This window comes from Xenopus laevis, chromosome 9_10L, assembly GCF_017654675.1.
Source record: "Xenopus laevis strain J_2021 chromosome 9_10L, Xenopus_laevis_v10.1, whole genome shotgun sequence".
In the NCBI taxonomy this organism is placed as follows: domain Eukaryota; kingdom Metazoa; phylum Chordata; class Amphibia; order Anura; family Pipidae; genus Xenopus; species Xenopus laevis.
Window position 1 is genome coordinate 84,096,475 of NC_054387.1, and position 144,179 is coordinate 84,240,653.

Consider the following 144,179-nt stretch of genomic DNA (forward strand, 5'->3'; position numbering starts at 1 on the left):
TCCATCAAGTTCAACCCCTCCAAATAAAGCCAGCATCCATACATACATCCCTCCATACTTTCACATAAATTATATACACCAATTATCTATACTAACTATAGAGTTTAGTATCACAATAGCCTTTGATATTATGTCTATCCAAGAAATCATCCAAGTCACTCTTAAAGGCATTAACAGAATCAGCCATCACAACATCACCCGGCAGTGCATTCCACAACCTCACTGTCGAGGCCTGGACTGGCCATCTGTGGGATTGGGCAAATGACCAATGGGCCACTTGCTTTAAAAATGTAAATTAGGTCCGTCTTTAATAGGTAAATGAGTTGTCCGTAACAGACCCCCACAGCTAAGCCAATGCCTGCATTTGTTAGTGCACATGCAGGTGCTATGAGACGGACCAGGAACTCTACTATGTACCCAATTTCCTCGCAGTACGGATAATCTCTCACCTTGCCTAAACTGTGCAGTTTTGCCTGCCCCTCAGCCCTAGTACCCAATTGGAAAAGAGCAGATTGCACTCATTATTTTGGGGGTCCATGCTGTATGGGGTGAGTTCCTGCTAAGTGCTGGGATGAAGACTGCAGTTGCATTTTGCAAATCTGGCTTAAAAATCACACAGGCATGGAACTGGGCACAGACAAGTTAGTTTATGTGGTTTCAGCACATAGGTTATATAATAATGCTGGGCATTCTATGTTAATGGACCCCAGCTTGGTCCAGGAAATAGAGCTCTATTTATTAATAAACAGTAGTAAACCTTGGGGTTGAAAATATTTATCATGCACGTGAATACATGGGCTGCTTTGATACTTTTGCCAGGGCTGCTTTTTCCTCCCAGTCCAGCACTGTCACTGACCTGACTGTGAAGAACCCCCTACGTTGTTTCAAATGAAAGTTCTTTTCTTCTATTCTGAAGGGGTGTCCTTTGGTACAGTGAACATCTTTATGGGTAAAAAGGTCCCCTGCTATTTGTCTATAATTTCCTCTAATGTACTTGTAACGTGCAGGGCCGGAACTAGGGGTAGGCAGAGTAGGCACGTGCCTAGGGCGCAAAGCTGGGGGGGGGGGCGCCAGGCACGTGCCTTCTCTGCTTCTCCTACCCCCTAGTCCAGTCCCCGCTTGCAGATGAATCCGATGTGTGTGTGCTTTTTAGCGCATACCTGCGTTGGCTTTTTGCACATGTGCGCATTCAGTTTTTTCTCGCATGCAAGCATCCGGTATTTCTGCACATGCGCACTTTCGGTATTTTCTATGCATGCGCGTCTGTGGGCATTATGCCCGGCCAGGCAGCATAGGGCATCTGCCCGGGTTGGCTCGGCGCTGGTAACGTGTAATCATGTCCCCTCGCAAGCGCCTTTCTTCCAGAGAAAACAACCCCAACCTTGACAGTCTACCATCATAAGTCTTCCATCCCTCTAACCAATTAAGTTGCACATCTCTGTACTCTCTCCAGCTCATTTATATCCCTCTTAAGGACTGGAGTCCAAAACTTCACTGCAAACTCCAGATGAGGCCTTACCAGGGACCTATAAAGAGGCATAATTATGTTTTCATCCCTTGAGTTAATGCCCTTTTTTATGCAAGACAGAACTGTATTTGCTTTAGTAGCCACAGAATGACACTGCCCAGAATTAAACAACGTGTTATCTACAAAAAAAACCCCTAGATCCTTCTCATTTAAGGAAACTCCCAACATACTGCCATTTAGTATATAACTTACATTTATCTTATTTTTGTCAAACTGCATAACCATCAACAACTTCATTTTCCAGTTTGCTGCCCAGTTTTCCAGTTTAGACAAATCACTCTGTAAAGTGGCATCATCCTGCATGGAACCTATAGTTCTGCACAATTTAGTATCATCTGCAAAAATAGAAACAGTACTTTCAATGCCCACCTGCAGCTCATTAATAAACAAGTTGAAAAGCAAGGGACCTAGTACAGAGCCCTGCGGTACTCCACTAACAACACTGGTCCAATTAGAAAATGTTCCATTTACCACCACTCTTTGTAGTCTATCTTTTAGCCAGTTCTCTATCCAGGTACAAATACTGTGTTCCAGACCAACATTCCTTAATTTAACCAGTAACATTCTGTGTGGCACTGTATCAAATGCTTTAGCAAAGTCTAAGTAAATCACATCCACTGCCATTCTGGGGGGCAGATTTACTCGAGGCCGAAAATTCGCCAGCGACCGCTTCACACCCTACAAACTAATTTTTTTTTAGAATTTTTTGATGTTACTGGTCCTTTAAGGACTCTATTCCAGACAGTTTCTACCCCCTGCAGTTTGCATATTGCCACAATAGAGCCACTGAGGATGCTATTTCACACACACAATTCACACCACCCTGGCTCACATGGGCAATAGATACTGCTATGCCAGACTGTTATTTGTGGATTACAGCTCTGCATATAACACAGTCATTCCCGTACAGCTGAACTTGTATGTAGGAACACGGAGCAGTCAGGAGTAGTAATAAAAATCCCAAAATGTATTGATCCATTAAAAGCAGCACATCATAATAGGATGCCTATGCCTATGGTTCTCTAATTGTTCCTATTATGATGTGCCGCTTTTAATGGATCAATACATTTTGGGATTTTTATTACTACTCCTGACTTCATTCCTGTGGTGCTCCGTGTTCCTACATACAAGTTCGACTATGAAGTTTTGTCCGGGGTACTTTTTCAAAACGTGATGCACACAGAGGAGAAGTTATACACCGTGGTGCTCCCAGGTAATCTATTTTATGAACTATTCCTGTACAGCTGATCTAGGAGCTGCTGGGACTGGGACTCAGTGCTAATGTGCGCAATTGGATCCTGGACTTTCTTACAAACAGACCACAGCATGTACGGATTGGCTAAATCATTTCCTCCACCTTGATCCTCAACACTGGCACTCCAGAGGGAAGTGTCCTGAGCCCGCTATTGCATTCCTTGTTCACACATGACTGTGTGTCCAGACACATCTCTAATACCATCATTAAGTTTGCTGACGACACCACCATTGTGGGCCTAATCACCAAGAATGATGAGACGGCCTACAGGGAGGAGGTGAGACTCCTGGCAGAGTGGTGTCAGGATAATAACCTCTCTCTCAATGTCAGAAAAACTAAAGAGCTGGTCAGGGATTTTAGGAAACAGGACACAGCTCCCATCTACATTACAACCTCAAGTGGACAGAGCAAACAGCAGCTGTCATCAACAAGGCTCATCAATGCCTTCCCAGATTTCCACCACAGTCCTAACCAGTTTCTACAGGTGCGTTTCGGAGTCCATCCTCACAGGCTTATTACATCCTGGTACGGCATCTGCTCCAAACAACAAAAGAAAGCCCTGCATTGTCGGCACACCACTTCCAGCAATTCAGGACATTTACCCATGCAATGTCTCCAACAGAAAGCATCATGAAGGACCCTAGTCATCCTGCACTGACACTTTTCTCTTTCCTGCCCATTGACAGGAGACCCAGGTCAATCCACACATGCACTGCTAGATTCAGGGACAGTTCTTACCCCAGTGCTGTCAGACAGTATAACACACACCAACGTAACAATGATATGTAGAGACTGTTTATAATGTGCAATAATAAAGGCTCATAAAATGCAATATATATATATATATATATAATAATATATACTTCGCAGTGGTTTCAACACACTTATGTGCAATATTGCTAATATACACTGCAAATGCTAAAGACATTACATTTTTTTACATCTAGGGGCAGATTTATCAAGGGTCGAAGTAAATTCGAAATAAAAAAATTCAAAATTCGAAGAAATTTTTTGGATACTTCGACCATCGAATAGGATACTATGATTTTGAATTTACTTCAACTTCGATTTGAAGTAAAAATCGTTCGACTATTCGACCATTCGATAATCGAAGTACTGTCTCTTTAAAAAACTTAGACTTCAATACTTCGCAAACTTATACCTGCCGAAGTGTTATGTTAGCCTATGGGGACCTGCCAGAGCATATTTCTTAGTTTTTGGGTTTCGAAGTAAAATCGTACGAATCGTTCGATTCGAAGTACGATCGGTGTACGATCGTACGATGAATAAAATCATTCGAATTCGAATGTCGGAGGATTCTATTCGATGGGCAAATTTCGAAGTATTTTCCACTTCGAAATTCGACCCTTGATAAATTTGCCCCCTAATGTACATTTTACACTATCACTTTATGGTTATGGTCATTTTGACAATACAGGTATGGGACCTGTTATCCAGAATGCTTGGGACATGGGTTTTCCAGGGATCTATCTGTAATTTGAATCCCTATACCTTAAAACTGCTAAACATCATGGAAATAAAATAAACCCAATAGACTGGTTTTGCTTCCAATAAGGATTAGTTATATCTTAGTTTGGCTCAAGTGCAAGCTACTGTTTTATTATTACAGAGAAAAAGGAAATCATATTCTGGATAACAGGTTTCCGGATAACAGATCCTATATCTGTAGTACATGTTAACTATAGTGATGGGCGAATTCGCGCAAAATTCTCGAAACGGCGTAAAAAAATGGACGCCAGCTTCTCGTTTTTGAGACGTCCAAAAAACAGATGGCGGTGTCCATTTTTTTTGACGCAGCCGAATTTTCACCAGCGAATTTTCGCGGGCATTTTGCGAATTTATTTGCCGGTGGCGAATCGCGCAAATTCGCCCATCACTAGTTAACTAGAGTAGATAGGACTTTTTTAACTTTACTGTGTTTAGAAGAAGGTAAACCTTTTTTGTAACTCTACTGTATATAGCTAGAGTAACAGAACTTTAGTGTAGCTTGTAATGTTGCACTGAGTGTTAATTGTCTAGTCTGTGAAGAAGGCATTCAAGTAATAATTTCATTGTACTGCGTATGTTGTACTCTGTACATAAGACAATAAAACTTTAAATCTTGAATTTTAGCCCATCCAGGAGTAGCAGGTGTTGCATTTTTCTCCTTGAGATCTGTGTTTTTGGGGCTAAACAGCCATTCATGTGTGTGGTCGAACTGGTTTGATGAACATACACTTACCAAAGTAGACACATCAATATTATTTTTTTGATATAGTACTAAACATGTTTACAGAGCACTTTGAAGTAACTTGATAAAAAGGCTGCAAGGCCTGAAACGTTGCTGTGATGCCCCTATGCACAATTAAAGGCTTTTAAGAAATAAGAAAAATACGGTGGTGCTGTCTCAAATTTCTTCTACCCATGATGATTCCAATGGAAAGTGGTAATTGAAGTGACGTGCACTGCCTTGATTGAATTCGACAATAGTTGTGCTGACTACTTACTACTATACAGAGCACTTTAAAGTAATGCAGAGAAAAAGGAGGCGCTGAATCAATGACAAGGGGTCAAATATTTTTGTTGTTTTTATATCATTTTTAAAAAGCAAATGGAAGGCTATCAAATCTGAGTCATAACAGGGGGATTTTAAGAAATGATCTCATGCTTTTTACCAGTGAAAGTGACAAGCATCTTCTACTTCTTCTAAATGTGCAAACTGGTAGGGTTAAAAGGCAAAGTATATTCCAGCACTTAATTAGTCATTCTGTTCTGGGAAACAATGTTTCACCCCCAGCCATCTGTCAGGATATTACTGAAACAGCCTCCCCTCCTCCTCTCTCACCTTCCTGCAAACACCATTAGGGGTGGCTATCCCAGCGAAAGCTTTCCAGTTATTTTTATTCATCAAGGTAGTTTGTTTTTATCCAAAATAACTCAGACGGCTGACAGTGAAGCCCTTGACAAGCATTGAGTCACTGTAGGAGAATTCTTTGGGGATGTTGAATTTTAGGGTGAGGTTTTGTATATGTTATTTGCTCCACTAAACATTCTGGGAACAACAAATGACACATCAGTATGTTATACTGGCATGTAAGTGATGGTGGCAGATAATGTACCACTTGACCTTCCTAACTAGCTATTTAAGGTTTAGCACATACCTGCTGTTGGTGTCTGTTTGCTAATCCTAGCTAATAACGAATATTTACCCAGATATTTTTTGCATCTGCAAGGAATGCATTCTATTGAGCAATTCATTCAGTTCTGTATTCACTGCCATTGATTGAAGGGTCTAGTGTCTGGCACCCTCTGTCAGTTACATGAAAAGAAAAAGCAGATAGGTGAAGTAACTAACCTGGAGTAGGGCAATGTAGGTAATTATACCAATGGTGGAACATAAAATATATGTTCATATTTTAAACTGGGGAAAAAAAAAATATATGTTCATATGAGCTGGAAAGGTGTCACCAAATCACATAATTTTCTATATTTATTGTACAGGTATGAGACCTGTTATACACAATGATAAGGGGTACTAAAAAAAACGCATGGAAACCTTACCTAAACCCAATAGGTAAATACTTTTCTCGTAAGTTTATTGCCTGCATCTGCACTTACTTTTTGCCCTCATAGTAATGACTTTATCCTGATCATATTAGTGGAAATCTGATGACTAACATGTTCAAGTGACATGTTCAGGTCCATTTATTGTCTGTATTTCCATATAAATAAAATAGCATGAGGTCAGTGACTGAAGTAGTAAACTAGACTAGAATACTGCTGTATAGACTAGAATACTGTAGTAGCTCCCAAACTGTTGCCCTGGTCCATTTAGAGGAGTCCATAACCCGGGGCCACATAGGAGAGATTTGGGTAGAAGGCCTGTTTACTTCCTTAGATACTTCAGGAAGGTCAGTTAGCATTAGGCACTTGCTGACTTAGCCATTCTTCAAAGGAGACATATACCATAACTAAAGAAAACCCCCATCTTGTGGACAATAATTAATAATATATGGTGCTGGTTTTACTTTGGGCTACAAATTAAGCTTTTCTTCAAAAATAGCCACTTTATTGGAGGTTTTTCATATTCATTTTGGGTTTCATTTTTTTCTTTTAAAGGCATGCCCTCATTTAATAATAATTTATAGAGATTATAGTGCAATTTGCCACTGTGTGCTTGTATTACCTAATCAGCTCTACCCCCTTACACATCTGTAAAGGGTTAAAGTATAATATTGGCAATTATAAATTGCTCATTAGTCCCAACAACAATATGCAGGTCTCTTTGTTTTTTTTTCGAAGGCATTTGCAAATGGCCAAATGCAGAGTGCTAAGTGCAAAAAATGCAGATTGTGACCTTTATGTACACTACATCAGCCTTCACAAATGAGGCCTTATGTGTCAGTTGTTCTCCATCCATTTAAGTTGCAAGCAAACAGGACGCTGATGCTGCTGTTCCATTCATTTAAGACCTCTGTTTGTATATATAGTTTCCCCCCAGTAGCACTCACTTTTAAAGGGGACCCGTCACCCAAAAAAATTATTCGAAATCCTGTTTTATCACATTAGTCAAGCAAAATGAACTTTAATTACACTATATAAATTATTTGAAACATTTTCCTTCTGTCTGGGATTTCAAAATTATAGCAAGCAGGCAGGAGCCATTTTGTGAACACTGTTATTAAGACAAGCCTTGTATCATCTCAGAATCTTGTTTGTGCACCAGAATGGGGGACCTGATGTCCATCCCCATGCCCTGGATACACAATTAAATGGTAAAGACAATGGGGGAATATGTGAAGAGCAGCAACATCTAGGAAGCGCTGAATGGAAAGTGAAAGTAATTGTCTGCCCCGCCTCTATGCCCAGGGCATAGAGGAGTGTCAGACAATATTTGATTGACAGCTGAGATGTTTAAATGATCTTACAACAGCTATGAATGCTTTCATAAAAAAATAGAAATTGGATTTCATGTTTAATTTGAAAAGGACTTTTATTATATTGAATCAGTGTCCTGCTCAAAGTTCGGTTGTAGGCCTTGTAGGCAAACTGAAGCAGATGTAATTACTGGTTAACCTGTTTCGGACTCCCCCTCGAAATTGACAAGCTCCCTTGACATGTAAGAAAGAATTAACTTCATATGACAATGCTACAATCTCAAAGCTGGATAGCAGGAGTGATATTGACAAGCTAATGGTCCACTGATTTTGTTTAAGACATAACATATGGCATTTAAACCAGAAGGTATTTTTTGCCTTATGTATTCAGCACAACTTACACATAAAACTTCATTCAGGGTTTCACTCAGGTTTCTCCAACAAAACTCTCCATTTTCCTGCTCTGCCATACAGGGAAGCTTTGTGGATTGACTGGAACTTTGCTGACTCATGGGCTGTTTCTCAGACTTTACCATTAAACACTGGAAAACCAAAGATGCAGTTGGAATGCCTGCGGCATTCCTCACTAGTTTGTTGTGTGCTTGTTGATCAGTCTAGATACACTTCATGCTACATTCAATTTTGTCTAAATGATTTATTTGATTTCTGTTTATACGCCCTCTACAGACTTGTAGTACCTTGCAGTACTGATTAACGTTTGGGTTTGACCCAGCTATATTCTCTTTAACCTTCCAGAACTCCAATACTATGCCTCCTGCTTCCATGGTCCATATCACCCCATCAATTCCCTTAAGTTACCTGCAATCCTCATATTGCAAACAAATGCCTTGATGCTTTTCCTAATAGGGTGTAACCAAAGCCCAATTGTTCAAATTCCCTGTAGCATTTGCAGAAGCTTTAAACCTGCTTAAATCTTTAATTGTGGATGCTTTGGACAGCACTTCTATTTACCAGTCAGATGTCTTTATGTTTGCCATGCAGAGGGTCATATGGCTATCTGCTATATGTTCTATCTTCTTTTATGTGTCATCAACCAGACCAACCCTTATTACACAATTGCCCCACACACTTCATTACTTGCCTTCTCCTTAAATGTACTTCCCACAACCAGTTCTGACCCACAAACCATCTTCCCATCCACCTTTTTGAAGGATGATATTAGTAGCAGAATACTATGTCCCTGTCATTTGAAGAAATCTCTTTAGAAATTCCCAAGAAGGTCAATACCACCACACTGACACAAAATATAATGATACTGTGAAAACATAAGACACGAAAAGTATGAAGAATTAAATGTGTGTGAATTTTTCTTTACAAACTGAAGGCCCTCATAATTTTAGTCATAGCTGATAGAAAGAGACACAAGACTTTACTTATAATAGGCATTTCACTAAATACAATTACAAATAATTTTTCCAGATGAATTTCTTCAAATATACTATGCAGTTGAAAGGGACAATAGCATTTGCTAATGAATAATAAATTATTCTGCTGCTCCTTTCAAACAAATATAAATGTATGGCTTTATGCCACCCCTGATTAAGTGACTCCTTAACTAATGTTGCCTCATGACTAAAGAGTCCCTTGTGTATTCCGAGCAGGTAATGGCAATAACTGAATAAAATGTTAGCGTGTTGATGGCGGAGTTGATGGCAATAACTGAGTTTATACATTCTTTTATAATGATAGTTAATATGAATTCTAAAGCACTGTATATTATGAAAGTAAGTTCAATTTTGCCAGAATCTGTCAGTGCCAATCAGGCCCATAATTTGGCATCAAGAAATGACAATATGAAGTATAATTAAGCTTCATGGGGAAATCAAATCAATCATATTGGAAACTACTGAATACTACGGGGCCCATTTACTTAGTTCGAGTGAAGGAATAGAGGAAAAATAGTTTGAATTTCGAATTATTTTTTTGGCTACTTCGACCATTGAATGGGCTACTTCGACCTTCGACTACGACCTTTGACTTCGAATCGAACTAAAAATCGTTCGAATATTCGAACATTCGATAGTCGAAGTACTGTCGCTTTAAAAATTTCTTCGACCCCCTATTTCGCCACCTAAAACCTACCGAGGTCCCCAAAGGCTTGCTAACAATTTTCTGATTGAAGGATAATCCTTCGATCGATGAATTAAAATCCTTCGAATTGTTAGATTCAAAGGATTTAATCGTTTAATCGAACGATTATTCCTTCGATCGTTCTATCGAAGGAATTGCGCAAAATCCTTCGACTTCGATATTCGAAGTCAAAGGATTTTAATTCGGCAGTCTAATATCGAGGGTTAATTAACCCTCAATATTCGACCCTTGATACATCTGCCCCTACATGTATAGAAACAGAGATTTGAATTGCACCCAGTGTTTGTGTGCGCACTTTCTACATAAAACAAAATAATTCTGTAGTTGCATATTTAAGAGTCTGCTTAAAATTGTCCAGTGACGTTAGGCTGGCCAGTCTCCAAGCTGCATATAGTTCCAGCCACTGACTCACAGAGGTTTCTGTTACAAAAAGTCTGAGATTTTCCAGTTATTTATGACATCTGGTGCGTTGTTGTAACCTAGGTAAACCCACCCACACAATGCCTCAGAAAAGCCAAAGCACTGAGAAAACCATACAGTACAGATTCTTGTCTGGGAAGTCTGAAGCTCTGCAGATCGTTCAAGTAAGAAGAAACACAAAGGCAGTGGGAACATGCAGGAGGTGTTTTATATGGAACTGTGAATAGACGTAAAAACAAAGTAACAGGCAGCAGCAAATAAAGCATTAGCTAATGCTCAGATTATCCTGTAATCCAGGATGTTTATAATTTTTTACGGATAACTCCCACAGGGTAACATGCTCAGCCTTTATACAAAGATTTATACTGGAATTGCTTCATGTCTTGAATTAACAATGTTAATAATCTGTTATGGTTAGCACAGAGACAGATGAGAAGATTCCGGGAGATTAGTCAGACAGCGACAAATTGTCCTTCTTCAGGCGACTAATCTCCCCGAACTGCCTCCCCGCCGGCTAGAATGTAGAATTTGGAACGTTTCGTTTTCCGAAGTCGCCCAAAGCTGCCTCATGAGGCAACTTCGGGCGACTTCGGAAAAACGAATCACTCCAAGTGCCATCCCACTGTTGATTTACATTCTAGCTGGCGGGGAGGCAGTATAGTCGCTCGAAGAAGAGGCGATTTGACGCCGTCCGACTAATCTCCCATAATCTTCTCGTCTGTCTATGCGCTAACAGATTATTGACATTGTTAATTAAGACATGAAGCAATTCCAGTAGTCAAACACTGTAAGATTTAATGATAAGCAAAGACAACACACTTATACAATTCAGAAGTATTCTCCGCACACAACAGAAAATGCTGCTGGGTATCTGGGTGAAATTAATGTATTTTGCTAAATCCAGAAAGTAGGGAGTCTAATTACATAACAAAAGAAGCAAATGAAGCAAATGAGGGGAGTTGAAGAGCAAGAACCAAACAAACATCCCTCTACAAAACCCCTGGATCACTATGCACTGCAGTGAAATTGATTACGTTGTGCTTACTTTACCCATCTTTTATTAATAATTTGCACATTATCCACCCCTAATAAACAATCTGTATTGTGTTTTATTTTTTCATAGAGCAGTCTATGAACATATTCAAGGTGTTCCTTTACATCCCCCCAGGTACCTTCCATAAGTATTCACTTCCTTGTACGGTATTTTCCCACATTTTTGTTACAGCCTGGAATTAAAATGGATGTAATCGTGATTTTATGACGTTGATCACCAATTAGTGCGTAATGTCTCAGTGGAAATAAAAATGACAGCTTTCAAAATGATTTACAAATAAAAGAGTGACAAGTATTGATTGTGTTACCCCACCCCCTTCCTTTGCTGTGAAACCTTTAAATAAGATGTGGTACAAACAACTGACTTTAGGGGGCTGATTCACTAGGGTCGAATATCGAGGGTTAATTAACCCTCGATATTCGACTGGGAATTGAAATCCTTCGACTTCGAATATCGAAGTCGAAGGATTTAGCGCAGATAGTACGATCGAAGGATTATTCCTTCGATCAAACGATTAAATCCTTCGAATCGAACGATTCGAAGGATTTAAATCCAACGATCGAAGGAAAATCCTTCGATCAAAAAAAGTAAGGCAAGCCTATGGGGACCTTCCCCATAGGCTAACATTGACTTCGGTAGCTTTTAGATGGCGAACTAGGGGGTCGAAGTTTTTTTTAAAGAGACAGTACTTCGACTATCGAATGGTCGAATAGTCGAACGATTTTTACTTCGAATCCTTCGATAGTCGTAGTCGAAGGTCGAAGTAGCCCATTCGATGGTCGAAGTAGCCCAAAAAAACTACGAAATTCGAAGTTTTTTTACTTCGAATCCTTCACTCGAAGTTAGTGAATCGGCCCCTAGAAGTCATATAATCCATTGAATGGAGTCCATCTGTGTGTCACATGATCTCAAAATATTTACTGTACACCTTTTTCTAGAAGGCCACAAAATTTGTTAGAGAACATGTCTAAACAAACTGCATCAGGGCTAAAGTTCTCTATAAACTCCTGTGGAAGTACAAATTACAGTTGGGTTGTAAAAAAAATATCCCTCGTACACACTTAAAGGAGAAGGAAAGTTGTTTACGACTTAGGGGTGCCAAATGTTAGGCACTCCCAAGTGAATGTATTTACTTACCCGAAACCCTGGCCCGGTGCTCCTATCAGCAGAAAACGGCACCGGCCTGGGGTTATTCCATCGAGCACCACGGAGCGCTTCTCTTCAGGATTCCTCTTTCTTCAAATTTCCAGGGGCAGACGCATGTGCAGTCGAATGAAAAAGCTGACTTATTAGATAAAGTTCGTCTTTTCACTCTAATGCGCATGCGCATGCGCAGCTGCGAAAAGAAAGAAGAAGCCGGAAGAGGAAGGAACACTCCGTGGTGCTCGCTGGAATAACCCTGGGCTGGTGCAGTTTTCTTTCTGCTGATAGGAGCACCAGCCCGGGGGTTTCAGGTAAGTAAATATCACCCCCAAGTGGTAAATGACTTTCCTTCTCCTTTAATTCCATTATTAAAGAATGACAAATATCCATATCATGCATGGACTGTACGAGTTGGCTCTATTTCAAGAAATGATTTTATAGACAGATAACTACATTGCATTTTTTATCCCAGTTGCTGACCTTTGTTGTCCAAACTGCAGCATTTTTAAATGCACCAAGGATGTGAAACACATAGGGAGTCTGAAAGACGCTCATACGTACAATCCTTTAACAATATTGTTTCCTGTTTCAGAATTGTTTCAGTTTTCTTTTCATTTTATTTCCTATGGCATAGTCTTGAAGTGCAAAGGCCTTTTCTATTGTTCTTATCTTTTCATCCCTGTTAATTAGCTCAGTTAAATGCTTTATCATAAAAACCGTAGAGATTTAGATTTTTTAAAAGGGTCATTACGTGTGCAGATTAAGCTGGACACAGAAGTTAAAAAAAAAGCCAATTTTCCCACCAGACTACTTATCCTTTATATAAATACAGACTACTTATCCTTTATATACATAGTACCAACATATTCTACAACACTGGTCCAGCCCAGTTGAGCTTATACACGCACTTCATCTGGGTGGGACTGGGTCGGTCCATTGGCGTTTGAAGCCAAACGACATGATGTCATCATGCGTCGCTGAGTTTGAATTTTGCCGCCAAATTCCTTTTAACAGGGGAATTCTCCATTTTGACAGTGCCCAAGCTGGCTTCTGTTTACAGATCCTGCCGAAGCATTACTACTGTTTAAGATTTCCTGTTTTTTTTTTACTTCTGCCTGTTATTGTTTCCGATTCTAGCTGCCTGCCTCAACCCTTTTGCCTGTTCTTCGACTACGTTTTGCCTAATCCTAGCCGGTACCTTGTTTATGGACTTGTTTGCTATTATACGCACTTACGCCTTGTTGGTTCTGCAGCAGAAAGCCCGGGGCCCCAAAAGGGCATCGCTGAACACAGGAATCCACAGGGGTTCCCTGTGCATCTGAGTGTACAAACTACTTTTCAAGGCTCCTGATAGACGAGTACATTACACTTAATTTCCAATCTGCTGGCAATTTTGAGTCTGATCATATTTATCCACTGGATTGATAATTGCATCACTTTAGCCCTTTTCCGTCACCCCTTAACTGGCTGAAAATTGTCTGTAACTGGCAGATTTCTGGTGGGGACTAAACTCATATTGCCAGATAGAAAATACTATAAAACAAGGTAGCAAGTCCATCAGCATAATTTTATAGAGATATCCAAGCAGGACCATGGTTTAAGTGGAGAGACTAGCCCTGCAGAAAGAAACTGAAGTTAGTAACTTACATCAGAAACAATCAGGACTATGAACAACCCTCATATAATACATACAGCTTCCAATACTGGTGGTGACATAATATAAAAGAAATGTCATCTCTTGGCCAGGTTGCCAGGTTTAAGTGTTAGTGCAAAGATAATTGCAAAATGATTGCAACTCCTTAATACTACAGAAAAAGATGCCAGATCAGCTAAGCTACATATGTAACCAATATATAACCAATATAAATGTCATGCAATAGTGGGAATTGTGAAATCACAATTTCAAAAACAACACAAAAAGTCAAATACCCACCTAACCTGTGAGGGATGTATTGATTGGCATAATTTTCTTAGGGTGAACTACAGCCTTAAAAACACCCATAGCATAGTATTGATACAGGTATGGCATTTGTTATCTGGAAACCCATTATCCAAAATGCTCTGAATTACAGAAAGGCCATCTCCCATAGACTCTTTTTTATCAAAATTGTCCACATTTTTAAAAATGATTTCCTTTTACTCTGTAATAATAAAACAGTACCTTGTACTTAATCCAAACTAAGACAGTTTCTGTCTATCCCTTTCTGTTAAATGCAGTATCGGTTATCCAGGATGCTCTGAATTACATAAAGGTCATCTCCCATAGACTCTATTTCATCCAAATAATCCACATTTTTAAAAATGATTAACTTTTTCTCTGTAATTATAAAACAGTACCTTGTACTTGATCCAAACTAAGATATAATTAATCCTTATTGGAAGCAAAACCAGCCTGTTGGGTGTATTTAATGTTTTCTAATAGACTTAAGGTATGAAGATCCAAATTACGGAAAGATCCTTTATCTGGAACGTCTGTATGGGAAGTGGTATCAGCAGTCTCTTCTAGCTACCTGATCAAATGACGAAGCCCCCTTCTACTCCATGCTTACCTCTCCATTAAAGATGTGGCGTGTACCTTAAATGCGAGGGCCTATTCTAATTCTCAGTCTGGACCTGTTGGAAACAATGTGCTCCATTAATGCTGGTACCAGTGTCTTATATGCAAAACAGTGGCATAAATACAACAGGAACCACATCTGCTGTGCAATGAAAGCTCATTCTACCACAACACAGCATAACAAGGACCAAAGCACCTTTCTGGTTATTCCATAAACTTCTTGGTTTATATGAACCTTATGTCTACCCTAGACGCACAATACTTCTCGGGATCTGCAGCAGGGGTGCTATACTGCATCCACTATTTACATAATAGCCTCTATGCTTAAAGTGGGCTAAATGACATGACGGCTGACCTGTGCTCATGGCGATGCTGCCTAAGGGTGGTTGAATCACTAAACTGTGTGAAGGAATGTATTACTGCATTCTGCCTGCATGGACTGAAATCTACTAAAATGGTAAAATTGTTCTTTGTTGTTAAGATGCCTGCCCAGACATCTATGTCCAGTTACTGCCTAGACATTGCAGAGGTAAAATGAGTTAAAAGTGAAAGAAATCTTGGCTCTGAAGTGAAGGATGAAGTCATAGTCTGGCTGGTCTGTGAAACCCTCCACTCCAGGATCATGTTCTGTAAATAAGATAAACTTTGCCTGTGACTCTATTGTTTTGAAAAGGGCTAAAATGTCCTCGTCCCCATTAGACATCTGACCCTCCATTAGTGTGTGCTTATTAAGATTGGGGCTCTGTTTGGTATTCTTCTTGAGCAGGAAGAGGAGGGTTCTAGATCAGTGACATACCACACTTAATGAGAGGGCATCACAGAACAAAGACATCAGCAATGTAAATATGGGGGGACATTAATGGAACAAAGACATAAGTAATGTAAATATGGAGGAACATTTAAGGCTCTGCACATCTATGATTGTTCATCCCACAGTGTGCATGTGTAATTTATAGCACAGTAATATCAACTCACAATTTTTCTCTACTTCATTCCCTTCAATGCGTTAAGTCTAACTATGCCAAAATATTATTATAATGAAATATCAGGGGCTTTTCACTATAGTACAGACTTCATACTGGTGCTGAGCAGTTTCCTGAAACTGCTTGGTTAGGTTTTTTCTTTGCATTGTTAACCTTTCTTATATCAGTCTCTCTGATGAAGAACCCAGGCTAAGGATTATGGCACATTGGGAGTTTTGATTGCAGATGATCTCCAGAGAACAAAAGTGGTCAACACACCCCTGTCAGCCTGTCACCGCTCCTGATATCTATTGAATAAAAAGCCACCTATTGAATCCACAAAGAAAAGTGACAGGTGGGTCTTGATGCCAATATGCTCCAGAGAGTGTCTAGTGGAGAGTGTCTTGTGTCACTGCTTTATGTGTGTCTGCTACATTCAGTAGTAGTTGGGGTGGTGACAGGCCTAAAGGAGCATTTTGTCTGGCACCTTTTTTTGAAGGATAGATGCGGCAAGGGTATTTCATCCTCTGCTGTTTTCCAGTATGCCAGTAAATGAGATATTTGCCATGTCTCAGTATGCTGAAAATACATTTTGGTTCAATTAAGCCTTGGATATATGCGATTATAAGTCTATTGTTTGGTAAAATGAGCCAGATTCCTTCCAAAGTTTTTGCCTTGAATACATTATAAAGCAGAATGTTAATGTATTTCATATGCTGCAAAAAATTATTCTAAAATTACAACATGTTACAGGCACTTAATGAATTGCAGTTATAGCCTGGTCTTTGAACAGCTTTAATATATAGTACAGAGGTTCTTATCCCAGTCCTGACCCCCCCTCTGTCCCTCACAACAAAGCTCTGGGAGATGAGTCATTCCTTGAGTACACCTGTGCTGCTGACTGATTCACCTGTGCTTCTGTTACAGCAGACCAGGGCAATAAAGGCAGACTTCCCCCTTCTGATGTACAAAAGAAAAAGCAAATTGTGCAACCCACAATTCAGGATGAAATTGGACAGGAATTCTGCTAAAGTCAGCTGCATGTCATGATGCCACCACCCTACCAGCGCTCAGCCTACATGGCCCCCCACAGACTAGGGTTTTGACGCAAACATCCCAGTTTTCAGAAGGGCTGCCTGTGCCAAAACTGACTGCCCAGTTTTACAAATTAGGCCCATGTTTTGGGAGGATGAGGACAGTACTATTGGACAGTTTTTTCCATTTATTGGCACACACATTCAAAGTGAATAAAATTTCCAGGATAATATTGTTATGTTTTTTAGCACTTCTAATTATAAACAGCTCTCAGCACAGAATTTTCCAGGCACAGCAAACACTTTCATTGTAGAGCCTACAACATTAAGTCTGAAACCTGAAGTACAAGAAGATTAAGTGCCTTGTCCTTGGTCTTCTTGATATTTTGTCAATCACTCACAGTTGCAGGCATCCCTGAGTCTGAGATGCAGCTTTCTGTATATACAGTATACTGCATACACTGCACACAAGCTTAAAACCCAGTCATAGAAAACCACAGCTGGGTCTCATTTAACCAAGCTCTTTTGTAAATGAAATTCCATATGAAAACTGGAGGCACTTAGTGACAAACTAACTGTAAGAAATTACGTTTAAACAGTGACGGCCTGGTGTGCCAGGGGCCCTCCAAAAAACTGCCCACAGGCCAACTTTCTAAACGGTTTTCCCCTCTCTAATTACTCACTTTCTTTATTCCCTTAAATCACTTCTACTACATAATAACATTTATATTGCTCTCTGTTTCTTCTCATTGTTCTTATATAGAAATGGGGCATAGCCATGGTATAGGCATACAAGGCAAAACTATGGGTGAACAGGATGGTCCACTGACACCTGGGCCCACTGGGAGTTTTCCTAGTATCCTGGTGGGCCAGTCCAATAAAATATCATTTCTATCCAACACTGGATTTAGGCGAGGGCAGACAGGCAATTTGCCCTGGGCCATGTGAATCAAAGATAATTCTTTACAAAATACAATACATTGCAATATAAGACCCAGTGTGTGTTGTAGAATCCTATGTCCAACTGTTAGCAACTTTTGCACCAAAATAGAAATCAACAGCCAATTGTGCAACAGTGACATAAAGCAAACTTGTAAAAAGAAATAAGAAGCAATCTTCTTTACAGTGATCTGGGGAAATGCTAGTTTTTCTATTTCGGGTTTGTGCCAGCAACCTCACCAGGTGCATCTTAATGACAAACCTTTTTGATACTTTTGTGGCCATAACCACATTTTTGCAATTATTATCCCAGCGAAATTTGTATAATAAAAACATTGTAGCATATATTTCTTGTGGATCATCTTGTTCTAAAATAATGTCTATATCAATGTTTGTGTAAAAGTTTGTTGCCATAATTAAGCTTGGCTGTGCCCCCATTGAAGGCCCTGACTATTTCAGCACAGACCAGTTTGACTTGAATCCACATGTGACTCACTAGATAACATTTCATAGATGCTTTTTCCTGTCTGCAATGTAGAATTTCATGACACAGTGTGGTCCATATATTTCATGATACAGTAACCCTATTTATATGTTGCCACTGCTCTTTTGTCAATGGATAAAGCAGAACATGTCATTCCAACACACCTCACCTCCCTTACAACACTGGCTATATACAAATAATAAAGTGACCAAAACCCCTTCCAGAAAACCCATGCCCAAACACAGCCATGCCCATCTGTCACATTTGGCTCAAAAACTTGTGAATAGTAGAAAGTGTGAAAGATGAAAAATTACTCTTGATTCACCAATGTTTTTGCTAGTGTGGGTACAGACCAGTAAGGCTAAAATGGATAAGGTGCTGTTTATGCATTTTCATGCCTGGTGGGTAGAGAACTAAAATATAAGAATATTGCAATCATCTGACAGCAAAAACTATACATCAGCCTTGTATTCTCTACACTAGAACTGTGCACATCACAATTTGACTGGTTAAATCACTTTGTCAGCATCCCACACATGGGCCAATGATCATAAAATTCAGGTGGAAAATGACCAAACTGCATGTAAAATCATAATGTGTGAGGCCAAGTTTAAACTTTAGGAAATCCCTACCTAACATGTTTTCTTGTTTCAGCAGGCACTTGGCAGGTACACACTGCAGTAATATCATTTGCAGATGATGAAACCTAGAAAAGCCCCCAAATTAGGTTTTAGTTAACCTAGTTCTCCTGGCACATTTGCAATTTCTTGAAAGAAGTTCTTTTCAACCTTTCCTGTTTACCTTTTTATATACCCCTTATAAAACCTACTATTCACAAGGCACCCTTTAGTGAATATTAAAGTACAGAACCAGATAGTTTGAACTTATATGTTAAATATGGATCAGGAAATGTTGCAACATAATCTTCAGAGTTTAGTATGTCTTTGAGCATGTGTCACTCCAAGAAGCAGATTTCAGTGAAGGCCTCAATTCCGGTGTCTGTCCCCCAACATAAACATGTCTCCATCAGCCACAGGTCCATCATTTCCTGACAAGCTTTGCAGCACATTCCAGAAAATGTCTCAATGTCGAAAGCAGCCCTGTTCATAGTGACTATTGCTGGATTACTTCAATCCTGCCTCAGCCAGATCTAAAAGAAATTTCTGACATGAACAGTCCTTCAAAAGATTCTCCCACTACTTTGTTCTTGGAAAGCATATCCTCCCCTTATAATTACTGTCAGTTCTACAAATGGCTGGAGCCCAAGCCAAATTCCAGATCTGACTATTTATATGTCCCAGTAAGAATTTTCAGTGAATATTTTTTTTTAACTTTTTTCTATTGAAAAGCAATTCTTCCCCAGGTACAAAGAAAATGCAAAAGTGAATTAAATTTGCAGCATACATTTTTTGTGCTTAAAATCAGGCTTTTAACCTAGCCAAGTAACTATTAATATACATTTGGTTTCTTTCTTTAATTAGCAGAGAGGTCTTACCGGATAATTGCTTAAATTAGTAACTAGGGATGTAGCGAACGGCGGAAAAAATGTTCGCGAACATATTCTCGAACTTGCGTCAAAAATGCGAACGGTTCGCGAACGTCGCGAACCCCATAGACTTCAATGGGAAGGCGAATTTTAAAAGCTAGAAAAGACATTTCTGGCCAGAAAAATGATTTTAAAGTTGTTTAAAGGGTGCAACGACCTGGACAGTGGCATGCCAGAGGGGGATCAAGGGCAAAAATGTATCTGAAAAATACATTGTTGACACAGCGCTGCGTTTTGTGCTGTAAAGGGCAGAAATCACACTACGTCACTCAGGTGATGTTTCTGGACACGGAATGTGAAAAAGCTCACACAGCTAGGTGGCACTTGGTTAAAGACTGGGCAAACAATGCCTGCAAGGGCAACATATACAGTAGTGGGTACGGAATATATTATTGCTGCTGTAAAAACATCACTCAGGTGATGTTTACGGACACGGAATTATTATTGTTATTTAGACAGAATGTGAAAAAGCTCACACAGCTAGGTGGCACTTGCATACCTCCCAACTGTCCCTCTTTTGACCACTCAACCCCCTGTCCCTCTTTTGTACTGGAAAGTCCCTCTTTTCTCTGAACTGAACAGCCAGAAAAAAAACAGTTTCTAACTTAATTAGCTTTTGGCAGAGAGCTCAGAACAGCTAACAGGTGCAAATAAGATACTTTGTAACAATTTTGACTCTGGTTGGTGCTGGTAGTGGTGAACTACTAGGAGGAGCAGCACACCAGTCCCACTCCCCAACACAGCTAGACTAATAGCACTGGGCTCTTATAGTAGCAAAGTAAAAAAACAAAAAAGAAAATAAAAGCAGTCCTTACAAGGACTATTGGGTTATTACAGCAGTCAGCAGATGAGATCAGAAGCAGTGCCCACAGCAGCTACATACAGAGCACTGCAGTAGAAGTTAGATTACTAGTCAGCAAAGCTAACTAACCTAAACTCACTGTCCCTCAAATCCCTGCAGAGTTCTGTCCCTACAATACAGAGCAGTATCAAGTAGATTACTAGCCAGCAAAGTTACTATCAACTGTCCCTCAAATCACTAAACAGCTCTCTCCCTACACTAGCTCTTCCAAGCACACACAGGCAGAATGAAAAAACGCTGCAGGGCTTCAGTTTATATATGGAAGGGGAGTGGTCCAGGGGGTGTGGGGGTGGTCCAGGAGGGAGAGCTTCCTGATTGGCTGCCATGTATCTGCTGCTCTGGGGTGAGAGGGCAAAAATAAGCGCCAGCTAAGGCGAACCCAAATTGGCGAACGTCGCGCGACGTTCGCGAACATTCGGCGGACGCGTACGGTCGATGTTCGCGCGAATTAGTTCGCGGGCGAACAGTCCGCGACATCCCTATTAGTAACCAAGTTAATATCAGGCTTTATCCAGTCAGGTCCACTGTATAACCTACTTTCCAACACAGATGATAAAAGTGCTGCTATATTAGCAAGTTTTTGGTTATTTAGTGCAGGTGAACGGGTCAAATTCACCCATCCCTTGGGAGTATTGCGCTTAATGGCAGTTGAGCGAGCAGTAAATACAGGGTTCCTGATAAGTACTGCACCCATAGTCAGTCCCTCATCTGCTCAGGAATAGCGCACAAGTAAGGGGAATGTGGGTGTATGGACACATAATGCCCCTTACAAGGCTAGAGCAAATTAAAGCTAATGGCACAGTGTTCATCATTCACAGTCCAAGAGGGCTGTTAGGGTGAGAATATAGTCACAAAATACAATCTATTTATATACTTGATATATTTAAAATAACATCTAATTACATTAAAACTCACATTGCACTGCAATTGTGCAATGGTTGCTATTAAAAAATATCTTTGAAATTCATCTGAACATAAAAGGGAAGTTCAGCTTTACAGGAGAATTCAACCCCTTATTAAAAAAAACCCTACACCCCTACCCTACATAGACCCCCCTCCCCAGCCTAGCTGCTACCCTGGGTAAATGCCCCTAACTTTTTACTTATCCCTCTGTGCAGATTCAGGGCATCGGAGTACACAGCCATCTTCTTCTCTTGGGTAATCTTCAGTTCTACTTCTGGCGCTTCTGCAATTTCAATTTCCATGACTTTCGGCGCATGCACTGTTGTCAAAAACCTGAAGACTGCTCCAACTGCGCAATCGCTGATACGGCACTTACTTCCAGAAGAACACCGAAGAGAGGAAGATGGCTGCCGTGAACTCCCATGCCCTGAATCTGCACCAAAGGGTAAGTAAAAAGTTAGGGGCATTTACCCAGGGTAGCAGCTAGGCTGGGGGGGAGGAGGGAGGGCTCGGTTCATGTAGGTAGGGGGGTAGGGTTTTTTTTTATAAGGGGTTGAATTCTCCTTTAAAGGGGTGAGTCACGTTTAAGTTAACTTTTAGTATGTTATAACGTGGCTAATTCTAAGCAAATTTTTAATTGGCCTTCATTTTGTATAATTTTTTAATTATTAGCCTTTTCCCGACTCTTACCAGCTTTCAAATGGGGGTCATTGACCCCATCTAAAAAAACAAATGCTCTGTAAGGCTACACATTTATTGTTATTGCTAATGTTTTATCACTCATCTTTCTATTCAGGCCCACTCATATTCATATATCCAGTTTTTCATTCAAACCAATGCATGGTTGCTAGAGTATTTGGACCCTAGCAACCAGACTGCTGAAATTGCAAGCTGGAGAGCTGCTGAATAAAAAGCTAAATAGCTCAAAAACTACAAGTAATAAAAAATGTTATAGGTTATCACCTTAATAAAACCTCCACCTCAAAAATTAAAGAAATGTAGTAACAAGCATTGTTCCCATATACGTTAATTAATCATTTTCAATAGTCTTAAATTTATTTGTAAATTGTATTTTTAGAAAAATGACTTACTAGTAAATGTGATATGCAAATTGACCAATTTTGGCCCTTTTTGACACTGTTTAGTCTGATACAAACATACAAAATTGATCAATAGTCTTTTTTTCAACAAATAACTTTAAAGCCACTGAAAAATTTTAATGAATGTATATTTACATGGCTGAAAAAAGCAAACTAAATTGTGTACAAGATTTTGTTGTTTTAAAGCTGATCACATACAGATCAGATTTCAGGACATCTGACAATGATTAGATCGATATTGTATAACATAAATTGTAAATGGCCATATCAACCAGGCAGAACCAGGCAGAATTTTAAATCACTTACATTTCATTAATTCAGGCATGAACGTTTAGGTGAACTCCCACAGTGAGATGAGCAGGGTTTGTTTGTGGCTCACATTGTAATTCCATATAACAATGAAAGCATGGAGTGTGCTTCATAAACAGGCAATTGCTTTTCCATCCCTCTGCTGAAATGTCTGCCTATAAAGCAGAAAAGAATAACTAAAGGTACTTTAGACTTTCACATAATAATCTGGATGACTTTAGCACATGGTGGAAAATTAGCACCTTCTATGTGCAAAGAAAAGCAAGTTCTTTTCATAGCATTGCGGACTTGAGAAACACACTCCTCTGGATCTAAAAGTGTGTATTTTGGTGGATGATATTCTGAACATATGGCTATTGTCTACACACTTTAATACTTAAATTTATTCTTAGGGCCTTATTTAGCAAAGTCTGAATTTATCTGACTATTTTAATCAAAAGGGTCAGACCGAACTAGAATCCCCGATTGGACCTTATTTATTATGGAAAAAATCGTGATTTTATCGGAAAGGGGACAAACACGAAAAAATCGAGCGAAAATCTGAATCGTATGTTTTTTTCTGACTTTTTTCCTGAAAAGCCCACATTTTTTCGGATTTTTGCCAGAAAAGTCTGAAATAGACAGATTTCGGGCTAATTCAAGCGCAAACCACAGAAACTTTCAAATAGGATAAGGACATATCCCACTGATTTATATACAACCTCAGTAGTTCTGAGATGCCGGATTCTGACTTTTTCCATCCACTGGGTATAATAAATCTCGAAAATCTCAAGTTTTTTTTTTCCATTAATAATTCGGATTTTATAGTAAAAAGACTATCGTGTTAGACCTTTAATAAATAACCCACTAAGTTTCTTCCAAATTCATGCATATTCAAGTAGCCACCTGTAATGTTCATGTACAAGCCAAGGATGCTGTACATCTCATCCTTCAATGGTCTGTCCAAAATGAATAATTATACTTAGGTGGTCTTAGGACATGTGTGTTTTGCAATGTACCTAGGAACCCTCCCTAGTGGTATTAAAAGACTCGGAAACCTAGTACTGAAATGCACATTGCAATTTGACTAGCTAAATGAGTTTCAAGTGATACACTAGGAAATAAAGTTTGAAAATATAATGAAAAATGTTTATTAAAAATGAACAAAGACAGTTTATTACAACATGTACTTTACAGGAAGTAAAAATAATGAATAAAATACAAATTCGAGGTATTATTCCATCAAGTTTTTATATTCATATTCTTTAATAAATAAGCAAACAATGTTTTTTTTGAACTGTGAGTTTATTTGAAATGGAAAAGTATTGCAGAAATTTAAATTTGGATAAATAGGCATCCCTGTGTGTAAAGGTGGCCATACATGAACAGATTTAAGATGGCGATTCGGCCCCTTGAGACCTGCAAAAAGACCCAAAGCCACAAAAAGACCCGAATCTGAAGACCTGAAGACCTGAAGCTGAAGCTAAAGACCACACATTTAGCTGAAGCTAAAGAAGCCACAGAAGGATCCTAAGTTAAGTTCCCCTGCACACCAATGTGTTTTTTTTATTAAACCCCTGGTCACCAATGTATTTTTAACATGATATAGGCCCCGGCCACCAATGTTTTTTTAAAAACTTTTATGGGGTGCCCTGGTATTAATGTTTTTTTTTTAATTTATAGTGGGGGATTTGGCCAACAATTATTTTTTTTAACTTGTAGGGGGGCCCTGACCACCAATGTTTTTTCAAACACTTTTATGTGGGACCCTGGATGGCAATTATTTTTTTCGAACGTATAATGGGGATCTGACCACCAATGGCTTTTATAAGTTGTGTGTGAGGAGGGTTTACCATTTTTAGTGCTGATGTCTACGTGGCCTTTTTTCTGTAGTGTGGTGGGGTTTGGGGGTGGGCGGGGCCCGGAAAATGTTATTGTACGGGGCCCTGTGATTTCTGATGGCAGTCCTGTATACAGCTAAATTGTTATCTTCCATGTAAAGTGTGTTCTATAGCCCTACTTCAGCTTTCTGTGCTGCGCCTGTGGCTACACAACAGCTTATTTATTTAAACTGCTTCTGAATTAATAAAAAGTCCAGGGTAACATTACATTACATTTAAAAGCATACAAAACCATTTCATTTTTTTTTTTTTTTGTTTCTATCGAAAAAGGTTGATAGCTTGAGGGAACATATAATCGCAGTACTGGTAGAAATTGTTTTTAAGCAAGACAATAAATCATTTGGTCTTGAAAACTATCCACTGACAGATCTGTTGGCTTATTAAAGAACTACTCAGTATCTCTTTGATAACTAAATGGCATACCTGCCGTAATTATACCACCTGAGGCAGAATGACTAAAGCAAGCCTTTAATTTCATTCCCAGTCTTGGGGAGAGATGTTGATATCTTAATTCCCTTGCATAATCTTCCCATCAAAATTGGAAGTTTGCTAAAGGGGAGGATGTGGGATGAAATTTTGTCCCTAAACAACCTCTTGATTTTATATGAAGTTTTGCTGCTGGGCTTGTTTGTTACAGAAGCAGAGTGGTAAAGTTGTAATCCTACTATTTAGGGCATGTCATTTCGTGGCCAGGAAACTGGAAGAACAATAGGATCATGCCTAACTTGAAATTTCAATATTTATTTGTGAACAGTGAATATTTCCCAAACTTAAATCAATTGCTTTCCTTGACAAAGAACAATTGGTTGGGTAGGAGAAGGGAGCCACCCCTACTCAAAATTCATGGGCAGAGGCCATGATTCAAATCATAACATTAATATATTTTTGATTCACAACATTTGTATGAATGTAGGTAGTGATAAGTGCAAATCACCAAAACTTAATAAGAGATCTTAAGAAAAACTCTCCTCTAGTTAATATGCCTCCATTTTGTGAAGACCCAGCAACTATTGTACAGTAAAAACCCAGGGAGTGGAAAGAAAAACAGTACATTTTGTCAGTTCTCCTTTCCACCCCATCCCCCTTTGGTTTGCTATGGGTTATATTTTATAGTGTTACCTTCCCAAAGATGAGAGGGAGTCTGCTTGCAAGAAATGCAATAAAAAGACCTTTATACTGATTTGTTTCCTTTCTTTCCCAACCAAACGCCTGAACAGAATTGGGAACCCCTGATTGGTTTCAGCTCCACTTTTATCGCCACCTTAATAGGGAGAATTGACTGTAACTCATCAAATCCTGTCAATTAACCTGGATTATATATATAATATAATTTTGTTTACTGAGTGCAATTCACAAAAGAAAAGCCTATGGTAAAGCATCACAGTAACTTTAGTTTTATGTATTATTACTAAACCTCTGCACTTGGCCAGACAATTTATTCTGATTAAAATGTAATTATATGCATTATATAGCTCAAATGTTCCAGTCCATTGCAGTAATCAGTTGATAATAATAGCATATCATTTAACCACCTAATTGACTCAGCTCATATTATCAGTGGGGTCTCTTATAGGTCAAGTATTCAGTGAAATTCAAGCCCAGTGGTTGCACTTAAGTACTGAACTCAGAGAACCTTGGATTAAACCTTTAATTTCTAGTAATTCCTGTAAATCATTGCAGAGTGATAGTCCCTTTGGCAGTGAAGGTTTAATTTCAGCTATAAAGGGAGAGGAAATTTTTTTTTTTTTTTCAAATAACATTTTTTTTATTTACTAAGCAAAAATCTGATATTGTTTTATTGTAGACTAAATATAAGGTTTGAGAAAAAGAGTAAAAATGATAGGCTTAGTCCAGGTCTCTGTGACTGATTTTACATAATATATTATTTATATTGGTTGTATATTATAACATTGAATACCAAACTTTTATTGTGGTAAGATTTAGCTTTTCTTACAAGCCTCACTATGTGAACACAGGAATTAAAATTAAGTTATGGGCTTGAAAATAATTTTGGACTGCTGAAAAAGGAAACTAACTCAGCCTGATGTAAGTAGGCTGCAGAACAGAATCAGTGAGTGCCAGAAACTAAGGTTTGTGGTCAAGGTTATTGAAGAACAGATAGGTCAATGTCAATCACACAAGGAAAGACTGGAACAAAGGACAGATTCATAAAGCAAGCCGAAAGAATAATACATTTTTTTTGCAGGAGTAAATGCAGCCTGTTCTTTGCTATTTATTTGTACTCACTGCGCTGAACAAAAGTGCCAAACACAGATGGAACAAAACTTGATGCGTCCCTCCTGTGTGTGGCACTTCCACACGATGCAGTGAGTACAAACAAATAGCAAAGAACAGAACACTTTGAAGTTTGAAAGAAACCCAAAGGGTAGTAGTCGCATAGGGTTGCATGCAGCGCTAATTAGTTAAGTGGATACATGCATAATGAGATGCGCATATGTAAATAATTAGCTGCTGGTGGTTAAACCTTTGAAAAAACATGAGGATTTGTGCCTAGTTGTACATCAAGCACAGTCCTTCAGAGGGAGTTTTGTTACTAAATACTATTTTATTTTACAATTTGACCACACCCTTGGAAGGTGTATTGCAAGGACAATGGAAGGAGGTAGTGAGAGCTTGATTGATCAATGACCAACTAAAAAATGCTGCTGCAAATGCATAAAGCTGGCCATGCACATAAATATCCACTCATTTGGCAGGTCATCATAAGAGTGGATTTTTTTAACAATATGTCCAATTGGGCTGATCTGATATGGTCCGATGATTGAATCACAATGATGGCAATCACAATGAGGGACTCTTTACATGTGTCAAAAAACTGTCAACATTGTCTGTTGCCAACTTTTATCAGCCTGTGTATGGTCACATGATGGGGCCCATTCATTAAGTTTGAGTGAAGGAATAGAAGAAAAAAACTTCGAATTTCGAAGTGTTTTTTTGGTTACTTCGACCATCAAATGGGCTACTTCGACCTTCGACTACGATTTCGACTTCTAATCGAATGATTTGAACTACAAATCGACCGTTCGATAGTCGAAGTACTGTCTCTTTAAGAAAAAACTTTGACCCCCCCTAGTTCGCCACCTAAAAGCTACCGAACTCAATGTTAGCCTCTGGGGAAGGTCCCCATAGGCTTGGCTAACTTTTTTTGGTCGAAGGGTAATCCTTCGATCGTTGGATTAAAATCCTTCAAATCGTTCGTTTCATAGGATTTAATCATTCGATCGAACGATTATTCCTTCGATCGTTCGATCCAAGTATTTGCGCAAAATCCTTCGACTTCGTATTTATTATAATTTTTTGTACCACTACTACTTAACTCTATTAAAAAAAAATAAACAATTTACAAAAACAATTTCATATAATATAACTGCCAAGAAATGACTTATTTGCAGCTACTGACAGAAATCTATAAATGCATATGCATATTCTTTTAGGGTTTCTTGGTGTTTCTGGTTCTTTAAGGCACTAATCACAGCACACCTCCTTATTGCCAGAGGCCTCCCCAGGGATGGAATAATGTCCATGTGGGTTTTATGCCTATGTAACTAGCCATAAAATAGAGAGTAGGATCTGTAAAAAGAAAAAAAACAAAGCTGTCACGGTCATTTATCAACACTGGGCAAATTTGCCCATGGGCAGTAGCAGTAACCCATGGCAATCAATCAGATTGCTGCTTTCATTGTTCTACTTGCAGCTGTCATTAAAAAGCTAATCACTGATTGGCTGCTATAGGTAACTTGCCCATGAACAAATTTGCCCAGTGTTAATAAATGAGCCCCAGTGTCATATTGTGCATAGTAGTGCACAAGTACTAAAAGAGCCTGTATATGCAGTACCTGTAGTTTTTTGTTTTGTAATTTTGTCTCAGAATTGAAATCCATGTTTTTCTTGACAGACATTTTTTTCAGCTAAGTGGCTCCATAGTTGTTTTCCCTTTAGGCTGTTATTTTCTAAAATCCTTCAAAATCTACACAAAGGGGTCTAATTTCTCTATTAACCATTTTCCAACAGAAACCAACATTTTTCCGTTTACCTTGATTTTTATCTGCTGATTTCTTTCTTTCTAAGTACAAGGACCGTGTTGTCATAGTAGTAGTCTAGTTTAGGAGTAAATTAGCAATTTCAGTGGAAAATAGAATTAATCATTCTACCCACAAATTTAGCAATTTAAAAGGGGTGATGCTGGATACTGGCTGTGATATGGTCAGGCAGGACAGCCAGTAATTGGGTGTCACTAAAAGTTCTGACTTATCATTATCGTATGAAGTTAAGCAAGCAGTCAGAAAGTCCATTGGCTGTGAGCTACAGTAACTCACAAATGTTGCATAATGTACCACTAAACAGTGTCAATGGGGATCTATGTTACTGACAATGTCATATGTACCTTGCTTTAAAGGAGAACTAGAACCTAAAACCCTATGGGGTGGAAATGCCGCACTTGATATATTAAACTTAGTGCACCATCCTAACATTTCAAAATCTCTATAACAGTAATGATTCAGGCCTTAAAAGTTGTACACAGGGGTCACCATCTTGGGTTTTGTTAGGAGTGTCAGTAATACTCACATGCTCAGGGTGGTCTAGGTAAGCTTAGGGGCTGTTGCAAATCATGTCACCTCAACTTATGCTTACAGGGCCGATTATTAAATTCTGATGCAAATTACACTGGTTTCTGAGCTGCCATATAATGAGATTTTGGATTTAATTATTAATGAGCCTTTTGTTATGACATTTAAACTCAATATATACCACATATTGTGAGTTGGTCCTTAAAATCGGGTAAATGAAAGCAGCACAGAACATGTGTTTTGAATCAGAATGGGGAAATACTGAGGCATATTTGAATTCATATATGTCTAGCCTACTTCTTTGTTAAGCTTCAGTTCTCCTTTAAAGAGAACGTTTTGCCACTGCATTAATGACACCTTTTAGTTTTTCTTGTTGCCTTAGTACATTGGCCCATTGACATTAAGCGGCAGATTTATTAAGGGTTAAGTTGTGTTTTCAAATTTTCTAGGGTATTTTTGAGTCAAAAATTTGTTTTTCAGGTAAAAAAAAAAATCTCGATTTTTTTTTCGAGATCTATTATACCCTGACCCTGGAAATAGCTTGAATCTCAAAATACACCATCTAAAACCTGTTGAGGTCATGTAGAAGTCAATGGAAGAGGTCCCATTAACCATTTGAAGATGTTAATAGCCTTCATGATGTGCAAGTTTTTTTGAGGGTATTTTCCCTTGAAAACTCTTTCAATTTGAGCGACTTTTTAAGGCAAAAACTCAATTTATTTGAGTTTTCAGGTTGTTAACCCCGAACCCGCTGCTTCATGTTTTTTTACCTTTGACTTTTTTTCTTAAATTAGAAACCATGTGAGGTGTGAGTTTATTCGAGTTCATTTAAGGTCTAAAAAAGCTCACATAACTCTAAATTTCAACCTTTGTTAAATAACCCCCTAACCTTCAGACTAGACCCCAAAGTTAAAAATAAGTTGCCTGAGTGAAGATCAAACTAAACAGAGAAGGGAATCTCTTTTGGCTGTGGCCATGTGTCAGGTGCTATTCCGTGGGCCATCAAACTGACTTCCCTTATAGGCCTTAAGCAATATGCTTCATGGCATATGAAATACTTGATACTAGTTAATCCCTTATACTGGTCTAAAGATAGAAATGGATATTGGTGATTTCTTGTTCCTGCAGTGGTTAACGAGTGACTCCAGTGAAAATCATTCTGTAGTTTTTAGTAGTGAATGCCTCAACTTACACTCACTTGTGTGGACACAAACTAGCATCAGTCATAGAATACATAGCTTAGGATCTTTGGTAAATTTCCTGTGGTGTCTAACACCATACACAGACTAGGGGCTAGTACGGGTGGGCATTCTGCCCTGCTTTCCACCTGCATTTGGCACATGGATGCTCCTGTGTTAGTACGGCACTATAGGGAAATACAGACTGCATTTTGTTCTGCGCTCCTCTGTGGTGGAATACAGGAAAACTTACTGCAGAGGAGCACAGGGTGAAATGACCTATAGTATACAGTAAGTCTTAAATGTATACCTGAAGTGCTCCTGTGGTCTTGGCAATATATAATATTTATATATGCCACTTGGGCTGATTCTTGGTCAACTAATGATATCAAATTCAGTATGTAAGTAACACCAGAAAAGAACTACTGCCAGTGTTATATTCAGAGATAAACTACCATGCATAAGAGGGAGAGTTCAGTATATATTGGGTTATAAACATTACAGGGACCGTTTACATAGTGCCATAGATCACTCAGCTTGAAATAACACATAATTCCATTAGGGGAAGATCATCACAAAACTGTGGTTGAAGAAAAGGTCAAAAAGAATCAGCTAATGGTTGTTACCATGTTGTTACCTCCCTTACGAAACAACTCCTTGATGGCAACAGCAACTCCCAAAGCGATCAACGGTTCCCCTTTTTAAGATGAACTTTCATTTTACTTTCTACCCCACCCCTGCTCTACAGATATGCGCAGTTTGGTGCAGTTTAGTGTAACCGAGTGAATGATTAAAAGGAAAAACTGAGAGGCCAAGAACAAGGGAAAGGTCAGGGGGGGCATCATTGCTGCAGTATGCCTGTATGACAAGACACTGCAATGTATAGAATTATTTAGGCACATACAAGTGAAAGCTCTGCAATTTCCCTATGTGACTTCTATTTTTCCTCTGATACATATGCCCCCTAAAGTTGATTCCTCTAGTTTTGAGGTATGTAATGTTTTATGACTATGGTCCTTAACCTATCATTTTTTACCTTGGTGCAATCAGATGACTCGTGCTGCACTACCAGACAACATAAGTCAAAGAATAAAAATTCCACCTGTTTTCCAATCATTGACTCAGTCTGTCTGGCAACAAAAAAGAAAACACTGTGCATTATTAATTGAATGCATTATTAATTACACAGAGAACAGTTTGGGGTAAGCACATTAACCCCTTACCAGATGCTTCCAAAAGCATTCATCTAACCTTATAGCAGGACCAGTTGTATACAATGTAGGTGAACAGTAACAGAATAAACAACATATAAAGTGTGATAGAAGTCTACAATTGATTGATGAGAGATAATCCTAAATATACCCACACCACTCTTGTAAATGGCAGTCTTTCTTGCATACATCCAGACACACCCAATGTAAGAATTAAGCATCTTTCTAATATGAATCTATTAAAAAATTATGAGTGCTTTAAAAGTTATTTGTGAATTTAATTGCTATTGAAAGTAGCATTTTCTTAACTCCTGGTGGTTAAGGTGGCCATAGGCGTACAGATAATATCATACAAAACAAACTTTTGTATGATATTCAGTGCATGTATGGTGGGAAAAGAGCTGACCGATATTGGCAGAAGACTTGGATATCGGTCGGCTCACCGATTGGGCTGGACGGAAAATTTTGATCGGGTGCCTGCACTCAATCCCTTCTGGTTTGTGGTGGGTGCTGGGCCATCCTTGATAAAGGACACGTGAGTGATGATCTAATAAAATTCACTTTGATTGAATCGTTTAGAGTGCGGATCCATTTTTGAAGATTATATATATTTATACACACAATTTTTTTTTCCTGTTTTCCTTATTGGCTATTAAGTATAGTTGCAATCTTTTCTAAAAAAAAAAAAACAAAAAAAACCCCCAAATCCAGCTTTCTCATATTTATACATAATAAGATTTGAATCATACCTAACATTTTATTTTTTGGCATTTTAATGCATGTGTTAACTCCCATTAACTTTCATTGAAATTTTGTGGTACAGACATCCAAAAACACTCATCAGAGCATGTTAACGCTGATAACTGCACAGGTACAACAGGCACAACCAGCATGAGCAGCCTGTTGGGCATGCATCCCTTCTAGCCCCACAAGGTGCCTAATAGAAGGGTGCCATGAATAACTGCCATTACTGCTGGTGCCATGCGGCAGATCACTTTCAGGCCCGGACTGGCAATCTATAGGTTCTGGCAAATGTCAGAGGGGCTGCTGTAAGAAGCCATAGACAGTCACTATTTAGTGGGCTGGTGGGGGATGTTTGGGCTCTGTGTTCCTGAAATGCCAGGGCCTATTTTGATTCTCAGTACAGACCTGATCACTTTTATCATTTCATATCTACGTTGATGCAGTCCTCTCACAATGTGTCTCCAGAAGCCCACCGTTTAATCCGCTCATTAGCAACAGAGGGGCTACCACTTAAAATTAGCAAATCCTAACATGTATGGCCAATAGGCAGGCACTTGTAATATTCATTTCACTGAATGAAAAGACCCCTGCTTAACAGACCCATGACCAGGGCATTACCTAAGACAGTGTCGGACTGGCCCACCGGGATACCAGGAAAACTCCTGGTGGGCCCAGGTGTCAATGGGCCTCTTGCTTCTAACATTTTTCTATCATTCTTTATAGGAATAAAAAGGCTTAATAATGGAAGAATAGCATTTAGTATGTAGAGAAAAGAGACTAGGAGAATAAAGAGGCTGAGTGAGGAGAGGAGGTATAATAGTTTGGAAAGTAGGCCCTCTGGTGAGCCCCTGGCATTCCAGTCCAACACTGACCTAAGACATCATCAACTAAAGCATTTCTCCCAGTCACCCATTGAAAAAACCCCATACATTTTAAAAGTCCCATGTTCCACAAAAGCAAGGAAAGTTGTGCGTGTGGAGAAGTTATTAAAGGCTGCAGTTTTACCACATAGGTGGAAGCAATTGGTTAGACAACTATGGCATACATCCCAACTGTCCCTTTTTCGGAGGGACAGTCCCTCTTTTGACGGCTCAACCTGCAGTCCCTCATTTGTACTGGAAAGTCTCTCTTTTCAGCCAGAAAAAGAAACAAAGTTTCTCACTTAATTGGCTTTTAGCAGAGAGCACAGAACAGCTAACAGGTGCAAATAAGATACTTTGTAACAATTTTGAGACACAAAAACACAGTTTAGATAACGAGAAATATTTTCAAACTTTCATAACCTGACAAATTTTGTAAAACGAACATGGTAATTAGGGGGTGTGGCCACAGAAAGGGGTGTGGTCAAAAAAATGCTGCGCTATGTGCTGGAAAAATATGTTTGTCCCTCTTTTTACTTCCAAAATGTTGGGAGGTATGCTATGGTTCTCTATTCAATTAATCATTTAGTTACTAGGCCCAACAAATGCTTTTTAGTGCTATAAAGATTACACTCATTGCTTCTAGGTTAGTCAGAACCCTCTCTATATTATATTGACCCCCAGTAGCCATTGGCTCTGTATTCTTTATTGTTACCCCCAGCTCCCTGTTGTTGTTTAATCACAAATATAAATATGAGTTCTGATGTCATTTCTGTCACATGACTCACTGAAACTTGTGTATTATAATAAATAAAGTACCCCAGTGAATAAAGCACCCCCTCTTGTAAAATATAAGGATATAAGAAGTTACCTCGGAGTTCCATGACCTGTATAAAAACACTCTGCCTTCGGCCTGTTTTTATATGGTCATGAAACTCCTCGGTAACTTATAATATCCTTATATTTTACAAGAGGGGGTACTTTATTCACTATATATTTTCGGGGGTGGAGGCTCAGTGGACGCTGTCTAACAATAAAAAAGTTTGAAGCGCTGTTAATGAAAAAAGTTTTCAAATAGTTTAGGTTAATCCAGAGCAAAGTGAACTAATAAGAGCGTTGAAAACACGCCGGAGCCACGGTTATACACCTGAGTCATTGCTTTGCCTTCTATAAAGGGGGCTGCTCGTGTGTCTATGTGTATGCCTGACTGGAGGAATCTCAAACGCTATAAAGACGAACCACCCCACATCCCCACCAAATCGCACTCTCCATCTCCCCCAGACGGAGCGCCCACCCCCTGTTTATATAGCGGCGCTGTAGCCAATCACACACTCGCCAAACAGTTTGCGTCGCGCCCCCGTTCCCTCGTTTTGTAGTGCGTATATATATACTGCGCTGCCAGACTTCTGCCTCTGTCTTAGCGAAGCTTCGTCTCGCAGCTTTTGCGCTTTCTTTTCCTTTCCCTTAACTGCTGGTTATTTTCGCCTCCGCTTTTGTATCCTTTCTCCGCAATCTGCAGAACTTCTCTGGGAAATGCGTCAGTAAATCCGCAACTCATAAAGAGACGTCAGCTGCGCAGTACCATTGGCTTTTATAGTCTCCAGAGCGCTAAGAACAATGTGCCGGGGGGCCCTGACCGGGCTGCTCCTAGTCCTGTGCCTGAGTGCACTGCTACGTGCAGCCCCTTCTGCAACAAACAAGAAGCGCAGACAGGCGCAGCAGCAGCAAGAAATACAACCCCAAGGAACGCAGGACAACCAACAGAGTAAGGAGGGGGTCGGGGTCGGGCTGGGTTCTACACTGACGCATACCTGTTAATGTTAAGGGGGGACTCCAGCCAAAAACCGGTTTTGATTTTCAGTAGTTAAACAATGTACTTTATAATCCACTTTCCAATATACATTTAGCATTGTTCGTGGCTATTTGAAAATGTAATTGCTGTTGATGTCCTAGCCTCTTTATGTTGTCTGCACTGCTGGCTCTGACTCCTGAAGCAATGTAGCAGAAGCCAGACCAGGAGGTGTGCAGACTTCTACATTGCTTTCAATTGCACTTACAAACTTTAAAAAAAAAAAAAAATGTTGGTGAATGGAAACTGTAAAGTTGCTGAGCATGACCTTTTCTTTCAATCTGCAAGAAGAAAAAAGTTTTTGGGGTGGAATATACTATACTATAAATCTATGAAATGCAAAGTACATTGATACAAAATCAATCTTTATCTCTGGTACTTTAACAGCCTTGTATTGACTTTTATCAGTTTTAAGCTTACATTGTAGTCTGACCTGTCCCTGCAGTCGTGCCAATGTCTTTTCCAGACTGGCAAGGGATTCAGGGAGGATCTAAGCCAACTCCAACTGCACGCCTACTCATTTACTCCTCTTCTCGCCCTCTTTCTGGGCAGCATGTTGGTGAAACTGTGCATTTAACATCAGGGAATAGTTTGATTGCAAATTTAAAACATGTGTTTGCCAGGCTATCCCGCCCATACAGTGTTGCCTTTTAACATATTCTCTTTCTACAAACTTTTGGTCCAAGGGCTAATGGCTTGCCATCATATAACATTGTACTGAACTGAACTGTTGGTGAACATTGAAGGGTACTTATTCACATTTCCCTTACTAGCCAATTACATGCCCTAAGCTGGCCATAGATGTAAAGATTTTAAAAGATCTTTTCGTTATCGTTAGACCAAGCTTATCTTGAAACAATCGTTTAAATGTACGATTTGTCCATCAACTAAAAAGACCATTTCAAGCGATGTTGTCTAGTTGAAGCCAGGCTAGGTGAAGGAAGCTGCCTGCTTGGCCCTGCAAACAATTGGACAATAGATAGATTTCACTGTAACCGATGAAAATTTTTGAAACTGGCCAATCAACTATCCGAAAAAATCATTACATGCACGATCCTTTGATTCCCACTAACCTCACAATAATTTGACGGATTGTACTAAAATCGGTCCTTCATCAAACAAAGATCTTTGCATCTATGGGGACCATAATGCTGTTTGATTGTTGAGGGATCAGATTGTATTTGTTTTGGGAATGCATGTATGTGGCCAATTGTCACTGCTGAAAGATTTGTTGTTAGTCAGTAGTCCAATACAAATACTAATAGGAATCATTGCAAGACTGTAATTTCACCTCTAATGCAATTTTATTTTCAAGGAATGAGAGAAATTTATTGGAGGTGCTCCACACCGTAATGGTTGGCCAATTTGGTCAAAAATAAATTAAATAATTTCTGCCTCACCAGTGGACTCTCCATTTATCTGTAAAGGCTTGTACCCTTAAGCATTTTGTTCATCCTTGCAGGTACCAAGCTATAGGAATGATTTTAGTTTCTGAAGTTCAGAGAAAAACAGAATTACAGTGAATTTGACCTTTAAAATATAGTTAGAGTGAGCATTTTGCACTTAAAGGAGAACTAAACTAAAATGAATACAGTTAAAAATGCCAAATTTTATATACTGAACTTGTTGCACAAGCCTAAAGTTTGTCTCTCAATAGCAGCAATGATCCAGGACTTCAAACTTGTCAAAGGGGGTCACCATCTTGGAAAGTGTCTGCGACACTCGCATGCTCAGTGGGCTTTGAGCAGCTGTTGAAAAGCTAAGCTTAGACTGATTATTAAATTGTGATGCTAATTGCACTGGTTTCGGTGCTGCCATGTAGTAATTATCTGTATTATCCTTATATTGTGACATTTATATTTTATGTGTAGTGTGTCCCTAAGCTCAGTAAGTGACAGCAGCACATAACATGTGCGGTGAATCAGCAGAAAAGAAGATGGGGAGCTACTGGGGCATCTTTGGAGACACTGCTAAAGGGCTGTGGTTGCCTTGGGTTGGTACAGAAGCCCAAAACATAATGTACAACATTTCTAGCCTACTTTTTTAGTTAACAATATTTAGTCGGGAATCCATATCTGATTTCGGTATTTCCTCCATCAAGCCAAAGGGACTTGCCCCAGTTCCATAGGCAATAAATCGTATCCAAAGATACTTTTTTAGTTAAGCTTTAGTTCTCCTTTAAGATTTCATTTGTTTTGCTTCCCAGTGTCATGCCCATGGATTTAATGGTATTGCTGCTAATTAGCAGAATTTTATAGGGTACAGCCAGGGATGAGCAAATGTACAAATGGGAACAATAAGTAATGTTGTATGCAGTGGGTGTTGCTCCTCCAAGAATTTTCTGGCAAAAATAAGTATGCAAAAAAGTTTGATCCAGTGTAAATATGTTCTGGAAAATGTCTGTGCAGCTAAAGGGCAAAAAAATCTCCAGTGATTCATACACCAGATATCTGTAGGAATTTGCTTTCTTTCTTATAGGAATAACTGTAAGTCAGAAAAAGGTGTGGTTCTTCCTATATTTCAGATTCATTGTATCAAGATAATTGTATATCTGTAGGAATCTGCTTTACTTTCTATTGTCCTTTGGTATCTTCTAAAGATAACACGACTGCCTACTTCTGATTGGTTCTTCAAGTACCCACAGGTTTATTCTAAACACTTTTTTTGTTGTCAGATCCTAGCTCTTCATTTCCACTATATAAACAAAGGGACATTTTTGTTTAATTTATGATAACCAAGGGCACTTGGCAAAATAAATAAAGAATCAATAATTCTGGTACCAATTTCAACATCCCTGAACGCATAGCTGGTTAAATTCAATGCTATATATAATGCCCCTAGTATTATAGGGGTGGTAGTATAATGTACACTGCCAATTTCATGTATAATGTCTCAGGCCACCTGGCACAAGAAAGGCAGTGCCAACATAATGCATCATACCTCCATCTTATTTGTTGTAGGAGATTCATTATAACTAGTTTGGGAAGGCTAAGCCTTCCTTAATATTTTGCCCATATACATAAGTATTTCCTATTATTACTTCTAAACTTTGCCCAGGAGAGCTTGATGGCACAGAATTTGATATTCATATTCTGATTTCTCTCGCCATATCTTTAATATATTTCAGCTGCATTTACAACAAGCCAAAGTCTGTTAGTCTTCAATGTTACTTTAAGCTTCAAGTCTGACTAGGTTGTACTGCAAAGTCCTATCTGATGTGGCTCAGACTGGTCTGGTGCAAAGTCAGGAAAGACCCAGTTTTTGACTGCATTGTTGGTGTAAGTACAGTGTAAGCCACTTGGTGTTTCCTGAGTAATTGGCAATTGTCAGTTCAGCCGTGTACTCTGTAAGGATACTAGGTACATAACACTATTAGGTTCTATTAATTATAAAATTACTATTAAGCCTGCAACACATCCAATGGTGTCTGCAACTAATCCATTTGCTTTAGTTAAACTGCCATATATTTGTGCCGTGAGTATCCAAATGATGTATCATGAATACTACTATAGTGTATAGTTTAAGGCTACATTTTTTAAATACATGATCCAGACATCTTTCTGTAGTTTTCAACAGACACGTAGCAGTTATTGGTCACTTTTAATTCACTATAGCGGGCAAGGATTTGTGTTCAGTATTAAATGTCCCCCCCCCCCCCCCAAGTATTTCTTTTCAATGATACATAATAATTTCAGCAACATTCCATATCTGAATCATAGGTTAACACCCAAAATAATTGGGTGTATTGTTTGTCCCAGTTGGAATTATTTTGATTTGCAATTTTGGAATTACTAATTAACAATGCCTTCTGCACAGAGTTCTTGGCTGCATTCGCCTGGTTGCTGGGAATCAGTCCTCCCTTGAGGGGTTTGTAATGTTAAATACTACAGGCCAATCTCCCAACTCATTCATCAATAGAACCCCTCTGTTCATGCAAACATGGTTTCTATGCAGTGATGCTTCTACCAGTGGTTACCATGTGACAAAGAATAGTTTTCATTAAACTTAATGTAGAATTTCAAAATAAAATGGAAACTATCTATGATAATCCATGAACATCTTGCATACTCTTTTAAATTATCACCAATATGTTTGGTCTGGGTTTGTGAGTTAACTAGAACTAATTTTCTGGTGTAAGAAGAGGCAAACAAGCCCTGCACTCTTTTTTTCATGATGAGCAGAATTCTTCGCAAAGTTTCCCCTGTGAAAATGGTGGCCATAGACTCTAATGGGTGGAAAAAAATGACTCAAAATTTGTTGCTCGTCAAAAATATTGTCGCGAAACTTTGGCAAAACGGGTCCAATTCACCCGTAGCTACTCATTTTAGGTTCCTCTGTCTCTCCTAGGAGACCGCTCAGCCTCCCCTCTTATAGCAGCTCCAACCCCTCTTCAGGGGTGCTCTGTCCGCAGCGTCCCCACCGCTTTACTCGAACTGTGCCAAAGGAATGGACGGCACTCCACTTGAAGAGGGAAAAAGTCTTTATTGCAAGCTAATACAGGGATCAAAGGCCCTACGCGTTTCGGGATACAATCCCTTAATCATAGGCATCGCGAAACTTTGGCAAAACGGGTCCAATTCACTCATAGCTACTCATTTTAGGTGCCTCATTATCCTCATCCAATTAATCACCATTGTAAAAAAGGCTCATTCATTAAGGAGAACTAAAGTAAAAATTATTGTGGGGTGCCTAATCTTAGGCACCCCCAGTCATTAGTATTGTGTACCTGATACCTGGGCCAGTCTTCCAACGGGGTACGATGATCCTCCACGATCTTGTTCCTTGTCCGTCTTTGACAGATGCATGCACAGTAGAGTGAAAGTGCGCCTCCCCCCCTCCCCCCAAAGTTTGGCTTTCTCTTTACTGCAAATGCGCATGTCCAGACTGGAACAATAAGAAATCTGAGAAGAATGTGACAGACTTTTTATAGTAGATAACCTAGGGTCTGGGACTGCTTTCATTGCTTCCCAATACCAGCAGTATATAGTGATTTGCGGTTTTGATTTTCATGTGACATAGCAGAATCTTCATTAAATTTAAAAGCGGAGACTAAAAAGTAAACAGAAATTCCATTCTAATGTTTTACTTTTAAGTATATATCCCAACTTGGGATGAATATACCATAATATGCCATAGCCTTTGCGTATTATGGTAAGCAGGTGCAGCATTTATTGGCCGCTCTCGAACTCCATGAATGTCATGTTTTGCTGACATGCTTCCTGTGTCCAGGGTACCAATTATTATTATTAACATGTATTTATATAACGCCAACATATTGCGTAGCACTGTGCCATGTTTTATAAGTTCTATAGAACAAGACTCCTTGTAAGAGCTGTTTATTGCATGAGGCCATTGAGACTGTCTGAGATTGCATAAGTCACAATCGGTGTGTAAGCTGGCATTTATTTGCTTTGTCTTGAATAAATTGTTGTGTGAGACTGCCTTAATATGGCTCAGACCTCTCAGGGGGAACCACATTCTTAAGAATATATTGACCTTTTGCTGTTCTCAATAGGTAGACATTTCCATGTGTGTGGTTTGGCTTTATTTGCTGTGCCTATCAGCTGAGTGCAGAGCATTTCTTGCTATAAATAAATATTAAAAACTAGAGCAAGATGTAGTGTAGTTTGGCAGGCTTTGCTTGTTGTCCTTGGGAATAAACTAAAGAGAACATGATCCCCATGTCATAAGGGAACAATAAATCTGCAGTCTATAGCAGGTTATAAATTCTTATTTGATTGCTCAGCATAAAGCAAGAAACGCTTCTCTTGGATATAAATAATGTATCCTTACTGTTTGTTTGTTGAAGTGGTCCTGTTATTTGTACTACTAAAGAAGTGGATCTACTTGGCATCAAATGAAACGTTCAACACTTTATCTGTAGAATGCAGGAATTCCACATCCCTTGTGGCTCTTTGACTTGACAGAGGACGGAAAGTGACTGGCACTGAAACATACGCAGTAATTGCTTTAGCAGGCAAACAGCTGGTAGACACTCATCTGGTAGGAGAGAGGCTTGAAAAAGGGGTTTTTATCCCCGAAACGTTGCACCTATCTGCAAAAAAAACACGCAAGGGCTTGTCCCTGCTTGTAACAGCCTTCGAGTGGCAGTGATTTGTAATTTTCCTGACAAAGGGGCCTTGGTGCTCCGAAAGCTTGCAATGTATTTTTATTGTTAGCCAATATAGGTATCACTTCTACAATACTTTTTGCATTTGGTTTTTTTTATTTATTTTTGCTACTGGCTAACACGGTACCACAGTTTTTTTTTATGTGCTTTTTGTTTTGGACACTGATCTGGTACCATGGATCTAGAGAGCTAGAGCAGTTTAAACTCTAGATGTGACAGAGACTTTTATTTTCCTGTGTTCCTGTCAGGAGGAAATGCAGTTTTGTAAAGAGGAGGTGGGTTCTCACTTAACAAGGGCTTATAAACTACTTAATTCTTTGGGAAATCTCTGTTCCTCTGGCATTTTGATGGAGGAGAAGAACAATAGACAAGGCGTTGCCAGCTGTGCAGAGATGCTTACCAATAAACTTCTTTTGTTCTGTCATTAACTTTTTTGTAGCCAAAGGTTATCTGAAAGCCACTGATATTTACACCTCTCCTCACTTAACACTATGGATTTGCAGGATTTACAGCTTTATATCTAATTACATAGCACTGAAATTCAAAGGCACTATCTTTGTTCTCACTTGCTAGTCATTTTCTCAAAGTTAATAAACTCTGTGCAATATGCATCTTTTGTAAATGGCAACCCTCTGCCTAGCAGCTGCATACGTGCAATCTGGGCATCAATTGGTGTTCTAGACAAAACTAAATGTTGGTTGAGATGCTGGACAAGGTGTCTGAATTTTTTATTGGCTTCAAAAATGACAATTTTATGTCTTGCAGTGGCAATATGTTTTTGATATGCTGAGTTCTGTCCCTGTTTGCAGAGTTACACTTGTTTAATGGCAAAGATTGCTCTGCATGGTGGAATAAACGGCAGCTGCATTATATATTATAACCCGATGGGCAATAACAAAGAGGTATGCTGCCTCTTTATCTGTGCCCAATACTTGCTGTGTCTCCTAGAATGTGACAAAAGCACAGTAATACTATAAGGCCTATGGTATTCTGTTGGAGACAGAATTGTGGCACTTAAACATCCTTTCAGTCCAAATGAATGAGATGCTTTGCCTACTGTATGTTATGCAGAGATAACATGTGTACACTTAAGCCTTTCAGCACCATACGCTATGCATTTCTCATTAATTTCTCTGTGATGGAGCTGCAGATAGGAAAGGGTACTCAGTAGGGATGGGCGAATCTGAGCCGTTTCGTTTTGCCAAAAATTCGCTGTCGGCGAAATGTCGCCAACGCCCATTAAAGTCTATGGGCGGCAAAAAAAAATTGTTGCGTGGCGAAATTTTTTTGACGTGCGTTTTTTTTTTTTGACGCACACTGCCATACAAGTCTATGGGCGTCATTTCCGCACCGAAACAAGGCGAAAAAATTCACCCATCCCTAGTGCTCAGAATATCGTTTGTGTGCCATTGACCTAAAAGTCATTGCTATATGCCTGTTCTGTTCTGCCACGGATTTAGAATTTCAGCAAAGTTTAAAGTTTACTAATGTTGCAATTTGTTCTTTGAAATGGGAAAACAAGTTGCAGTGCAGTCAAGCACATATTGTAACTATTGTAACTGATTTTCTAAACAATGTGTCAAACATTTGTCTATAGTTTTATGTCCTAATGTCTCTTTAGATCAGGTTCAGGTCATTGGCTTTTACTCCCCATGTTATGCTTTGAGAAAGACTATACATTTACATTTGTCAGCACATTTCCCCTTTAAGGGACATTAGTTGTTTTCTATAGCGCTGAAAAACAGCAAGTTAAGCTCACAAAACTTTTCTTTGTAACTGAGATGTGTCTGTTTTTTCTGTAGAAGGATGTTATGACAATGGAAAGTACTATCAAATCAACCAGCAATGGGAGCGCACTTACCTGGGGAACACACTGGTGTGTACCTGTTATGGTGGAGGGAGAGGTTTCAACTGTGAAAGCAAACCAGAGTGTAAGTAACTTTACTTGCAGGCAAATTGTCAGTGATGAAAGAATGCTACTGCTACATGTAACAGAAGGAAGCAATGTTATGCCTCATATAGTTTTGTGTGTATAATGCCTGCTTAATTAAATCGGTGATCCGTTGCACAAATCCACATTGATGTTTTTTTATTTTCTCTTGCACAGCTGAAGAGACCTGCTTTGATAAATACACTGGTGTTTCTTACCGGGTCGGTGAAACATATGAGCGTCCAAAGGATAACATGATCTGGGACTGTACCTGTATTGGAGCTGGGAGGGGGCGCATCAGTTGTACAATTGCAAGTAAGCATGTGATTCTAATTGAAAATGTGAGCATCATGAATAAGGGAATTTTGGTACCTTGTTTAACTTGTAGGTTGCATCTTCTGTGTTTAGATGGCTATACGTGTTAATTTGAAATTTGCACCTTCCTGTACTTTCCAGACCATGTTCAAATTAGTTTAACCACAGTCCAGTAATTTCCTCTTTGAGTCCACCTTTTGGCCCATTTGACTTCTCAGTGGAATGTTAAAACGTGCCCAGGGATTTCCGTGTCGCATGCAAATTCGGGACCTTGTCTGGCTTTTTGAGTTGAAGGTGCTAATTTGTTCTTCCAGGGGGAGATACCAGATGTCGTTCCTGCAGGGGAAGGCTGAATACAGATTTCACAGGACTTGACTTATAGCTATTTGCCCTAGGATACATTATTCAGATTCGTTAATCAGAGATGATTGATGTTATGAGCCTGCAGAATATCCATCAAACAACTATGCAGTAATAGTTTATTAAATATGACTGTATGCTTTACTGACTTGCAGAATAGCCTATAGGGCTAAAAGTTAAGCTTTTGCAGTGAAATGCTTCCCAGTACAAAACTAGTAATGTATGTAAAATTATCTATTTTTATGTAAATCATAAGATGATATTACTGATTGAGAAGTGACTCATGACTCATACAGCACAGAAAGTCTTGTAAACCATTACATTTTTCCACATCTAATCTTGACATTTGTACCATTTTTTTATTACAGATCGTTGCCATGAAGGAGGACAGTCTTATAAAATTGGGGACACCTGGCGTAGGCCACATGAAACTGGGGGTTATATGCTGGAATGTGTCTGCCTTGGAAATGGTAAAGGGGAGTGGACCTGCAAACCTGTTGGTATGTACTTTCTTTGTTTTTATTCAATGGAAACCATGACAACTTTTTTTTTTTCAGCATTGACAAAAAGGTAGAACCAATCATGCTTCATGAAACATGCCAGAGGCAAATTGAGGATACAGTTTAGAGCATGTAAAAATGTAGCACATATGGTTAGAGCAGTGGTCTCCAACCAGTAGATGTTGATCACCAACCCCTTGGACTTTGGCGCAGTGGCCTCAAAGCAGGTGCTTATTTTAAGATTCCAGACTTGGAGGTAAATTTTGGTTGCAGAAAAACCAGGTGTACTGAAACAGACCCTCCTATATGCTGGCAATTCACATAGAGCCTGCCAAATAGCCAATGACAGCCCTTATTTGGCACCCCGGGAACATTTTTCATGCTTGGGTTGCTCCCCAACTCATTTTTACATCTGAATGTTGCTCACGGGTAAACAAAAAGTTGGGGACTCCTGGGTTAGAGGAATAAATCCAATGTTGGTGCATAATTAAATGTACAGCATCAAACAAAGTGATTGCCCATAAAGAACTTGCTTTCAAGAACAATGGTTGTGCAATTTTTCTAATCTGGAATGATAGATATTCAGTATACTTCCCAAATTAACTGTGAACAATAATGTTTCTTTAACAATTTATAGAATGGAGTTAAGACAGTTCAGATTGTTTCCCCCTCAAAAAGACTATAATATAGGATTACTATGTATTCTGTTATGCTAGGAATAGTCTGTGTTATTCATTTCATCTTTTTAATGTAAACACCTAATATGCTTTAATTTTCACAAACGCATTTTGGATATGACCAGCTTTCCAACATTCTATCAGTTTTGCAGCCCTTGTGTGATGTTTTGCACTTCATTGCTAAAAATTCAACATGCAACTTTCCTGCTGAGAACAGACTTATCCTACATTTTCTTTTTATGATCTGTAGAAATAATAGTGGGAGAGGGCAGCAAACCTTGGCTTGCTGTAGAAGTGAGAAAGCAACTTCATTCTTAAATAGGGCTCCCCTTCTTGGAACACCACAACTGTAATTTGTCTGAGCAATATGAAACCGGCTCCAGTGGAAAATCAATTTACAGATCCCCACAGGAAGTGCTATGCCAGAAATCTGTTACTATAATAATGAAATCTGATCAGATGCAATTCATTCAAAGATACAGTGCATTGTAGGTTTTTCTAGTGCATACATCCATATTAAGTGGAGAAAATTATCTATATTTTAGTTACTGCTCTTGTTAATAACAGTGTTCATGTAATTGTTTTAGATGCCTTAGAACTACTGTGCTTTTGCAACATCTTGGTACTAAAGTTTTTAAGAAACATTTTTTTTTTTTTTTTGGTTCAGATAAGTTTATTAGAACAAAGAGTAAACAGGTAGTTAGCAGTTTTACAGCAGTAAATAAGCATATATGCATAACAGTCAGACGTGCGAAACAGGCCAAACATTAGGTTAAATTACAGAGAAAAGGTGAAACAGACAGTTATACATCTTCCAAAATCCATAATTGCCAAATCTTAAGATACTGTTTGGAAGTACCATTCCTCCTAGCTATGAGATCCTCCACCTTTTGCAAGTCTTGGACCGCTTTTTCCCAAGCCTGATATGTAGGGGGGAGAGAAGCCCTCCAGTGAAACGCTATGAGCTTTCGGGCCAGGAAAAGTAGCTTGTTAACCATTTTACGGGCTGGGGGTGCCAGTGGGGTAGGTGGGTCAATACACAATAAGTACCATTTAGGGTCAAGAGGGATCTCAAACCCTAGCAGTTTCGTTATCCGAGCCTGAATGGCCACCCAGAAGGAATGCAGTTTGCCACAAGACCAAAACGTATGCATGAAAGTACCCTCTTCCCTCTCACACCGTAAACATGTATTCGGGAGCACCGGATTAAGCCTGTGAAGGAGTGTTCTAGTGTAATAGGCCCTATGCACAAAATATAGCTGTTGAATTCTAAACTTATATACAGGGGAAATAACCAGCGGGGACTGGAGAACTAGTTGCCATTGGTCATCGGTCAGTGGGGCCACATCCTGTTCCCACCTGTCCCTGGCCTTCAGAGAGGTCTTTTGATAGATACTGTGCTGTAGTGCCTTATAAAAGAGAGATATTTTGCGCCCGGGTTGTGTTTGTGTAAACACCTCTGATACAGGTGTGCAAGGCAATTGATAATTAGAAGACCTAAGAGCCTTCCGTACCGCCCCCATAATTTTATGATAGGTAAGCCATTGAGAGGGGGGGATGGCATGCCTTTCCCTAAGGGTAGAAAACGAGACCCCTTCGCCATCCTCCCAAATTTGGCCCAGGGTAAATATCCCCGCTTCTAGCCACGCTTTGGGGACACTCAACCTATCCAAAGGCGGTAGTTTACTATTATACCATAGGGGAGTAAGGGGATCCAGTCCTGCCCGATTCGTAAGGTGGCTAACCCTGTTAAGTATACCTTTTTGATGAATCAGCAGCGGATTATGAGCGGGCCTGGTATTCTTAGGGGCAACGGTTAGAATGGCATGCATTGGGGGGAGTTCTGTGTGCAGTACTGATTGCCACAACTGATAAAGTGCTTCTCCCTCTGAGGAATGCAGTAGAGGCCACAACTGCGAGAGCTGTGCTGCCAAATAGTACATCTGCATATCAGGTAGAGCCATGCCACCCAAATCCTTTGGCCGATAGAGTGTTGCCAAGGCCAATCTATTCCTGGAGGACCCCCATACAAAGCGCCTAAACGCAGACGCTAGCTCTACAAAAAAAGAGCCCTGTACCCTGGTGGGCGCATGCCAAAGTAGGAAAGTTTTTAAGAAACATTAAGCAAGTCTGCCCCAGTATTGCAAGGAGTCTGTTGGTTAGCTTTGATCAGTCCACTGCATGTGAAATAATCTAATGTATATCTCTGGATGTTGTGATTTTACTTCTGTGGCCAAATTTGCCTAGTTTGAGTAAAAGGTTCTCGGTATCTTAAGTCTCTTAACAGGTTTTATGGTATGTTTCTTTGTATGTTTTGATTACATTGTTTCACTCTAATGCTAAGCTACAATGTTCTATTACTTTTCAGCACTCATCTGTTTATAATTAGGACACAATTTGACTTGACTGCCATTCACATGCAGTTCTGTAGTACATACAACTTTACTTTAAAATTTTCTGATTGTCTGGTTTAGACAAGCCAGACACATTTATGTTTTTGTCTATTCACTTTTATGTTGCATTTCTGCCCTAATTGTTGGCTTCATTTTTGCTTCTTTAGCTGAGAGATGTTATGATAACACAGGCGGGACATCATATGTAGTTGGTCAGACCTGGGAAAAGCCTTATCAGGGCTGGATGATGGTGGACTGTACATGCTTGGGAGAAGGCAGTGGACGGATCACATGTTCTTCCAAAAGTAAGTTTCCGATCTGGCAAACCCAACCAGTGGACTAAATGACTGCAACTAAATATGGAGGTGCTAGTGGGACTGCTGTAGAGCAAATTAAACTAATTTTAATCAACATGGGGAAATAAAACCGGCTTTCCATAAATAGTTATAACTAGTACAAAATATTTGTATTTCCATTCCTACAAGGATGTGGCGATATATCTTCCCTTTTTCTATTATTTTGGCTCAAGTTGCCCATTAAGTACAATGGTGTGTGTTTTAGTGATGAGCAAATCTGTTCCATCTTGCTTCACAGAAAAATCCGCAAAACTCCAAAAAAACTTGCGAAATGGCGAAAAATTTGAGAAACACATTGAAGTCAATAATTTTGACATGCTGCAATTTTTAAAAGTGACTCTTTTGTCCAAATGCATTAGTCAATGGGCGTCTGAATAATTTTGACATGCAATGTGAATTTTTCCACAATGAATTTTCACAGCAGTTTCACGAAAACATTCGCTGTTGGCAAAGTGCAGAATTTCGCCACAAATCCATGCTGGGCCCATCAGTGTGTGTGTGTGTGTGTGTGTTTTTTGTGTCCCATAATCTAGTACAGTCCTTTAACTGCAGGTAGTCCAACCATTGCTACATACTTGCGGACATGATATTCATATTCTTTGTGATAAAGGCTGTCTGTATTCTGGTTAATTTAAAATGAAAATGAGTTATATAGTTTTATTTTTTGGCAGACAGGTGTAATGACCAGGACACCAGAACTTCTTATAGAATTGGCGATACTTGGAGCAAGACTGACTCCAGGGGAAATCTGTTGCAATGTATCTGTACTGGCAATGGACGAGGAGAGTGGAAATGCGAAAGACATTCCTCTGCACAAGCAACTGGTAAGCCTTAATGCTTGCTTGTTTGATTAAAGTTCTGTTGACAGTTAACTGTACACTGTAACAATTTCACATTTTTTTCAATTTTAGGTACTGGCTCAAACCCCATCACAAACATTCAAACTGCACTATACCAGCCTGATTCACAGCTGGAGCCCTATGGCCACTGTGTAACTGAAAATGGTGTCTTGTATTCTTTGGGTATGAGATGGCTGAGGACACAGGGTAGCAAGCAAATGCTCTGTACCTGCCTTGGTAATGGAGTGAGCTGTGAAGAAACTGTTGCAACTATAACATTTGGTGGTAATGCCAATGGTGAGCCATGTGCCATTCCTTTTACTCATGACGGCAGAACCTATTATGCATGCACAAGTGAGGGTCGTCAGGATGGAAAACTGTGGTGTGCAACAACCTCCAACTATGACAGTGACAAGAAGTATTCATTCTGCACTGAGCAGCGTGGTAAGTACCTGTAAAACTAAAACACACGGGGAAAGTTAAAGTGCCCATCAGAATGAAAAGTTTATTTTTAGTATGTTATATTCCATTGTTATCACTTCAAGATAAGGAAACCACTTTGCAGGTGAAAAATGCCTAATCCATCTGTACCAAAAGCTCCACATTATGGACTGTAGTGAAAAAATATTAGTATTCTCTTCTAAATCTATTTTAATAATGTCTCCTAGTACTAGTACAGACGCGAGGTGGCAACTCCAATGGAGCTCTTTGCAACTTCCCATTCTTGTACAACAACCGCAACTACACAGACTGCACCTCTGAAGGGCGGAGGGACAGTATGAAGTGGTGCGGAACCACTGTCAACTATGATGCTGACCAAAAATTCGGATTCTGTCCCATGGCAGGTGAGGATCACCTAGGATGCATTTTGTTTTTAAAGTTTTTTTTGATTTTATAAAGACCAAAGTAAATCAAAAGTTGGCTTTTTTTATGATATCCCATAAGATGTGTAACCTGCATCTTAACATACATTATGGTGTTCGTTTTAAGTCTGTAGACTCTATCTTGTAAATTAAGTGAATATACGAGGCGTTTTGCAGCATAAGTTTTTGGTTTAACTTTGACAAATATGTATGTTTTTTTTTCCTAATAGCTCATGAGGAAATTTGCACTACTAATGAGGGAGTCATGTACAGAGTTGGTGATCAGTGGGACAAGCAGCATGATCAAGGCCACATGATGAGATGTACTTGTGTTGGAAATGGTCGTGGGGAATGGACTTGTGTGGCGTATTCGCAGCTTAAAGGTAAAATATTTTATTGGTTTCCATTCTTGTAATGTATGGCGTAATGGAGCACAATATGTGTATTTTCTTCTTAAAGGAACAGTTCAATTTAAAAATAATAATTGGGTAAATAGGCTGTGCAAAAAAAAAAAATTCTAATATAGTAAGCCAAAAATGTAATGTGTAACGGCTGGAGTAAGTGAATGTCTAAAAGAAAAGAACCCAACTTCCTGCTTTGCAGCTCTCTAACTCTGAGTTAGCCAGTGACTTTAAGGGGCCCACAAGGGACATAACTGTTCAGTGAGTTTGCAATTGATCATTAGTATGCAGGTCAGATTAAAAAACAAACAGTTATAACCCATGTGGGCCACCCTCAAGTCAAGGTAGTAACCTATCAGTGGAAACCAAGAGAGCTGCAAAGCAGGAAGTCGTGCTCTGGCTATTGTTATATATCCAGGCATTCCAACTATTATACAATACATTTTTGGCTGACTATTGAAAATACTTTTTATTTTGCAGTCTATTTACTGAACAATTCCTTTAAGCTGTATTCTTCGTTCTACTAAGCACTTTAAAATGATCACATATACAACTGCACTAAAATCTTTTATATTTCTGCCTTCTGTATAGACCAGTGCATTGTGGATGGGATAACATATGATGTGAACAGTTCTTTTACCAAACGCCATGAGGAAGGACACATGATGAACTGTACCTGTTATGGGCAGGGGCGTGGCAGATGGAAGTGCGATGCTATAGGTGGGTAAATGATGACTTTTATCCCTTGCCCTAAGTTTTTAAGTTGCTCATGGTCCTAATTTACATTGTAAACTCTGTCGCTTGCTCCTCTATTTTAAGCAGAATATTTGCTAAATTGTTGCTGTTCTCAACTAAATATATATGGCAAAACAGGATCAGAAAGGAAAATGTCTTTTTCAGTCTGCTTGTTGCAGCCATTTAGGATAATTTCATACATTTGTGTGGGGCATGCCCTAATTTCAGCACATCCTATGGGTGCTAATGTGATGCGATGCTTTTATTTATTCTGTGCGTTTAACACAGAAATCATCCTTCAATATAATGGGCTAATGTGCAATATACAGTAGAATCCCCATTTTACATCTTTATGGGACCAAAAAAAATGAAAAACAACAAGATGGGGCAAATAGAGAATCATGATAGTAGAGAGGCTAAAACTCTTGATTTGAAATACATTTTCAAATATCATCTGTGGAAGGTGTGTTTATTTTTTTTTTTTTTTTTTTTTGGTGGGGAGGCAGGGGAGTCTTCCTTAGCATGATTTATTACCATTTTAAATCCACTTAATTCCATAACGCTCTTTGATCTAACTTGTACAACTACTTTCAGACCAATGCCAGGATACTGAAACCCGACAGTACTATCAGATTGGAGAGTCTTGGGAGAAGCATTTGCAGGGAGTGCGGTACCAGTGTTACTGCTATGGCAAAGGAATTGGTGAATGGCATTGCCAGCCTCTATCAACATCCCCAGGTAAAAAATATTTCTACTTTCAGTCCTGCTTAGATTTACTAAAAGATGCTGCCTATGATGAAGTCTAGTTTTGTGTAAGTCAGAGGATGTGTTGAGCTTTATTTCCAAGATGATTTAGTTCTGGACACTTAAAACTGTGTGATATTGTTGTGGGCACTTAAAACCATTTAAACCCAGGTTTTTATTGTTTTGATGTCATCACATTAGCCACATTTGTATCATGAAGAGAGGTAAAATCTCTAATGCTCACCTACACATGGTATACATCATGAACCAGATTCAGACATTCGTTCTCTGGAAGCTTCGTCCAATGTTCACGGTTTTATCCCTTCTATGACCATACACTATTTGTAATAATCATTCAGACTTCCAGGAACCTACAGCCCACATTTGGGGGCATGTCCTATGTCCCCCTCAATGAAACGATAAGCAGGTTAACTATTAGCTTGTCTGCGATACCCTCCTACACTCTCTTGATCTTTAGAAATGAGTAATCTGTTGCAAATCAGTCAAAAGTCGGTTCCTTGGCAGAACTGGAGGTTATTGAAAGGATTGCAATGCCCAACATGATGACTTATTTATACAATGTAAGTTAAGAAGTAACACTTACAGTAGAAGCAGTGGAGTGGGCCCTCAGCACATTATTTTTCAGGACCCCCAGGTTGCCCAGTTTTACCAATATTTATTTAAATTGTATATGAATTAGGAACTCATGGGGCCCCTATACCTTCTGGTCCCCCCTATAGCCACAGGGTCTGCTTCCTCTATAGTTACAGCGGATGGGTGGCAATAAATGCTAGAAGGTGCTCCATGTAGTGTCTTGCCATTATTCACAATTACAGAAGGGCTCAGTTTCAATAGCCTGAGATTGCATTTTCAAAGCAACTATATGACATACTCGTAGAGGCCCATTTATCAAAGGTTGAAGTTTTTTTTTTTTGTTTTTTTTTTTTTTAAACCATGATTAAACTCCCTTAACTCCCTTTCTCTAAAATTGTGATAGTCATGAAAACTGATGGTCCAATAATAACTGCGCAGCTCCCGTTGACTTCTATAGGATCTCGACCGCTTCTATGCAGTTTTTACACTTAATAAAGCTCTCATTTTTTTTAGAGTTTTAAAGAAATATATAGAAAACCCATGAATTTTTTAGAATTTGTGAAAAAAATAATATAATTCCATTTGTTCATAAATCAGCCCCATAATATTAAGTTATGCACAAAAGTCTTCCTGTTTAAAATAACCTATGCACATGATAGTTGTTTGGCATGTCAGGTTCTTGTATTCAAAATAGCCCTTGCTGGTTAAATGGATCATGCTGTATCGGAGTTTAGTCTGAACCATTTCCCACTAATACAAAATGAACAGCAAGTGGGTGGCTGTAAAAGTTTTATTTTTATTTTTGGTACTGCATAAACTTTTTCCTGCTTAAACGCATCAATTTTTACTGTGCTTGCCAATTAAAGCCATGTCATATCAGCTCTTCTTAAATTTAAATTACATTTACATTCCCCACTTGCTTCTATTTCAGTCTACTTTCCTGTGAAGGCATGCATGTATGTTGCTTGATACTCATAAGGGTAGCCTCTAAAAAGCACTTTCTGTCGCAGCTGTTTGCAGAGCACAATGTTTGCATGTAATAAGCATGTTAAGCTAAGAAAATACACACTAGGGACATTCCAGAGCAATTTATAAGTAACATTAATTATCCTTGATGCATTAAAAAATATGCAGTGACATTTTGTTTACGTTCCAACATGGAAATATTTAAGCCTTTTTATCTTCAGAATTCTTACGAAAACAATATGTGCACATATCCCAAAGCCAGCTCTGCAAGAGTGGATTGATGAACTTATAAAAGTGTTTGCCTGGTCTCTCTATTATTTAAACACTACTCTCTCTATCTCAAGGTCTTCGGGACTTTGCCCTCATGTTTAGTAGTACAAAGAAAGCTCATCACATGGATTTTCTATCTATTACACCTATGGCAGCATTCATCTGTTTCCAGTTAACCCATCCTAATACTTTTTTATTTTTTTTTTTTATTTTTTTTTTTGCCCCCTGAAATAACCAGAGCATACCTCCCAACTGTCCCTTTTTCAGAGGGACAGTCCCTCTTTTGACAGCTCAACCTGCAGTCCCTCAATTGTACTGGAAAGTCTCTATTTTCTCTGCACTGAACAGCCAGAAAAAGAAACAAATTGGCTTTTAGCAGAGAGCACAGAAAAGCGAACAGGTGCAAATAAGATAGTTTGTAACAATCTTGAGACACAAAAAAAAAGATAAGGAGAAATATTCTCAAACTTTATGCCAAATTTTGTAAAATGAACATGGTAATTAGGGGGTGTGGCCACAGAAAGGGGCGTGGTAAAAAATTGGCTGTTCTAAGTGTGAAAAAAAATGTTGTCCCTCTTTTTACTTCCAAAAAGTTGGGAGGTATGCCAGAGGTTGTTTGTGAAGCTGAAGAGATTTTATTAATTTTGTAAGGAAGTTTATGTACATTTGAAATGTATTGTTATAGAAAGTATATTGGAGGGTCACTATCATACACTTGTACATACTGTATGTTTAGTACAGGAAGTTCCATCACCCCACCCTTTCTCACTATAATAAACAAAGACCTGCACTGAGCCAAAAGAAGATCCTGTTCATTCTAATAAGCACACAATGGTTCAATGGATTTAAATCTATATTTACAAAATCTAAATGCATACATGTTAAATAAAAAAGTATTAAAACATCGGAGCCCAAAAATGATCTAACTAAATGAATAGATACTGTATACTTTATGCATACACATACCAAATAAAAAGAATATACATTTTAAATTCATGATCTAAATTCAGCAGCATAATTCATATATGAAAGATTGTCCTAGGTAAAGATAAGTCATAATTCAAAAGTTCATCAATTATGAACCATAATTAGTGGCATAATTAATTTTCCAAGTTTAATTATTAATCTAAGTGGGTGGGTAATTTACAGATGCAAATATGAGGGCAATAATTGCTGTTAACATTGTCTGAGTCATTGTCCTATAAAATCCAAAATTGGACCAGGCAATGTGATAATGCTCTAAGATATGATCTAGGTTTTGAAGAGACCAAGAGAGGTATGCAAACATTTCAGTCTTTAGTCTCATTTTACTTTATAATTGCACTCTCCTGTAATCTGCATATGGATTTTGGTTTCTGCCATGTGACCTCAATTGTAAGCTTTCCTTGTATTCTGTACTAACTTGTATGTAATTGTCTGTCTTAATTTATTATTCCTCAGCTGGGACTGGACCTGTTCAGGTTATTATCACAGAGAGTGCCAATTTCCCTACATCTCACCCTATACAGTGGAATGTCCCACAGTCCTCACACATAAAGAATTACATCCTGCGCTGGAAGCCTGTAAGTCTGCTAACATGTTTTTGGTGTTTGTATTGGCTTTGCTCACTAGTGTAGGTGTGTACTTATTTTTAATTACTTTGTTTTCACTGTGGGTGCATAAGTTGGAAACCTTCAGTGATAAGGTTTTGTCCTTTAAATTCCATCCCTTCACACTTGACCAATGTAAAAAGTTCATTGTTTTTGTGAAATGCATTCTCAGAGCTAAAATGTTTGGCTTTACAAACTTTTCCTGCTTTTCTTTCTCACACAAGCATTCATGCCTGCAATCTTGGCTAGGTCATACAAAGTACAAGTGGGCTATGTTATCTTTGGCAAATATCCACTGATAAATTGCAGTGATAAGCTTGTGAAGGAGTTTACTGACCACTCCAAATTGATTCTACTTGGAATGGTCTTTGGTGCCTGTAGTATTTGTATATCTCTGCATCAGTGGTCCAAACATTTATTAGCCTTTGGTTTCTCTTGATCAAAAATCTTGCTTGCTTTATAAATACTGCTAGATATGTGCAGAGATAAGAAGTCCATCTATACATCTGTCTACTCTCCCAAGCAGCGCTTAAGTGAAAGGAATCCTGTTTTTTTTGGCTGGCTAGCCAAGTATGTAGTCTTTTCTGGAATAGGTTTTAAACAGCAGGTGTCTTCTATTGGAATTCAGGATTGGCCATATTGTTCTCATTTATTACCTGGGTGTGTCTTCAGTTACACGCAGAATACATTTTATTTGATTATTTTTTTTTTGTGTATTACTGTTATTTTGGACAGAAGCATCAGGCAGTGCTGTATCGCTTTGTTTGCTTAACTCCTGCAAATCAGAATTCGCACAAAAGTTGCATTAGCTCTTTTAAGGAGTATATGCAGAATTCAAAGCTGCACAGTTCTAAAAGCAACCCTTTAAGTGCATTGTATCCCTGTAAAAAGACATCCTGGCAGGAGCGTAGCTGTGAGTTGTGATAGCTTTCACATTTTTGAGGGGTATTAAATGGCTTCTTGTATTCACCAGAAACTGAAAGCTGGCCCATGGAAACAAGCCACCGTTCCAGGACACCTGAACTCTTATACCATCTCTGGCCTGAAACCTGGAGTCCTGTATGAGGGGCAGCTGATCAGCATTCTGCAGTATGGAAATAGAGAGGTCACAACCTTTGACTTTACCACCACCACTACCATACACCGCCACAGTGAGTTTAATTTTTTGTTATTAATGCAAATTCTCATTGTATGACACACTTCTGTCATGTCAAATTTAATGTATGTAATTGGGTATATTTTCCCCAGTGCAATGTCCTACGCCAACCAATAGGCAATTAGATTTGTTCTGTGTACTGCACCAATAATGAAAGTGAATCTCTGGTTCCACTGAAGCAAGTTGCTATGTACTGGTAATGAACCCCAGTGCAATTTCTCTTTTAAAAGCCAGGATAAATCATTTGAGCAAAATGCAATTTGTCAAGCTCAGAATATCCCAACCCAAAACTTGAACACTATTTCTGTAAAGTGGCACTATCCTAAATTTTATTTTAAAGATTGTCTTAATGTTTGCAATTGTTTTCAGCCCTCATGAGATGAGAGAATACGCTCAGCAGGCTTTTTGCTGAAGCTAGTGACATCAGTGTTTGTTTTATTTGCCCCTGAAAATTAATATGTAATCTAGGTTGTTTGGGCTTTCTTAAGAATGATCCCAAAAGTCCCCTACGAATTAGGTCACCAGCCACATGTCAGTCTTTGTCTGTCAGGGCCCTGATGCAATAGAACTGATTCCAAACAGGAAAGCTGTGTATTCTGTTCATATAGGCACAATTGCTGGTTATATTCCAATAAGTCTGCTGGGACGTCCCACTGTTCAAGATAAACCGGCATCACAGATAAATGGTGTGAATGCTATTACTGCTTGTGCAAATGCCACTGGCAAAGATCTGCTCTACAAGCCTGCAGATAAATGAGAAAAGTTGCAATGTAAAGTTCACAAAAGCCTTTTTTTTTTTTTTCTCCTGGCTGGTGGGTACATCAATTCTACTTTGTGTTTTCAGTTTTGCTGTTTTGTCTATGAACAGCATCTGTTTCCTGTAATTGTTTGGATTTGTATGGCCCTCAGACAATATAGATGAAATAAACCGCAAGCTTTTCAAATGGGGCTTTATGTTTAAATTATATCATTAGCTGGTTCAACAATAACAAACATATTGTGCACTGAACCTATTTTGTCCCTTTTGTGTGAAATTCTATATTATAATGTAGTCTAAAACTGGTAGTGAGTTCCACTTTGCCAAATGAATAGTTCATACTTCTTGTTTTGGTCACTGGGTGATGGCCAAATTGGGGCTAATTGGGGTTTCCTATCCCAAAGGATCTTGGTCTTGGTGGAGCTAGTCTTTTATATAATATAAGATCAATGCCACACATTGTGGATACTCTGACTTTATTCATTTATTTTTTTCTGCTGAAAACCCCCTTACGACTGCCTTGTTTGGCTTCCATTAATCATTTTTTTTTATTTTTTTTTGTAAAGGCCAGACAGAGACTGGAGAAACCACCCCACCTCCATCATTTGTGGGCACATCTGAATCTGTAACAGAAATCACTGCTAGTAGTTTTCTGGTATCCTGGGTCTCTGCATCTGACACAGTGTCCGGCTTCCGTGTGGAATATGAGTTGAGTGAGGAAGGAGATGAGAAACGCTATCTAGGTGTGTATGCGTGTATATCCTTTAATTTGTGTTTTTGAGTTGACTGTTTGTTCTTGTATTTTATTTAACTTGCTTTCTTTTCTTTTCCAAAAGAACTTCCAAACACTGCTACTTCAGTCAGTATCCCAGACCTCCTCCCAGGCCGTAGATACAATGTGAATGTTTATCAGATAACCGAAGAGGGTGAAAAGAGCCTCATCTTATCAACTACTCAGACAACTGGTGCGTCTTGTAGAAAGGATAGCTAACTCTATTTGGTGAAACTTTTTGGTTGACTGGTTTTGTACTGTAGATGCAAAGAGACGTTCCTAACGGCAATTTTTCTTTCTTTCTCTGTAGTCTATTGTATATACTGCACTATCCCACAGTGTTTTTAATATAGTGTATGCATGTTCCACTTCAGTCCTGTAATTCTACTGGAAGGAGTAAAAATGTCCTGGACAGTTATTGTTTACACTTATTATTTTTGTTTGTTTTTTGGTATGTAGCACCTGATGCACCCCCCGACCATAATGTGGAAAATGTTGATGACACCTCCATCATGATCAAATGGACCAAACCTCAAGCTCCCATAACAGGTAAACACATCTTTCCTGAGAACTTTATTTGACTAGGCACCTCTGTCTCTTTATCCTGTCTGCTTGGGGTCCGTTGACTGCCACTGTGGTGTCCTATTTGTATTTGGTATGGCACCCTCCAGGCTGCCTAAGCAGAATGAATATATCAATGAATACGCTCTACCAATTCACATATTTGAGATTTTCTTACAAACCATGTTCATGTAAAACGAATCACTATTTTATACAGAAGTACATTTTCATTTGTGAGTAATGCATTCATAACAAAATCAATTAGCCTCTACCAGCAGTGTATGGCTTTTTGTATAGAGTTGTATAAAGTTTATTTGCAGGGAGTGTGCACCTGTCAGACCACACATTTACAAAAACCTTGCATTTGCCCTCAATTCATGTAGCCCTTCAGCAAAATGATACATGCAAACTTTAACTATTACAGCTAGGGGCCGATTTATCAAGGGTCAAATCGAAGTGAAAAAACTAGATTTGTACAATTTTAATCGTACGATTTTTAAAAAAAAAAACCTTTGATGTCTCAAAACGTAGCCAATGGCTCATATAGGTTATAGGAGGTTCCCCCATAGGCTAAACAGCAATTCGGCAGGTTTAAGGTGGCAAAGTGTCAAAAGTTTTTTTTAAAGAGACAGTACTTTGATTTTCAAATGGTTGAATTTGTGAAGTTTTTTTCAATACAAATCGAATTTTGGCCTATTCGATGGTCGAAGTACCCAAAAATTACTTCGAAGTTTTTGAATTTGAAAATTCACTTCGACCCTTCGTAAACGGGCCCCTAGTGTCTGATAATTTGCCAAAACACTAGTCCTGTGTTTGCATTGCCATTTATAAATGGATATCTTTGAAAACATTTCTACTAACACTTTGGTTGGGTGGTGTGTTATCTGTTTAGCTTTCAACATGCAACAAATCTTGTCTTGAGCAGCATGTATGGAGCTCAATATGTTTAAAAATGCATAAAGAAATTGGACACAGGAGCACTGCAATACTTTTGCATCATCAATCTGTTTTCAAAGAAAACTCTATACAGTGCCTAGAAACTTGAAGATATATTTTATATACTGTTTCAGGCTACAGGGTTGTATATAGTCCATCCGTAGAAGGCAGCAGTACAGAGCTAAACCTCCCAAGCACTGCAACTTCAGTGACCCTGACTGAGCTGCTCCCAGGAATCGAATACAACATTACAATCTATGCAGTGGAAGACAGTTTGGAAAGTTCTCCCATCTTTGTTCAGCAGGGGACAACTGGAACGCCACAGATAGGTAATGCCTACCATGTTTGAATGCATTGATTGAGTGTAAAACACGACGCCATACAAGTCTATGGGTGTCAATTCCACGGCGAAACAAGGTGAAAAAATTTGCCCATCCCTACCACTAAAATCAATTGGCATGGGTGGTAAGTGCTTATACCAGAGTTTGACAACAAACATGCACTCAACATCACCCTGTATGACATTGCATCACGAGGTCACTGGGATGTGTAAGAAGGGTTAACTAATGTAGAGCAAATATAACAACTAGAGGGGTACAGTTGATTTGTGCTAGATTTGTGCTAGCTTACAGCTCACTTAGTTTTTGGGATTTCTATTCTCTTTGAGGTGCAAAGGTCCGAGTCAGAGGAATAAGAAAAGACTTAATCTGCAAAAAATGTTTTTTGTAATTTGATAAAGCTCAGACATCTTTAATATGCAAATACTGTAAGTGTTCAGCTTTATTTTCATAAAACAGCTATATTTTATCTAAAGGTTTTAATAATCCAATAAATTCTAAGAATAATTTTAAGTGGGCCCCTTGGGTTTGACTCTAGTGCATTTAATTCCTGGAAATGAGTGTGCTTCAAAAAGACCATATTTGCTTTCTTGGAGGCTTGGAGGCCCCCTAAAAGAAAAAAAAATTGTTGCAGTTGGCTGCCTATCCTTTCCTCCGATGTGTCTTGTATCCCTGTAGGTGTTTGTGGTGGTGTGAGAATCCCAGACCTATATTTGTGGTTCTGTGGCTTAATTTTCAAGCTCTGGGAGAATTCTAAGGCATGCTTCTATCCGCTAGTGGAAAAGCAAAAGAGAGTGAAGGTTTGTCCCAGCCATGGACCAGTTTTACCAATTAAACTGAAATGAGTTCATTTTAAAACCAATTTGAAAGATGACCCATATTAGGAAGGGTGTGGGGTCAAAATTGAATTGTGTACATGGGCAGATCTAACAACAGTGTTCGGAAAAAATAAGCACAAAATAATAATTGTATGTTTTCTTTTTTTCAGTCGTAGTACCATCTCCAAGTGACTTACAATTAGTGGAAGTTACAGATGTAAAAATTATCATCATGTGGACCCCCCCACAGAGTGACGTTTCTGGTTACCGAGTTGTTGTGAAACCTGCAAGTCCCGCTGGGCATGATGATGTGCAGAATCTCCCAGTGAGCAGGAACACTTACGCTGAGGTGGTTAACTTGCAGCCTGGCAGGACCTATTCCTTTGAGGTATATGCAGTTAAACGTGGACAAGAGAGTGAACCCTTGGTTGGAGAATTTGCTACCAGTAAGTCATCTTCAGTCTCTGCTGCTTGCAAAGTAAATGGTTGCCTATACAACTTTTTTATGACTTTTTTTATGGCTTTTCCTAAGCATTACAGATACGTTAAAGGGATTCTGTCATGATATTTATGATGTCATTTTTATTTATAAATTGCACTGTTTACACTGCAAATAATTCACTCTACCATATAAAATTTCATTCCTGAACAAGCAAGTATATAATTTTTTGTTGTAATATTGGTGTGTAGGCAGCCATCTCCGGACATTTTGCGTGGTCATGTGCGTTCAGAAAGTGTTGGGGAGTTGCTATCTGGTTACCTTCCCATTGTTCTGTTGTTAGGCTGCTGGCGGGGGAGGCAGGAAGGGGGCTGATATCACTCCAATTTGCAGTTCAACAGTAAAGAGTGATGTTAATCAAAGCACAAGTCACATAACTGGGGGCAGCTGGGAAACTGACAAGATGTCTAGCCCCATTTCAGATTTCAAAATCGAATATAAAAAAAATCTGTTCTGTTCATTTGAGAAATAGATTTCTGTGCAGAATTCTGCTGGGGTAGCACAATTAACTGATGCGTTTTGGGGAAAAAAACTTTTTTTTCCCATGACGGTATCCCTTTAATATATTTTTCTCATGAAATGGGCACAGGTGTGTTCATGTGTAGTTATCTTTTGAGATGACCCTGGCCCCTTTGTGTCTTCAATTTTGCAGAAGGTAGCTGGCCATACCCAATCATTTGTTGGCTTAGAAAAAGGGTTAGCCTCCGCTAAACAGTATGGACTAAAATCATGTTTGTGTTTTGCATCCAGAACTTGATGCCCCAACAGACTTGCAGTTTACTGATGTGACTGACTCTACAGTTGTTATCATCTGGATACCACCCCAAGCCAAAATTGGTCGTTACCTGCTGTCTGTGGGTCAAACCCGGGGAGGTCAGCCGAACCAATTTCACATTAACCCCTCTGTCACCAACCATAAGCTGGAGAATCTCTTACCAGGCACAGAGTACACCGTTTCACTGGTTGCCCTAAAAGGCAATCATCAAAGTGTCAGCGCTTCTGGAGTCTTTTCAACATGTAAGTGTGGGTTGGGAAAAAGACATTGATTTTAGGGATGCACCAAATCTGTCATTTTTGTACTTCACTGAATACCAAAAAATGTAACCAAATTTAAAATTTGCTTTCATTATCAAGTTGTTTGAAGACATGTAACTAAAGGTTTGGGTAAGCACTAAGAAATTGCAAGGATCTTAACCAAATCCTGGATTCAGTGCATCCCAATTGTTTTAAATTTCATGTTAATATAACGCACAAGTTACACTAGTAATTTTATTACAGTGGTAATGACATTAGACTTGTAGCCTTTAACAGTGAATTGGTTAGCAGTCTGAACAGACCTAAATATTGCTGTCCGTGAATAAGTTAAACATTAAAAGTATTCCAGGAATGTTTCACACCCTCCCCTGAGCTTTTGAAGTGTGTCCTTCTGTGGAATAAACACACTTATGGCCTTTTTCAAAATTCTATTACATAATTTGTACTCTTCTAGATGTTTTCATCACTACTTCAACATACTTTAAATAGCACTGTGGGTTTAAATTCTGCAAGGTCTGTTGGACATGAAAAGTCTGGTGGAATAATGTCGGCTGCGGGTGTCTAACCACTTCAAGCGAGTTGCTGGATGTAGGCTCCGGCAACTTCCAGGGATAATTTTCTCAGCACAGACTGCAATAAATAAGCCAGAGAATTCCGTTGGCTGAAAATATATATATCTTTTTCACTGCATAATTTTATTTAACTTGTTCTGCCCCTGCTGTTAAAAATTCCTTGCACTATATAATGACTTATGATATTGCTTTTATGTTTTGTCTAGTGGAACCTGTGGAACCTGTGGGATCAATTCCACCTTACAACACTGAAGTCACAGAGACCACCATAGTTGTAACATGGACACCTGTGCCCAGAATAGGGTTCAAGGTGGGTGATTTCTGTAAATTTTACTAGAGATTATATGAGCCTTGGTAATGCTGTAGTGGGGCCTACATTTATAGTCCAAGCTCCACATGAAAGCAGCCCCACTAAGCCTTAATCTAGCAAGCTCCATATAGAAGCAGTTTTCGGAAGAACATAACTCCTTACAGTACTGTTAAATATAAATAAATTAAACGCTTATTCCCATTGGTGAGGGTTTATGTTTAGGAGATTTGTTTTTCTTAGCAGGACATTGTTTTGGGCCAAATTTTACACAAAACACAACTGAAATGGCATTCTCCAGTACAACTTCCAGTTTTAGAACCTTATGGAGACATTTAAGTTTTCCTTAGACAAGTTTACCCTAAAGCTTAAATAAATATTGAGTGTTTTCTTCCTCCCATACCATGCTTCCTGTTGCAGATGTGTGGTGAGTATCAGTCCCTGACCTAACCCTCCTACTGACTTATTGTTGCCTCTGCTTTGTTTTATTGTAAAGTATGTTTTAGTGGTACTGCTACGATAACTATATGTTGCTTCCTTCATTGTGACTTATTTTTTATGTAGCTGGATGTTCGACCCAGCCAAGGTGGGGAGGCACCTCGGGAAGTTATATCAGAGTCTGGAAGTATCGTTATCTCTGGCCTAACCCCCGGAGTTGAATATACATACACCATATCTGTTCTTAAGGATGGTGTTGAGCGGGACATTCCCATCACCAAGACTGTTGTCACACGTAAGTTAACTTGGTTGAAAGCAGCTTCTGTGCTTCGAAGTCTCATCTTTGCAACAATGTGGTACTCGCCATTTCATATTTAGATTTAAAAACCAATGTGTTTTTTTTTCCCCCCCCCCCCACCCTCTTATTATTTTTATGGGAACATAGTAATTTGCCTCTCCACTTTGATGGAATTAACTTTTTATGCTTGTAATTAACAAGAGAAAAAAAAAGCGTGTGTGTGTATATGTTAAACCACTGATTATAATTTAACTCTGTTCACTGCAGCCATTGCTCCTCCCACCAACTTGCGTCTCCAACCAAGCAGAGATTCTGCTACACTTACTGTTTACTGGGACAGAAGCATTTCACCAGGTAAACTGAGCCCCCAAAATATTTAGAATAAAAATCATTGATGCACACTGTTTTGTAATTCCTGCAGTCATTGGTGCACATTGTTTTGCAATATTCTGTTGCTGTTAATTAATATTAGCATTAATTAACAAACATAAGCATTGTTTGATCGTAAATCGGTAAATGGCATACAGCTTTGTGGTAACTGACATTTCTTTTGTATTCCAGGAATCACTGGGTACAGAATTGCTACCACACCCACTACCACGCAGGCTGGCAATTCCTTGGAAGATGAGGTTGGTCCAAGTCAGACATACTGGGTCTTTGAAAACCTGAGCCCTGGTGTAGAGTACAACGTCAGTGTGTATGCAGTTAAAGGGGATGATGAGAGTGCACCTCTCTCCCAGATCTTTGTTCAAGGTAACTCCATAATAAATAAACTGAGGGACCATATTTGTATGTTCTCATAGTATCACCTTGGTATTGATGGGCCTAGCACTGCAGCTTTTTAACCCCATTTTTTTTTTTTAAATGGCTGTATATAATGGCTTTGCTTGCTTTTGCCATAGTGCGTTATTTTGGTTTGCAGCTATATGCTGCCTGGAAATGTATTTTCAGTGCATACACGCTTCCAAATCAGTCTGTATGTCCTTACCCCCCTCACTGAATGAGCATAGCAGACTAATCTCCCTTTTAAAGGGTGACTTATCTGCTTGAAACGTTTCCATTCTGCAAACTTCAGCACTGACATTTGCCATTGGTTGTCTGGGAAAAATCTAATAAGTTGCTGCAGTCACTGAAGAATGTATATTTTGGCTTAATTAATCCTTCAGTTGTGCAGCTGGCTTTGCATTGGTGAATAGTTTGTTTGTAACAAATAGTTTAATTAGCATTTCTGCTTTGACTTGTTGCAGCAGCACACACACACACAGTTGATGGCTGTGTCTTTCGAAGTCATCCAATGTACTTTTTCTAAAGTATGGCTTCTAGAAGACTTCCGGCAATGCTGTATTTGCAGTGCTTTATCAGTCAAGGGTCCCTGAATGACAACTGCCTTTTAAGCAATGTAATTAGCTACTAGAGCATAGCCTTTTTACAAAGCACATTGTCTAAGCATATTTTATGCATGTGATCTTTTAAAGGTTAAGCCCACGTGTTGTAAAACATTGGCCTGTCTTCATTAGCCCCCCACAAGGTATCTCAACTGGTGTAAGCAAATCCAAGATGTCCCCAATAATGACCCAAAGAGTCTTCTGCGATTTTCTTTTCTAGCATATGTTGACGTGGTTTGTACCTGACTAAAAAAATTCATTCAGGTTTCCTGCTATCTTTGGCCAAATCTCCTTCCACCAGCTTTACATAACAATCATTGCAGTCTATAAACCCTTCACCTGTATCTTTGTCATGGACGGTCCTACCCACCAGATAATGGGCAAAGAAAAGTCCACTAGCAGGAACTACAGATAGTGAAAACTCTGGTAAAGTATTGGGGACCTAGTGGATCACTTGCCTAAGGACCCGAGGAGGTTTCTGCTGAAGACTAAATGCACTAGGCCAATCTTTTAGTGGATTTAACCTTTAAGCAGAGAGCCAAGCAGATCACTTCAAAGCCTTGTGCAGTGAAACATCAATTCCATTCATTTAATTTTTACTCAAATCTTGACACACTGAACATCAAAAAAATGCTTTTCATCTGTGATCCATGTTGCTTTCTGTAATTGTATGAATGAATCTTAATTGACCTGCTTTGCCTCCCTCCTTTCTGCATCCACACTTTCTGCTTTTTTCCCTGCATCCCCCTGCCAGAAATACCCCAACTGACTGACCTAAAGTATGACGATGTAACTGACACGAGCATTGACCTGAGGTGGACGCCCCTTAATTCCTCCAACATTATTGGCTACCGAATCACGGTGGTTGCGGCGGGAGAATCAGTCCCCATCTACGAGGAATTTGTGGGCCCCACAGATGGGTATTACAAAGTTTCAGGATTGGAACCCGGCATTGACTATGAGATCAGCCTGATAACACTTATTAATGGCGGAGAGAGCACCCCGACCACAATCGTACAGCACACGGGTGATTGTAAAATGCTGACTATTTGCAAAGGGTGGGCACCGTTGCACAAGCACCAGCTTAATGTACAGGCCTATGATGAGGCACCCAAATTGCCCTGTTTGCAGCCTTCTTAGTAAATTTGCTGGCATTAAGTTTGCAGGCAATTATAAACTGCATTTCTGCCAGCAAAGAATCTGAGAATAAAGATGTATTCCAGTCCTAAAAACCTTAAAATATCTTTCAATATTGTCCAACCCTTATTTCCACAGACTATTCAATCCAGTTGTTTTTTGTGTTTCATTCATTTGTGGCCAGATTGACTTGGAGATAAAAAAAAATAATGCTGGTGGTTCATGCAACATTGCGCACCCTCCTTAGTTTATGGGGCAGTGGGTGGTTAATGTTGCTGCATGAAGGTCTCTTTGGACCTTGTTTGGGTTACATGGTTCCACTACATGGCTATGGAATTTGTCCAAATAAGGATGATTTTACATTGCATGTTATTTTAGTTTAGTCTGACAACTGCCTCATACACCCTATAGACATTCATATAAATTGTTTACATTAGATTCCGATCTGGAAATCAGCTGGTCCTGCTAGTCCATTGCAGATAAGACTGATTCTTTGTGCACTGTGATTAAACTTGATCAAATCAGCATACACAACATGAAATGGCAAGTAAGACCAACTGACCTGGATGAACATTGATCTTCACCAAACTGCATGAAAATCTGTAGTGTACATGAATCCTTTGAAGTGTATAATAATGTGCATGAACATATTCACCATGAAGAACTGAGTCGTCTACATATTGCCTTTTGAGATTTGAATGTTATTGGTTTTAATATCCTTTCATTTTAAAACTATAGCTGTTCCACCCCCAACTAATTTGCGCTTCACCAACATTGGCCCTGACAACATGCGTGTCATCTGGTCACCTCCAACTTCTATTGAACTATCAAGTTATCTAGTACGGTATTCTCCTGTGAAGAAGCCAGATGATGTGACCGAACTCTCCCTTTCACCATCTTCCAACATGGTAGTTCTATCAAGTAAGTACTTAACTAGAAAGCCAGTGGAGAAATGTATTTGTAATCTAATGCTTTGGCTTTTGAGAATAGCTCCCTCCAGTGCTTAAATTGTCATAACAATGTTTAGTTGGCTTTACACAATGTATAATAATAAAAACCTTCATTGCTCAGTATAACCTCTTTTAACTCCCTAATTTATACATATATATATTTTTGCAGATTTGCTGCCCTTCACTGAATATTTAGTCAGCGTTCACTCTGTTTATGAAGAGCGAGAGAGTAGTGCCCTCAATGGCGTATCCAAAACCCGTGAGTATCCCTTTTTCTGTAGAGCTTTACAGAGCAGATATTGGCACGAAAATCCACTGTGTGTCCTTGCTAATAAGCATGGAACAGATTTTAGAGTTTTATTTTGTTAGTTTCAAAAACAGTAATTTCCTGTACTTATCAGATTCCAATGCAACTTTGTGTTTTGCCCCCAGTGTAATGGAGCAAATCAGAGCCTGTTTATGTGACGCTGAAGGAGTTGATAACTTAACTTACCTTAGGTGTCTTTTTATGAGCTGTGCTCTCATTTTATAAGCAAAGAGGTCTCAAAACAGTGGATTATATAATGTGCAGGAGAATTCCTTGTATGTTGTATTTGTGGGTTTCTATACCATATATTTAATGGTGTACTGCTCCTTTTGATGGAGAGTACATATTCATTCAATACTGTGTTGTTTTTTCTAAAATAGATTTGGACTCTCCAACTGGCATTGACTTTTCTGAAATTACTCCAAATTCATTCACTGTGCACTGGATTGCTCCACGTGCCCCTGTCACTGGGTACAGAATTAGGTACCAATTAGAAAGTGGAGCTGGGCGACCCAAGGAGGAGCGGGTACCTCCTTCCCGGACCTCTATCACCCTCACCCACCTCATTCCAGGTTCAGAATACCTTGTCAGTATCATTGCATTCAGTGGTCAACTGGAGAGTTTGCCGCTGTCTGGACAGCAACCCACTGGTACAGTGTATTTTTCATTTACTTTAGCTGGAAATAGTGTCTTCTTGATAACCATCTGTGAATGTTAATCCTCTGTTCATAACTGTTTTTTGTTGCATAGTATCTGATGTCCCAACTGACTTAGAAGTGACTTCCTCCAGTCCCAACACACTCACCATCTCTTGGGAATCTCCCGCAGTGAGTGTACGTTACTACAGGATCACCTATTCCCAGACAGGTGAGGCAGTTACCGATTTTGTTACTTATGAGTTGCTAGTTGCCATTTAGGTTGCTAGGAGCTTTTCTGACTAGTCTAAAACTTCATAAATGGGTGTAAAAATGCACATGCACAGGATTATCTTGTGTTAATTCCTAAGGTAATATGATTTCTTTATTAATGTAATGTTCCCTCTCCTTTCTCTTTTGTTAGACAGTCTTGGGGGGGTGTAGTTAGACAAGGGGGAGTTTTTATACTACCATTTTTATTTATTTATTTTAAAATTCCCCTCTGGGTTTGCTTTTGTAGGAGGTCATGGTCCAGAGAAAGAGTTCACAGTTCCAGGGACATCCAACACTGCAACCATCCGAGGCTTAAATCCAGGAGTTAACTACATTATCACTGTTTATGCAGTGACTGGCCGAGGAGACAGCCCTGCCTCTAGCAAACCACTTACTGTTACTCACATGACGGGTAAAATCATTGCCTTATCAAATGTCTTTAGTTTAGATATATTTAAATGTCATGTAAAGCTTTGTTTTTGTTTGTGCCACAAGTGAAATAACCCAGTCTGACCCAAGAAATAGTGTCCTAATATTGATTTCCACAATGTTTAAATAACAAGCACTCTGTTTAATGTTGCTCTCTAAATATTTACAGATGTTGACCAGCCAACTGACATGGCTGTCACAGATATCCAGGATCACAGCATCCATGTCAAGTGGTCTCCTCCTCCAGGCCCTGTTACTGGTTATAGGGTCACTAGTGTCCCAAAAAGTGGCGAAGGAGAGACTTTTTCCCAGGTCGTTTCTCCAGGTAATTTTTCTAAATACATATTTAACAAATATGAAAATTAGACCCCATTTCCATGTTTTCTATCTGTCCATTTTGCCAGTATCGGTTCAGTATGTTTGTTCTTCCACAGATCAAACTGAAATGACAATTGTGGGTCTACAACCAGCTGTAGAGTATGTGGTGAGCATATACTCACAAGGTGAAAATGGCGAGAGCGAGCCTTTGGTTGAAACTGCAGTTACAAGTACGTCAGAATGTGTTTATTCATGCCCAATGTCTATAAATACTTATTATTATTTTTGTTTTGACCCAGGATACTCCAGTTGCTTTTATCTACAAAACTTATCATAGGTGCACATCAAATGTTTTTTTTATTTATTTTTACTTTTGATTTCATCTTTAATTTTTGAACATAGCCAAATGAAATCTTGGGAAAACTGCAACTCAAACTGCTGATTTTCAAGTAACTGTGACCAATATTTATGAACATTTCTGTTTTCCCTACTTTAAGCTTAAACAATGTGCTGTGCAACATGTTAAGTAAACCAAGCAATATGCTTTTCCAGTTACGATTGCAATATTTCATTGCATTAATTCTTAATTCCTCTGGCTGTCTGTGCTTCCCATGTAATTCTTCTTTCAATTTTTTATCTCCTACTAAATTCTGCAACTTGGAAATTTAAAGGTCCGCTATACATATACCTTTGCAAACATAATTTTATTATAGGTCACTAAAGAAAAAAAATTAAAAAATGCTTGTATAATGGCTCACTAAAAGCTGAAAACTACCATGTAGTGGTCAAGTGGCCTTTGGTCTCCATATTTATGATAATTTTTGCTAATTAAGCTCAACCAATTAAGTTTCTAAGGATTTTTGATTTTTTTCCTAATTTAAATATTATTGAGATAGATTAGTAGTTTGGTAACTGCTGAACTAGATCCTTCCTTCATAACATGTTTCGTAGTCCAGGTATGGGATGCGTTATATAGAAACCTATTATACAGAAAGTTCCAAATGACAGGAAGGCCATAGACTCTTATATCAAGCAAACCATTCTAATTTTTAAAAATGATTTCCCTTTTTTTCTGAAATTATAAAACAGTACCTTGTAATTGATCCCAACTAAAACATAATCACTCCTAATTGGAGGCAAAACAAACCTCTTTGGCTTAATTGAGTCATGTTAAAATGTTAATGTTTAAATTATATTTTTAGTAGACTTAAGGAATGGTGATCCAAATTACAGAAAGATCTGGAAAAAAAACATAGGTTCCGATCATTCTGGATAACACCCATACCTGCACCTCTTTAAAAAAAAAAAAAAAACCTACAGATTTTACTGCTTCTACTAATTTATAAATTGTAAAGCTCCAACAGATTTCTATTATTAAGTATGTGAAACTGTTCAATTATTCAAGCAGCTACTAATGTAGCCCCATTGGGTTTATCTTCTTCATGTTAAGAAATTCTGATTTAGGTCCTCTAAGACTTTCTAATCTTCAATTTGATACCAATGTAATATATTTATTAATGACAATACACATTTACTGTTAATTGGGTTGCAAGGGGTTAAAATCTTTTGCATTTAAATGCTGCTTTTGCTTATAAATTGAGGGCTATGATCAGACTGCTTTAGCTTTAAAATTGTGGCTAACCTATTTCATTTCTTGCCAATAAATGCTACTAACTGCTTTCCTAATTAATTTGCCTGACAGACATTGACCATCCCAAAGGACTGACATTCACTGATGTGGGTGTTGATTCCATTAGACTTGCTTGGGAGGTCCCAGATGGGCAGGTCACCCGCTACAGGGTCACCTACTCAAGTACTGAGGATGGAGTAAAAGAGTTGTTCCCAGCTCTAGAAGGGGATGAGGACACGGCAGAATTGCACGGTCTGAGGCCGGGCACAGAATACACTGTGAGCATTGTGGCATTGCACGATGACATGGAGAGCAAGCCATTGATTGGAATTCAGAGCACAGGTATCTTGGCCGCATGGCCAAGTCATGGTTGAAAGACCTATGTGGCCCTTCTGGTGTCTGTGTGTAGGGTGCATGCTACTTACACCCCTCACTCAAGTTGTTGTTGATCACTCTTCATGTCTGTTATTTAATGTGCATGTCTCTGACGTTTAGTGATAAAAACATCAAGGTCAAGGTTCTTTTCATTAACCTGGCAAAGTATTTTTATTGGCAGGCAACGTTTTTTATTATAGATGCAAGGGGAACTGTCCGAAGTCTGGACCAGCAACTATTTTACTGTTTTGATTTTGTAAATACGTTTGACCTTCCTACTTACTAATAACCATGTTTATATGCATCTTTTTGTCTTTAGAGATAAACAGCCTTAAGTGCTAGTAAGTCTTTCTATCCATAGTTTAAATATGGAATATAATCTTTGGTGTTCGGTAATACTTTGCTTATGTGTTGAAGGATTGGCCTGACACTCTCTGTTAAAATAATGTATTAGACCGTATCCTTTTGTACTGCATGTTTTGTCATGCATGCTTATGTTGCCTGCAATTTTCACAAAACCTTTTAATGTTGTTCATAATGCTCTGTACCAACTGTCTGTGTGATTTTGATCTTTGTATTCCAGCAATTCCAGCACCAACAAATCTTCAGTTCTCCCAAGTGACACCAAGTGGCTTTTCTCTTAGCTGGCATGCCCCCACTATCCATCTCACTGGGTACCTTGTACGAGTGAGCCCTAAGGAGAAAACTGGACCGATGAAGGAAGTTAGACTTTCTCCTGGTGTCACTGCTACAACTATAAGTGGTCTGATGGTGAGTAGCAGGGCTAACCTGTTCATACACATTTATGGTTATACTTTATTTCTGCAAAATTCAGTATATCAGAAATCCATTATTCTCTGTTAACCTCAACAGGTGGCCACAAAATATGAAGTGAATGTGTTTGCCCTTAAGGATGCCCTTACAAGTCAGCCACTGCAGGGTTTAATTTCTACACTTGATAGTAAGTATCTGCATTTCAGTGAATTTTTTAAGTAATAAATGTATGAGCTTTATTCACAAAACAAGTTATGCTTTATAAGAGATGGGGGGGTTCTACTATTTATTTAGCTTGTAGTCCTATGCCGCTAACCAATAAACCTTGCTTTATGCTCCCTTAGAAACCCCAAATACAACCATTAGTGTTTAATATATTGCAGTTATAATATCTGGCTGCTGTGAGTTCCTGAACTGGGGATTGCTACATAACCCTCCTGGCTCTTACCTTGCGAAATGGGTTTACCCATTTTGTTTTTTTGTTTCCTTTGTATAGTAACAAATAAGTATTCTAACACAACCAGATCGATAAAAGCTAACCATTTATACCGAAGATGGATAATTGTAGACATATTATATTACACATGCCCCCCGTCTCATTTTAGTTTATTTTTTTGTCCATTTAATAATTCATTGTCTCTATTTCTATTCCTAGATGTAAGTCCACCTCGAAGACCCCGTATCCAAGATGTGACTGAGACTACAGTTACACTTTCCTGGCGGACTAAAACTGAGACTATCACTGGCTTCCAGATTGATGCTATACCTGTAGGTGGTCAGAATCCTATCAGACGAACAGTTGATGCAGATCTCCGAACATTTACCATCACAGGTAAAAAGAAGATTTTCTGATTATAAGGTGGATTGCCAGTTAGCAGGACACGTGTTCCAGAGTATCAAAATCTTGACCTCTGGGATCTTTGATCCATATGATTTAACCTGGTTTTATTTTTAATATTCTAGGTCTGCAGCCTGGCACAGACTACAAGATCTATCTCTATACCTTAAATGACAATGCTCGTAGCTCTCCAGTGACTGTTGATGTCACCACAGGTACGTAATTCATAACCAGTATTTACATGTGCCAGTATCACTCGTTGGTTTCAGATTGGCCCCCAGATTTAATAATGTCCCCCTCCACAGAATATATAAATAAAGTTTAAAGTGTAGACATTTTCTGCTTCTTTATAGCTACTTTTAAATTTCTATTTTTACTGCCTCTAAGAAACATTGTTGTATTTGTGTTTTTAGCTGTGGACTCTCCATCCAACCTGCGTTTCCTGACCACAACTAGCAACTCCCTGCTGTTCACCTGGCAGCCACCTCGCACTCGCATCACTGGCTATATAATTCGCTATGAAAAAACTGGAGGACTACTGAAGGAGCACCTCCCACGTCTCCCAGCAGGAGCCACAGAGTCTACTATTACCAGTGAGTGGCTGCCTCTAACTGAATTATATATAGTCTGCCACTTTTTTTGAATTTTAAGAAATCCTTCAATTATTGAAGACAATGTTTCATAGTTATTGTGTTGTAGATATATCGGTAACGTTGTACGGCTTGGATTAGTAGGCCTTTTGATGGTGCATGCCCATGTTTTTGTCATTTTTGTTATTTTTAGTCCACAAAATGGTTCTGACCTCAAACCACTGATTCTGCTTTTAATTTTCACAGACCTGGAGCCAGGCACAGAATATATTATCTATGTTATTGCTGTAAGAAACAATATGAAGAGTGAGCCTCTTGTGGGACGTAAGAGAACAGGTATGAACAAATATTCAGTTTTTTAAGGAAAGGAAATATTTCCATTTTTTTTTAGGGGCAGGGAAGGTTTTGTAAGACCCCCTAGCACTGAAATTGCTCTCAAAACATGGAGAAAGTTTGATTTATTAATGTGTTTATTTTACTGCCACTCCAAATGGCACAATATAAAGACAGTTTACTAAAAATTCAGTCTTCTATCTTGGCCTTTTTGTGGAAATGATTTGGCTGTGATGAAGCTTAGAGGGAAAGCTCTGCATTCAACTTTGAACTGATTGAAGTCGCACAAGGAATCTCAAATACAAATCCATTTTCATGCAATTAGAAGTGTAATCTATAGAACTGAAAATGTTTTTCCCTTTCGAGAAAAATCTGATCAACCATATTGAATGGTAAAAATAAAACTGCATGATAAAACTGATGGTTGGGTTGAATGCATATTTTTCTGCATGCAGACTTATTGGTGTTTCATCACATACACAACTGTTTACTTATTTATCTTTGTGTAATTCATGCTCTACATCAAAGGGTAAATATATCCTGTTTCAATTTTTTTTTTAACCTTAAAGACACCGTAAATTATGGCATTTTGTGTGCAAAAAATATCCCTGCTGTTTATTTACCATAGGTATATACAGATCAGTGGGAGCTGTTGGTGATTAACATAACACGTGTCCTGTGATATATCATTGGAGGCATGCTATAAAGTTACACTAATGTCTAAATTACATATACAGAGCATAACCTCTATGCAGAGACGCTATGGCCTTGTATGTTACTGTGTCTTTAATGGCAAGTAAAAGAATGATAGACTGGACAGGATTGTGGGTATATTTTCCCTTCTAAATGCTGTAGCTCCATAGATGTAATTGGTTAGATGCCTGTTAAAGAATGAATTGCTGGAATATATTAAGTTGATCTCTAACTTGGGTAATCATAGAATGCTCTGTAGTAAGCAGATATCTGCAATAGAAGGTATGGTTGCGGCCATGTTGCTCATGGCTTCTTTGATATGCTTGATACTTGCTTGTGTCATCATACATTTTAGAGTTAAATGTAAGCAGTCAGCGATCAGTCATACTGCAAGTAACATAGGAGTAAACTGCACCAGTTCAGAAACCAAGCAAAAATAACATTTGCTCAGTATACAAGTTAGAAAATAAAAAAATCTGATTGGTTGCTATGGTTATCTGCATGTTGGTACCTATGTTCGCAATTTAGCCCTTCAATCTTTTTTCATGCCTTAAACTATCATTTTAAAGCATATTGAATGTGTTGGAGGAGCCATTGTATTGGTATAAAATGACCAAGTCTACTTCTAATTATAAAAAAAACTTGGCTAAAAGTCTTTGAACTTTCTTAAAACTGCCACAATCCCACAATATACCAATATCCATATGATGTCATATCTCCTCCCTTTATTTGTCTTTTTGTAGAAAGATTGTACTATTCGAGAACACTGTCCTTAATGACTCGTACATTGGCTTCCTTAGCAGCATTGCTTCTAGTGGCAGATTTTTGTTTTAAAGGGGTTGTCCACCATTGAGTTAACTTTTATTATGATGTAGAGGGTGATATTCCAAGAAAATTTGCAGTTGGTTTTTACTTGTTGTTATTTGCGGTTTTTGAGTTACTTAGCTTTTATTCAGCAGTTTTCCGGTTTTGCAATTTCAGGATTCTGGTTGCCAAGGTCCAAATTACCCTAGCAACCATGCATTGATTTGAATTATACACTGGAATATGAATAGGAGAGGACACAAATAGAGGGATAAATAGTAGCAATAACAATACATGTGTAGCCTTAAAGAGCATTTGTTTTTTTAGATGGGGTCGGTGACCTCCATTTGAAAGCTGGGAAGAGTCTGAAGAAGAAGGCACATAATTAGAAAAGTATAAATAATGAAGACCAATTGGAAATTTGCTTAGAATTAGCCATTCTATAACATACTAAAAGTTAACATAAAGGTGAACCACCCCTTTAAGCTGCTCTTAGTGGTCAGTTAGATCAACCTATTTACCTACTGTTGACAAATCTGTAATGATTGTTGAAGCTGCTGGGTTTTACTAATGCTTTGCTTCTATCACTTCTAACACTTCTTCAATCAGACGAACTCCCCCGCCTGGTTACACTTCCACATCCTGGCCAAGGCCCCGAAATTCTTGATGTTCCCACTGATGAAGAGAACACACCCCACATCACACAAGCCAAGTTGGACAATGGTAACGGCATCCAACTTCCAGGCTCTAATGGACAGAAGCCCAGTTCTGGCAATGAAGGGCAGCTTATAGAGGAACATGGTTTCAGAAGTCCCCTTGCACCCACTACTGCTGTGCCAGTGAGGCCAGGGCAGTTCACCCCTGGGCGCTACCCACAGGAGAGGGTTGCTATTGAGCTAGACACAGATTTCCCTGTACAGCATGGAGATCATGATGGTCCTTACCCTCATGGCTTAGGACCCCAGCTGAATGATTCTGGCGTCCAAGAGGTGGCATCCCATACTACAATTTCATGGAGACCCGAGTTGGAAACCACTGAATATATCATCTCCTGCCATCCTATTGACCATGAGGAGGCACCATTGCAGGTAAGAGACATCTAGATAATTCATATTCTTGTTTCTTACATGGCAAGTTTGACATCCAGACTTCACACTATATCTCATTTCAATGTTATAACCTATTTTTATACTCTGTACCTCTGCTACAGTTTACAGTTCCTGGAACCTCTTCTAGTGCCACATTAAATGGTCTGACTCGGGGAGCCACTTATAACATCATTGTGGAAGCGCAAAAGGGGACTGATAGACAGAAGGTCTTAGAGAAACTTGTGACTGTTGGCAGTCCTGGTAAGTATTTAAGAAATCTGTTCATTCTCATGCCTCTTAAGCACCTGTTTGATTTGAGATCTCTTGAGATAAATATGTTTATATAAATGGATTTGTATAAAAAAAATTAACAGCTGCTGATTTATATCTTGCAGTGGTAGCTTCAAATCTGTCTTTATTAAGTAGTGGAACACCTAAATGCCAGAATGAATGTTCAATGTTTATTTTCTCCTAGGTTCTCCTGAGGGAGTTTTACAGCCAGCTGAGGATACCTGTTATGACACATTCAATGGAGCACACTATTCTGTGGGACAAGAATGGGAACGCATGTCAGAATCTGGTTTCAGGCTTTGGTGCAAGTGCCTGGGCTACGGGAGTGGACACTTCAAATGTGACTCATCCAGTCAGTGTCAATCAATTTATATATTACCTTTATCATACATATTCCTAAATAGTCTTCGTCTTACTATTTAGTTCTGTCTCACCCCTTAATATTTATTGGCCTTTGATACATGTCCTTTTTTCTGTCAACCAACTTTTACCCCTCAATGATTCCATCTACAGCCCATCTGCTGGATATTGGGATGAGGGGCAAGGTATAAGTGATAAATGGGATGGGTTTCTGCCCTGTAGATCTGCAATAAGAGAATAATAAGAGTTCATGAAACCACCATGCAGTAGTTCAGCAGAAAGTTGATTTCATGGAAGTTCCAGATTGATGGAATATTAATAGTGCAAACTAGTGGAATGCCAGAAGCAGAGCAAGTGTTTCTCTTTGAGGGGCATTTCTTATGTACACATGGTTATGAAAATATCAAATGAATAACAGCTGGGCACTCAACCTCTACATTTACAACTTTGTTTTTCTTGCAGAATGGTGCCACGATAATGGTGTCAATCACAGGGTTGGGGAGAAATGGGACAGACGAGGAGAGAATGGACAGATGATGAGTTGTACCTGTCTCGGCAATGGAAAAGGAGAATTTAAGTGTGAACCTCGTAAGTTAATAAGATCAGTGTTATCTGTCACTGTCATTGGAAGGTATGGGAATATAGTCAGGGGGTAAAGAGAAAGTAGCGCTAATACAGCACAATATTATCTAGTCAGTCTGAGAGAGACACTTCTGCTTACATAATGCACACACTCCTGCTGAACAAATCTAAACACAGTACTCTCTCCTTCCTTCTCTCATTTCTTGCCAGATGAAGCTACATGCTACGATGAAGGGAAGATGTACAATGTTGGTGAACAGTGGCAGAAGGAGTATCTAGGGGCAATCTGTTCATGCACATGCTATGGAGGACAGCAAGTAAGTCACCTATATTGAACGGTGACAAACCTATAAAGTTATTAATGCAGACTTTAGAGGGACTATAGAGGGACACTACACATCCGTTAATAGTGCTGCTCCAGCAGAATTCTTCTCTTAAAAACACTTTTTTTTTTTTAAATAGATTTTTTTGAAATTTAATAAAGAAATTTGGCATGGGGTAAGACATGATGTCCGTTTCCCATGTGCCCCCAAACCATGTGACTTTTGTGTTCTGATAAACTTCCATCACTTTTTACTGCAAATTGGAGTGATAGAGTGAATTATTTGCAATGTAAACAGTGTAATTTAGAAATAAAAAGTAAACCCCTTTAAATCCTCAAACCAAGTATTCTTACAGGGATATTTTTGTGTATTATTTTACTCTGTATTATAAGCCCAATTTGTACTCCACTTTTAGCCAGAAAGCTTTAATAGCTCATCTAGAGAAAATGCTCTAAATTTACTATTATTTATTGTTACTCTGCGATAACTGCAAACTATAATGCTGGGATGTGTAGTATATTTTGAAGCCACCTGTACTGTACTGAAGCCTTATTCATATTTTCATGAACAAAAACCTTTTCAGTTGCCGTATTGTGACACTGCTGACCATTGAGTTCTGTTGTACACTTTGGTAATGGTATCTGTTTCTGTTCCTTAGGGGTGGAGGTGTGACAATTGCCGCAGACCAGGTGCTGTAGTTCCTCCCGATGGCAGTGCTGGCCATACAGTCTCTCAGTTTACACAGAGATACCAACAGAACTATGTAAGTGATGTAGAGTCTTCGCACTCCATTCTACCTATTTTGGTAGTGGCTGGACTGGCAGATTTTTATGCTTATTGTTCTTTCTGCCAAAGCTTTGTACTCCCAGTGGCCAAATGACCTGGAAATATTACAATGCATGACATAACTATAACTCTTGAGCTATAAGTATTAATTATCTCTCAGAATTCCTCTGTAAAACAGTTTTAGTCCCAAATCTAATCTATGTGATCTGTTCTTCATTTTTTTTTTTTTTTCTCTCTACACAGAATTTGAACTGCCCCATTGAGTGCTACCTTCCCCTGGGCCTTCAAGCAGATACACAGCATCCGCAACAGACCCAGAAGTGAAGAACATCACAATACAGCCATGGCACCACATGGGCGCACATGTTCAGTTAAATGGCACCTTATTAAAAGATAATGTGCCCTTACTAACTGACTGAAGATACAAAATACTTCAACCTTCACTGGAAGTATTTGAATGCCATTCAGTATTCAGTGATTGTAATGTTTATGTTAACTTTGCTTTTAATTAAGTTTGGAAAATGGTCCTTTTTTTTAAATAAAATAGGTGCTTTTGTTAGTGCCTTTTTTTAATTTGGATTAGAAATTAAATTTGTAAAAAGGGCACCACTTGTGGCTGGGAGAAAGTGTAATAGTTATTTCAGTGCTGGCTGAGCTGGCACCCATGGACTTTAAATTCCAGACAAAAACCAAAGGGACCATTCTGTTTTATATTCCTGAAGTGGTGCTGCACCTGCTGCTTCTGACACAATTTACCATATGCACAATCATAATTCCTTTTCCGCACAATCCTTACTAATGCCGAACCTTTCTCTACCGTCAGTGTTATTTATCAGTGTCTGCTTCTTCATATGATTCCTTCTATTTTACTACAGAAAAGTGATTCTAGAGTCTTGAAAGTGATGGCAGTTGAATTTGATGTAATTATGGTTGGTGATTTTATTGTATTTTTTTATACTGTATGTGCCAAAGCTTTTACTACTGTGGAAAGATAATCATTCTTTTAATAAAAAGACCTTGAAAATATGTGTGTGTCATTGAGTCAGCTGTGGAAACATTTTCATCCATCCAGGGGCAATGATCACGAAAATAACATTTTAGTATATTGTGGTGGAGGATGCTTATCTACTTTCTTTAAAGTTTCAGAATAACTTCTATAAATGTTAACCTAGTTCTGTTGACCAGCCTGACACTTCGGAGAAAGTTTCAAAACGAAGTGGAAAGAAAAAAACAAAAAAAAAAAAAAAAACCAGTCCAATTATATTAGCAGTGTTAAAACTGCTAATATCTTAACTGTATAACAAAAAAATGGGGGGAGTGCTGAGTGCTCTAAGTAACATGAAGGAGCAGGGTTTTTCTTCTAGAAAAATGTTAAATTAGAACTTAAATAGAATTGTAAACTGATCCAACTCTCTGCTTATCAAATCAGTTAGTATAAGACACTCCCATACTCTGTGTGCTCTAAAGCGAAGCTGAGGGGTCATGGAAAATAAGGGTAGAACTACACGATGATTTTGGCGCAATCTGACGCGCTGCGACTTGTCGCATGCGACAAAAATAAGGCAAGAGAATTGTTGCATGGTGTCGCAGCGTTGACCCGACGTGACATGACTGTCTGATGCTGCGTCTGCATCCGACAGTTGCGTCCGAATTCTATCTCTTAGCTTATTTTTGTCGCATGCGTTTTATCACAGCGCGTCGGATCGCACCAAAATCGTTTGTTTAGTCCTACCCCAAGATGTCTGCTGATGATGCAAGGTTGATAAATTCTGGAAATTCAAATTTTGTTTAAAAAGAGAAGTGGTGATGCGCAATTAGCAATAGCTTTCTATTGCGAAACATGCATCACCACTTCTCTTTAAACAATCGGTTTATACCATTTTACTTAAAATTTGGGGGTGTTTTTAAGGGAATCCGTAGAAGCGGTGATTTTTTTCTTTATTGCTCAGAAATCACTATCTACTCTAAAGCAGGGGTGCCCAAAAGGTAGATCGGGCTTTACCAGTAGACCTTTAGCTGGGGATCAGTAGATCTGAAGACACTGCCAAGAAATGGCTTGTCTAAATCACCCTCCTGTTTACTATTTATTACATTAAGGTTACATAGGAAATAGTTTTTTGTTAAATATAGCAATTTACATTTTCTCATATCAATATTTGAGTGATATTTTCCATGGAACAGAATGCTAACTATGTTTTTATGGATGTAGATCATATTGGGACAACATCACTAAAAGTAGACCTCGCATTAGTAAAGTATGGGCACCCCTGCTCTAAAGCAATCTGTTTTCTCTCCTAAACGCTCTGAGTTGTGGTTTTCTAGGGAAGCTAGCTCTTATCTCCGTTAGGCAAGGTATAAACACGAGACCACAGTCACAGAAGCGCTGACTTCTTCAGCTTTGTGGGGTCCCTAGATAGAAAAAATACAAGCTAACTTCTATGGGACTTCTCCACTCACTATCATTTCTATTTCCTACTTGTTCTTGAAATCTGAGCAATTATAGTATTCTAATTGGTTGAATTGGGATTTGATTTTCTGGCATAGCCATTATTTAATGAATGAACTATTATCTGATATATTAATTGAAACCAACGCTGCTAAGCCTTTATTAAACAAGAATTATTTATAAGCACCTGCAAGCACTTTCCATCAATTTAGCACTTTGTCACTTTAACCCTTGAAAGGGAATGGTTTATGAATTAATTTTCATTTATAATAGCAATTGTCACTAACACTTAGCAAGGGCGGTGAATGAATTTATTTAATAAATCACTAGCACTTTCACTTCATACCAGGTTTTTTATGAATTAAGCTCGTTTTAGGAGAGCAATCTATTTTAGTATTGTTTGACAAGTAGGTCATTATCCACTATCACTAGGGATAATCACATCAGCATGTTTATAGAAATGCACCACAAACTCCTTAGTCGGAGTCCTGGAATTTTATAAGCAAGTGGGAGGGGGTATCTTTTTCTTTTTACTCCATATATGATAATGAACTGACGTGAGTCAGACCCCCTCTCGTTTGTTTTAAGTGATAATACTTACAGATAGACCGCTCACTCAACAGATACAAATTTCCCTGATTGGCCGATGCAGTTCATCCAATCGTATCAGTGACTAGCAAAAGAAGGGGCATGTACACTAGTGTTGCCTGTGCCCTCCCTACAATATTACTATTGGGGCCCCCTGGTTTGCAAACAGAAAGGACCTAAAACTATGCATTGCTATCTAGATATACTGAAAATGCAAAAACTATGCTATCTTGATATACTGAAAATGCTCCAGTCTTTAAAATAAAACCAAATTGCAATTGACAATACTGTATATTTCCCTAAACTGAAAAGGCAGTGAATACCCCTACTCCCAATACCACAGTCTACCACTAGCAATGAGGTTTCCTAGAACAATGTTTGGGCTGGTGTGCCCTCATTTTAACACCCACACCTGTGCCAGCAGCCAAATGCTTTCAAATTATCTATCTAGTGCAAAATGTTGCTGGAGATGGTTAAATCAGATTGGGCCACACTGGTAATGTCTGCTTTGTGTTTTCTGATAATGGGACAAGTGTTTTTGAATGATTGGGCAATTCCTTCCATTCCAGAACATGTGATTCATAACCATATTTACAAAGAACAACTTCAAAAGCTCAGCCCGTGTGAATCCCTTCAAATATATTCCACAAAAATCTGAGGTGTTAGTACCACATTTTGGCAAAATATGTAAGCTCACGTGTCATATCAATGCCCCTTTTTTTATTTGTAGAAGTCTACACTGCCTTCTGTGTACCATACCAGTAGTAGTGTCAATCATATGAAGGACCTTAAAGGGCAGCTAGACAAAGTAGACATTTAGCACAACATTCATAAATAGTCCATCCATGGCTGAAACTAGGAGTAGGTAGAAGAGGCACACTACTAGGTGCAGGGTCCTAGCCCTAGACCCGTATCTATGCTGCCCAATCAAATTCTACAGGCAAGTGGCTCACTGGAGAAAGTATACAGCAGAAGAGGTGGGAGAGCTTTGATACAGAGTTGTGGTGGTGGGTGGAGGACAGCTGGGGGGGGGTTGCCTTGGGTACCCTGAGGCCGTCTTTCACATAGTCCCATTTAGAATTCTAATTTTTGAAAATTAATTTTTCTCTGTAATAATCAAACATGGTAACTAAGCTGTATGAATTCATATTGGTGGCAAAACAATCCTATTGGGTTTACTTAATGTTGAAATGATTTTTTAAAGGTAACGGGCAACAGACCATTCTTTAAAGAAGAACTAATCCCTAAAAATGAATATGGCTAAAAATGCCATATTTTATAAACTGAATTTATTGCACCAGCCTAAAGTTTCAGCTTCTCAATAGCAGCAATGATCCAGGACTTCAAACTTGTCACCATCTTGGAAAGTGTCTGTGACACTCACATGATCAGTGGGCTCTGAGCAGCTGTTGAGAAACTAAGCTTAGGGGTCATCACAAAATTACAAGCAGAAAAGGTTTGTCTGTCATATAAGCTGATGCTATAGGGCGGATTATTAAATTCTGGTGCTAGTTGCACTGGTTTCTGTGATGCCATGTAATAATTATCTGTATGAATTACTAATTAGCCTTCTATTGTGACATTGATATTCTATGTGTACTGTATATTGTGAGTGGGTCCCTAAGCTCAGTAAGTGACAGCAGCACAGAGCATGTGCAGTGAATCAGCAGAAAAAAAGATGGGGAGCTACAGGGGTATCTTTGGAGATGTAATTTCTGTCACACAACTGAAACTTGTGCATTATAATAAATAATGCACCCCTGTTGTATATTGAGGATATTATAAGCCGCAGAGGAGGTTCCATGACCATATGGAACATTGTACTCAGGTCATGGAACTAATAGGTGACTTAAAATAGCCTTACATTTTACAATAGGACATATATCATTCTCTATACAAACAAATCAAGGCACCTGAGAGACAGATGGATGTGCAAGAGGTTTTAATAGGAGCCATACAAAGATTTACTGCATCAACACAACATGAATGACACGAGGAATGTCAGTGGTGGAAGAGGCGCAGGTTTGTGTGTGCTAGTACGATGCCCAGCTCATTACAGGAGTCAATCACAACTTTATCTGCAGCAGAACCAGATGGAGCAGCTATGAACTGAACCCCACTCTGAAGGGAGAAAGAAAGAATTCCATTAGCAATCGCTAATCTGTGCAGGTTTATTGCCTTCAAATGACATTATAAAAGTAAAATTTTTTTTTTTTTGAAATAGAACATTTAATTTGGATTAGATACAGGGGAGGGTACGTGTTGTGCCAGCAATGATTCTTTCTCTGCGTAATTTACTTTGGCGAGCAGGGAAGGAATAAAAGCAGGGAGGGAGTAATGTTCCCGTTTACTTTATGGGGTCCGGTGTGTTAGCTTTATGAATGACCTGCATGCTGTCTTTACAATTCTCAGCACTTACTGGCTAAAGCAAGCTGAGGTATAATACAATGGGGCTTTAAAATCCTCAGTATAGCAGCAAGAACTAGCTTCCGGTTTAGAAGTCTGGCTAGGAGATGTGGAGTGCCACACCATGGATCTAAACACAGCTCATGTCGCCCTTTCGACTTATTGGGAAGACATCTGGAAGCAGAGTTTTAGAATAGTATTTGTGATCAAGCATTGAATGTAATTGACTTTATATAGAATAGAGTTGGTATTGGAGCAGGGTACAGTGGATTTCTTAGATAAATAGTTTTAGTGTTACTGTTCCTTTAAGGTCCTAAGTCTATGGAGTATCACAGGGAGGATGACTATCGGAGGAGTGGATGAAGCGTCAGGTCAGAAAAAAAGAAATAAATAGATTAAAAAAAAAAGACTACTTCATAGAGGAAACTAAAGGAACATGATACAATGCCTAAGAGTGTGTGGGGACCCTGTGTTTTCAATGTGCTATGTCTCCTACAGAAAGGATTTTGCCTCTCTGTTTGGAGTAATTTATGGAAGAATGTGGTCTCTGTGTTAAGTCCAAGAAAGGACTTTCCAAATTATGAACCAGATGTGTCGGATTACAGCATTTTGTCAGTTCATAGCAGCCAATGCAGGTTTTTAACTTGTGCCCGCTATTAACATGCTCTTTACACAAGCAATGTAACAACCCTGAATTATGCAATGTTAGCCCCCTAGGCCAAGTTCCAAGATCTAGCAGTGCAGCCCAGCATCATCGACCTCACCTTCTTTGCTCGCTCCAAGTTATCCTTGAATGGAAAGAAGGCATCAGAGCTCAAGGAAACTCCACTGAGTTTCGAGATCCAATCCCTCTTCTCTGCCGAGGTCAGCTGTTCTGGGGGCTCATCATACAGAGCTTGCCACTGTGGCAGATCTTCCTGAGGTGGCAAATCAAAAAGAAAAGATCTGTTCAACTCACTGTAAAAATGCATATAGAAAATGCATTTCAAATATAGAATACACAATAAGCAAAGAGCAATTTAAACACAGACCTTTCATTTGGTCCCCAACTTACCTCTCCCAATGTGCCGCTCACAAACTGATCAATAGCATTTGAGATATCTGCCCTCTTCACCCCAGCTTTGAATTTCATGCCAAGGACACGTGGGTGATGCCGCAGCCACCAGTTATCTGCTTTGTCCCCTGCTAGTCTGGTGCAGTGTATACGGGATTGCTGTCCTGCACCCATACCAATCACCTGTCATTAAGAAATCACATTAGGCATCGGACATCCAAGGCTTACAATGAGCACAAATATATTTTGGCCAGCTTTGCTCAGTGCATGGAACTGCAAAAGGGGTTCACAGATACAGCAGCTTTCGACTAGGTTACCACCTCCCTTTAACCACAACATCCCCCCCCCCGGCATAAACCCAGGCTCCACCCTTCCTCCATTAGTTTCTCATATTCAGCCTCTTGTTCCTTTATGCACAGATGAATAACTCTATAAATCAGTAATAAACACTGTAACACTTTAGAAGTTATTATAAACATACATTCCCCTGATGAATTGTACCTTGTATAGGTGAATACTACTGTGAGTATTGTTTTATGGTATCTACCTGTAAAGGCGGTGAGCAAACATGGATGATTTTCCTACTAATGCTAAACCAGGAATGTTCTGTCCTCAGCTATTTTGAACCACACCAACAGTAATGTGATACCAAACCCACTGATGGCATCTTGTGAGGTGAGTATAACACAATATGAAAGCTATGAGAAGTTATAAGAAAGGCTGAGTAAAACCGAGTCTGTCGGATACAGTAATAAAAAGGCACATCCATTTTGGGACATCGGGGCTTTTTTCATATTAAATTTAGATTTTGAGGTGTTCATAATCAGTCCTACAGAGGAAAGGCTGAAGTGTAAGGCAGCTTAATGGCATGGTACATAAGCAACACTGGCATAAAACTGGATTTCCCCCCCCCCCCTCCTTAAATCTGTTTCTCTGTAGTCGAAAGGGGGACACAGGGAACGATGGGGTTAAGCTCCATCCTCCAGGAGGCAAGACACTTGAATAGTAATTAAGTGGGCGTGTCGGGTCAGGCTTAACCCCACCCACAGTACAATCCTAATCAGTTTGTTCCAAAGCTGCTAACGGAATTTATACAGGCAGAAAGTAAAACGGAAGTATTCAGTAGAGACCAACATGGTCAGCGGTCGAAAGCTCGCCGCAGGACGGGAAGCCCTGTGATCCCCTTTCGACTACAGAGAAACAGATTTAACGGCGAGTACAAAAATCCTGTGTTCTCTGTCGTACCTGGGGGACACAGGGAACAATGGGAACTTACCAAAGCAGTCCCAAAACAGCAGGGTGGGTGCGAGCCTTGAAGGGTGTTGCTTAATCATTTTATTACGGATTGCGACAATCTACGTCCGAGGGAAGCCTCGGCCGACGAAAATGTGTCGACATTGTAGCATTTGGTAAATATGTGAATGGAAGACCAGGTAGCCGCCTTGCAAATCTGCTCTAATGGAACAGTTATGCCATGCCCAGGAGGCCCCCACCGCTCTCTTAGAATGCGCCCAAATTCCTTCTGGTGACGCACCACCTTTTGCTGTGTAGGCATGTTTGATTGTTTCTCTGATCCATCGAGATATTGAGGTTTAGATGCTGCTTGTCCCCTGCGGGGTCCAGGAGGGAGAACAAACAGAGACTGTGAAGTTCTGAATGACTTGGATTGATCCATGTACCACTGAAGAGCTCTCACAACATTGAAGATATGCATCCTTGATATCTAGTGACATCATCAACTGTCCCTGTTCCATTCCTCATATTACTGACCATAGTGTTTCCATCTTGAAGCGCACTGGCCGTATAAATTTGTTCAGGCCTTTGAGATCTAGTACAGGTCTGACTGCGCTATCCTTCTTTGGAACTGTAAAAAGGTTTGAGTAAAACCCGGAGAATATCTCTGGAATCGGAACTGGTGTAATCACTCCTGTTCTTTCCATCTTTTCTATGCATTCCAGAAACAGCTTTGCTTTTGTGGAATTGGACGGTACCCTGGACATGATAAACTTCCTGTGTGGGGTTGCTGTCAAGTCCAAATGGTAACCCCCTGAAATAATTTCGTTGACCCAGGCGTCCGATAAGTAACGGATCCATACCTCCCGGAATCGTAGTAGTAGTTTTCCTCCGATCCGTTCCTCCGATTCCGGATGCTGACGCGGACTTGTCAATGGGAGACTTATTGTAGGGTTTAGTGTTCTTCCAGGGAGTGCGATTTTTGTTGTCTCCCTTTTGTCAGAAGTGAGAACGTTGTGGTGAATTATGTTGCCTTGTAAATTTCCCACTTTGGCCACAAAATTTTTTCCCCCCTTCTGCTGTAAGTTGAAGATCGCCCTCTAGCTTATGGTAGGAAGGTACTCTTACCGCCAGTTGCTTGCGAAATGATCTTTTCAAGTTCCATCTCCGAATGATTTTTGTCCCTTGAATGGAAGGGAAGTCAAGGCCTTCTTGGAGCCAATGTCTGCTGACCTGTTCTTTAGCCAGAGTGTTTGGCACGCTGCTACAGACATCGCTGAGGTGCGTGCGGTCATTTGAGGTGCGTCTAAGGTGGTGTCGCAGAGATAACTAGATGCCTCTGCAATTGCATGTGCAGTTGACAACATTTCTTCCCGAGGAGTACTTCCTTGAATGTCCTTAATTAGTGTCTCATACCAGGATTGAATAGCCCTAGCCACCCATGCCGATGCCAGGCAGGGCCATAGTGTTGATCCTGCAGAATAGAAAATTGCTCTTAAAAAAACCTTCTGACCTATCTGAAGGATCTTCGAATGCTGCTGCATCAGTAACTGGCAGGGTGGTAGATTTAGTCGTGACACCGGTGCATCTACCGCAGGCGGATTAGACCTTTTTTCAGTCAAGTCTTTAGAGAAAGGATACAATCTACTGAATTTCTTTGTTGTCTGAAACTTGCATTCAGGCACATCCCATTCGTCCTGACTCCTGAATGATACTAAGCAGTTGCTCATTCTCTGGGAAACAGGCTGACGACTTGTGTTGTCTTTTGAAAAGCGTGGAGGATTCCCCTTGCTTTTTTGGTTTCTGAGAAACGTTAAGTGTTTTAAGTACCCCTTTGATAATGTTATCAACGTCATGGAGAATGTCTTTTTCCCCGACACTCCTCTCGCTCTTCTTCCTCATCATCAGAGGACCCTTCAGAGTGGGGTAGTTCGCCTTCTGAATGGGAAGAAGTCTGCTCATGACTCGACTCCTCTGACTGAGCCTGGGTGGAAGACTCCCCTTTGGCGCTATCAGTTCACTTAAGCTTACTACCTGACTTGTAGTTAAATCTCTAAGCCAGGGATTTAGAGAGATGAACTGCCCAGAGGGGGGGGCTATGCTACAGGCCCCTGACCCATTTCTAAGGGAGTGTTTTGAAGAGGTTCTTCTGACTGTCCAGGTAGACCCCCAGAGGCTGAAGCTGCCCCCTGCCCCATAGAGCAGACTTTGCAAAACAGCTCCTTTTGGCCCCCAGGTAATTTAGTTTGGCATTTGGTACAGGCTAGGCACTCTCTCCCCCCCTGCCCTGGTGAACAGCCCCCCTGTCCTACCTTCTACCATTGATTGTGGGAGAGGTTAAGCCAGACTGCTCCGCCTGAGTACAGAAATGGTTTCTCCCCAAGGAGAAAACTGTGCTGTGCTGCTATATGCGCCGCTGAGTCTAAAATGGCCGCTGGAACGCATGTGTTCCACCTACTGTGCATGCTCCAAAAAAACGCCTGCGAAAATTTGCCGGCGAGTCTCTGTGGAATGCAGAATGCATTCTATTAGGCTAGTGAATAACAAGGCGATGAGCAGGACTTCTCTCTCCCTCCCTGGCTAGATAAACATTCACCTGCCCCAAGCACTAGATGAAGCGCTCCTTTATGTGCTGGGGCTGTGGATGGGGAAGGCATATGGCTAGGGAAAAGACCCCGGTGGGTTCACCTCGTAGGGGGCTAACCATAATAAAACCGCTAACCCTGCTTTAGGTCTCACCCCGGGTGTCAGTCTGTGACTGACCGAAGAATCCATCCATGAGATGGTAGTCCATGCTCCTGGTAGCAGGAGCTGGAGGATGGAGCTTAACTCCATCGTTACCTGTGTCCCCCTAAGACGACAGAGAAATACATCTTGCCCATCCTCTGTTATTCCAGCCCAAGGAAAAGACCCAACAAGGTTATTTTAATTTCAGTAACGTCCAAAAACACATTAATGTTTCAGCATAAATTATTCTATTGAAAGAAAACAGTGGCAATGCACTGGATGGGTAATTCTCCACCCTCCCTCAGAGCATGGAAGCAGTTGGTCAACAATGCTGTCCTACTTTTCAAACTCACATATGAAATTAAAGGTTCACCCACCAAATTTGACAAGGTCTGGGGGCCGTGGTGTGATATCGATCCGATCCCTGAATTAGGGTAACCTAGGTGTACCCCTACATAAGACAATTAAGCTACTTCACAATTTAGCTTGGAGCAAACGGTGGCTCAAAACTAGTTCACAAAGAATACTTCTACGAGTTTCCAATTAACCGGAATACAGGTTTCTCACTGTTACAATACTCTATATGTCGACTGGTAATTCATGTCTGATTTCATGTAATGCATACAAGATGTTCTGTTATGTCTTGTGTTAAATGTTTAAAACAATAAAACTTCCAAAAAAAAAAATTATTCAGCATAAAATTCTCAGTCTGATCTTACTTTAAGAATTGAATCTGAAAGTTACCTGCCCGTCTTTAGCATAGCAGACAGAATTAGACTGTGTATATTTCAGCGCTATTGTGGCTACTATGAGGTCTCTAACAGCAGACTCTGGAATCTGAAACAGACAAAACAAAACACAGGTTTGTATCAAACAGAACAGAGTATTTGGTACACAGCGGTGCTCAAGCAGCCCATTCATCAAGTTCAAACCTCTTTGTTGTTGGTCACAATGCTGTTGAACAAAGTCCGGTCTATAACTGCATCGTTTCTCTTCTGCTCAAGCTGCAGGCCAAAGAGGCTCCGGATTTCAATGTCACTGGGCTCGTATGAAGTGTCCATCTAGTGAATGTAAACAAGCTGTTTATATTAATCATTCTTCTAGCTGTTGTGCCTTCACTAATTTGATTATATTATGTTTCAAATAAGGAATCATGAGAATGGAATCTGTTTTTAGATCTCATTTACAAGCACTGGCAAAGAAACATTGAAATAAGTGGTCTGTGTCTTTCAGAAGCCTGAACAGAATACACTGTGTCCACTTAATGGGTAATACAAGGGTCTGGCCATACTCCCCAAATAATCCCTATATATTCTGTTGGTGCCTCCTAATGCCCCATTTACACAATTAGTTGACAATTGTAGAAGCTGTAAGAAGGCCTAGAACACTGGCATTCATACATGTGAAGCTAAACTTCAGTTAGGTTGTAGACATTTATCCTAAACATAATCTAACTTTAAATGCGTGAAACCATATCTATTACACATTAGATAAGAGAGTTTAGGTTAGTGATATTTTTCCTCTACAACTAGCAAATATTTATTTCATGATTAATGGCGTGGGAAACTAAATCCTCCATTGGATACAGTTTACGTAGCCTGGGTGCCTTCCTAGCTGAGCATGGTTGTTGTGGCTTCCCTCTCTTGCAGGTGGAGATCTGAGAAGGAGACATTAGCCCAGACTGTGACTGAAACTTCACCTGCAAGACACAGTAACTTCCATTCTTCTTTTTAGAAAGGATCTTCAGAGCTTCATCCTCATACCCAGGAGCCACAATGCCATCTGATACCTGAAGACATGTGAAATGGCAGCAGGGTTTTTGTTAGATAAAAGCTTTATTTAATTAACTAAACTATACAGGAATAATATTACTTGCAAGCATACATAGCTGCGGTTCTAACAGACATGAGCTAGCTTCATGAGCTAGCTTGACTGGAACACAATGGTTGGCGCAGCCCATTCTTTTCAAATGTCCTAGTATCAATGAATACCCCCATGGGAATGCATATTATAACACACAAGCCTTAACGTCAAATTAACTTTTAGTATGATATAAGAGAGTGATATTCTGAGACAATCTGCAATTGGTTTTTATTATTTGTGGATTTTCAGTTATTTAGCTTTTTATTCAGCAGCTCTCCAATCTGGCTGTTAGGGTACCAATTACCCTTGCAACCATGCATTGATTTCAATAACAGACTGGAAGATGAATAGGAGAGGGTTTGAATAGAACTTTCCCCATGGGAATGCATATGGGAACGCATATTATAACACACGAGCCTTAAAGGGGTTGTTCATCGTCAAATTAACTTTTATTATGATGTACAGCGTGATATTCTGAGACCATTTGCAATTGGTTTTCATTTTTTATTGTTTGAGGTTTCTGAATTATTTAGCTTTTTATTCAGCAGCTCTCCAGTTTGCAATTTCAGCAATCAGGTTGCTAAGGTCGAAATTACCCTAGCAACCATGCACTGATTTGAATAACAGACTGGAATATGAATAGGAGAGGGTCTGAATAGAAAGCGTAATATAAAGTAGCAATAGCAATGAATATATAGCTTTACATTTGAAAGCGGACCTTTAAAAACACATTCTATTTAAAAAAAATGCAGCACATTAGTGAACAGCCTACAACCAGGGCTGCAATTAGAAACTTTGGGGACCCACATGTTATTTACTGAGGGGCTCCCCCATGAACACAAGCACACAGTTTTTTCACCATGCCCCTTGTTCTCTTCACAACCAAATAGTAGGTTGGTAGGTTTTGCTAGGACAAAAGGTTGAACTTTTTTCATCCACAGCTGCAATGATTCAAACTCACAAATCATTTTACTGAAAATAAACTATAGACTAGAACAGACCCCCCAACTGCTGAAAGGTAGTATCTATAGGGGGTCCTGTGTGACTGATAAGCATCTGTAATATGTGTTCATGGAAAATTTCTTGTTCCCAAAGTTAAGGGGCCCAGTAACTAGTAATTCCACTGCTGTACAGTTCATGTAGGAGATGCTTATATCATTCAGTAAATAGATCCCAATATCTATACTCCATGATAAGTGGTTCATCTAAATAATGACTAATTAATGCTCTAAAAAGTCAGTCCATCTGTTACAATTGTTGAAAAGCTTCTATGTAAACATGACTGTATGGCATTGCTCTCTAAACATTGCCTGTATTAATGCTGCCCTCTTGTGATCAAAGAAGGTTGTTACATTTTGATATTATTAGAACTGTGATGGACAAGACAACATTTAGATGTACCTTAGTGCTGTACAATAGATAAGTGTATAAATAACTTCCTACAAGCACTTTAGGTATAAATGTCTCCATAAGTATTTTATATTGCATATTAAACACACTTCCCTTACCTCCCGAGAGATGATTTTTGCCGTGGCGACATCACACACATCAGATACAGCAATAAAGTCACCAAAAGAGGACATTCTGTCTGCCCCTAGATACACAAGACAATTTAAGAGTTATACTGCTGTTGTGAAGATCTTTGTGCAAACTGCAAGAACCCAAATACCAATATGATACCTCTGGCTCGCGCATATGCAGATGCTAAAGGTGTAAGAGTTGAGAAGATATCCTGGACCATACAGACTTGAGCTTCTTCCTCTGTCAGGGGCACTCCAACAGCAGCACCTGTAGAGCAGATAGTGTCGTTTTTAGCAGATTAAAAGATTTAATTGTATATAGAACCCTGTTTCCAAAAAACTTGGGACACTGTGTAACATAGAGTATAAATAAAAAATGGTTCATTTTCAAATCATTGATATTTAATTGTAAATAGTACAAAGACAGCATATCAAAAATGTTGAAACTGAGAAACAATATCTGCTCATTTTCAATTTGATGCAAGTTGGGACAGTGAAAGGTTTCCCAATATGTTGCATCACCTTTTTTTGTAGTGAGAACATTATGAATAACTAGGATTATAATGAATGGCTACTAATCAGGCATGTTTAGATAGTACTGTACCTGCTGGGCTCACGTGTTTGAAGGATGTGGCAGCTGGTAGTCCCAGGGCATTCTTCAATTCTCTAACAAGTTGCCATGCATTTAGAGCATCGCACAGGTTAATGAACCCAGGAGAGCCATTCAGCACTGCAAGAAAAGAGTCAGACGGTGGAGGTATTGTTCATTAAAGTATGCCAGGGTTCCTGCGCCTCAAAACCAGGGGTGCCCAAAATGTAGATCGGGATCTACCAGTAGACCTTTAGCTGGTGATCAGTAGATCTGAAGACACTGTCAACAAACAGCTTGACTAAATCACCCTCCTAATTCATGCTTTTCATTCATTCAGATATTTATTATGTTAAGGTTACATAAGAAATATTGTTGGTAAAATATAGCAATATACATTCTCATAAATCAATATTTAAGCAATATTTTCCATGGAACAGAATGATAGTGCTATTATGGCTGTAGATTATAATAGGACAAGATCACTAAAAGTAGACCTCGCATTAGTAAAGTATGGGCACTCCTGCTCTAACCTTTATGGAATATAGCAAATGAAGTAACAGAATTGCACAGAATGGATATCACAGACAGAAAACATATCTAGAGAATGCAACTATAAATCTAATTTTGATTCATGTCTAAATCTCTGTGTCAATTCACAAGCAAAATTATTCCAAACAGAGGTTGCTCTGACAATAAGACAAAATCAAGGCCAACTAGATTGCAGCTCTCTCATAAGTGAATGGTATTAATCGTTGTCATGTGAAACTTCTGAGTTTATATCTTTTACACTATACCTCTGAATTCTTGCACAGCATCATTTGTATACAGTGGATTGTCTATACCTTAAGTATATCAGATTGTTGTACACACTGCTCTCCTATTCCAACCTTTTGTTTTTGCAGTTATCAGTGCTTAATGTTCAAAACCAGTAAGTAAAGTCCTACTACAAAAATGAATAAACACAGAGTATAATAGCTAATGGTGATTGTCGTTTTCTCATGGCTTTTCACTTTATTATACCATGACTTTCCACAATCAACAGGAGTTTTGAAACCTGTTACAATAATAGGCGATACAAAAGGCTTGCAAAAACCCATGGTGGTTATGGTAAGAACTAGAAGAAATGAAAAATAATCTATCATCCCTCGTTATTTACAGGTTAGCAGACATACAGGAAATTGCTGAGTTTTCCTTTGAATAACTGCAGTGTCTGCTGACCTGCAACACCAGTGGACCTTTGTGAATACTTGTCACCATTAGAGTGCAAAGTTAGTGAGACACAGCTCACTCTTTTAATAGTGACTAGGGTCTGTCACAGATGCCTCAAATGTAACTGCCAGGGGAGTAGCCTAAGTATGGGTCCCACCATTTGCAAATAGCTGTGGTTGCCCTTTATTCACTAAGTAGGCTTCTGCAAACAAATGTACTTGGGTATTACTAGTTGCTGGTACCTGCTGGAACAGTCAGGGCAGAATAAAAATGTTAAACAATTCATATGGGACATATAGTGCCACAAGTAGCAAACGTGCAATACTATCAATCATCATTCTCCTGGGCTTTACCCAAGCACTCACCTGTGAGAGGAAGCTGTGGCCCACGAGTATAAATCTGAGCAGGAACCTGATGGGGGTTTATTCCGTAGCGCAGAGGAAGTTGAGAAATGCCCTTACTGTATTGCTTCCGAAAGTAATCAGAGATGGCATCATCATACTGTGCAGTGTGGGTAAATGCCTGCAAAGGGCAGAGAAGTATGTTATACTCACAAACACACACCATGCACATGAATTTGTATGCTACATATTAAACATACGGACAGAGAAGCAGTTAATAATAACCAGCTTTAGAAGTAGTTTAAGTTTACTTTTTTCCTGTGTCAAGATCATCTGCATTTCTGGCTTAGAACATGAGCATAAGGAATTCCTAAAACCTATATGTACACACCTTAAGGGCCAGCCGACATCGTGTCTCTGGAGAGGTGTCCTTGTTATCGGAATTTCCCATTTCCGCTGCGATGCTCTTGTAGTCACTAGGGTCGCACAGAACTGTCACACGGGCATGGTTCTTTGCAGCAGCACGTAACAACGTGACACCACCTACAATCAAAAAAAAGTTATAATTGTGATTCTTGTATAGAAGTGCAGAATCTGAGCTTTAAACTAAAAGGAAAAAAGTAAACTTAAACTGTAAGAATAAAGAAAGTATTCACATTGCAAAATTAAATACCTATCTGGGGAACATGTCTGACAATGAAAAATGTGATCAATAAGGAGTGTGTACAAAGAAAATATAGACCAGCAGGGGCATAACGTTTGTCTCTCTGAATGAAACACTGGCAGGGGCCCCAACCTTTTTTGCTGTAAGCTACAGTCGAATGTAGAAACTGTTGGGGAGCCAAACTAGCAAGATAAAATTCCTTGGGGTGCCAAATAAGGGCTGTGGAGAGCAAAGTGTTGCTCATGAGCCACTGGTTGGGGAACACGGGTATTAAGCTGGCCATAGACGCAAAGATCCGTTCGTTTGGCGACATCGCCAACCGAGCGGATCTTTCCCCGACATGCCACAAACGGCATGGCTATAATCGGGGGTAATTCGAATGTTCGGCCGTAAGGTCGAACGATCGAATTACGATACGCCAAGGGGCTCCAACGGGTCGGTCGGATAAAAATCAAACCTTCCCAATCGTTATCGTGCCCAGATATCGATCGTGAAGACCCGTCGGAAGCCTCCACACACGGGCAGATAAGCTGTCAAATTGGCCTAATAGACTGATATCGGCAGCTTTATCTGCCCGTGTATGTCCACCTTTAGGCATAATTCATTCAATTTTCATTCAGCGCTCAGTATAGAGTGCAGCAATTGCACCTCTGTGGTCATAAATTACCTCTTTAATTTAAGTGAGTAATATTAAGTGGCAATGGATGCCCAGACATCAAAGGGACAGAGAAATTGCTACAGTTAGAACTGATAGTCAACACTAAAAAAGTGCAAACAAATATTCTACAAATGTCAGTTTCTGACAAAATAATAGTTTATCACTGCCTTATAATACTGAACTAGGGAGAGAACATGCCTCCTTTGCTTATTTACAAGGTGGGAGCTGACATATTGCTTGATTATGTAGAATTTTCAATAGACATCAGAAAAAATAGCAAATTCCAGAACACAACATGACTCATATCTTCCAGCTCTAGGGCAAATGGCTAGTAGCACAACACCCAAGCAAATTTCCAAAGACTGTTCTGTGTACAGTAATCTGTGTTCCCATAAAGAAATGTAAACCCTCAAAACAATAGCACAGGGAGCTCTTCTATGCAACTTTGCAATTTATGTTAATTATTTTACTGGTTTTTAAGATATTAGCAGTTTCTAAACAGCAAATATAATGAATTTAAAACAAGACGGCACCCGCTGGTCATTTCACCCATAGTTGGCTAAAAACTGATTTAGGGAGAATAAAAAACAGTGTGTAAATTTGCTCTGCAAACAGTGAGCAGAGAAGGGTCTCCTGATGTTTCTCTGACCAGTTTTAAGCAGAGTAAAGTGACAAGAAGTTCCTTGTCTCACTAAATTAATTTTTAGCTGACTGTAGCCGGTAGTCCAAGATAAACAACAGGTTATGCTGTGGTTTCAAAGTCATTGTATTCATTTAAAAACTGCTAATATCTTGAAACTGGTCTGGTATACAATAATATGTTCACTTTCACTGAATGTTAGCAACAGAGTAACATGAGTGCATGAATCAAAAGCAAAGTTTTCACATTTTTCTCAGTTCCAAAACATGTGGAGCCATATGGTATTAAAGGGACGTGGCATAATGGCTGCATTTACAGGTAACCAAAAACAAGGCAACTTATACTAGAGGTTTTCAAAGGGGGGGTCTATAAGTTTTGAAAGAAAACCTACAAATAATTGACATGCTGATTTGTTGCCTATTAAAGAATCTTATCACATCTGCCTATATATATCAGTAAATATGCCCCTTTAGAATATTTGAGAACACACTGTTTTATATGAAATTTGTTAAGGAATCTACAATGTTGAGGAGTTTAGTTTCCCATTAAATGCAGGAGGAATTCATTTAACTAATTCATGCTGGTGACCTTCAGATAATCTCATGCAGAAGCAAAAGCTGACAGTTTGGTTACTGGTGTACAAGCATAAGCATTGGAGTGTGAAAAGACCAGAGATAGAAACATCAGTTCTGAAGCTGACCTTGAGCTCAATTTTTAAACAGAAGATTGTGTAATGCCAAGCACAACATAACTGCTCATCTCAACCCAAATCTGTTCACAGACAAGGACATGTGCCCATGATACTGTGACAGTCCTTGGGACTTATGGCAAAATAAAAAGAATAAACAGTGGTGGGGGAGGTGTTAAAGACCTCCTTCTTGTTAAAGGAAATAATTAAGAAAAAAAAAATTGTCCAAGGAAGAATATTACATTACAAAATGAGTATATTTGTGATTTATTTGATTTATTTGTTACCAATATCAATTTGTTCCACTGCATCCTCCACGGTTACGCCAGCTGCAGACACGGTCTTCACAAATGGGTACAGGTTACACACTACAACTCTGCAAGGGGAACACAAGGCCTAAATTAAACAAAAGTCAAGTAGGACAGAAGAAACTTCGGCACCCATGTGTTTTATGGTATGATTTATATTGGCTCTGCCAACACAATCATCAACATATATAAATCTGTTTTATATATAATCTTAAATAACGTAATTACATGCCCACTCCCAGGGATATTCTTCTCTATTCCATTCATTCATTCATTTGCATTCTCCATTTCACACAGTGGCCTACCTAATATAGCTGAAGCCCAGTCTGTTTATATCAGCTTGATCTTCTGGGCTGCTCCGTGCCAGGATCCCTGGTATTATTAAAGAAAAGATAAGCAAGTTCATATTCTACTACATGAGATTTATGTATACACCTGCCCATTCTTGCAGTCTGTTACAAGCAAAAACTATTACTTAATAATGGCTGCACATTACCACCGTATTTACTGTCATTTACTGCCAGTAAATTGCACCTGAATTAATTGAAACTGAAAGGCCTAAAAACCATCAGAACTTGCCCCAGATACAGGCAGCATTGGGCAGGGCAAATGATAAACAGGTTCTTTTGTCTAAATGTAAGTCACATTTTTATAATGTGCCTGGGGTCAATCTTATTGATTGGCTGTAGCAGGATGGGGTGGGATCACCCTGGATTTAAATGTTGTGATGTATGAGATACTGCCAAAGACACTTATGACTAAGTACCAGAGGGTACGAAACACGTAGAGTGGATTATTGGAGGGTCAGTATGTACCATTTTGTATTATGTCTAATTAATAAAGATACTCTGACTTTTATATCTAGAAGCTTTCAGGATACTGTTTTTTGAATAATTATAATAAATGAACAGTAGCACATTTTTAACAATATTCAATAGATTTGTCTTAGTGCTTCTAATGAGGAATGACAAAAATATGTAAAAAAAAAAAAACAGTGACTTTGCTTGATGCGGTCACTGAGATTGTGATCACATGGAACAGCATTCGAGGGAATTCTGGTCCCGGCACCAGCTGGAGGTTTACAAGACCCTCCTTAAAGTAATATAATCAACATTATATAATCTAAATTGAGCAATAATTCAAAGAAAAAACAAAATTTTTTCATGTCTCTGTCTACACCAGGGATTCCTAACCTGTGTCAGGTCTTTAAAGTGGGTCTTCCCACTGTATAAAATATTCACTATAAGGTGCATAAATGGTTATAAACTAATTTTGGTATTGCAACTTAATCTGGGTCTCCTAAGAAAAATGTTAAAGGGGTTGTTCACATTCCAACACTTTTTTCAGTTCAGTTGGTTTCAGACAGTTCATAATTTTATTACGTGTGAAAGTTTTTCTAATACTGAAGTGTAAAGTTTAATTTTTCACCTTCTAAAGCAGCTGTGGGAGTGGCGAGTCGGGGAGATTTAGTCACCTGGTGACTAATCGCCTCGTCTTTTCGGCGATCAATCTCCACAAACGCCTTCCCTCTGTCTTGCGCCAGCTTTAATGAAAAGTCACCTGTGGCATGGAACACGTGTCGCTTCATATTCCAGAGTCGCCCGAAGTTGCCTCAGGATTTAGTCGCCAGGCGACTAAATCTCCCCGAATCGCCCAGTGTGCCCCCTACCCTTAGGGCTAGTCCACACGGGGAGATAGCGACGCGTTTGCGGCGACAAAGCGCCGCGACAGTCACAGGCGACAGTTTTGTATGGGCGCCTATGTAAAAACGCCTGTGCTAACCACACGAGGCGATGCGCTTTTCAACAGTCGCCTGAAAAAGCCTGGCGAGGCATTTTCAGGCGACTGTTGAAAAGCGCATCGCCTCGTGTGGTTAGCACAGGCGTTTTTACATAGGCGCCCATACAAAACTGTCGCCTGCGCCGGTCGCGGCGCTTTGTCGCCGCGACCGCAAACGCGTCGCTATCTCCCCGTGTGGACTAGCCCTTAAACTGTTTGACAGTTGATACATTTATACACAGATGATGCTCTTAATGTATAAATGGCACACGGCTACTGAATCTTTGGATTATACAAAGCACCTGAGATGATGATACTGCCTTGGACATACATACGATCATAGTTGAGAGACACAAATCATTCAGCTGTGACAAGGTTTTACTGTCCTTACTTATTCTCACATGCAAATTCCCAGCTTTGTATCTCACCTGCATGAACTGCGGGGTGCAGAGTTTTCACCCGGCCCCCCAACATCTCTGGAAACCCAGTGATCTCAGACACATCCCTGTAACAGAACACAACATTTTATATACACACATCAATTCTTCTCAATTTTCTTACATGAGAACAAATGTCTGCAGGCCAATGTGCCTTACTTAATATGAAGCAAAATACAATATTTGCTTATGTCTGCCCACCACACTACACGAGTAGTACAAAAGGAAATTTGTGCTCAAGGAAATGGAAAATTGATGCAGAAATACAAAATTCTAATTTATCAGATTGTATAACTGGCAGGAAAAAATGTGGATTCAGTCCTACAGTGCGCTAAGTAATACACACACTGCTACCGAAGAAATCTGCACTGTAATTCAAATACATTTGTAATAATAAAAAATAATAACTTGTTGTGCTTACACACATGGTCTCATAGCATTCTCTAGAAGCATCAAATGACTTCATCCTTCCAAACAAAAATATGCAATTAACTAAAGAGATATATTCAAAATAGTAAATAACGGACATTTCCAGAAATGTTGGCATGGCAGTGTAAGAGGATTAAAGTGCTAGAAACTGACTCGAACAGATGTCAGTGGGTACAACTGCTGAGTGACCCTGAGAGCAGTTGGATCAGAATCTATATGCAACCAATCATTCCAAGTGAATTTGCATAAAAAAAAGCAGATCTGTATGAAGACTGAATAAAGTCAATTGTGATCACTGTAGAGCAGGGTTCCCCAACCTTTTTTTTACCTGTGAGCCACATTTAAATGTAAAAAGATTGGGGAGCAACACAAGCATGAAATTTGATTGGCTATTTGGTAGCCCCTATGCGGACTTTCAGCCTACAGGAGGCTCTGCTTGGCACTATATTTATTTAGTTTTTATGCAATTAAAACTTGTTTCCAAGACTGGAATTCAAAAATAAGCTCCTGCTTTGAGGACCCTGAGAGCAACATCCAAGGGGTTGGAGAGCAACATGTTGCTCACGAGCTACTGGTTGGGGAACACTGCTGTAGAGGAATAGAATCTAAGAAATGCTTGGGACTTGGGGTTTTCCAAAAAATATATATCCATAATTTAGATCACAATACCTTGAAGGCATAGTTCACCTTTCAGTAACTTTTGGTTTATTGTAGACAGTTATATCCTGAGTCAATTTATACCTTGTTCTTTGCTGTTTTTTCTTAATTATGTAGCTTTTTGTTTAGCAGCTCTGAAATTTTACTTGCTATCTGCTTACCCACTATCTGCGTACCCTACTAACTAGGAAGTAAAGGTGGCCATAGACACACAGATCCTATTGTACGAATCAAGGATTCATACGTTTTTCGGATTGCGTGTGGCGTGTGCCGACATCTTTCGACCGGCGGAGATCGGTCGTTTGGTCATGGTTGATTTTGACCCGACCGATCCCGCCGAACAATCAGATTACCCCCGATATAGCCATGCTCGTTAATGGCATATCGGGGAAAGATCCGCTCGTTTTGCGATGTTGTCAAAACGAGCGGATTTTTGCGTCTAAGGCCACCTTAATGAATGAAAAATAGGGGAGGCCTGAAAAGAAAGATACTATAAAAAATACAAAGTAAAAAACAATCGAATAGGACAGAAAAATGTAATAAAAAGGATTGTTTTGCTACCAATAATGATTTATGCAGCTTAGTTATCATCAAATACAAGGTACTATAATTATTTTTCAGAATTAGAGTTATTAGCTTATAATGGAAGATGGCCTTCTCAAAATTCTGGATTAAGTGTTTCTATGAAAGGGATCCCATGCCTGTACTTCCAGTGTTCATGCACATACTGCATCCTACTGAGTTTCTGAAGCGTTTGTGATTTTGCAGCTTAGGTCTCTTCAGTCAGAACCTGAATCACATTATCTTTATTAAATTTAACTTAAAGGATCGGTGCTGCTCTGAGTTCTGAACTGCAGGAAAGCTGTGGGTGAGGTTGTTTCATGTGTTAAGTCTCACTAAAGGGGCCTATACACGAAAAGATGTGCTCGTAAGGCGAAGTGGCCACACAATCAGATCTCTTCACGATGTGCCCACCTTGAGACGGGCGTAATCGAGCTGATCCGATTGTGGGCCTTATGGCTCATCGATCAGATCTCAACGCTGGTAATGGAGGCGGTCAGACCGAATGCTGCAGCACTAACATATGCAGTCCTCGATCTGACGGGAATTTTAAGCTGAGGTTAGCCTTAAGGTGGTTAAAAAGCTGCCAACAGACAAATTCGCCAACTTTTCTCGGCCTGTGTATGGCAACCCTAGCAGCTAGCTTGGAGAATCGCCGATCTTTTACAAGTAAAACAGCCTGTGGCCGCCTTAGAGTTTCTACAAATTGTAATCAGAGGGAAAAGACAATAATACTCTGCAAAGAACTGCATTTTTATTAAAATGGTACAAATTTAAATGAGGGGGGGGACTTGAAAATTGGCTTTTGATTTTTGACTTTACAATTCCTTTAACATATACCAATAAAAAGATGACTTAGTAGGTTCTGTACCTGACTGAGAGGCCTGCATCCCGCAGACACTTAGCAGTCCCTCCAGAGGCAACTAAAGAGAGGCCAAGGGTGCTCAGCTGCTGCGCAAACTCTACCAGTCCACTTTTATCAGATACACTGAACAGAGCTGGGAATAAGAGAGACATTTAAGTAAACAGAATATGTGACACATACTGAAAATACACCGCATCCTTATGTCAAGCTTAATACAATTCTGCTTTGTGTCACTGGTCATATGGTAAAATTAAAGTCAAATTTGAACTCAAGTCATCACGGGCCAACTATTAGCAGTATAACCGATCTGGAAACAGTGCGTTTCCCCCAACATCATACAAAGCACACTGGCTCAATGTCAGCCCAATAGAGCCTTCTTGTGTCTCTTAATGGGGTAGTTCATCTTTAAAGGGAAAGCTTTTTTATTTTAAAATCCCTAACACAGCTCTAAACAGGCCCCATAATGACCCATCTCTTTTCCAACCTTGAGGTTTTTTTTAAGATAGAAGCTGAAACATGCTGCAGAAACCAGTCAGAAAGAACATCAGACTCAGGGAAAGCAGTATGTCATTTTGGGGGCTGTTTGTAGTCTTTTTTAAAAATAAAAGACTTTCTTATTTTTTTAAATTACCTTTTAGTATGTATTTTTTTAGTATTCACTTTCAAAGACTATTTGCAGTTGGCTTATGAATTATCTTTTTCCTTTGGCAGCTCTCCAGTGTGAAATGTAAGCCTATACCTGGTTGCTAAGGTCCAGTTTACCCAAGCAACCAGGCAGTGCTTTTCATAAGAGACTGGGAGATGAATAGGGGAGGGAGTGAATAGAGAAGTCATAAAAAAGAATTCAACTACTAAAAAAAGAAATGAAAACACATGAAAAAGTTGCGAAGAACTGGACATTCTTTGGTTTACAGTCACTTTAATGGACTAAATAAGTAGGTAGATATGTTGTACATGATGTTTTGTGCTTCTGTACCAGCCCAAGGCAACCACAACCCTTTAGCAGTAAAGATCTGTGTCTCCAAAGATGCCCAAGTAGCTCCCCATCTTTTCTTTTTCTTTTCTGCTGATTCACTGCACATGCTCTGTGCTGCTGTCACTTATTGAGCTTAGGAACCCACTCACAATTTATTGATATAAACCAATGCTTTTTACTCCCAATCTGGCCCACCTTTGAATTTCTTTACTTACTTTGTATGCCCATTATAGTAAAGGGGTTGTTCACCTCTAAATTAACTTGTAGAATGATGTAGACAGTAATATTCTGATACAATTTGCAGTTGTTTTCATTTTTATTTTTTTTTTAGTTATTTAGCTTTTTATTCAGCAGTTTTACAGTTTGCAATTTCAGGACTTTGGTTGCTAAGGTCCAAATTACCCTAGCAACAATGCATTGATTTGAATAAGAGACTGGAATATGAATAGGAGAGGACACAAATAGAGAGATGAGAAATAAATAGTAGCAATAACAATACAATTGTAGCCTTACAGAGTATGTTTTTTAGAGGGGTTCAGTGACCCCCACTGAAATCTGGAAAGAGTCAGAAAAATTAGGCAAATAATTCAAAAAGTATAAAAAAGAAAAAAATAAGGGTCAGGGCACACAGGCAGAATCGGGGAGATTATTCACCTGGCGACAAATCTCCTCTTCTTCGGGCGACTAATCTCCCCAAACTGCCTTCCCAGCAGTTAAAATGTAAATTGCTGGCCGGATGGCACGCGGAGTGCTGAAGGTTTCCAAAGTCTCATGCAAGTTTCCTTGTGGAAACTTTGGAAAACTAAGCGCTCAGAGTGCCATTCTGCCAGCGATTTTCATTCTAGTTGGTGAGAAGGCAGTTCAGGGAGAGGAGTCGCCCTGACGAAGAGGAGATTTGTCGCCGGGCAAATAATCTCCCCGAATTTGCCTGTGTGCCCTGACCCTAAGGCAGATTTAAAAGTTGCTTATAATTAGCCATTCTATAACGTACTAGTTAATGGACCACCCCTTTATGAACTACTACATAATGGGGGGGGTCCATCGTTAAGTTAACATTTAGTATGTTATAGAATAGCTCTCCTCTAAACTTTTATACCATTTTTACAGAGAGGATAACTTCCCCTACTATTTAATATAATGATATTATGCTGTGCATTAGATACATTTCTGGCTAAGGGGATAACCAATGAGGAAGCAGTTATGTTCCAATAAACCATTTGTATAAAATTGAAGTGCCTGTTTATCTGCCTTTATTCGTATTTATTGATTTATTTTTTGGAGATCAGACCACCCTCCCCCATGCAGAGGACAATTTAAATAAGAACCTTTGCCAGTTGCAATTGTCTTTCACATTAAGGTGAAACAACAAACCACGCACACTATTTATTTGGCCAGTAAATCCAACAGGATCGCTTACCGATCTCCGCCATCTCTGGATAAAGTCGCTAGCAGCAGCAGCTACACGTGGGACAGATCGCACAGGCCTGATGGTTTCGAGGGGCGGGGACTGATGCTGTCTGGGCGGGTCTCATAGAATTTTTGGGAACTGGCAGGTGAGTGGCAAGCCGGAGATTTGTTCGTGTGGGCGGGGCTAAATGACAGGAGCAATCATGGGTTTGAGAAAGGGGCGGGGATTATAATGGAGCTGCGTTATGAAGAAATAAAATAAATACGCGCGCAGGGTACGTTCCATCCGGGGACTGGCGATTTAGTGTATGTGCTTTTGTAAGGAAACGGAAGTGAAACTTGGTTGTGAGCTTGGCCTGAACCCCTGATACTCATCATTTACATGATATAAAGTAGCGCTGTCATAATCCTTTTTCACAGTAAGATTGTGGCCGGCCTGATGTCTCTCCGTCACTCTTTAACCAGGGGCATTTACCGTGTTTCCCTTGTCACCTTATTTTACGAGTTTAAGATTTTTTTTATCTCTTTTAAAATACCTTTACTGTGATGTAAGACACTGACATACAGTTTGTTTATATTTGTGGTTTTTGAGTTATTTAGCTTTTTTATTCAGCAGCTCTCCTGTTTGCAATTTCAACAATCTGGTTGCTGGGGTCCAAATTAACCTAGCAACAATTCACCGATTTGAATACCAGACTGGAATATGAATAGGAGAGGACCTTAATAGAAAGATGAGTAATCGAAAGCAACAATCAATATGCAGCCGTACAGAGCGTCTTATTTTTTAGATGGGGACAGTGACCCCCCTATCTGAAAGCTGGAAAGAGACAGAAGAGGAAGGCAAATAAATTAAAAACTATTTGAAAAAATGAAGACCAATTGAAAAGTTGCTTTAAATTAACCATTTTATAACATAATACAAGTTAACACAAAGGTAAACCAACCCTTTAATAGCCTTGCCAAGTTCACCCTATAGGGTGGCACAGGTATTTTATGGTGCCACTAAGTGCAAGACTCCTCTTCCTGGTTCCTTTTAGCGTATTGCCCTATCACAATGGCGGGTGCCCCCCTACTAAATTGCCAGAATGTTACCATCACTTGCATTAGAAATAAAATTGCCATAGCTGGGTTACTAAACAGTCTTCTCTGATTTCAAATTTTTTTTTACCCCGGTTTTACCTATAAGCACTTCCCTACATAGGCAAATACTTTTGTTGCAACCCATAGAGTAAGGAAATGCTAAATAACACAGACAATTTTCAGCTCCATGCCGCAGTCCCTGATAGTCGTCCCTTTCAAACCCCCCCCGTGTCACAACCTTTTTTTTTTATAACTGAGCAAATTTAATTTGATAATACATTAATACATTGCTAATATATACTTTATTATTTTGTTTGACGATAAAAATAAATATCAAGCTTTCGGAGCACCAAGGCCCATTTGTGCAAAATACAAATGAATGTTGGAAATGCACAGAATATATACTGTTAGATCAATAAAAAGTGTTCATGGGCAATAAATTAGGAAGTTACAAATAGCCACCGTTTTTTTTTTCCTGATTATTTGTATTAACTATTAATCTGAGTTCGATAAATCAAGATTTATTACAGATACTAGACATGAGCTACATGTGTGGCCCATAAAAATTATGTGTTGCTGCCTCCAGGGCTGGACTTCTTTTTGGGCCGCCCTATTCTGCGCCCCTATTCCATGTGTCCTATCGCCCCTGGGCCGCACGGTCCTAGCACAGGCACTGCCCCCCCTCCCTGCAAGCGCCGGAGCACTGGGGAGCTGCGGGTCCCCACAAATCCAGACCTGGCTGCCTAAACCCTTTAAAGACCCTTTCAAAATCTCCTCTAATGTCCCCCTCCCCTAAGAATTTTATAAAACAGCAACGGGTATTTTTTTGTGATTTTTGTCTGATAAAGAAGTTACTGTACATTAAATTCCTATACGTGGGCCTTTTCAAGGGTTGCCAATATTCTATCTGAACTCATTTAACCACTAGGTGGAGCCTTGAGATCAGTGCACTTTACAAAAGTTATGGGATTATAGACATGGAAGAAATATCATATCCAGATAAGCAAAAGTGCAGGATGTTTTATATTATGGTTGTCCGCCCCCACTTATCTGCCTGGGTGTCAGTGCTCTTGGTGGAAATTCCTATGTCAGTATGTCAGTAAGGCATCATTATATCTTGTTCAATTACATATAATTTACACGTCGTTCTTTTGGGTGTCATGACACCGAGACAATATTAGTTAATTAATTTATGAAATGCCACTCCATATATGTGTTATAGTAATGTGCAGGTCAGCAAAAAGTCATCATACAGCATCAGACCCTAACTCTACCACTCAAACCATCACCACCAACCATGCAGTCAACACTTATATACCTGTGCCCAGCCATCACTGATGTAACTTGATAGGGTGTGCATATATAAATGAAAGGCAGCCACCCAGAAGTCCATCCGGAAGCTCATAGCAAGATCCAGTCAATCCTCATGATTAAGTGCTGGTATAAACAATGCTATTAGTACTTCCAAGATGAGAGCACAAGAGTAAACTGCTGGTGCAAAGATATTCCTAGTAGCCAATGTTTAGGTTAGGGTGGCTACTGGCTACATGCTGCTATAGTTTTCCACATGGAAATTAATTGTCAAATCCATATTATCCGGTCTTGCATCAGATAACCACACAACAGCATACTTTTTAGTGAACAAATATGCAAACTAAGGGCAATTAGTAAATATTTTCCTGGAAAATATGCTGGATACATTACCATTATAAACCACAGCATATAGACCTTACCCCAGTGTTACAGGACAATCTCACAGAGAATTATCTTTAAAATATTTAATATGACTTGATTCCGCCATTTAAATTATGCGGAAATATTGCAATCAACAACTTCTTTTGTTTCTATAGAAATCTATGACTATCCCTTGGTCACATGCTTTTTGTCAGTCTTGCACAACCCTAATACATGTGACATGACAAATATTATAATTGTGCGATTAGCTTTGTGCTGCGCCTCATTTTGAAGCTAAAATAAATGCTCAACACCCAGCCTCTTGTAAATTAAGGTTCTATGCAAAACTGAAGACCTTCCTTCCTCATTCAGTAGTGTATAATGGCACATGATTCTGAGTGTATGTGTTAGGGACATCTTTAGCATAAATCCATTATTCTCTCTCCTCCTAGAATGTTTCTTCTTGATGTTCTATATTATGGGTTTATTTATAAAGGAACACTGCTTGAAAAATAATTTTGATTTTATAGAAAGTGATATAACCTGAAACTGTCATGAGCATGATTTTACTAAATATTTTAATACCATTGCACAATTTTGCATAGCTTTCTCTCTGTAAATAAAATTTTAGTAGCTGAAAGTTTCTCCTCCCAAGAAGTTGAAAGGGTGAATCACTAGTACTGTATTATGGTACATGAAGGGGCCCATTTACTTAGCCTGAGTGAAGGAATAGAAGAAAAAATACTTATTTCGAATGGTTATGGCTACTTCGACCATCGAATGGGCTACTTCGACCTTCGACTTCGAATCGAGCAATTCGAACTAAAAATTGTTCGACCATTCGATAGTCAAAGTACTGTCTCTTTAAAAAACACTTCGACCCACTAGTTCGCCACCTAAAACCTACCGAGGCCAATGTTAGCCTATGGGGAAGGTCCCCATAGGCTTCCTAAGCATTTTCTGATCAAAGGAAAATCCTTCGATCGATGGATTAAAATCCGTCGAACGATTATTCCTTAGATCGTTCGATCATAGGAAAAGCGCTACATCCTTCGACTTCGATATTCGAAGTCGAAGGATTTACATTCGGCAGTCGAATATTGAGGGTTAATTAACCCTCGATATTCAACCTTTTGTAAATCTGCCCCGAAATGTTGAAAGTACATACAATATAACTTGCTTTAAATCAATCACATTTTAATTATTTTTTAAAGGCCTTATTTTGACTTAATGTTTGTTCTCCTTCCAATGCTTTGGTTCAGTTCAGTTGGTTACATTACAGCTGTTGCTAAGGGGCAGATTTATTAATGGTTGAAGTGAGAATTTGAATTTTTAATTTTTTTTTTGGTCAAAACTCTCAATTTCAAATTGTAAATTATCCAAACTCGATTCGAATTTTAATTTGAATTTCGAGATTTATCATACTCTGGCCCTTTAAGAACTCAAATTTGACTATTTGCCACCTAAAACCTGCTGAATTACTGTATAAGTCAATGGGAGAGATCCAGGGATCAATTTGGTGACGTTTGTAGACCTAAAAAACTCGAATTTAGTTTTTTAAATTCGAATCGATTTTTTATAATTTGAATCAAATTCAATTTGAGTTTTCGAGTCCTTTAAATTCGTTCAAGTTTAAAAAATTAAATTTTATTAATGCATTTCGACTAGTCAAATTTCGAATTTATGGGAGTTTAAAAAAACTTGATATATGTGCCTCCCAGTGTCTTCCACTGTACCTGATATCATTGGATGTTCTTTACATGTTTAAAGGAACAGTTCAGTGTAAAAATAAAAACTGGGTAAATAGAAAGGCTGTGCAAAATAAAAAATGTTTCTAATATAGTTAGTTAGGCAAAAATGTAATGTATAAAGGCTGGAGTGACTGGATGTGTAACATAATAGCCAGAACACTACTTCCTGCTTTTCAGCTCTATAACTCTGAGTTAGTCAGCGACTTGAAGGGGGACCACATGGGACATATCTGTTCAGTGAGTTTGTAATTGATCCTCAGCATTCAGCTCAGATTCAAAAGCAATAGACTCATGTGGCCCCCCCTCAAGTCTCTGATTGGTTACTGTCTGGTAACCACAGTAACCAGTCAGTTCAAACCAAGAGAGGTGAAAAGCAGAAAGTAGTGTTATATTAGACATCCAGTCACTCCAGCCTTTATACATTAAATTTTTGGCTAACTAACTATATTAGAAACATTTTTTATTTTGCACAGCCTATCTATTTAACCAGTTTTTATTTTTACACTGAACTATTCCTTTAAAGGGGTTGTTCACCTTTAAATTAAGTTATTAAGTTTTAAATTTTAGTATGATGTAGAGAGTGATATTCTGAGACAATTTGCAATTGGTTTTCATTTTTATTATTTGTGGTTTTTCAGTTATTTAGCTTTTTATTCAGCAGCTCTCCAATCTGGCTGTTAGGGTACCAATTACCCTTGCAACCATGTATTGATTTCAATGATAGACTGGAAGATGAATAGGAGAGGGGTGGAATAGAAAGAAGAGAAATAAAAAGTAGTAATAACAATACATTTGTAGCCTTACAGAGCATTTGTTTTTTAAGGGTAAGTCCACGCTGGGCATTTAGCTAATCACACGCGGCGATTCGTTTTCCGAAGTTGCCTCACGAGAAAACTTCGGGCGACTTCGGAAAACGAACCGCCGCGTGTGATTAGTGCCGGCGTTTTTTCATTTTAGCTGGCACAGAGTGAGCGAAGGTGTTTGGGGAGATTGATCGCCGCAAAGATGAAGCGATTAGTCACCAGGCAACCAAAACGCCCAGTGTGGACTTACCCTAATAGATGGGGCCAATTACCACCATTTGAAAGCCGGAAAGAGTCAGAAGAAGGCACATGATTAAATAAATAAATAATGAAGGTCATTTAATAGTTGCTTAGAATTGGCCATTCTATAAGACACTATTAGTTAACTTATCGAGAACCACCCCTTTATCAACCTGTTGCTGATTTCAGCCTATTCCAAACCTGCTTGTTGTTCTGCTGCCTTTGGCTTTGATGCTGGAATGATCTTGACTGTTGAACCTGTTCCGTCTGCCCTGAGACCAGCATAGTTTCAGTTACAGGATTGTCTTTGACTTGTGGAACTTTTGTCTCTCTCTGTTACATAAGCCCTGTATCTATGTTTAGAGCAGACAGCATAAAAGTCTGCTGCTTTCCGCTCCCTCTTCTCCGCACACTGACAGGCACTGCATTAGGACCAATGCACACAGGGACGATTTTGGCATAAAAATACACAGTTTAGCATCTCCACGCTGAAATCTATCCTGTGTGCATGTGAATTTGTCAGTACTGTGCCTTTAAGTGCACACAGAAAAGGGGACAGACAGTAGAGACTCCTGGAATATCTTTGCCAGTGTTCCTACCCTTATGGTTCCTTGCTGTAAGAGGAACCAATCTTACCCATCTTTACTTCTGAAATAATTATAATTATTTAGGACACTGACAAAGGTGAACACCTGATTCCTAATAATTCTCTTGCAAGGATGGTTACAGTATTTGTATTGTATATATTATGTCATGTATGTAAATATATACTGTAGCAGAAACCAATTTCTGTTCTTTTAATCCATCTTAATCCCTCTCTTTACAATACCCGTATTTGTGCTACAGATTCATTATCTTAATTACATCATAACGCACCCAAGATTCTTTTTTTTCTGCTCTTGCGTGTTCTGCTCTACAGTATTCGTAGTGTTTGCTCTACATTAATCTGTCACATGTCAACTGCAGTGTGTTAAAAAATCCCTGTGGCACCTGCATGTTACAATGGTTGGACCTTTGGAATCCTTTGTAGTTAAAGCATTTCTACTTTTAGACCTTATAGATATGGTAAAAGAAAGTTAATTTGTAATAATTACTTCTACAACTACAGTCTACTCTCTGGCGAGGAAAATGAAAGTCTGTTTTTCTGCATTTTACTTAGACCTTTTATAATTTTTTGGCAATGCTTTGCCTACCTTTTCAAAACGGGAATGTATGGTAAATCTGTTTTGTTTTTCTCAAATAGAAAGAGTGAAAGAGTGTATCAAACTGTGCAGACGATTCCTTATCTGAATAATTGCATTAGGAAGCTACTATTTTCCCTGTCTCTGTAAGATAAACATCAATCGATTTTTTTGTAATTTTATGGTACAGATACTGTGAATTGTTACAATCAGAAAATCTCTCGCCCTTGATTAAGGATTCTTGTTTTTATTTTGGAATTCTCGGTTGTAGAAAATAAACCTTAGACCATACATCAGGCAGATTATTTTCTATGATGTGTTTGGAAAAGTAGCCGCCCATGCAGTTATGGTTATTTTTTTATTCAATTCTTGAATAATGTTGCCAGCCAAAAGTAGTCTTAGGGGCAGATTTATTATGTGGTGTAAAAAATGGCAGAATAGTTCGCCACACATCACCAGTGTGTAAAAAACAGCATTTTAAGACTTGACTTCCTCCGTAAGTAATGTAAAATACAGCGGCAAATCTGGCATTCGCATGTTGTAAAATTAAACACACTGATAAATTCGTCATTTATTTTACACAGCTTTTTACACAATTTTTTGGTGAATTTAGTTTTACATAGCATAATAAATATGCACCTTCGAGTTAAAATGGATAATGGGTGGTTAATTGCCAATCTGACATCATTATTTATCAGTTTTATTACTGGTCCTGCTTCATTTAACCACACAACAGCCTACATTTTAGTATGCAAGTATGCTGAGGGAAATTAGGAAATATTTCCCTGGAAAATATGCTGGATACATTACCATTAAGTATGCCCCAGTGTTACAGGACAATCTCACAGAGAATTCTCTTTAAAATGTTTAATATGACTTGATTCACCAATATGAATTAAATTATGCGGAAATATTGCAATCAACAACTTCTTTTGTCTCTCTAGGAATCTATGACTATCCCTTGGTCACATGCTTTTTGTCAGTCATGCACAACCCTAATACATGTGACATGACATATAATATAATTGTGCCTTTAGCTTTGTGCTGCGCCTCATTTTGAAGCTAAAACAAATGCTCAACACCCAGCCTCTTTTAAATTAAGGTTCTATGCAAAACTGAAACCCCCCCATTCAGTAGTGTATAATGTCATGATGCAGAGGGACATCTTTAGCATAGATCTATTATTCTCTCTCCTCCTAGAATGTTTTCTCTGTATGTTCTATATTATGGGTTTGCTTATAAAGGAACACTGTTTAAAAAATAATTAAGATTTTATATAAAGTGATATTACCTGAAACTGTCGTGAGCATGATCTGAATGAATATTATCATACCATTGCACAATGCTGCATAGCTTTCTCTCTATAAATAAAAGGTTGAATCGGTAGTATTATATTATGGGTGCATCAAGGGAGTTATTTATTAAAGGTCGAATTGTGTTTTCCTGAAAAATTCTAGTTTTTCGAGGGTACTTTCACTAAAAACTCGAATTTTTTGGGATAAAAAATTACCTAGCTACTAAAAGCCTGAATCCGAAAATACTACAGCTAAAACTTCCGCCTTCCGCTTTACTCATGCGGCTGCGCATGTGCAGTAGAACGAAACGCCGAACTTTAATTAAAAAGTCGCCTATTTCGTTGAACTGCGCATGCGTCTGCCCCAGGAAATTTGAAGAAAGAAGAAGCCGGAAGAGGATCGCTCTGTGGTGCTTCCTGGTATAATCCCGGGCTTTCAGGTAAGTCAATACAATCACTTGGGGGTGCCTAACATTTGACACCCCCAAGTGCACAAAGCCTTTCCTTCTCCTTTAAATACCCTTCTTAACATGTTAACAATCATTTGATCAATCAACCCCTAAAGGAGAACTAAACCCCCAGTAATCGAAAATCCCCATCCCCTTCCCTCCATTGGCCCCTTCCCGGCTTTCTCCCCCCTCCGTTGTACCTTACTTGAAAAAGTGTTCTTGGAATTAATGTTGGTACAACAACCAAGGTACCAACAGGACAATATTTAGGAGGAAATTACCAGACTACCCAAAGCATTGCACTCTGAAGGTATAAGACCAAATATTCAAATCAGCTATCCAAGTAGGTTGCCATCACCCACCAGTTGCCAGTTAAATCTATTATTATGACCTCCCAGGGTAGCAATGGATGCCTTCTTCCTCCTCCCAAGGGAATCAACAAAAAGGTTCTACCAAGAAAGTTACTGAGGTACTAAAAAAAGAAAGCTTCATAATCCAGTCAATGTGAACAAGGAAAGTTGTTAAAGGGGACATTCGGGTAATCAGTCTACATCATAATAAAAGTAAATAAAGTCTCTTGAAGTCTAAATCTAATCACCTTTATATCACTTGTTGCTGCCTTTTTACCTTATATTACCTCCATCTTGATGTATACAAAATTTCATTGCCTTTGGTTAATTAAATAGTTTTTTTACATCATAAAATCAGAATACTTTATTCCCATGCAACGCAAAATACTTTGAAGAAACATTTTCCTTTTTTGCAAAAATATGCAAAGCTCCTCCATTTCCATGTAGACCTTTCTCCTGTTTTATTCATAATTCAGTTTTTTCCAGTTTTGCAGGATATAAGTGAGCATAGTCTTTAGTTCTTACCTCACAATAAGAAGAGAACCCACTAGAATCACATAGAAACACTCCTGGGCAAGAACCTGGCGTCATCCGACGTTCTCAGCAACTCTCCCCTCAGACTCTTGTTCAAGTCACTCTGCACTTGGAAATTCTCCCGCAGCCTCTCTCTCAACTCACTGCCCACCCTGCTAGGCAACTCTCCCCTATCCTCTCAATTATGTTAGGGTTCAATACACTCACGATTTGTTGAAACGTTTTGAAAGATTCCTTGTCGGTGCTATCCTCATATAATCACATGACTCGACATGAAAGTTAACGGAAATTGGAGGAGAAAGAAGATGCACTCAGATGGTTTAATGCGGTGTACCCGAAGTACCTCCAATCATTTATTGAGTACAAAAAATCAAACTTTCAGGGGCCTCATGCCACAGTGATAAAGTACTCCCCTTATCCTCTATCTCCTGCTGTTTCACTGCTGATGTTTTCCACAGGTTCATGATCAGCAAGACAGCGCAGGGCCAGAGTTAGAGGTAGCAGATGTATGTGCCTAGGATCTTTGTGCTCTAGGCATGAGCCTCTTTTGCCTACCCCTAGTTCCAGCCCTGAGTGGTAAGTATACTTTAACAAAACCACTCTAAAGATTGTGTATCTTGTATATCTTGCATATGCATAACACAAAATAGAGGGTAAACAGATCAATTCTTGCACCACCACAAGTGGGTATAAAGGACTTTATTGTAGCAAACAGTTGCTGCGTAACATAACTCTGTACCTGGATCAAAGAAGGAAAGGTCCCAACCTACATATATAATCTAGGGAGATTTTCCTTCCACAAGATAAAGGAGTATGGGCAAGTTTAATAGCACTATGTATGTACTTAAAATTACCTTATCAGTTTCTTCCATTGCAAATATAATATTTGCACGGTAGATATACATGTAGGATGGTTGTTCACTGACTTCTTGCCGAGTCATTTGTTTTACCCAAGCGCACACACACATATATATACATGATCACATCATAGTGATCTTCCCTAAGCCTGTTTGGTTTTAAAATGTGGGAGGAAACCCACAAAGACATGGGAAGAACATACAAACAGCATGCCAATAGTGCTTAAGCTGATATCAAACTCAGGACGACCACATAGGAAAAAAATCACCAGACCACAGTGATGCACACCAAAAGAATAGAGTAATGGGCAATAAACATGGGTGCTTCCTGGGGAAAATAGACTTGTAGTACTGAAAAAAGGGAGAGGAATTTATTTATGGATCCACACCAGAATGTAGAATTACTATATGGTTAAAGCAGTGGGCCCCAACCAGTGGCTCATGAGTAACATGTTGCTCACCTCAAAGCAGGTGCTTATACTTGAATTTCTGACTTGGAAGCAATAAAAACCAGATGTATTGAAAAACAGACCCATCTGTAGGGTGCCAGTCCACATAGGGGCTTCCAAATAGCCAATCACTGTCAGGGAGCCGGGATGCTCCCACCAGGGAGGTTGTCAGGATCAAGGAGGAAGCCCACAAGGGAATCAAGGTCGCGGTGTCCAAAAGGGGTTAACCAGAAGATTTATCAGAGTCCAGGCAAGAGTTCAAGGGCAGGCAGAATAATAAGCAAAGTCCAAAGTCCAGGCAAGAGGTCAGGCAACAAACGGGAACAAGATTTAGTCTCAAAATAGCAGACAGGAAACCCAGGAAACACACAGTAATGAATCCTATACTTGGGCGCCATTCTGGCGTCTTGGTAGGGTTTTTATGTTTGAATTTGGTGCCATAGTGACGTCATCGGCGTCCTTGCGCCGACGTCGACGCGCTGACGTCATCGCGCCAGCGCCGCTACCCACGTGGCGGCCATGGGCGCCGCCATTTTGGGAGCGACGCCGGCAGGGGAGGACACGCCGCCCGGAGCTCCTGGGACTGCTCCGGGCGGCGATCGTGACAGTACCCCCCTCACGGGGGGCCTCAGGACCACCAGGACTTGGCTTCTGGGGAAATTTGGAGTGGAAATCCCTCACAAGACGAGGAGCATGGACATCAGGGCGTCCTTCCCAGGAGCATTCTTCAGGGCCAAAGCCCTTCCACTTGAAGAGAGCCCCTGGAGATTCTGGAGTCAAGGATCTTTTCCACCTCATATTCTTGTTGACCATCCACAGAGATAGTAGGAGGGGGAGGCTGGACAACAGAAAAGCGGTTGGAGGTAGCGGGTTTCACCAAGGAGACATGAAACACGTTGGGAATTCGCATCTCAGGGGGAAGCTGAAGTCTGACAGCCACAGGATTGATCACCTCAGAGATGGAGAATGGACGAACTTCGGACCCAACTTAGGAGATGGCACCTTCAACCGAATGTTCCTGGAAGACAACCAGACTTTATCACCGACCTTGTAGGGAGGAGAGGGTCTACGTCTACGATCTGCAAACGTCTTATGAATCAGAGCGCTCTTCTCCAAGTTCGACTTGGTTGCAGCCCAAATAGCAGACATGTGGGCTGCATGGTCATCAGCGGCCGGAACAACAGACAACACAAAGTCCTGTGGGAAGGCTTGAGGATGTTGACCATACACCGACATAAATGGGGACCTTCCAGTGGAAGTGTGGCAGGCATTGTTATGAGCAAATTCCGCCCACGGGAGGAGATCAGACCAATCATGTTGAAAAAGGGAAACGTGGTTCCTCAGGAACTGTTCCAAGGCTTGGTTCACTCGTTCAGCCACTCATTTGTCTGGGGATGATAAGCTGAGGAGAACTGGAGATTAATACCCAGATCTTTGCACAGGGAACGCCAGAACTTTGCCGTGAATTGGGAACCTCTGTCAGAAACGATCTCGGCCGGGAAGCCATGCAGGCGAAAAATTAACTGAATAAACAACTGTGACAACTCCACTGCAGATGGAAGCTTCCGTAGAGGGATGAAGTGGGCCATCTTGCTAAAGCGGTCAATGACAACCCAGATCACGGTGTTCCCACTGGAGTGAGGAAGTTCAACTATGAAGTCCATTGCCAAGTGCGTCCAAGGACGAGAGGGGACAGGCAACGGCTGTAGTAACCCGCTAGGGCGAGAATGGCTGGACTTGGAAGTGGCACAAACGGTACAGGCAGTAACAAAGTCTTTGACATCTTTACGGATTGTCGGCCACCAGACTAGACGCCGTAAAAGTTCAAGAGTTTTAGCAGGATGTCCAGCTTGTTTGGAGCTATGAGTCTGTTGCAGGATATGCAGACGAAGTTCAGGAGGTACAAATGCCATTCCGATGGGGGTATCAGGAGGAGCAGAAGATTGACCAGCCAGAATTTTTATCAGCGAATTGAGGGTACAAAGAAGCGATGATCTTGACAGGAGGAATAATTGGCTCTTGTCTTTCAGGAGAACGATCCACCGGAGTGAAACTTCGAGACAGAGCATCTGCTTTCCGATTCTTGGAGCCAGGGCGATAAGTCAAGACAAAGTTAAATCGAGAGAAGAAGAGAGCCCACCTTGCTTGTCTGGGATTCAGCCTCTTTAGAGATTGAATGAACTCAAGATTCTTATAATCTGTGTAGATCGTGACTGGGATCAAGGAACCTTCAAGGAGGTGACGCCACTCTTCTAAGGCAAGCTTGACAGCCAGGAGTTCTCGATTTCCTACATCATAATTATGTTCGGCAGGAGAGAACTTCTTAGAGAAATATGCACATGGGTGCAACTTTCCATCAGAGGGATGTCTTTTGGACAAGATAGCTCCCGCTCCAACTTCAGAAGCATCCACCTCAATGAAGAAAGGTAACTCCGGATCAGGATGGCGGAGAACTGAAGTGGAAGTGAAGGCATCCTTCAGGGATTGAAAGGCTTCAATAGCAGACGGGGGCCACAAGCTGGGTTTACCCCCTTTTCGGATGAGGGCCAGGATAGGAGCAATGCAAGAAGAGAACCCCTTAATGAATTGCCGGTAGTAATTGGCAAAACCAATGAATCTCTGGATTGCCTTAGTGCTCAGCGGTAGGGGCCACTCTTGGATTGCAGACACTTTCACAGGATCCATCTCGAAACCCTCTGGGGAGATGATATAGCCCAGAAAAGGAATCTTGGACACTTCAAACACACATTTCTCCAGTTTGGCAAAGAGAGAGTTCTTCCTCAAACGAGAGAGTACTTCCTTCACCTGGGAGCGATGGTTTGCAAGGTCCTTGGAGAAAATCAGTATATCATCTAGGTACACGACCACAAACTTTCCCAAGAGATCCCGGAAAATGTCGTTCACGAATTCTTGAAAGACAGCGGGGGCATTGCAGAGACCAAAGGGTATTACGAGGTACTCATAGTGCCCATCACAAGTGTTGAATGCTGTCTTCCATTCGTCACCTTCCCGGATGCGGATAAGGTTGTACGCCCCGCGGAGATCCAACATAGAGAAGATTTTAGCCCCCTTCAGTTGGTCAAAAAGTTCTGCGATCAGAGGCAAGGGATACCGGTTCTTAACGGTGATTTTATTAAGACCCGGTAGTCAATACAAGGACGTAGGCCTCCATCCTTCTTCTCCACGGAGAAGAATCCAGCCCCTGCAGGAGAAGTGGAAGGGCGAATAAACCCCCGCTGGAGATTTTCTTGGATATATTCCTTCATGGCAGCAGTCTCTGCTGGGGAGAGAGGATAGGTGCGACCTCTAGGAGGCATGGTTCCAGGCAGGAGATCAACTGGACAATCGTAAAGACGATGAGGAGGGAGAAATTCTTGAGGGTCGCCACTGTAGAGAGGCGGTGCAGGAATACGTGGACCAGAAGTGGAGGACTGTGTAGCCATGTTGGCAGCAACTAGCGTGGGCGTTGTCAGCGTTGGAGTAGTCGGCGTCAGCATGGATAACTTCTCCAAAATCGCCTCCAGCGTGCGTCCGACATAATTTTGCCGAGCTTCGTACGCCTCCATGCAGGTATTCAGACCTCGAAAGGCACTGCCGAAATCTGGCTGAGCTTCCTCAGTGGGATCCATGGCCCAAGTATAATGTCAGGGAGCCGGGATGCTCCCACCAGGTTGTCAGGATCAAGGAGGAAGCCCACAAGGGAATCAAGGTCGCGGTGTCCAAAAGGGGTTAACCAGAAGATTTATCAGAGTCCATGCAAGAGTTCAAGGGCAGGCAGAATAATAAGCAAAGTCCAGGCAAGAGGTCAGGCAACAAACGGGAACAAGATTTAGTCTCAAAATAGCAGACAGGAAACCCAGGAAAACACACAGTAATGAATCCTATACTTGGGCGCCATTCTGGCGTCTTGGTAGGGTTTTTATGTTTGAATTTGGCGCCATAGTGACATCATCGGCGTCCTTGCGCCGACGTCGACGCGCTGACGTCATCGCGCCAGCGCCGCTACCCACGTGGCGGCCATAGGCGCCGCCATTTTGGGAGCGACGCCGGCAGGGGAGGACACGCCGCCCGGAGCTCCTGGGACTGCTCCGGGCGGCGATCGTGACAATCACAACCCTTATTTGGCATTCCCAGGGACTTTATTCATGCTTGTGTTGCTCCCCAACTCTTTTGACATTTAGGGGCAGATTTATTAAGGATAGAGTTGTGTTTTCCATTGAAATTTGAGTTTTTGAGGTGATTTTTTGGTCAAAAATAAATGTTTTCGGGTTACAAAAAAAACTTGAATGTTTTGAGATTTATTATACGCCTAACCTTGAAATAGCTTGAATCCAAAAATACACCATCAAAACCTGTCGAGGTCATGTAGGAGTTAATGGCATAGGTCCCTTGAACCATTTGAAGATGTTAAAAGCCTGCATGATGTTAGTTATTTGGAGGGGTTTGCCCGAAAACTCTAATAATTTGAGCGATTTGAGGTTTTTTTCCCCACAAACTCGAATAATTTGAATTTTTCTCTGAATCAAGTTTATTTCCATTCGAGTTTTTTCTTAAATAAGAAACCATTTGAGTTGTGAGTTCATTCGAGATCATTCGAGGTATTAAAAACTCTAAAATCTGACCTTTGCTAAATAACCCCCCTTCAATGTGGCTAAAGTGGGTAATAAATGAATGGGGACCCCTGGGTTAAAGTGATATATGGGATTCTAGCCTTTAATTAATGTGTGAGTCCATTATCTATTGTTAACCATTTGTGCTAATTGTAATATACAGTATATATATTAGCTCATAAATATGAATACTCTTTTGCATAAGGAAGTAATAAAGATATTTGTACATTTTTTTCTGACCAAACACAGGACCCCAATGCTGCAAGGCAGAAGTGCTAACCATGTACACAGACAATAGATTCCCGACAGTCAAGTATGAGAATAATATACTAACTTGTGACTGTACAAAAATGTACTTCATTAAGAAGTATAATTTCCTTCCCATAAGTTTAATATAAGGAAAATGCACCATTTGTTGTAAAGATTGTTTTGGTCAAAACTAATTAGGAAATCTGGACAGGACTCTCCTTGAATGACACGGCCATCATCTAACCAGCGATTGAGGCATCATAGCACTACCCCCTGACACCACAAAACCACCCACACCATCACCTGCCACCCCCCCCCCCCGCCTGGACTTAACTAAATTTAGGGTGCTTAGTTTGGCAAACCTACCCATAGGGGCATATTTATCAAGGGTCGAATTTTGAGTTTATGGGAGTTTCTAAACACTCCCATAAACTCGAAATTTGAAAAAAAAGACCAATTGAAATTTATTTTTTAAAAAAAATAGAATTTTTTATATTCAGGTGTTTAGAATCAACCTGCAAACTCAAAATCGAATTTGATTCAAGTTTTTTCAAAGAAAAAAATTTTGATTTTCAAAAGTCCAGGAGGAGGGTTGTAGGAGGTCCCCCATAGGCTAAAACACCAATTCAGCAGGTTTTAAATGGCTAATAGTCGAATTTGAATTGTTAAAGAGACAGTACATGATAAATGTAAATTTTTTTAAACTCAAATCGAATTTAGACCATTCCCTAGTCAAATTACACTTAAATTTTCAATTCGACCCTTGATAAATCTGCCCCATAGTGTGGTATTCTGACAAAACATTTGCAAAAATAAGTATTTATTAAAAATTGGGGTTAAGTGAAGCTTACAAATTGCTTAATTCATTATTTTTTTTTTTTTATAACAAATGCTTATATGATATTTAGCTTTGTATCATTTCCTTTAAAACAAAGGATAAAGATTTTGCCATGAATTATATTTGGAAAACAAAAGAAAAACTCATGCTTGCAGTGGATGTGCAGAACAGATATTTTTAAAAGCATAATAACATAATCATAAATTCAGAGCGTGATCACATTTCGTGGAGAGAAAAAAATATTGTTTTTTTGGTTTGTCCTTTTCTGTGTCCCTTATTACAGTGTTGCTTTCACATTTATGTTGTTAATAGAAAAAAAGTCCAATTCAATGAAACAGGTTTAGCAGGTTTTGGCAAAAAATTTACGCCTTGTTGCACGTACCTCCTGTGCTCCTGCCCAGGCACCTGTAACTCAGTACTGCAAAAAATGAATGGAGGACACTGGGGTAACAGAACTCTGCTGCAAATCTTCCTGCCCACTACATGTTTCGGGCAGACATGCTCTTTGTCAAGTGTACAACTCCTTAACACACACCATCTTAAATCACAGTAACAATCACCCGAAGCCCCACCTCTCAGTGTCCATTGACCAAAAAATCCAATTACTTCAAACCTACAATTAATATTCAAGTTTTAGGTTAAAAAATATTTGGGAAACTGCTCAATAGCCACAATATCATCTAAAACAGGCCTATCCCAAAACAACATTTTTTATGGCTGAAAAACAGGAACTATCCAAAACAACTGGGCTCTTCCCCTTAACTCACCTTACATTAAGGCATAAGATATAATATAATCTTTAATCAGAAATTTACATTCTAACCATTTAAAATAGGAAGAGAACTAATCTTACCCTGCTTTGCTGTCACAAATATATAAAGCAGCTTATCTGTGGAATTAAAAGAGATACATTACCAATTGGACCCAATATAGTTCACTAGGTTTAGGATACATTTAGATACATTTCATATCAATCATAGTTAAAGGAAACATTTTATACTCCATGAGTAATTCATTAAACACAATTATCATGAAACAGCAAGAGTCTATCGAGTCATTAGGATAAGCTTACCGCTTTCCAAGTTGGGCCCGGGTGCTCATGCCCCAGACCTTCAGCATAGGGGAGTAATTCACGCCAAAAATAGCAAATAGGCTGGCACCAATCCGGAAACATCAAACGAAAAATAGAATCCAAGAGCCAAATAAATTAAATATAAAAATATATAACTTTATTTTACATTACATCTATAAGAATGTTGCCTGACGCGTTTAGTGTCAAACATGGACACTTAATCAAAGGCTCATGATAGCCTATGATTAAGTGTCCATGTGTGACACGAAACACATCAGGCAACATTCTTTTAGATGTAATGTAAAATAAATTTGCTATTTTTGTCCATGAGTAATTCAACCCAAATAGTGTAAGGCTGTTCCGTTTTTTTATACACACTGCCTCTCGCTGTAATAGCAGTTTCTGTATATCACTTCCTCTTGGCGGCGGTTCAACTTTTTCCAAGATTGCCATGGTTTGGCCTATATACACAAGGCCACAAGGGCATTTAAGTAAATAAATGACCTGTTTTGTATCGCAGGTTGCAAAATGTCCTAGTGCAATTTTATGTCCTTTAGTAGGATGGTGAATTTTGTCCCCCTTTATCACTCCAGAACAGCAAACACAGTTCCCTTTTGCATAAACTTCCTAGATATTAAACTTGATGTTGTCGGGGGAGGAATAGCTACTGGATTATTTAGAAAACCGACTGATAGGAATAATTTATTAGATATACAAAGCTTTCATAATCCTGGAATACTAAAAGCTATCCCGAAAGGACAATTTTTGCGGGCTCGGAGAATAGCCTCTAGTGAAGAAAATTATAACCTAGCAGCTAGGTCACTAGAATCAAGATTTCTAGAAAAGGGATATAATGCACATTATCTTACTAAAATAAATAGGGAAGTAGCAAAAATCCCTAGAGAACAGTTGTAGATCGTAAAACTGTATAAAATATAAAGCATAATAATCGCCCTGTATTTGTGAGTCAGTATGGGAATTTTAGTAAGAAAGTTGAGAAGGTAGTTAAACAATACTGGCCAATCACACAAGATGATAAAGAATTTGAAAAATGTTTTCCGGTTCTCCCGATGTTTAGGGAAAACTTTGAGAGATGAGCTATACCCCACTGAACAAAACAAAAGGGAAGGTTTACAAACATTTATGGGTAAGCCAAAATATGGTACAGCACAGTGTTTAAACTGTGTTTGCTGTTCTGGAGTGATAAAGGGGGATAAAATTCACCATCCTACTAAAGGACATAAAATTGCACTAAGACATTTTGCAACCTGCGATACAAAACAGGCCTTGTGTATATAGGCCAAACCATGAGGCCGGTGAAAACTAGGATAAAGGAATATAAGGGAGACATACGAAATTTTTAAGATAAAACAAGCACTGATACAGTAGTATCTAGACATTTTTATGAAGCAAGGCATAACCAGGCCCAACTACGGAGGCAAGTCTTGGAAATAGTTAAACGGCCGCCAAGAGGAAATGATATACAGAAACTGCTATTACAGCGAGAGGCAGTGTGGCTAAAAAAACTGAACAGCCTTACTTACACCATTTTGGTTGAATGACTCATTGGGGCCGATTCACCAAGGGTCGAATATCGAGGGTTAATTAACCCTCGATATTCGACTGGGAATTAAAATCCTTCGACTTCAAATATCGAAGTCGAAGGATTTTAGCGCAATAGTTCGATCAAAGGATTATTCCTTCGATCGAACGATTAAATCCTTCGAATTGAACAATTCGAAGGATTTTAATCCAACGATCGAAGGAATATCCTTCGATCAAAAAACTTAGGAAAGCAATATGTTGGCGCTATATAAATACATGTTAATAATAATAATAATATGGGGACCTTCCTATGGGGACCTACCTTGAGTTCGGTAGGTTTAAATGGCGAACTAGGGGGTCGAAGTTTTTTCTTAAAGAGACAGTACTTCGACTATCGAATGGTTGAATAGTCGAACGATTTTTAGTTTGAATCCTTCGATTCGAAGTCGTAGTCGAAGGTCGAAGTAGCCCATTCGATGGTCGAAGTAGCCCAAAAAACACTTCGAAATTCGACTTTTTTTTTGTTCGAATCCTTCACTCGAAGTTAGTGAATTGGCCCCATCCTATATAATAAAGTTGAAGTGTCTCTGCGTCCAGTCCCTGTGTCCGTGGGATTGCGCTACTGCGCATGTGCCCCACGGACCGTCTCTGGCGAATGTTCTAGCGCCCGTTAATTTAACGGGCTTAATGTCTAGTAGAGTATAAAATGTTTCCTTTAACTATGATTGATATAAAATGTATCTAAATGTATCCTAAACCTAGTGAACTATACCGGGTCCAATTGGTAATGTATCTCTTTTAATTCCACAGATAAACTGCTTTTTATATTTGTGTCAGCAAAGCAGGGTAAGATTAGTTCTCTTCCTATTTTAAATGGTTAGAATGTAAATTTCTGATTAAAGATTATAAATCTTATGCCTTAATGTTATGTGAGTTAAGAGGAAGATCCCAGTTGTTTTGGATAGTTCCCGTTTTTCAGCCATAAAAAATGTTGTTTTGGGATAGGCCTGTTTTAGATGATATTGTGGCTATTGAGCAGTTTCCCAAATATTTTTAACCTAAAACTTGAATATTTATTGTAGGTTCGAAGTAATTGGATTTTTTGATTACATCAATGGACAGAGGTGGGGCTTTGGGTGATTGTTACTGTGATTTAAGATGGTGTGTGTTAAGGGGTTGTACACTTGACAAAGAGCATGTCTGCCCGAAACATGTAGTGGTTGTGATACACTCCGAATAAAGGAAGATTTGCAGCAGAGTTCTGTTACCCCAGCGTCCTCCATTCATTTTTTGCAATAGAAAAAAAGTGGACCAATCATCATTCATTATGCCAAAATGTTGTTTGCATACATACATACATACATAATAAACAGTGTAAGGTTTATTACAGTTTCAACCAAACCCTGTCATAACCCATGTTTTGCTGTTTTACAGCTGAAACCTTGTAAAAACTGTTTCTCTAGTAGTAACGTATTCAGTCTTCTTGGCTTAACAGAAAAAAGGAATATTTTATTTAGGAAATACTACCATATGAATTATTCTCCCATATTAATTAACTATTACATAATGATGCTCACTAATGGACAAGTAAACTCCCAAAAGTATAACTTTCAAATGAGTCCCTTGTCATATGTCATATACTTTAATTGGTGCATCCCTGAAGGATATTGTGTTATCTATGATAAAAATATAAGGAAGTGCACAAAAGTATAACAAAAAAATATGTATGCAAAATTTTAAAGTATTGTAAAGAATATTGTTAGTCACGAGGAGTTCAATGACTATATAAAAGTACAAGGTCGAAGGCTAAGTCCTTTTATACAGGTCATGGAACTCTGAGGTTACTTCTAATATCCTCATATTTTCCAACAAGGGGTACGTTATTTATTATAATACACACGTTTAATTAAGTTGTGCCAAAAATGACATCACTAATCGCCATTTATAAGGATATAATTTACAATATAATTCATGGCTTTTGTGTATTAGAATCAAATAATTAAAATGATTACCTTTTTCTCTGTAATAATAGACCAGTACATTGCACTTGATCCCAACTTGGATTTAATTAATTCTTTTTTGAGGCAAAACACTTATATTGGGTTTAATTAATGTTAATTAGTAGACCTAATTAGTAGACCTATAGTATGGAGATCCAAATTATGGAAGATCCCTTATCTGGAAAACCCCAGGTCCAAGCATTCTGGATAATCAGTCTCATACCTGTATATACAGGGCATGGTGTGCTAATTTGGAGTCGTCATAGAGACCAGATATATTAATAAGCACATTTGAGACATATGGCAATCACTATAACAACTTTCTAATACAAAACATTGTTGATTTGAATAAACGGCCATATAAGTAAGGCAAACAACAGAGGAGTGAAAAACATGTCTAAAGGTTGCACAGCAAATATATATCAGTATATATAGACTCTTTTGCATACTAAACAATGAATATTCCACAGTGTGAACTTGCACTATTAGTTCACAATATCCTGGTACACAGTAAGCTTATCAAACTTAACACTGCTAAACTGCAAATATGGGCTATTGTGTTGCTATCTAGACATCTGTTTGTATCAACAGAATCATAAACAAAATAGAAGAGAATAAGCAAACTGCACAGAACTATATATGTTCATCTAGTTAAACTGACAAGGGATTATTAGCACAAGCTATTGGAAATTTGAGCATTAAGCTGGTCATAAGATGTAAAGGTTTTTAAAAGATCTGGTCGTCATCGTGAGACCGCGATTATCTTGAAACGATCGTACGAATTGTCCATCAACTAAAAAGACCATTTCAGGCGATATTGTCAGGAAAACAAAGGGGAGCTGCCTGCCTGTCCCTGCAGACATAGATAGATTGCACTGGGACCAATAAAGATTTTTTTAACCTGGCCGATCAATTTCCTGACAGATGTTGGCCGAAAAATCGTAAGATGGACGATCGTTCGAATCCCACTAACCGCACGATAATTTGACGGATTGGTCGGACTTCGCTAAAATCAGTTGTTCGGCAAGAGAAATCTTTGCGTCTATGGGGACCTATAGAATGGCATATGAGATGCCTACGCTCAAAAAATCTTTGAGATGGTCATCAAATTAATAAATAAGAAAAGACTAGCATACCTATTTTTAGATTAAAAAAAGAAAATAATGCATTACAGACTGGGCAATGAGTAGTTTGCACTCAGGATCCTAGAGAAAGAATTTATAGAAATAATCAACCTTAACACCAGCACATGGCCGAACACAGACAGCTGGAAATAAAGTATTAAATAAATTGTGCATGAAGCCTTTGGTGGAAAGCAAGAGAAATTATCATGAACTACTGACATTTGTTGAAGGTTTTTTTTGTCAGAAGCGAATGGAAGCATACTTATAACTGAGAACATTCTGATTCCAGAGTCTTGCTGTTAAATATTGACAGTCACAGGGTTAAACGAAAAGAATTTCCAACAATATAATGTCATTAAAACAGATTTATTAAGGGTCAAAGTGATCATTTTATTTTTGGTCAAAACTCTCAAATTTGAATTGTGAATTATCCAAATCTCGATTCGAGTTTTAACTTGAATTTGAATTTCGACATTTATCCCACTCTGGCCCTTTATGAACTCAAATTCGACGATTTGCCACCTTTGGATCTAGTTTTTCTAATTCAAATCAAATTTGGTTCAAGTTTTGAAGTCGATTCTGTTCGTCTGAGCTGAGAAAATTTGATTTTATTAACAAATTTCGATTGGTTGAATTTAGAATTTATGGGAGTTTTAAAAAACTCACATGAATTCTAAATTCGACCCTTGATAAATTTATAAAAGGAAAAATGCAGCTGGCTCTAATCCCTCTTACGACATCTTAAACATTGTCTAAAGCACAAAACAATTTTATGTGCTCCAAATTCTATAGTGTCAAAAGTGAATGCAGAACTATAGCTCACCAAATGGGAGAGTTGACCTGGGTGTGGAAACCCCAGGTCCGACACTTAGTATTAATCAATTCAATTATACTTTATGTGCATCGAAGTCAGCAATAATCGCACTCACCGAATCCGGCAAATGGCCCGGGTGTCGTGCCCCGAACCCGTAGCTTAGGTGATATCTTAATCAATGAATGTACACGCACTCCTGCAGCCAGCCTGTGAAGTAAAAAGAAGCTTTATTCCATATTGTTAAAAGCTACACATCCTAACACGCTTCATATCGAAGGATACGTAATCCTAGGCACCATTGATAAATTTGCCTCTTAAATTTGCCTGTCAGACATGGCCAGACAAGGAAAAATGTTTCTGGGTTTCTAGGTTTCCTAGGGTCAGATCTTTTCACATATATATTCACAGTATACGGAGAAGAATCAAGATTATACATTATATGACAGACACACATGATAAGTTAGTTACATCCCAATATATTCATAATTTCACAGTACAGAAAAGAATGAAACACATAAAGGGTCATTTACGAAGACAAATATAGTGTTTTACTCAAATTTATAACCATAATGTATAGTAAAGCACATGCAGCTGGTCTTTCCTCACTAATAGAAAATAACAGATGGTGCACAAACAAATAAGATAACATGACTCACAAGTTAATGAATGTAATAAATATGGCTTTATACTATATCAAATTATGGTCTGTGATTCATACAAGGAAATCCCAGTGCTAACCCTGCGTCTTATGTAGATTGACAAGGTCAGGTTTCCGGGACAGATTTCTTTACGCCCACTCATTTTTAACTACATACAATGGTTTATGACATGAATGTATGTTACATTGCAACATCAGTCACATGCAGCATTCTCAACGATGGTTTAAAGCTCAAAGGAGAAATCTTGGTTTGTTTAAATGAATATGAAGGCAGAAGGTGTGTGGGATACACTCCTTGCTCGCTCTGTTTGTGTACTTATTAGCAGCTTGCCCTCTCTGAACTGACAGAACAAAGACACCCACTCCCCACACAAATCCAACAGGCTGGCACCTGACCAGTCGTAAGGTGTGGCCTCTGCATGACTAAAGCAATACAACCTGGCTTCACTTCAAGTCTGCTTTAATGTATAATTGTTTTAATGTTGCTGAGAAAGGGTTGCAATCGGATAACACTAACTAACTCGTGACCAAATTACTCAATGGAAAATACCACTTTTGCACGTGCATGCAGTTTATGTAACCAAAAGCGCTCTAAAAATGTGTCGCTATACAGATAATTTATTACAATGGCACATGATGTAAAGTGCAAAGCTCCATATTTATGCCTCCAATAATTTCCGCTAACAGGTCCAAATCTATCCCTATGCATGGCCATTCCTTGTGTGTTACACGTGATATACAAAGAAAAGAGTGCTGGGAAACCAAACACCGTAATTAATGTTTAATAGGGCACTCATTAAGGACAGAACTCCCTTATAGCTGCCAGCACTATTCTCTTCTGCATTATGCTGAAATAGCCATTAAAGCGGTTGTTCACCTTTACATTACTGTAACTTTTATTATGACGTAGAGAGTGATATTCTGTGACAATTTGCAGTTGATTTTCATTCCTTATTATTTGTGGTTTTTGAATTATGTAGCTTTTTATTTAGCAGCTCTCCAGTTTGGAATTTCAAACTGATTGCTAGGGTACAAATTACCCTAGCAACCATGCATTGATTTAAATATGAATAGGAGGGTAGGGCCTGACTAGAAAGAGGAGTAATTAAAAGCAGCAATAATATTTAAAAAGTAGACTTACAGAGCATTTGTGTTTTAGATGGGGTCAGTGACCACCACTTGAAAGCTGGAAAGAGTCAAAAGAAGAAGGCAAATAATTCCAAAACTATGAAAAAGAAACAAATGAAGGCCAGTTGAGACATTGCTTAGAATTGGCCATTCTATGACATACTAACAGTTAACTTAAAGGTGACCCACTCCTTTAAGGATGCATCCCATATAAGAGAACAGAGCTCTGCTCCTCTGTATCAGTACTTTTTTGTTTGCCCATTATTCTGTATTTTGCTTACACTTGGCATTAGCAAATGTGTATTATGTACTAAATATGTAAACCGTTTTCCCACAGGATATATATGTCAGTATGAAAATGTAAGGAATGTATTAAATATTCTTCAAGCAGAGTCTTGTGTATTGTGTGTGCACTACAAGGTCAACTTATACATGGTAATAAAGAGACAAATGTAGGTGATAAACAGCTGGTTAATTGTATAGTCAGGTTATACAACATTATTTTTGGGTCTATGAAATATAGAATTGAGAGTCAGAGATTAATGGAATTTTGATGAACAGGGCAATTTTGTTATACATTTTATTTAATGCTGCACACTGTGGGGCAGATTTATCAAGGGTCGAATTTCGAAGTGGAAAAGACTTCAAAATTCAACCATCGAATTTTTTTTATCAAATTTGGCCGTTTTCGGTCAAACGAAAATCGTTCGATCGCACCATGAAATCCTTCTAATCGAACGATTTCATTGATCAATCGAACGATTTTCCTTCGACTTCTAAAGACTTAGCCAAATGTTGGCTATGGGTTCGGCAGTTTTAAGATGGCGAAGTGTCGAAGTCGAACTTTTTTAAAGAGTACTTTGATTTTCGAAGTTGAACTTTTTTACTTCGAAACAAAGTCGAATTTAGGCCTATTCGATGGTCGACGTACCCAAAAATTGGTTCGAAAATCGAACTTTTTAAATTCACTTCAACCCTTAGTAAATCTGTCCCTGTCTGTGCTTAGTTTATATATATATGGTGCAGATATAAATATATATATATTTGGAAGTGTGTGTATATATAAACGTTGGATGCACAAGTTGAAATAAAAACCTTTTTTTCTTCACGCAACATTGGAGTGCGGGTCCCTATTTAATTTTTGTATGCTAAAGCTTTGACCCAGCACCCGCAGCGAAACTAAGACTGGATTTGAGTGCGAGCGTTTGTCAATATATATATATATATATATATATATATATATATATATATATATATATATATATATATATATATATATATATATATATATACTCGTGACGAGGGTTCAAGGAGAACCGAAGTGCGTAGATGTGGGGGATCTTGTGAGATTTCAAAAAATTTATTTTTTGTCACATCAGTGAGTGCTCCTAATATATTTTTCAATTGTATTGCATAATTACTCCTTCTGTGCCTATTACTGTCACTAAGGTATAAGCTGTTTACTACACCTGCCAATGACTAGGCATTAAGTATTGCTTTCCTGTGGGAATTGCATCCATATTAGGTTTTTTGCACCTGACAGTGTAATCACTCGTTGTCCTTTTTCCTGTGTTCCAGTGACTGTGCCCACACTAACTCTTCCAGACAAGACTAAAGGTGTGTTAGGATCATACGAGTCGGGGTCTCAAAGCTCCTTTGCCTGGCTCTACAGTTTCTTTATTACTTTATGAGTTCTCTTGATTTTGTTATGGTCAATTTACAATACGTATAGGACATAAGTCTAATTGGCAACTATCATTAAATAAAATCATTATTGAGAATGATGGCTTATTCACACTAATGACTTCTGAGCTGCTTAGAGGCTGTGACTAAAAATCAGGTTTTGGTATTGACTGTTGCTGAATTACAAAATATTGTGTATCATAAATAACCATTCTTAGATCATTAACTTGGTTTTATTCACTTGGATCGCAAGCTGGTTCCATAACTTTTACTGATAATGGAGAGAGCTGACAGTGCGGAAAATACACACTTCTTTCTTCTCCTTCCTGAAGTGCACCTGTTCATATTTTCCAAAAGTCTTAAATATCAGTGAAAGAGTTTCTATTTTCACAAATGTTTGAGCTTATGCCTTTCTGGTACTCCAGCACCTTTTTTTGTTAAACTTGTTCTCATGTTGCCCCACTTATATCTCAAATCACTTCTGTAACCTGTAATACCTGTCCATGTAATCTGACTGATGTCATTAATGAATTGACTAAGGATTATGATTAATTCTGTGGTGTTCTTTACACAAGTCATTCCTCATTTTGTTTGCACGGGAGAAAATGGCTTGAAAGTTACTACTATTAGTCATTGACAGGTTTGCATCTGTGTTCATTCTGGAGATGTTTCTGTATAGGCACTCCTGCAAAATAACAATGCCTAATACTTGCATTTATTATTAAATATTCTTGGTAAAGTGATACTGACACTAAAAAAACAACTCTTCAAAATATTTATGTACATTAAGGGGGAAATGTAATAAACTTTGCACTTTGCAAAGTGCAAAACATTACGAATAATTTGCATGCCGCAATGTAACATTCTTCGTTAGGCTTATATTGCATTGCAAATCTTAATTGCGAGTTGTGAACCTTTAACACCTGCTCTGGAGTTTCAGTAGATATTTTGTCTAAAAAAATGGTTTGCAACCGCAATTTTATTACATACACTGCGCACTATCACAAACTATAAAATTCACAATCACTATCCTACTGTCACACAAAGGGCAAGGTGTTCGATAAGACAAAAATTTTCACTTTGCGAACATTTATTCACATTGCGAATGATTTTTGCGTTATCAACCAATATTGCATTGCCCCCTATGGGGATTATTTACTGAAATCCAAATTTATCTCATATTTAAATAAGAAAAACCACGACCAAACTCCCATGCCAGATTTTAGCTTATGTATTAATAAAAAAACTTGATTTAATCGGATTGTGGAAAAACTCGAGCAAATTACTCAATTTTTTGGGGCTTTTTCCTGAATTGCTTGAATTTTTCAGGGTTCTTTTACTGAATTACTTGAATTTTTCTAGTTTTTGCTGAAAAAGTCAGATTTTCAGGCTGAACCTAGCGCAGACCACGAAAACTTCAAATTGAGATAGGTGCCTCTCCCATTGTCTTATACAGGACCTTGACAGGTCTGAGATGGTGGATTTTTGGATTTGGGCTTTATGCAGCATCAGGGTATAACATTCAGATTTTAATAAATACCCCCCTAAGAGTTACCTATAGGTCATGTTGATAATTTAAAACCAAAATCAGACTATATTCCACATTCATCTCCCAGGGAGTAAGGGCTTCACTGTTATTTTGCTTCTCAGCATAAGTGTCTTCTAACATCTGCCACATCAGCTACAGTAGGAAACATTTAGGGACATTTACAAGAGGGCAGGAGGGGGTCACCTATGTGCCACTTCATCAATTTACTAACAGTGTCCCTGGTGAAAATTCGCAAGCGAAATAGATAGACAAGCGCAACTTCAAACCCTAACGCCTAGCGAAGTTGCACTCTCGCAAAGGGGCAAATCTACGCAAATTTACTATTTTTTTCTGAACGTTACCTCTTTTGCCAGAGTTATTAAGTTTCCCTGGGCTTGTGTAGTGTTGTTTATTTGCTGCAGCATATACGTCTATTCAAACTTCTATTTGGCGCTGTATGCAAAATTTCCGATCGCTAGTGTAACTCGAACCGTAGATCGTAACATCGCTAGCACAACTTCGCAAACAATCAGTAACTTGTGCGCAACTTCGGATCTTCATGAATTTGCGCAGCCCTGGCGAATCTACGCCTGGTGAAGTGCGGCGAATGCAACGCTGGTGCAAATTTGGAGGTAAGTAAATTTGCCCCTAAGTACTTTGCAAAGGTCAGCTTTTACTCTGGGCTAAATATTATCTTTAAAATGACCCTTCATTGGAGTCCCCAATAGATCTTATACTGTTCTATTTCCTGTTTCAAATGAGGGGTGGGCAGTGCCGGATTTACATAGCGGACGCCCCTAGGCTCGCTGTCGTTTGTTGCCCCAGTCACCTCCCTTTTATTTGCTCATATTTTCATCATTGGGACAAGAGCAATGGGGATTGGCGCACAGGAAATTTAAAAAACTATCGTATCTCATGCGCATCCCCAGTGTTTCTGAACCAATGTGGGTGTGGTTGGGCAACATGCCGCCCCCTAAAATCCTGCCGCCCTAGGCCAGGCCTTGGTGGCCTCTCCACAAATCCAGGCATGGGGGTGGGTGAGTGCTAATGGTACCTAACAGAAGCACAGTAGGAAGGGGACGGCCAATGACAGCCCTGCAGTCACACAAGTAAAGACAGGCTTCTGTTCCCTATCAGGTCAGCCTAGCTGCAGATTGGTTCACAGCCTGCAGAGCAGTGCGGTCCGTGATTCTAAAAGGGGCGGAGCTACGCAGAGTGCCGTAAAAGGGGCAGAGCAACATCACAGAGACGTCCACAGCGCTGGAAAAAAGGTAAGTTCTTTGCGAATTGGGGGCAGGCCAGGGGCTTTTTTTAAAGGGGATTACAAATTACCGGCCGGGTGGCAACTCTAGGTGTACGTGCTGGCAGGCAAATGTTCAGGCTGTATGTTCTTTAGCAGCCAAGCTGCTCTCTGTGTCGGCGGCTTCTGCTGCCTCCGCAGAGAGTGGGGGAGGAATGACAGCCCCCTGGGCAACGAGGCTGGGGGCTGTCAAGTCGGATCTGCAATGCGATCGTTGCAGATCCGACTTCAAAGTAGCAGATGCGACCACATGGCCTTACCTCTTCCTCCCTGCAGAGCTTCCCACGCACTTCCTGCTGCGTAACAGCTCTGCATACTCGATCTCCAGGGCCCTCCAGGGATGGCAGTGATTATCCTACTCCAAGAAATGTAAGTGCATGTTTTTTACACACTTACATTTACATTCTCTTAGGGGGTTATTTAATAAACTCTGAATGCAAAAATCACAAAAAATTCGGGCAAAATTCTGAGTTTTCGGGGGAAAAATCGGCTGAAAAATAAAAAAAAAGCAAAAAAATAATTTTTCACGATTTTTTAGGATATTTTCCCGCAAACAAAATTTTCGGGAAAGTTTATCAATAAATAAGCCTAAAAAACCTGTGCGGATTTGGTCTGAGTTTTTTTCAGAAAATATTGAGAAATTCTTTGATAAATAACCCCCTTACAGTACATTTATACACTTACACACATTTTAGTAAAGATTGGTATTTTTTATTTTGTACACTTTTCTCATTTTTTCTCACTTTTTCTCATTTTTCACATATATTTACACACTCACAACATTTAGAAGTGCACAAAATATGTATACACAAAAACTCACAGACAGGTCTTTTTTTTACTTATTCATTGTACCGTTATCTTTTGTTTTTTTTACCTTAAAGCTGGCAGTTTGCACAGCCTATCTATTTACCCAGTTTTTATTTTTACACTGAACTGTTCCTTTATCATGCCAGGTATGTGATCTAAATGAGCATGTCTCAAAAAAATTGTGAAAAAAGAAACATTTGACTATTTCCACAGATTTTTTGTATAACTGGGAAATATTTATTAGTGCAGCATTATGTATATTCTCACAATGTTTATGGAAAGAGGTGTTTTTCAGCTCATTCCATTACCAGTGAGAGTTAGGAAGGTCATGAAACCACATAGAATGATCCATGTGACTAATACCTAGTAAATGATTTAGTATTTCTTCTACATGATGCAACGTATTTTGCAATGAGAATAGTGAGATCATATTATTTATGCTCCATTTTTTTTACATGCAATAACTCCCGATGTACAAGCTGACATACTTGGGTAGAGGATGCCCTGAAATATTCACCGAAATGTGGGACGCACAGACCTCCTCTCAAGAAACCACCACTGACCAAGACCCCGCCTAAGCCTTTCAGGACAATAAGGACTAACAGACTAGCCACTTGTGCACTTCACTTGGTAGCCTACTCTTCTTCTGATCCCCCACCCCCCAAGTTACATCTGTCTGTCTTCTTTATTTTGGTATCACACCTTATTGTTTTGTTTAACCTTTTGTTAAAAGGCAAAAATAAAACTTTAAAAAAATCTGATGTACATTGAAAGAAACAATAGATTGTAAATTCCACTGGGGTAGGGACAGATGTATAATCTCTGTAAAATGCTGCAGAACAAGTTGGCATTGCAAAAATGAAGGAATGCAGTGACACTTCACCATTTCTTCCTTGTCCCCTGAAAAATGTAAAATGGGGGTTCTACTGTAATAATAATGTAAATGGACCAAGAGTTCAAATAAAATCCTTAGGAAGTATCATGCACGGGGGAGGGTTATAAGTGCAAAAAGCATGTGCAGGCTGCCATTTTTTGCATTTTGCACCCTGCTTTGTGGGTGAACACCAAAAGGCACTGGTCCTTGTGCTGCACAATGGAGCTCAGTATTTTTTTGCAAAATACATTAAATTATCTTCACACAAAATGCATAGAGGTCAATGGGTGTTTTCCCCCTGTTGCTGTATTATTATTTTTTGCCATATAAAGTTGGCAATGGCGGAACACAGAATTTAGCTGTGAATCCAAGCCTGGCAAAAAATTTTAATGCATGACTAATTATCACTGATTGTTTTCTGTGGGCATCCATGCCATGGGCCATTGCTTACTGCCTCCCTAAACATGGCATTAATTCCATGGCTCGCACAGCAGGTTGCCTCTGTAGGCAAAGTAGATTTAACCTATGGATGCATTTATGCTAAAATTTTGGGAAAATATGCTGCACCGTGGCTAAAAAACACTGTGCTTTGTGTCTGATATTGCAGTTTGCTTTGACTGTAAAGATGTAAACATCAGATCTACCTTTGTGAAGGCTATGATGAGATTTCTCAACTGACCTAAATTCACTGTGAATAGCCTAGGGTGAAGAACATAAATGTGATCATGAGAGTGCAACTTGCCAGGTGATGCTGCAGGCAAATACTGTAAACCACCAGGGGAATTTTGTAAGGGTATCGAAAAATAAATGTAATGGGATACCAAGAAGTTGATTAAAATTTTCCCTACAAGCCGTTTGGTCCTAAATGCGATCATCTACTGCCAAGCAGTTTTTAGACTTTTTGTACTCTTTCACTTTAAGGGCCTTTCCTGGGCGGGGGGGGGGAGGGGTGTCTTTTCGTTTACCCAGGAAAACAATATATTGTTTTTTTCAGGACAACATGAGCTTTCAAAATATGCTGGATTTTGGTGTAATTCCACTTCTGTAAAAAGATATAGGCTTCTAAGTGTCTAATAAAATGAAAGAAAATCATGTTTCACATAGTACAATCACATATATCAGAAACATCATTTCTTTTCTGTACAAGAACACAGCTGATTTGGAAAGTTCTATGTCTCCTGAACGTGCCAATCAGGTCCGGACTGAGAATTAAAATAGACCCTGACATTTCAGGTACACAGAGGCCCATTTAGCCCACACAGAGGCCCAAACAGCCCAAACAGCCCCCACCAGCCCACTAAATACTGACTTTCTATGGCACCTTATAGCAGCTCCTCTGGCATTTGCCAGAACCCACAGATTGCCAGTCCGGGCCTGTTGCCAATACCAAATATATTTCCAAAAAGTTTATGTTGCCAAATATATATAGTTTTATGAAGATTTCTCACTTGTATAGATCAAAATCTCCAGGCAGTACATTACCAAATTTCCAAAGCACCGCTCCACAAAACGGCATACTTCTGATTTCAAGGCCAAACACTTCACTAACAGTATGTTTACCCTAGAAAACTATGCATTATTAGAAAAAGCAGATTCTGGCAAATCAAAAATGGGTAAATATATCTATCTATGTACGCCAAACTACCAAGTTGCAATTCTTTCCCAAAGTTATAATTTTTTATAGAAATTGTTGAATTTTTTTAAAAATTACCTCAAAGCTTCCAATCTACAGCATCATATCTCCCACACATCATTAGGTACCAATATAAAACACACTGAATATGAATGCCAAGAGTCCACTGAACAGTTTAATGCCCAATATGTATAGGTTTACCTAAGCATGTGGCATATAGGGGCACCAAAATGCAGACACCCCATTTGAGCTGTCAGGTCTGTAATTCCAAATACTGCAAAATCAACACATCTGCATAGATTTGGTGGGGGGGGGAAAGGTAGAAAAAAGTACGTTCACCCCAGAAAACAATATATTTTCGGAAAGGATGCAATCCCCCAAATCGGGTATGCATGTCTTTCTACTCCAAAGCACCAACCAGAAAACCTTTCTTAAATTTGGCAATTTTGGTGACATATCCAAAAATCACCTCAAAATGTCCACCTGCAGCATTGTTTTTCCCACATACTATTAGGTATCAAGATAAATTACCCCAAATATGAAAGCCTGGGGTCATCTGAACAGTTTTATCCCCAATATGTATAGGTTTAACTAAGCATGTGGCATATAGGGGCCCCAAAATGAAGACCCCCCATATGGTCTGTCATTTCAGGTACGGCAAAATCAACACATTCGCATAGATTTGGGGGGCAAAGATAGAAAAAGTACATTCAATCCAGTAAACCATATATTTTTGGAAAATTACACAATCCCCCGAATCCAAATTGGGTATGCATGTCTTTCTACTCCAAAGCACCAAGCTGCAAACCTTTCCTAAATTTGGCAATTTTGGTGACACTTCCAAAAATCATTTCAAAACTTCCACACTGCAGCATCGTTTTTCCCCACATACTATTAGGTATCAAGACAAATCTCCCCAAATATGAAAGCCCGGGGTCCTCTGAACAGTTTTATGCCTAATATGTATAGGTTTACCGAAGCACGTGGCATATAGGGGCTCCAAAATCAAGACCCCCCCATATGGTCAGTCATTTCAGGTACTGCAAAATCAACACATTTACATTGTTTTGGGGCGGGCAAAGTTAGAAAAAATATGTTCACTCCACAAAACCATATATTTTACAGAAAGTACACATTCCCCCGAATCCAAATTGGGTATGCATGTCTTTCTACTCCAAAGCACCAAGCCGCAAACCTTTCCTAAATTTAGGGATAAAGGCAGCTGTTTTTACATTTCTGAAAATCTTCTACAAATATTACAATTTGCTGCATTTATCCCACCCAATTTCTTACATACAACCGGAAAACACCCTAGTTATTGATACCAAGGGTCAACTGAACAGTTGCCCAATAGGCATAGATAAACCAAAGCAGCTGACATGTGTGGACCCCAAATAAAAATAGTGCATATGAATTGTCTCGGCTGCCAATTCTTTGAACAAAAGCCCCCTGACTACATATTATGTGCCACAAGACCACCAAACAGCAAAAAGACCCCCCAAAACCATATATTTTTGTAAAGTACACATTCTGACGAATCAACAATAGGTAATTATATCTTTTTACTCCAAACTACCATACTGCAAAGCTACTCTAAATGCAGGGGGTTTTATGACATTTCCTAAAATTGCCTAAAAATAATGCAATTGGCTGCATTTATCTCACCCAATTTCTTACATACAATTGGAAAACACCCTAAATATTGTTCAGTTGACACCCATTGGTCAACTGAACAGTTTGATGCCCAAAATGCATAGATATACCAAAGCAGCTGGCATGTGCGGACCCAAATAAAATAGTGCATATGAATTTTCTCGGCTGCCGATCCGACTTCTGTGAACAAAAGCCCTCTGATTGCGTATTGTGTGCCACAAGACCCTCCTAACAGCACAAAGACCCGCCAAAACCATATACTTTTGAAAAGTACACATTCTGATGAATCAAAAATAGGTAATTATGTCTTTCTACTCCAAACTACCATGCTGCAAAGCTATGCTAAAGGCAGTGGTTTTTATGAGATTTCTGAAAATCACCTAAAAATATTGCAATTGGCCACATTTAGCTCACCCAATTTCTTACATACAATTGGAAAACACCCTAAATATTGACACCAAGGGGCAAATTCCCAAACCGGCGAAAACTAGCCATCGATGGCTTTGCAGCCTTAGCAGCACTTCGCCAGGTGTAAATTCGCAAGGACTACGCCAATTCCCGAAAGTGTGAAGTTGCGTCCAGGGCGCCGAACACTGGTGAATTTTCACTAGCATTACTTCGTCAATCAAAGCAAAGATGCGCTAGCGTTGCCTAATTTGCATATGCCGGGAAATGATAAAGTTACATGGACGTATATGTTGCATCAAATACATTACATTACACAAGCCCAGGGAACCTTAATAAATAAAATAGAGTTGTTATAATGCCCTACACATGAGCCCAGTGTATAGTTTATGTTCCATATATTAGAAAATGAAGGGGGTAACCCGGTTACCCAAAAAAAATTTTACGGACCTTTGCAGGCTATCAGGAACTAAATTATGCACTAAAAATTGAGGAAGTCCTATGCACCCCATTGCACTTCGCCTCGTCTGAGCTGGCGAAAGGCAAGTCTGCCGAATGAAGTAACATTCAGTAAAATCTGCATCTTGGTGAATTTTCGGAGTTACGTCTGTTCTCCAGAGTTCGAAGTTCCGAAATGAAGTAACACTGGCAAATTTTCACTAGCGATAGTCACTTTGCCCTTTAAGGAATTTGCCCCCAAGGGTCTACGGAACAGTTTGATGCCCAGTATGCATAGATCTACCAAAGCAGCTGGCATGTGTGGATCCCAAATAGAAATAGTGCATACGAATTTTCTCTGCTGACGATTCGCCTTCTGTGAACAAAGTCTGTGACTGCATATTGTGTGCCACAAGACCCTCCTAACAGCACAAAGACCCCCCAAACCATATATTTTTGGAAAGTACACATTCTGAAGAATCCAACAAAGATAAAGATGACTTTCTACACCAAACTACCAAACTGCAAAGCTCTTCTAAACATATAGGTTTTTACAACATGTGTATGTGGTATGTACGGACCCCAAATTAAAAACGTGCATTTGAATTTTCGCGCTGGTCAACTCGGCTGCTGAAAACAGAGCCCAACTATACATTATGTGCCGTAAGACCACCAAACTGTAAAAAGACCCCCAGAAAACCATATCTTTTTGGAAAGCACATATTTTGACAGATCAAACTAAGTAAAATATATCTTTCTATACCAAAGCACCAAACAGCAAAACTATACTAAAGATACATAAGTAACAATAGTGCTGGGATAAAATTGAAATAAAACCAAAAAAATTGTATAAATCAATGAAATAACAAAATAACTGATCCGACAGCATAAATAGTCGATTATCCAATAGTCACGCTGTGAAAATAAACAGTTATGTACCATGTGGCCCCCATTAAGTCAATGACTGCCAGGTTAGAGAGCTGCAAAGAGGAAAGTTTTGTTCTGGTTTTTACATTAGACATCCAGTCACTCCAGCCTTGATAGATTACATATTTTGCTAGCTAATTATTTTTTTTTTTACAATGAACTATTCATTTAACCTTAGACTAATCAGAGTACTGTAAATTTAGGTCAGTTGGGAACTTGAGATTCCAGAAATTGCTGGTTCACTATCACTAAATCACTTTCTTTGTTCTTTAACATCGTTCAGTGCTGAAAACTGTTTCATCACTTGTGTTGCGTGCTGCCATGAAAACCTCATTGTGGCCTCCATAAAGGCATGTTCTAAAACTACAACTCCCTCCCCATCTTAGTCAGGTAAGTAGTCACATTAGACACTTCTTCCTTGTGTAGTGGTTTTCACCACCCTCTGTAGTCCTGTGATGTTGATGGGATGTTACCTTATAAGTTCTTAGAACTCTCTTTGGTATTGTAAATTAATAATACAGCATTTGCTATTGCAAAGCACAATTATGTTTAGAGAGCCATTTTTTACATATACATATATATATATATATATATATATATATATATATATATATATATATATATATATATATATATCTGGGGGCAACAGACTCCTTCAACTCCAAAAGAGGGAGAAATTTTGGATACATACTCTACAGACGCTGCATCCAAAAGGACTCAATAGAGAATATGATCTTTATGCGTTTATTTAAATGGTTTAGGAGTAAGACAGAATCAATCTATGAGAAATAGACACATTATACGTAATGACTAATATTAAGTGATACCTATGTAGTATGGATATAATACGATAGGAGTGAAACTATGGAACTAATATTAATATTTGTGTATGTTAAATAACTGATACCTTGTAAGAAGTGGGTGTGTCTATGTTTTGGGACAGGATAAATAGGATATGATGTCACTATGAGAATCAATGCTTGACAAAGGGGCGGGAGCTCCGAAACGTTGCATGTTTGCATGATTACCTGTATACTGGTAAAATTCATTTTTTTCTTCACCTTGAATTGGTCTGGACTTTTTTGTTACAGATATATATATATATACATCAAAAAATTAAGGTGAACCGGGAACCTTTAAAAAGTTTAAAATTCCATCACTTTTATTTAACACATATTAAAAAGGGGTCAATGTTTTGGTCTGTTCCTAAGACCTTTTTCAAGACCACAAATCCCAATTAAAATCATATGTGAATAAATAGGTAAAGCACAACAGCACTCGCCCAATAACGTGACTCACCATTAACCACGTGACAGGAAACCCAACCCTGCAATGTGGAACTTGGTTAATAAATCAACCACAGAGACCTGTTAGGCAGACAACCTAACAACAATAGGATGAACTATAACACACAGACAAAATATATCCAATAGCTTCCACAAAGTGTATCAAACAGTTATACTCTGTTTGTAACAAAATAACATTAAGGCTGATTTAAAAAGCAGAGAAAAGAGTAATGTTCATTTAGCCCCGCCGCTCTAAACTGAGTCCACATTTCAGTAAATTGTTGTTCCTCTAACTCCATAATAGAATTATTTCTAAATACCCGACAAAATTGTGAAATGGGTAATGACCTTTTCATAGACCTTGATGGCAACTATTAAAATAGAGGAGAACATTTTTATCTGTGGGCTTTCGAAAACAAGTATATTCTATATGATCATTATTCCTTCATATTTTCAAATCCAAAAATTATAAGTGTTCCTTATGAATTTCAAAGGTAAACTTCACAGGGCTGTCAAGCTCTTTACTGCATTGACATACTACCTGTGGTATTATAGTGCATTGGGTGTGTATTTGCTTTAGTAAATGTGTCGTGTCACATTAACTGTGAATTAAATAGATGAACCTATAGCTAATGTCATATGTAGGGATTTCTTCTCATGCCAATATATTCAATGAAAATCACTGCCTATTAAAAATAAATAGGTAAAATAACAAAGAAGTCCATGACTGTGCTTATTTAAAGTCCAATAAACTGCAACACACTGGATGGGTGGTTCAATTCTGTGTCATTTTGGTTTTATTTGGCTCACACCAAAGTAGACAAATAAAGCAACGTTTCGGGCCACGCAGGGCCCTTTATCAAGCTTATATTCATACACCTTAACCTGTGTTAAATAGTGTTTGGTGCAGGAGGTGGGGACAGGAGGGGAGGAGAAAAGGGCCTGTGCCCTGGAGCTATTTATTTAAATCTGAATGTTAAAATCTTCAAGTTTTTTTACTAGAAAACTCAAATTTTTAGAGGGAAAAAACGTGTATTTTTCGAGATTTATTATGCCCAGATGCTGCAAAAAGTTCTGTTGAGGTCCTGTATAAGTCAGTGGGAGAGGCACCTATCTCAATTTGATGTTTTTATTGTATGTGCTGGGTTTAACCTGAAAATCTGACTTTTTCTGAGTTTTCAGGCAAAAACTCTGAAGAAAGTCAGTAAAATTTGAGCAATTTGGGGAAGCCTGAAAAATTCGAGGGATTCGGGTTTTCGAGTTTTTCCCCGATCTGAGTTTTTTTTATTAATAAATAAGCTAAAATCAGGCATGGGAGTTTAAGCATGTTTTTTTTTTAAAAAATGAAATATGAAATAAATTCGGATTTTAGTAAATAACTCCCTAAAAGTAAATCTGACTGACCATATGCCAGCAACTTCATTCTGTGACTAAATAATACTCTCTCCCATCTGGTTTTTGCACATTTTGCATAATACTGGAGGTCCTTCGGAGAACATGAGAATGGTGATTTTGTGAAGACTACAGAAGAGCTACAAGAAGGGGAGACCTTTTTACTAATTTTTGAGGTCGGGGAAAAAAAAGTGTGCGCACCACGAAAAAAACTGCAACAAAACTTGTGTGAATTTTTTTTCACAAACAGAATATTCCTGCACGTTTGTTCACAAAGAAAGAATGGCAAGCCAGAAAAAAACATCACATTGCTCCATTTATTTTCAGTGAAGTTCATAAACCTCAATGTTTTAACGAACTGGAAAAATAAATAAATACATTTGTTATTCCCATTGACTTCTATTGAACCTTGCCAGCTTTAACTTGATGAGCATTTTTTGGCAACTTTTTCCATTACTTTATTAACCAATCCCGACTATTCTGGGTTTCAGAAACTATTTGCCTGTGTTTTTTTGTGGCCGCTGTTTTTCACCTTGTTTTCTTGAATAATGAAAAATAGGTAATCTCGATTTTTTAAAATAAGCCCCATAACCTTCCATCGTCAATTATACCATTGTAGAAGTTAGTTATAAAGCAACAACAGGATTATAATTATAAATGAATACAAAGGTTCTCACAATTTTTAAAGGGGTCAACTCCCTATATTTTTTTAACTGTAGGCTAACTGACCTACCCTTTAGGTGGGCATAACTCACAAACAGATATACTATACTATACTATACTCTCATGCAAACTTGATATTGATACAGGTATGGGATCTGTTATCCAGAATACTTGGTACCTGGTATTTTCCAGATAACAGATCTTCCTGTAATTTGAATTAGATTATTATTTAAATATTAAATAAACCCAATAAGCTGGTTTTGCTTCCAATAAGGATTTGTTATATCTTAGTTTGGATCAAGTACAAGGTACTGTTTTAAAATGTTGATTATTTGTATAAAATCGAGTCTATGGGAAATGTAATTTTGTAATTCAGAGCTTTCTGGATAACTGGTT

The 144,179-nt window shown here is 39.1% G+C and overlaps 2 protein-coding genes across 6 annotated transcripts; one reads left to right on the top strand and one right to left on the bottom strand.

Moving 5' to 3' along the window:
* Window positions 1-34,935: 34,935 nt before the first annotated feature.
* On the top strand, window positions 34,936-79,472 carry LOC121393057 (fibronectin-like). Of its 4 annotated transcripts, XM_041576117.1 has the most exons (45): window positions 34,936-35,312; window positions 43,329-43,457; window positions 43,634-43,771; window positions 44,500-44,631; window positions 47,869-48,006; window positions 48,729-48,881; window positions 48,969-49,340; window positions 49,565-49,741; window positions 49,990-50,142; window positions 50,752-50,880; window positions 51,490-51,633; window positions 54,910-55,031; window positions 56,032-56,209; window positions 57,538-57,714; window positions 57,808-57,936; window positions 58,203-58,292; window positions 59,375-59,569; window positions 60,567-60,842; window positions 61,646-61,912; window positions 62,709-62,812; window positions 63,374-63,542; window positions 63,813-63,899; window positions 64,107-64,298; window positions 65,685-65,957; window positions 66,806-66,988; window positions 67,187-67,276; window positions 67,705-67,974; window positions 68,075-68,191; window positions 68,480-68,644; window positions 68,831-68,986; window positions 69,096-69,209; window positions 70,682-70,951; window positions 71,568-71,755; window positions 71,858-71,945; window positions 72,414-72,590; window positions 72,722-72,811; window positions 73,010-73,189; window positions 73,433-73,522; window positions 75,626-76,104; window positions 76,227-76,365; window positions 76,580-76,747; window positions 77,218-77,343; window positions 77,548-77,654; window positions 78,319-78,423; window positions 78,690-79,472. In XM_041576117.1, exons 1-45 carry the CDS (start codon window positions 35,165-35,167, stop codon window positions 78,768-78,770), a joined length of 7,455 nt encoding a protein of 2,484 aa, XP_041432051.1. In that variant the 5' UTR covers window positions 34,936-35,164; the 3' UTR covers window positions 78,771-79,472. The 4 variants fall into 4 exon arrangements, with proteins under 4 accessions (XP_041432051.1, XP_041432052.1, XP_041432053.1 ...); XM_041576118.1 differs by lacking the exon at window positions 70,682-70,951; XM_041576119.1 differs by lacking the exon at window positions 65,685-65,957.
* A 3,933-nt stretch (window positions 79,473-83,405) lies between these two features.
* On the bottom strand, window positions 83,406-104,689 carry atic.L (5-aminoimidazole-4-carboxamide ribonucleotide formyltransferase/IMP cyclohydrolase L homeolog). 2 transcript variants are annotated; one of them, NM_001096631.1, is given in 16 exon segments: window positions 83,406-83,601; window positions 84,651-84,803; window positions 84,941-85,123; window positions 89,645-89,737; window positions 89,833-89,961; window positions 90,600-90,689; window positions 92,272-92,357; window positions 92,444-92,551; window positions 92,888-93,013; window positions 94,450-94,606; window positions 94,817-94,968; window positions 97,363-97,451; window positions 97,689-97,755; window positions 99,591-99,667; window positions 102,118-102,244; window positions 104,505-104,583. In NM_001096631.1, coding segments are annotated over 16 exon segments (1,770 nt in total). In that variant the 5' UTR covers window positions 104,518-104,583; the 3' UTR covers window positions 83,406-83,481.
* Between the last annotated feature and the right edge of the window lie 39,490 nt (window positions 104,690-144,179).

Bases quoted from the DNA above. Each gene is read 5' to 3' on its own strand.
- LOC121393057 (XM_041576117.1), top strand. From the start codon at position 35,165: ATGTGCCGGGGGGCCCTGACCGGGCTGCTCCTAGTCCTGTGCCTGAGT. The intron at 49,742-49,989 runs GTGAGGATCACC...TTTTCCTAATAG, and splicing joins CGGATTCTGTCCCATGGCAG to CTCATGAGGAAATTTGCACT. The intron at 50,143-50,751 runs GTAAAATATTTT...CCTTCTGTATAG, and splicing joins GGCGTATTCGCAGCTTAAAG to ACCAGTGCATTGTGGATGGG.
- atic.L (XM_041575765.1), bottom strand. From the start codon at position 99,636: ATGTTGGGGGGCCGGGTGAAAACTCTGCACCCCGCAGTTCATGCAG. The intron at 92,358-92,443 runs GTATCATATTGG...TTGTGTATCTAG, and splicing joins TGCATATGCGCGAGCCAGAG to GGGCAGACAGAATGTCCTCT. The intron at 90,690-92,271 runs GTAAGGGAAGTG...ACATGTCTTCAG, and splicing joins CAAAAATCATCTCTCGGGAG to GTATCAGATGGCATTGTGGC.